This window comes from Carcharodon carcharias (genome assembly GCF_017639515.1).
Source record: "Carcharodon carcharias isolate sCarCar2 chromosome 33 unlocalized genomic scaffold, sCarCar2.pri SUPER_33_unloc_1, whole genome shotgun sequence".
Taxonomy (NCBI): domain Eukaryota; kingdom Metazoa; phylum Chordata; class Chondrichthyes; order Lamniformes; family Lamnidae; genus Carcharodon; species Carcharodon carcharias.
This window is the reverse complement of record NW_024470690.1, coordinates 3264334-3399658: the sequence shown is the minus strand read 5'-3', so window position 1 is coordinate 3399658 and position 135325 is coordinate 3264334. Positions and strand designations below refer to the sequence as shown.

Genomic DNA, 135325 nt, shown 5'->3' with positions numbered 1-135325 from the left:
AACCCCCCTCTCTCTCACACACACAAAACCCCCCACTCACACACACACACACACACACATACAAATCCCCATCTCTCACACACACACACACACACAGACACAAAACCCCCCACTCACACAGACACACATACACACATACAAATCCCCATCTCTCACACACACACACACACAGACACAAAACCCCCCACTCACACAGACACACACACACACATACAAATCCCCATCTCTCACACACACACACACAGACACAAAACCCCCCTCTCTCACACACACAGACACATAAAACCCCCTCTCACAAACACAGACGCACAAAAACCCCCTCACACACACACAGCCAACAAACACACAAAACTCCCTCTCACACACACAGTCACACAAAACCCCCCTCTCTCACACACACAGACTCACAAAACCCCCCTCTCACACACACAGACAAACAAAACACCCCTCTCTCACACACACAGACACAGAAAACCCCCTCTCTCACACACACATACACACAAAACCCCCTCTCACACACACAGACACACAAAACCACCCTCTCACACACACAGACACACAAACCCCCCCTCTCACACACACAAACACACAAAACCACCCCTTCTCTCACACTCACACACACAAAACCCCCCTCTCACACATAGAGACACACACAACCCCCCTCTCACACACACAGACACACAAAACACACACACACACACACAAAACAAACACACACACAAAACACACACACACACTCTCACACACACAACACACATACACACACAAAACACACATACACACACATACAAAACACACACAAAACACACACATAAAACATACACACACACAAAAAACACACACACCTAACACACACACACAAAAAACACACACACAAAAAACACACACACAAAAAACACACACACACAGACAACACACAAAACACACACAAAAAACACACACACGCACACAAAGCACACACACACACATAAAACACACACACAGAGACACGCGCACAAACACACACACACCATGTGCTTCGCAATAACTTGAGCATGGATGCCGGTTTGGATTCCACCAGGGCTACTCAGCTCCTGACCTCATTATAGCCTTGGTTAAAGCATGGACAAAAGAGCTGAACTTTTGAGGTGAAATTAGTGAGTGCTCTTGACATGAAGGCAGCATTTGACCGAGTGTGACATCAAGGAGCCCTAGCAAAACTGGAGTCAATGGGAATCAGGGGGTAACTCTCTGCTGGTTGGAGTCATACCTAGCACAAAGGAAGATGGTGGTGGTTGTTGGAGGTCGGTCATCTCAGCTCCAGGACATCACTGCAGGAGTTCCTCAGGGTAGTGTCCTCGGCCCAACCATCTTCAGCTGCTTCATCAATGACCTTCCTTCCATCATAAGGTCAGAAGTGGGTATGTTCACTGATGATTGCACAATGTTCAGCACCATTCGTGACTCCTCAGATACTGAAGCAGTCCATGTCCAAATGCAGCAAGAGTTGGACAATATCCAGGCTTCGGCTGACAAGTGGCAAGTAACATTCACACTACACAAGTGCCAGGCAATGACCATCTCCAACAAGAGAAAATCTAACCATCGCCCTTGATGTTCAATGTCATTCACATCACTGAATCCCCCACTATCAACATTCTGGGGTTACCATTGACCAGAAACTGAACGGGACTAGCCATATACGCACACACACAACCCCCCTCTCACACACACAGACACACAACCCCCCTCTCACACACACAGACACACAATATCCCCCTCTCACACACACAGACACACAATATCCCCCTCTCACACACAGACGCACAAACCCCCCTCGCGCACACATAGACACACAAAAACTCCTCACACACAGACACACAAAACCCCCCCTCACACACACACAGACACACAAACCCCCCTCACACACACATTGACACACAAAACCCCGTCACACACAGACACACAAACCCCCCCTCTTACACACACAGACACACAAACCACCCCTCTCACACACACAGACACACAACCCCCCCCCTCTCTCTCACACACACACACACACACACAAAACCCCCATCTCACGCACACAGACACACAAAACCCCCCTCACACTCTCACATGCGCACACACACACATAAAACACACACACACACAAAACACACAAACACACACACACACAAAACACACAAACACACACTCATACAAAACAAACATACACACACACACACATACAAAACACACACATACAAAACACACACACACACAAAACACAAACACATAAAACACACACACACACACACTACACACACACACAAAACACACTCACACAAAACACACACACACACAAAACACACACACACACCAAACACATACCAAACACACACACCAAACAAACACACCAAACACACATACAAAACACACACAAAAAACACACACAACGCACACAACACACACACACACACGCGCCCACACAAAACACTCGCACACACAAAACACACACACTACACACACACAAAACACACATACAAAAAAAACACACACCAAATACACAAAACACACACGCACACAAAACACACACACACACACAAAACACACACACATGCACACACAAAACACACACACATACGCACATAAAACACACACACGCACACACAAAACACACACACACAAAACACACACACTCTCACACACACAACACACACACACACAAAACACATACGCACACACAAAACACACATACATAAAACACACACACTACACACACACAAAACACACACACACACAAAACACACACACACACAAAACAAAAACACACAAAACACACACTCTCACACACAAAACACACATACACACACACACATGCAAAACACCCGCAAAACACACACATAAAACACACACACACACAAAACACACACACCAAACAAACACACCAAACAAACACACACACACACACACACACACAAAACACACACACACACACACACACACACACACACAAAACACACACAAAGACACGCACACAAACACACACACACCATGTGCTTAGCAATAACTTGAGCATGGACGCCGGTTTGGATTCCACCAGGGCTACTCAGCTCCTGAACTCATTATAGCCTTGGTTAAAGCAGGGACAAAAGAGCTGAACTTTTGAGGTGAAATTAGTGAGTGCTCTTGACATGAAGGCAGCATTTGACCGAGTGTGACATCAAGGAGCCCAAGCAAAACTGGAGTCAATGGGAATCAGGGGGAAAACTCTCCGCTGATTGGAGTCATACCTAGCACAAAGGAAGATGATTGTGGTTGTTGGAGGTCAGTCATCTCAGCTCCAGGACATCACTGCAGGAGTTCCTCAGGGTAGTGTCCTCGGCCCAACCATCTTCAGCTGCTTCATCAATGACCTTCCTTCCATCATAAGGTCAGAAGTGGGGATGTTCACGGATGATTGCACAATGTTCAGCACCATTCGTGACTCCTCAGATACTGAAGCAGTCCATGTCCAAATGCAGCAAGACTTGGACAATATCCAGCCTTCGGCTGACAAGTGGCAAATAACATTCACACTGCACAAGTGCCAGGCACTGACCATCTCCAACAAGAGAAAATCTAACCATCGCCCTTGATGTTCAATGGCATTCACATCACTGAATCGCCCACCATCAACATCCTGGGGTTACCATTGACCAGAAACTGAACGGGACTAGCCATATATGCACACACTCAATCCCCCTCTCACACACACAGACACACAATATCCCCCTCTCACACACACAGACACACAATATCCCCCTCTCACACACACAGACACACAAAACTCCCTCTCACATACACACAGGCACACAAAACCCCCCTCTTTCACACACACACACACAAAACCCCCTCACACACACACATAGACACACAAAAGCGCCCTCTCACACACACAGACACATAAATCACCCCTCTCACACACACAGACACACAAAATCCCCCTCTCACACACACAGACACACAAAAGCCCCCTCTCACACACACAAACACACAAAACACCCCACTCACACACACACACACACAACCCCCCTCTCACACACACAGAAACAATATCCCTCTCTCACACACATAGACACAGAAAACCCACCTCTCTCACACACACGCAGACACACAAAACCCCCATCTCACACACACAAACACACAAAACCCCCCCACTCACACACACACATAAAATCCCTCTCTCATACACACACAGACACAAAAGCCCCTCTCACACACACACACACACACACACACACATAGACACACGAAACCCATCTCACACACACACACACACACACACACACACAGACACACAAACCCCCCTCACACATACATAGACACACAAAAACCCCTCACACACAGACACACAAAACCCCCCTCTCACACACAGACACACAAAACTCCCCTCCCACATACACAGACACACAAAATCCCCCTCTCACACACAGACACACAAAACCCCCCCTCACACACAGACACACAAAACCCCCCTCTCACGCACACAAATACACAAAACCCGCCTCTAACAGACACACACACAGACACAAGCCCCCTCTCACGCACACAGACACACAGAACCCCTCTCACACACAGACACATAAAACCCCCCTCTCACACACACACACACACAAAACCCGCTCTCATACACACACACAAAACGCCCTTTTCACACACACAGACATATAAAACCCCCTCTCGCACACACACACACACACACACACAAAACCGCACTCTCACACACACATAGACACACAAAACCCCACCTCACACACACAGACACACAAAACCCCTCTCTCACACAACAAACACACTAAACCCCTCTCTCGCACAACAAACACACAAAACCCCTCTCACACACAACAAACACACAAAAACCCCAGTCTCACACAAAAAACACAAAAAAAACCCTCTCTCACACAACAAATACACAAAACCGCTCTCTCACACAACAAACACACAAAACCCCCCTCTCTCACACAACAAACACTCAAAACCCCTCTCACATACAACAAACACACAAAAACCCCTCTCTCACACAACAAACACACAAAACCCCTCTCTCACACAACAAACACAAAAAACCCTTCTCTCACACAACAAACACACAAAACTGCTCTCTCACACAACAAACACACATAAACCCCTCTCTCACACAACAAACACACAAAAACCCCTCTCTCACACAACTAACACACAAAACCCCCTCTCTCACACAACAAACACACAAAACCCCTCTGTCACACAACAATAACACAAAACTGCTCTCACACAACAAACACACAAAAACCCCTCTCTCACACAACAAACACACAAAAACCCCTCTCACAAAACAAACACACAAAAACCCCTCTCTCACACAAAAAACACACAAAAACTCTCCCTCATGCAACAAACACACAAAAACCCCTCTCTCACACAACAAACACACAAAAACCCCTCTCACAAAACAAACACACAAAACCCCCCTCTCACACAACAAACACACAAAACACCCTCTCTCACACAACAAACACACAAAAACCCCTCTCTCACACAACAAACACACAAACCCCCCTCTCTCACACAACAGGCACACAAAACCCCCTCTCTCACATAACAAACACACAAAAAGCCTTCTCTCACACAACACACACACAAAACCCCCTCTCTCACACAACAAACACACAAAAACCCCTCTCTCACACAACAAACACAAAAAACCCCTCTCACAACAAACACACAAAACCCCTCTCTCACACAACAAACACACAAAAACCCCTCTCTCACACAACAAACAGACAAAACCCCCTCTCTCACACAACAAACACACAAAACCCCCCCTCTCACAACAAACACACAAAAACCCCTCTCACACAACAAACACACAAAAACACCTCTCTCACACAACAAACACACAAAACACCCCTCTCTCATACAACAAACACACAAAACCCCTCTCTTACACAACAAACACACAAAACCCCCCTCTCACACAACAAACACACAAAACACCCTCTCTCACACAACAAACACACAAAAACCCCTCTCTCACACAACAAACACACAAACCCCCCTCTCTCACACAACAGGCACACAAAACCCCCTCTCTCACATAACAAACACACAAAAAGCCTTCTCTCACACAACACACACACAAAACCCCCTCTCTCACACAACAAACACACAAAAACCCCTCTCTCACACAACAAACACACAAAACCCCTCTCACAACAAACACACTAAACCCTTCTCTCACACAACAAACACACAAAAACCCCTCTCTCACACAACAAACAGACAAAACCCTCTCTCTCACACAACAACCACACAAAACCCCTCTCTCACACAACAAACACACAAAAACGCCTCTCTCACACAACAAACACACAAAACCCCCCTCTCACAACAAACACACAAAAACCCCTCTCACACAACAAACACACAAAAACACCTCTCTCACACAACAAACACACAAAAACCCCTCTCTCACACAACAAACACACAAAACCCCTCTCTCACACAACAGACACACAAAACGCCCCTCTCACAGAACAGGCACACAAAACCCCCTCTCTCACATAACAAACACACAAAAACCCCTCTCTCACACAACACACACACAAAACCCCCTCTCTCACACAACAAACACACAAAACCCCTCTCTCACACAACAAACACATAAAAACGCCTCTCACACAACACACACACAAAACCCCCTCTCTCACACAACACACAAAAACCCCTCTCACACAACAAACACACAAAACTGCTCTCACACAACAAACACACAAAACCCCTCCCTCACACAACAAACACACAAAAACTCTCTCTCTCAAAAAACAAACACACAAACCCCCTCTCTCACACAACAAACACACAAAACCCCCCTCTCTCACACAACAAACACACAAAACCCCCCTCTCTCACACAACAAACACACAAAAACCTCTCTCACACAACAAACACACAAAACCCCCCTCTCTCACACAACAAACACACAAAACCGCCCTCTCTCACACAACAAACACACAAAACCCCTCTCTCACACAGCAAACACACAAATCCCCTCTCACACAACAAACACACAAAAACCCCTCTCTCACACAACAAACACACAAAAACCCCTCTCTCACACAACAAACACACAAAAACCCCTCTCTCACAGAACAGACACACACAAAAACCCCTCTCTCACACAGCAAACACACAAAACTCCCTCTCTCACACAACAAACACAAAACTGCTCTCACACAACAAGCGCACAAAAACCCCTCTCTCACAGAACAGACACACAAACCCCCTCTCTCACAGAACAGACACACAAAACCCCCTCTGTCACACAACAAACACACAAAACCCTCTCTCTCACACAACAAACACACAAAAACCCCTCTCTCACACAACAAACACACAAAAACCCTTTCTCATGTATGCACAAACACACAAAAACCCCTCTCTCACACAAACACACAAAAACCCTTTCTCACGTATGCACAAACACACAAAACCCCTCTCTCACACATCAAACACACAAAACCCCCCTCTCACACAACATATACACACACACAGAGGCTCTCTCTTAGATATACACACACACTCATGTACACACACACATATAAAACCCCTGTCTCACGCACGTACATAAAATCCCTCTCTCTCAAACACACACACACACACACACACACATAAAACCCCTCTCTCACACATGCAAACACATAAAACCCCTCTCTCACACAACCACATAAAACCCCTCTCTTTCAGACACACACACAAATCCACACACATCAAACACCTCTCTCTCAGACACACACACATATAAAACCCTTCTCTCACTCACACACACATACAAAACCCTTCTCATTTAATTACATTAACACACACGAACAGACAGACATACACGCACACACACAATCCCTCTCTCTAACACACAAACACACAGATGCAGGGACACACATACACACACACACACACACATACACGATCCCTCTCTCACACACACCAAGCACACACAGACACAGGTGCACATGCACAGACACACACACAATCTCTCTCACACACATACACAAAGACAGATGCACACACACACACACACAATCCCCCCTCACGTACATACACAAACAGACACACAGACACACAAACAACCTCTCTCACACACACAATCCCTCTCTCTTTCTCCTTCCCTCTCTCTTTCTCCTTCATGCACACAGAGACAGACATGCTCACACAGACACACAATCTGTTTCTCACACATACACAAACACACAATCTCTCTCTCACACACATACACAAGCACACAGTGTGGGGGGAGAAGGGTGGGCGAGTGAAGCAGCCATGCATTAGGGACACCCTGTATAAAGTGACCGTTCCTCTGCAGCTGAGACAGTTCAGGTGTAGCCACTATGATAAAATTGAATTTGGGCTTTTAGCTTATCTGCCCAGTCAAGTAACATGGAGGCATCAAAGTGCCACCAAGTGCTCCAGAGCTTTTCGCCCTCCCCACACCCCAAAAACCCCCGGCACAAACAGCAAACTAATGAGCATCTTAGTGGACTGCTGAACTGTTCTATGACTGCACACGTTGTACAATCTCCTTGCTGAAGCTGGCCGTGGAGCAGTCACTGGTGGAGGCACTCACAGCTTTTTGCAATGTCAGCATCCTGGTTTGGACCAGTCTCCCCCATGAATCAAGCTAACAGTGCAGCCTTGCAGTGCGAGTTAGGAGAATACCTGTGCCTGAACTGAGAGCACACCATGCAGTCCAATGGGCAAAGCTGCCGCCGGTTGGTCAGGCGGAGGAGGACGGGATTCCGGGCAGCCATGCAGCACACTAAACTCTGGTCATCCAAGTGGTGGCCAGCACTCTCCGGGATGTGTTAAGGGGCCCTCACACTTAACCAAGACCCACGCTAATCCACGTATGTCTCTCTTTCATCCTGCAGGAGGAGTACATCAGGACCATGGAGCCTGGTGAACTGGCTGGTAGCGTACTGAGAGCGGAGACGATAGAGGAGAGAGGGACTGAGGCCCCCGGCTGTGCAAAGGGAGGAGCAGCACCCTCTGGAAGAAGGAGCGACTGGGGCCCCCACACATGTTGCCAAAGAGCCACAGTGAGCTGTCACGGGTCAGCGCCGAGCTAGACTCAGGGTCTATAGACACCGCCTTTCATTCCTGCAGGTGACCGAGAACAAGTGTTACTGAAGACTGTGCCTGTCTAGGGAACTGCTCGGTCACATCAGGCCAGCTGCTGCAGGGACATGGAGGGCATCCACTGCCAGTGGCTGTGAAAGTGACAGTGGCGCTCAACTTCTATGCCAGTGTCACCTTTCAGGGCTCCACAGGCATTTCACAAGCCTCCAGCCACAAATGCACCCATGAGGTCACAGATGCCATCTTCACGAGGGCACACGACTTTGTGCATTTCACTCAGGACCATGAGAGGCAGGATGAAGAGCGATTGGACCTGCCCAGATCTCGGGTTTCCCACAGGTGCAGAGTGTGATCGACTGCACTCATGCAGCACTCAGCTCTCCATCACAACAAACAGTCAGCAATGTCAACCACAAGGGATTCCACTCGCTGAATGTGCAGCTGGTGTGTGACCCCCACAAACACATCCTGCAGGTCTGCACACGGTTTCCAGGGAGTCTGTACAACTCCTACATTCTCAGTCAGTCACAGATCCCTGACGTCTCCCGGGGTTCACAGAGGCTGCAGGGTTAGCTCCTCAGGGACAAGGGTTACCCACAGAGACCGTGACTGCTGATACCCGTGTGGGGGCCTCAGACTGCAGCAGAGCGATGCTTTAGTGAGGCTCGTGCTGCAACTCGCACCTTGGTGAAGCAGACCATCGGGAGGCTGGAGATGAGGTTCCAGTGCCTGGACTGGTCTGGTGGAGCCTGCAATACACCCACAGAGGGTGTCACACATCATCGTCGTCATGAGCTGCGCCCTTTACAACCTGGCTCTCCAACAGGGAGAGGAGCTGGCTGAGGAGGAGATGGAGGAGCTGGAGGTCTCCTTGGATGAAGAGGATGTTGATCGTGATGAGGGTGAGGAGGTCCTTGGAGGTGACGATGATGGGCTGAGGTCCTCACACTGGCCAGTTGAGTCAGGCGCACTCGGGAGGCTGTCAACAGCTGCTAGGTTTCAGGAGGATGATGACAACATGTAGTGAGGAGACACCACAGATCCTCACATCGTATCTGTGAATGTTTGACTCCAGTCTGGCTGATGGCAGCACACATACCCTCTGAGAGAATGCTGCTGTCGTGGAGACGCAGTGGAGATCCTAATGGTCACTCGATTGCAGGAGGATGATGCCAACATGCAGTGAGGACACTCCACAGATCTTCACACAGCCTCTGAGAATGTCTGACTCCTGTCTGGCTGAGGGTAGCTCGCTTGCGCTCTGTGATCAGGGTCATATATCATAGAGACATAGTCATGAAACTATAAATGCACCTGAGCCTTTGTCAGCTTCAGCATCTGAGCCCTTCAGGAGCTGGTGCACAGTGTCACTGGTCACAGATGCTGGTGTGATGGGGGCCAGCCCCACATTAAAGCAGCTGAGAGCCACACAGAGAGAATGCTGTGACTCCTGCAATGACCAGCACCGTCGAGGTGCAGACATCAGAAATAGAGTCATCAAGTTATACATCACAGAAACAAGCCCTTTGGCCCATTGTGTTTGTGCTGACATCATCCTCCAGAAACCGAGCAGCTGTGAGGGCCTTCTGAGCATGCCTGCCTCCTCCGGCCAGTGCAAGGGCCTCATCGCCATCATGCTCGCCTTCGAGGACCTCCTCACCCTCATTATTATTCTAATCCCACTTCCCAGCACTTGCCCCGTAGCCCTGTATGCAATGGCGTTTCAAGTGCTCATCTAAATACGCCTTAAATGTTGTGAGGGGTCCTGCTGCTACCACCCCCTCAGGCAGTGTGTTCCAGATTCCAACCACCCTCTGGGTGAAAACATATTTTCTTTAAATCCCCTCTAAACCTCCTGCCCCTTACCTTAAATCTATGCCCCCTGGTTATTGACACCTTCGCTGTGGGGAAAAGTTTCTCCCTATCTACCCTGTCTATGCCCCTCATAATTTTGTATACTCCTATCAGGTCCCCCTTCAGCCTTCTCTGCTCTAAGGAAAGCAATCTTAGCCTATCCAGTCTCTCTTCATAGCTGAAACGCTCCAGCCCAGGCAACATCCTGGTGAATCTCCTCTGTACCCCCTCCAGTGCAGCCACATCCTTCCTATAATGTGGCGACCAGGACTGCACACAGTACTCCAGCTGTGGCCTAACTAGTGTTTTATCCAGCTCCAACATAACCTCTCTGCTCTTATATTCTATGGCTCGGCTAATAAAGGCAAGTATCCCATTTGCCTCCTTAACCATCTTATCTACCTGTGCTGCTGCCTTCAGGGATCTATGGACACAGACACCAAGGTCCCTCTGATCCCCTGTACCTCTGAGGGTCCTACCATTCGTTGTGTATTCCCTTGCCGTGTTTGTCTTCTGAAAATGCATCACCTCACACTTCTCAGGATTAAATTCCATTTGCCACTGCTCTGCCCATCTTCTTGGAAGAGGCCTGCTCGCTGACAGACCCAAGGTGAACTTATGACCTTTTTTAAAAAAAAATCCCAGGTGAACATCCAGATGTGCTGATCATGCCAAGCCCTTCCATATTGTAAAAGAAAAATCCAGTCTTGAGAGATATGATTCTAACGCTAGTCATCTTTGTCCATTTGTTTGAAACAGCGCTGGGTCCAAGCTGGTCGATGCAGCCACTGCCACACCTGTTGGCGACTCTGGATCATGGAGCACTGGAATTTCTGGCGCAGTTGGGAAATTTATGATCTTGTAAGGGGCATTTTGCTGGTCCATGCTTTAGCACCGGTGACCTTGTCTCAAAGCTGCCATAACAGTGTGTTGATTTCTGACAAGGTTGTTGGGAACTTGGCTACATGATTGACCATCCTAAGGAGCCATTGGAATCCTGTAATGTTGTTGGGCTGTGGGAACTCGCAGGCGTCCTTGGTTTTCTATGGCTCAGCTGTGATTCCCGAGCCTGGTGCAGTATACCCCAAGAATCTTATCATGGTCTTTGCAGATTCACATTTGTCATTGAATGTCAAACCTCCTGCTTGGAGGACTTCAAGGACTGTTCTCATATGATGGGCATGTTCTTCCCTTGAGCTGCAATAGAAGATGTTGTCCATATGGCATATTACTCCCGGGATCTGAGACATCTAACAAACTTGATTGAATTTGTCAAGGAGGTGACTAATTGTGTAGATGAGGGTAGTGCAGTTGATTTAGTCTACATGGACTTCAGTAAGGCTTTTGACAAGGTCCCACATGGGAGAATGGTCAAGAAGATAAGAGCCCATGGGATCCACGGGAATTTGGCAAATTGGATCCAAAATGGGCTTAGTGGCAGGAGGCAGAGGGTGATGGTGGAACGTTGTTTTTGTGATTGGAAGCCTGTGATGTGTGGTGTACCGCAGGGATCGGCGCTGGGACCCTTGATGTTTGTAGTGTACATTAATGATTTAGATGTGAATATAGGAGGTATGATCAGTAAGTTTGCAGATGACACGGAAATTGGTGGTGTTGTAAATAGTGAGGAGGAAAGTCTTGGATTACAGGACGATATAGATGGGCATGTGTCCAGGAAGTCTGAGACCAGATCGCCACTTTGGTCTGAAGGCTGCACAGAGCACAGGGAAGAGGCCCTGGACTGAGACACCTGCCTTTATCTTGTACAGAAAGGTTTCACGTCTGAGTGACATGAACACTGCTCATCAGAACAAGGAGCATAGACAGGGAGACATTCCTGGGAGTTAATTGACAATAATGAACAGTATGTACAAGTGATTAACACCCTTGCATAGGCTATGCAACTATATCTTCTTAATCTTCCTAACCCTGCTGCTGTGTCTTGGTGCTCCCCGGACAATACAGCGGAGGTGGAGACAGCCTGCTGACTGTGACTCCCTGTCTGTGATGACCTTGACAGGCGTCCTCTGGAGGGCTGAGACCTGGAGGGTCCTGGCCTGCTTTCGGGGTCCTGCTGTGTGGCAGTGACACCCTCCTCGAGCTGTGGAGCTGGAGCTGCTGGGGTCACAGGAAGAGGGGATTCGGATGGAACGGACACTCCCTGAGTCACCTGGACGGTTGGCCCTGGGGTGTGCATCTGCTGATCCTCCTCCCCATGGATTGGTTGCCCAAGGGCCCCAGGCTGACTCCTTGAGGAGAAGGGTTAGCTAGAGTGAGTTTGACATGCCCAGCAGCCCTCTCACATACACACTGTCAGAGGCCGACTATGGCATTAGCGATGGAGTTCAGCCCGTGCAGCAGTGCAGGAGCAACATCCTAGACCAAGGTATCCATGGCAGCCACCATCCTGCCAGTGTCGATCTCGGTGCGTTGCAATACCAGCGCTGTCACCTCAGCCTGAAGGTGGACAGACTCCTTCATCGCGCCTTGGAATCTGAGGAGTGCAGCAGACATCCCTTCCCGATGAGATGATCCCGAGCTTGCCTTTGCAGCTCCAGCAACTGTGACATGACCTAGTCCAGAGGCTCATCATCTGACTCGGACTCAGCAACGTTCTGGCCTCCAGCAGCCCTCCGAGTGCCGGACACCAGGGAGGTCTCTGCCGCCACCTGCTATAGATCAGGCGTGCTCACCAGATTGTGATCCCGAGGCAAACCTAAAGCCGGGTCCCTCTGAGGTGTGTATCCGCACTGGTGGAGGGTGTGGATGAGCGCTGTGATGGGACTTCAGGGAGAGTTCCTTCAGATTCCTCCTGAGAGGTTTCTTTGGAGCTTGTTTGGAGGCCCTGGGTTGTGGACTCCACTGGCTGTTTCTGAGATGTGCCTGTGGAAGGAAGGGGAGATAATTGGTGCATGGCAGTGGCCCGTGATACAAGACACATCACTCACAGCGTGGTTGTCTGATGGACGTTACATTGCTGGATTGTTAAGACCCAGCCGTTGGTAAAGACTGAGTTATTTAAAAATCCCAGGGGTAAACTTTAAACAACTGTCATAACCTATATTTTTATTTTGAGATGCAGCTCTTAATTCATGAATCAGTCTACCAGTTCTCGAGATGATTTATATTAAACTAAATGAAACATTTTATTAATTTACATAGGTTAGATATGTACACATGACTACAAACTCCCACTATCATAACTTTTAACAAATTCCCAAACTCATCTCCATTAAGGCAACAGCAACCCATAGACTTTAAGCAGACACCAGGCAAAGCATTTTTACCTTACAAATTCAAAACGAGGTTCCTTTCACTTTGGTTTCTGTGGGGACAGTTGTGGGCTTACAGCTGCTTTGATCTTACATTGCCTCTGTCCTGCACACACAAAACTGCTGTCTGTTAAACCCAGCACAGCTGTAAATTCTCATTGTACCACCAGCCGCTTTGAACGCCACCTCTTCTAACAATAAAATCTCTTTCATAGTTCCAATTCTTATTAGTAACATAAACATATTGTTTGGCCTCTGCTAGCTAGGTGCCAGATTTCACCCCCTTCAACAAAATGCAAATGTACCCCTACCTTTCTTACATCTCAAACCCTAGTACACATCAAAGCACCAAGACCAGCCAGCTTTAATCCAGTTAAGACATACCCACAGACTAAACCTCTATTTTAAAAAAATAATTTCCAATAATATATATATTAATAGCTTCATGACAGACTCCTCACTTGGTAGAGCACTGCCGACCTCACCGTCAGTGCAGGAATGGTCCAAACCCTTGTCAGCCAGCTGGATGGCTCTATTTTCAAAGTCCGTGACTTCAGGCATTCCTCTACCTGTCTGATACCTCATCCGGTTGGTGTGTGCCAGCTTGTGCTGCATGAATACAGATGGAGAGAGTGTATCAGGATGCCTGCCAGGCCAGATGATAAGTATGCCTGGCCCGTGTGGGTAGTGAGTGGTCCCATGGACGTGATGAGGACAATGACGGTGTGCATGAGAGAGTGAATGGTGATGCCCTTTGAACCAGAAGTGAGCGAGGGCCTTGTGGGTGTGAGATGGGTTTGTGAGTGCGTGAGTTGAGAGTGATGAGAAGAGTGACTTGCTCTGGTGAAATGAAGGAAATCATTCATCCTCTTGCAGCACTGGGTGGCTGTCCTCTTTTGCAGGGCGTTGGCGCTGATCACCGCTGTCCCTGCCTCCTAAGCCGGATAGTGAGGTTGTTGCCCATCCTGCAGCCAGAGCAGGGGCTAGAGGGCATCATGGCGAGTCTCCACTGCATCCAAAAGGACCTCGAGGGGTATGTCATTGAACCTTGGGGCTGCAGTCCTTTTTGCCTTTGCAGCAGTCATAGGCTGGAAGCACTGAGATGTGTTCACATGGTTGCATTTTAAATATGGCACCCGGTGTGAATGGAGCGGTGAGGGGGTGGTGTGGAGGGTGAATGAGAGCCCGCCCACAATGGAAACAGCACATTTCCTGGGAATGCATAATGAATGCAGCGGGTTTGGGATGAAACGTTGTGAGAAGCCGACAATGCAGCCGGGGGGTAAAATGTTTTACCCTCTCACTACCGCACCCAGTGCAAAACTGGGACGATTCTGCCCTTTACTCCTTTGCAGTCCCTTTGTGTCCTCCTCACAGCTTGCTTTCCCACTTACCTTCATATTGTCAGCAAATTTGGCTACAATGCAGTCGGTTCCTTCATCCAAGTCAATAATATAGATTGGAAACAGTTGAGGCCCCAGCATTGATACCTGCAGCACTCCACTAGTTACAGTTTGCCATCCTGAAAATGTTCCATTCATCCCGACTCTCTGTTTACTGTTAGTTAGTCAATTGTCCATCCACGCTAACATAGCACTCCAAGCACCATGAGCTCTTACCTTTTATGTGGCACCTTATCGAATCAGCACAGAAGGGGGTCACTGGGCTGATGTCAGCTCTCTGTAAGAGCTCACCAATTAGTCCCACTTCCCAGGAATCAGTCAATAAGAAACAGGAACCGGAATTCTATTGACTCCCCGAACCCCCTCCCCTGAAGCATGCCACTTGGGGGCGAATGCAAACACCCCTCTTGGTGAAGCCAGCTAGCTAAACCAAGTGATGCCAGAGATCGAACTTGGCCTCCAGCCCCGAGTGTCTCAGCTCCACACTGGCCCAAAGCTGTAGAGTGAAAGCTGCCTCCGAACCTGGGGGTATGTTAGTCATCGCCCTCCTGTCACTGGCTTAGTAACCCAGGTAGCATGAGTTCCCTATGCCCACACGCACCCCCCATGAACTGGTGCCCACCCACCTTCCACACTCCGATGTGGACTTTGGGTGAGGTGAAGGCGCAATCAGTCAAATAGCTGAATTGCTGAGAGTTGCAATGGCTCACACACAAAGGGACAGCTGATTGGGCTCGGGACAGTGAGCGGGAGTCGGCCAATGGGGAATGGGCAGCAATCAGCCCCAAAGGAAAAGCCCTGCCTCTTAAAGAGTAAGATCATTGATTTTTTTTTGGGCCAAAGCACTTATTATTCCAGAGATTGGTTTCCCTTTAATCGGAAAAAACCCAGAAAGAATGCACTGAGGAAGGATTGATGTAACTAAGTATTTAGTCCTGCTTTCCTGACAGCAGTGTGGGAAGTGGGGTGGGAGGTGTGTGTGGAATCTGGAGGGAGTTTCCCTGGGAATTATAACTACAGTGTCATAAAGAGGGAGCCAGGAACTATCTTTGTTTGTTCATTGACTGTTGACCTGAGGAGATCAGTGACTGTACAAACTGTGCTGCTTGTCATTCTACCAAAAATAACTCCAAAGAATGGGAAATGTTGTCAGGTTTATTCCGATTTTCCGTTAAGTGCCAAGGTTTTTCTCTTGGCTTCGAGAAAGTAGGAAAGACTTTGCATTTTTATAGCACCTTTCACGTCCTCAGAACATCTCAAAACGATTCACACAACCAACTTTAATTTGTATCGCGGCTTATCACTTTTAAGGCCGGTGTTATAAACTCAAGTGGAGCGGTGGGGGGGGGTGGGGGGGGCAGCTGGGGGGATCCTGGCCAGCCATATGCTCGCACAGCAAGATCCCACAAGACGCGAACAAGGTCATTGACCCACTTATCCATTTCCCCATGGTGCTCTTTTGTTGATGGAGGAATGTCAGCCCGGGTCACCGCAGAGAACTCCCTCACCTTAGTTTGACATCTCGTCTGAAAGATGGCACCTCTGACAGCGCAGCACTCCGACACCGGTGCATGAGGCAGCGGGAGACAGAAGAACTTTTCACCTCCTCGCGATGTCCCAAACCGCTTCACAGCCAATGACGTACCTCCTTCGAGGTGCAGTCACTGCCGTGATGCAGGAAATGCAGCAGCCAAATATGTGCACAGCAAGATCCCACAGTAGGCAGTATGATAAGATAAGTGACCAGGTCCTTTTTACCCCCTGCTCTTCCTATTGAAACCATGAAATCTTTTAGATCCCCCTCGCTTTAATAACTCCTCCAGAAAGACTCCTCCAACAGTGCAGCACTCCTTCAGTACTACACTGGGTGCTTCAACCAGGGCTCAAGCCTGTGGAGTGGGACTGAAAGCATTGATGTTTATTGACCTACTTGACAGCAGTCACGCTGCCTGCAAAAAGTGATTCATCGCCCTGGATCCAGGCAACTGAAGGCCTGGCAGCCAATGATGAAGCGATGGAAATTGGGGGATGCTCAAGAGGCCGGAATTCCAGGAGCGCAGAGATCTCAGCTTAAGCTGGAGCGGGAAAAGTACGATCGTGCCAGAATACTAAAAACGCAGGGGCCAGAATTTTACATCATCTGGGTGGGTGCGCAACCGAGCTGAGCGGATGTGAAAAAGCGGGAGATGACAGCGGGCAGGGGCCCTGATGTCACCGCTCACTCGTGCGATATTTCTCTCGGTGGGCACATGCAGCAGTCAGGAGCGGCGCCCGTCGACAATTAAGCGGGCAATTAACGATCCAATCAGCAGTGATCTCACATGGCCCTTCCACATTTACAGTTGGCGGACGGGTCATTCTCCCAGGCAGCCTTCCCATTTTTACCCAAACCTCAATCCAGGGCAGGATGAAATCTCCATAAGGAAATGAAAGAAAACATAGAAACTAGGAGCAGGAGGAGGCCATTCAGCCCTTCGAGCCTGCTCCACCATTCATTATGATCATGGCTGATCATCCAACTCAATAGCCTGCCCGCGCTTTCTCCCCATATCCTTTGATCCCTTTCGCCCCAAGAGCTATATCTAACTCCTTGAAAACATACAATTTTTATGCTTCATCTACTTTCTGTGGTAACGAATTCCACAGGCTCACCACTCTCTGGGTGAAGAAATTTCTCCTCATCTCAGTCCTAAATGGTCTACTCCGTATCCTCAGACTGTGACCCCTGGTTCTGGACTCCCCCACCATCGGGAATATCCTTCCTGCATCTACCCTGTCTAGTCCTGTTAGAATTTTATAGGTTTCTATGAGATCCCCCCTCATTCTTCTGAACTCCAGCGAATATAATCCTAATCAACTCAATCTCTCCTCATATGTCAGTCCCACCATCCCAGGAATCAGTCTGGTAAACCTTCGCTGCACTCCCTCTATAGCAAGTACATCCTTCCTCAGATAAGGAGACCAAAACTGCACACAATATTCCAGGTGTGGTCTCACCAAGGCCCTGTACAATTGCAGCAAGACATCCCTGTTCCTGTACTCGAATCCTCTCGCTATGAAGACCAACATACCATTTGCCTTCTTTACCGCCTGCTCCACCTGCATGCTTACCTTCAGCGACTGGTGTACAAGGACACCCAGGTCTCGTTGTACATTCCCCTCTCTCAATTTATAACCATTCAGATAATAATCTGCCTTCCTGTTTTTGCTACCAAAGTGAATAACCTCACATTTATCCACATTATACTGCATCTGCAATGCATTTGCCCACTCACTCAGCTTGTCCAAATCACACTGAAGCATCTCTGCATCCTCCTCACAGCTCACCCTCCCACCCAGCTTTGTGTCATCTGCAAATTTGGAGATGTTACATTTAATTCCCTCATCTAAATCATTAATATATATTGTGAATAAGTGGGGTCCCAGCACCGATCTCTGCGGTACCCCACTAGTCACTGCCTGCCATTCAGAAAAAGACCCGTCTATTCCTACTCTGTTTCCTGTCTGCCAACCAGTTTTCTATCCATCTCAGTACACTAGCCCCAATCCCATGCGCTTTAATTTTACACGCTAATCTCTTATGTGGGACTTTGTTGAAAGCCTTCTGAAAGTCCAAATGAACCACATCCACTGGCTCCCCCTCATCAACTATACTAGTTACATCCTCAAAAAATTCCAGTAGATTTGTGAAGCATGATTTCCCTTTCGTAAATCCAGGCTGACTCTGTCCGCTTCTGCCACTGTTTTCCACGTGCTGAGCTATTAAATCTTTTATAATGGACTCTAGAATTTTCCCAACTACCGATGTCAGGCTGACTGGTCTATAATTTCCTGTTTTCACTCTGCCTCCCTTTTTAAATAGTGTGGTTACATTAGCTACCCTCCAATCTGTAGGAATTGTTCCAGAGTCGATAGAATCTCGGAAGATGACCACCAATGATCCACTATTTCTAGGGCCACTTCCTTAAATACTCTGGGATGTAGATTATCAGGCCCTGGGTCTTCAATCCCATCAATTTCCCTAACGCCATTTCCCTACTAATACTGGTTTCTTTCAGTTCCTCCCTCTCACTAAACCCTGTGTTCCCCAACATTTCTGGTATGTTATTCATGTCCTCCTTTGTGAAGACAGAACCAAAGTATGTATTTAGTTGGTCAGCCATTTCTTTGTTCCCCATTATAAATTCCCCTGTTTCTGACTGTAAGGGACCTACATTTGTCTTCACCAATCTTTTTCTCTTCACATACCTATAGAAATTTTTACAGTCAGTTTTTATGTTCCCTGCAAGATGATGCGCCAGACAGGAATAAACAATTATTGCAGTTCACCCATGTGCTCTTTGAATGTTTACCATTGCCCATCCACCATCATCCCTTTAAGTAACCTTTCCCAATCCATCATAGCCAACTCGCACCTCATACCATCATAGTTTCCTTTATTAAGATTCAGGACCCAAGTCTCAGAATCAACTACATCACTCTCCATCTTGATGAAGAATTCTATCATATTATGGTCGCTCATCCCCAAGGGGCCTCGCACAACTAGATTGCCAATTATTCCTTTGTCATTACACAATACCCAGTCGAGGATGGCCTGTTCTCTCGTTGGTTCCTCAATGTATTGGTCCAGAAAAACATCCCGTATACACTCCAGGAATTCCTCCTCTATGGTATTGTTACTAATTTGATTTGCCCAATCTATATGCAGATTAAAGTCACCCATAATTACAGATGTTCCTTTATTACATGCGTCTCTAATTTCCTGTTTAATGCCATTCCCAACATCACCACTATAGTTTGGGGGTCTTGATTCAACCCCCACTAATGTTTTTTGCCCCTTAGTGTTTCTCAGCTCTACCCATACAGATTCCACATCATCGGAGCTAACATCTTTCCTCACTATTGCGTTAATTTCCTCTTTAACCTGTAGTGCAACTTCACCGCCTTTTCCTTTTTGTCTGTTCCTTCCTAAATACTGAATACCCCTGGATGTTCAGTTCCCATCCCTGGTCACCCTGCAACCATGTCTCCGTAATCCTGACTATATCATACCTGTTTACATCTAGTTGTGCAGTTAATTCATCCACTTTATTGCGAATGCTCCTCACGTTAAGGCACAAAGCCTTAAGGTTTGTCTTTTTAACATTACTTGTCCCTTTCCCACTATTTCTCACTGAGGCCCTGTTTGACGTTTGCCCTTGATTTCTCTATCACTTTTCTTATTCCGCTTTCTGTCTTTTGTTCTTGTCTTTGATTCCCCCTCCTCTGACTCCTTGCGTAGGTTCCCATTCCTCTGCCATTTTAGTTTAAACCCTCCCCAACCACTCTAGCAAATATTCCCCCTAGGACATCAGTCCCAGTCCTGCCCAGGTGTAACCTGTCCAGTTTGTATTGGTCCCACCTCCCCAGAGCCAGTCCCAATGCCCAAGGAATCTGAAACCCTCCCCTTCACACCATCTCTTCCGCCGCATATTCATCCGATATATCCTGCTATATCTGGGGACTGTTTTTTTATGAGGTGTGCTTACAGGTAGTTGCATGTGCGGCATGGACATATTTGGCAGCACTTTTGTCATTTCCTTTGGTTTGTGGAGGTCTGCAGCTCCCTGCCTTCGAAGTGCTAATCCTTGGTTAGTCCGGCGCCCGCCCTCTTCCCACCCCCACGGCCTTCCATGCTAGCTGACTGTTATTTGGCCAGCCCAGCGTGAAACCTCGGTCAGGGGGCTGACCGTGGCTGGAGGCCCATTTCCCATCTGCCTCTGGGCCTGCCGATCCCACGCATCCAATGACTGAAAAATTCAGGCCACAGTGAGACACCTGGACCAGGATGACCTGGCCTAACGTTGGGCAATCATGAGGGCTAAGGTGACCTGTTAATGGCATTAAATTCTGGGAGTAAATTGGATTGTGGATGACTCCCTCAGCAGCCCCCACAGCCCCACCATTCCACCCACACACCAGCCAAACAGGACATGGTGTGGCCCGAGGAACAGGCTTCCTGTTCATTATCGTCCATTTTACACTCAGGCCCAAGACCAATGGCACCTCTGCTTTTTCACACATGGAGCCCTGTGACCACTGTGCCTCTCTCTTACCCCATACCTGAACCCCAGTCCCTGGTACCCCCCACCTGGCACTCACACAGATTGGGGGTTGCCAACTCTAACTGGACACATTCCTGGAGGTTCCACGCTTCACCCCTAGCTCCGCTATTGGCTGGCCTTCATATCCATCACAGTGGCTCCCACCCTCCCATCGCCAATAAGAAAGTCAATGGACATTTTGTTATCCAATTCTTGGCTCTCAATCATAAAGACCTTTTTATCCCCTCCATCTTTGACTTTTTTTTATTCCCTGATTTGATGTGGGCTTCACTGACTGGGCCAGCACATGTTCCCATTCCTTGAGAAGGTGGTGGGGAGCTGCCTTCTTGAGCCGCTGCAGTCCATGTGGTGTAGGTACACCCACAGTGCTGTTAGGGAGGGAGTTCCAGGATTTTGACCCAGCGACAGTGAAGGAACGGCCGATATATTTCCAAGTCAGGATGGTGTGTGACTTGGAGGGGAACTTCCAGGTGGTGGTGTCCCATGTGTCTGCTGCCCTTGTCCTTCTAGATGGTAGTGGTCGTGGGTTTGGAAGGTGCTGTCTAAGGAGCCTTGGTGAGTTCCTGCAGTGCATCTTGTAGATGGTACACACACTGCTGCTACTGTGTGTCGGTGGTGGAGGGAGTGAATGTTTGTGGATGGGGTGCCCATCAAGCGGGTTGCTTTGTCCTGGATGGTGTCGAGCTTCTTGAGTGTTGTGGGAGCTGCACTCATCCAGGCAAGTGGGGAGTATTCCATCCCACTCCTGACTTGTGCCTTGTAGATGGTGGACAGGCTTTGGTGAGTCAGGAGGTGAGTTACTTGTTGCAGGATTCCTAGCTTCTCTCCTGCTCTTGTAGCCACAGTATTTATATGGCTAGTCCAGTTCAGCTTCTGGCCAATGTAAAGCCCAGGATGTTGACAGTGAAATGTCTATAAAATGTTCATCGAAAATTAAAAAAAAAACATAATTCTGTTTAATATCCTGAGTGTTGCACCCTGGAGACTAATCTTTGATTCCTGATGACTCCAGGGAAGTCCTGGATGGTTGACAACATCTGGCCAGAGTCTAATTTTAAACTGGGGAGAGGTGGCTGCTTTAATGCTCTGCATTATTTCATTAGTGATCCTGCGTGTATATATGTGTGTTTTGTGTGTTTTGTGTGTGTGTGTGTGTGTGTGTGTGTGTGTGTGGTCTGCGGAGAGGACAGTTTCTCAGGGTACTGAGCTGGTTAGTCTGAGATCATCACTCTGGCCTGTGAGAACAGTTATTCCTGGAAGACTGAGCAGATTTCCCAAAATCTCTGCACATCATATCCTGAAATCCAGCTAGTGCAGCAATTGGCTGTTTGGATGCCACATGTTCCTCACTGAAATGATGTTTGGCAGTTAGAAGCCAGCCAACCCCTGATTTACTCGTCAGCTGTGATAGGCCCATGCTCCTCCACCCCTTCCCCCCCCCCATCCCTTTACCAGACAACTGGCTTGTTGCAGTGCTCTGTGAAGTTTGTGTCTCACAAAGCTGCTCCGGAGGTCAACCTCATAGGAGGGACTTGAGTGTAGGGTTCCAACCCAACAGGATTGGCCCCGTCCACCGCCCCCCCCCCCCCCGAGTCACTAGGAACACAGGGGACGATGGCTATTTGACTGATACAGGAGCATGAGAAATACGAACAGGAGTAGGCCATTCAGCCCCTCAAGCCTCCTCCGCCAGTCAATAAGATCATGGCTGACCTGACTGTGGCCTTAACTCCACTTGCCTGTCTGCCCCCATAACCCTCAACTCCCTTGTCAATCCAAAATTTGTCTCACACAGCCTGGAATGTATTCAGTAACCCAGCTTCCATTGCTCACTGGGATACAGAATTGTTTTGTTTATTCATTCACAAGATGTGGGAGTCGCTGGCTGGGCCCAGCATTTATTGCCCATCCCTAGTTGCCCTTGAGAAGGTGGTGGTGAGCTGCCTTCTTGACCCGCTGCAGTGCATGTTAGGAAGGGAGTTTCAGGACTTTGACCTAGCAACAGTGAAGGAACGGCTGATATATTTCCAAGTCAGGATGGTGAGTGACTTGGAGGGGAACTTCCAGGTGGTGGTGTTCCCATGTGTCTGCTGCCCTTGCCCTTCTAGATGGTAGTGGTCGTGGGTTTGGAAGGTGCTGTCGAAGGAGCCTTGGTGAATTCCTGCAGTGAGGTTACAGATTGTGTTCGAGTACAATTCTGCTGCTGCTGATGGCCCACAGTGCCTCATGGATGCCCAGTCTTGAGTTGCTGGATCTGTTTGAAATCTATCCCATTTAACATGGTGGTGGTGCCATACAACATGGTGGAGGGTATCCTCAATGTGAAGGTGGGACTTTTATCTCCACAAGGACTGTGCAGTGGAGAGTAGAGTAGGGAGTGTAGCTGATGACTGGAGATCTAGTACCCCAGGAAGAGTCAGTGTCTTTGGCAGAGGAGGGTGGGAATTGGCCTTTGAGGGGGTGATCCTTATGGGGGTGGGCGGTGTACCCCTGGGAGCGGAGGCAATTGCCTTGGGAGAGGGGAGTATTTGAAGAGGAGATGTTCACACTTACTCTGAAAACTCTTTGGAACACCATCAGATGTTTTAACGATGGGACTGTGTTGATAACAAGTTAGAACGTGCATTTAGACTGTCGCCTGTCACTGACACGTCAAAGCTTCAATTCCCTTTGGCCTTCAGGAAAATCAAGTTTAAAAATAAATATCCATCTGAGTTTGGAGTGAGCAGCCTCACAGTGACACTGTAAACACCTGTGTGCCAGCAAAGGCACTCCCAAAACCTCCCATTGCTAACCGTAGGAAAGCTGCCAGCAGAACCTGAATGGATCTACCCCGTTTCCATGGTACCTGTAATCCAGCCTAGAGGAGTCCTACAGCTGTCTTTGGCCTCTGTCCCCTCACCAGGCTCCATTCCGGACGTCCAAGGGCCTGTGTCTGATTGAGCTTCTTTTATTCCTTCACAGGATGTGGGCTTCGTTGGCTGGGCCCAGCATTTATTGCCCATCCCTAATTGCCCCTTGAGAAGGTGGTGGTGAGCTGCCTTCTTGAACCGCTGCAGTCCATGTGGTGTAGGTACACCCACAGGGCAGTTATGAGGGGAGTTCCAGGATTTTGACCCAGCGACAGTGAAGGAACGGCCGATATATTTCCAAGTCAGGATGGTGAGTGACTTGGAGGGGAACTTCCAGGTGGTGGTGTTCCCATGTGTCTGCTGCCCTTGTCCTTCTAGATGGTAGAGGTCGAGGTTTTGGAAGGTGCTGTCTAAGGAGCCTTGGTGAGTTGCTGTGCATCGATGATGGAGGGAATGGATGTTGAAGGTGGTGGATGTGGTGCCAATCAAGCGGGGCTGCTTTGTCCAGGATGGTGTCAAGCTTCTTGAGTGTTGTGGGAACTGCACTCATCCAGGCAAGTGGGGAGTATTCCATCACACTCCTGACTTGTGCCTTGTAGATGGTGGACAGGCTTTGGGGAGTCAGGAGGTGAGTTACTTGTTGCAGGATTCCTAGTATTTATATGGCTGGTCCAGTTCAGTTTCTGGTCAATGGTAACCCCCAGGATGTTGATAGTGGGGGATTCAGTGATGGTAATGCCGTTGAATGTCAAGAGGCAATGGTTGGATTCTCTCTTGTTGGAGATGGTCATTGCCTGGCACAAATGTTAATCTGAGCTGGGATTCAGTGCAGTTCCCTCTCCTCCCTCATTCCCTGACAGGAGAAGAGAATGTTTTTAAGGAAGATAGATAAACAGAAGCTGCATTTCTATAGCACTTTTCAGGGCTTCGGGATGTTCCAAAGCACATTTTTTGTTGTGAAATCGTGATGCAGTAACCATGACAATTTGCGCACAGCAAGATCCCGAAAGCAGCCATGCGACATTGGCCAGATAATCTGTTCTAGCGATGTTGTTTGAGGGATAAATATTGGCCCAGGACACTGGGGAAAGCTCCCTCCGTGGCCCCATTGCTCCCCTTCCCCAACCCCCAAACTCTTCTCCTTCGAAATAGTGGGATAGTTTTACATTGGCCTGAGAAGGCAGGTGGGGGCCTCAGGTTTTTAGTTAATCTCCTGTGAGTAGCAAAAAAAAATGCTAAGGAATCGAGGCTGTGAGGAGGAAATCTGGAAAATTCCTCCCTTGATATGGTGCCTGCTCTCTGATCTGTGCCGAGTTGGCTGTTCTCAGCATTGGGGGAGGTGGGGGGGGTCTCTGTGAGACAGGAGGGTTGCCCATTCAGAAGAGAAAGAAAGCAGTAAGCCCCCTCTCCTGATCAGGATCCAATTACCTTGCCTGAAAACTGATTGCACATGGACACACGAACATAAGAAATACAGGCAGGAATAGGCCATTCAGCCCATCGAAACTGCTCCCACCGTCCAATAAAGTCATGGCTGATCATCTACTTCGACTTCACTTACCCCCCCGCTCCCCATATCCTTTAGTTCCCTGAGAGACCAAAAACCTGCCTGTCCTTAAATGGATTCAACGATGGAGCATCCACAACCCTCCGGGGTAGAGAATTCCAAAGATTCACAACCCTTTGAGTGAAGAAATTTCTCCTCGTCTCAGTCCCTAAATGATCGGCCCCTCATCCTGAGACTGTTCCCCGTGTTCTAAACTCCCCAGCCCGGGGGGGAGAAACAATTTCTCTGTCAAACCCCTTCAGAAGCTTGAATGTTTCAATGAGGTCACTCTCATTCTTCCAGACTTCAGGAATATAAACCCAGTTTACTCAGCCCCTCATCGTAGGACATCCCCCTCATCCCAGGGACCAATCCAGTGAACCTTCGCTGTACCACCTCCAATACAAGAATATCCTTCCTTAAATATGGAGGCCAAACTGCACACAGTGTTCTAGATGTGGTCTCACCAAAACCCCATACAACTGTAGCAAGCCCCCCTTATTCCTGTACTCCTGGGATTGATGTTTGGGGATAAGTGTGGGTGGCTGCAATGTCTCTCACAGTCCCATAGCGCCTCTAGGCTTTTATATAAATAAAGAGTAATAACCACCTGGGTAAGGTTACTGAGGGTGACCATTGTGAATGGAATCATAGCAAGAGACAGCACACAGGACGCCATTTGGCCCATTGTGCCCGTGCTAGCTCTTTGAAAGAGCTATCACTACTGCACTGCTTTTTCCTCATAGTGCCACAAATTTTTACACTTCAAGTGTTTATCCAATTCTCCTCTTGGAATAACTAGTCAATAATCCATTGGGAAATGGAGGGGGAGTGGGCGTGGGGGAAACAATAGTGAGAGAATAAAGCAGGCCCAAGTATTTCTTGATTCGATGTGACTCGGCCAAAGCCAGGGCCTGGAGCTGGAGCAGGGCAGGTAGAAGCAGGAAAGGGGACAATCTCAGCTCTTCCACCTCAAGTTCCTCTGACTGGCTCAAGGAGCCTGCTCGAAAGGCTATCCCCAAGTTGTAGGCTCCTGAAGATGGTTTCAGGTGAGCAACACATAGGCCCTGAGGCCCACAATTCCTCAACTTTTTTAGCTTCCTCCCCCCCAGTGCCAGCCCGTATCCAGGCCAGGGACTGAAGGCAGCCCTGGGAAGGCAGGTGACAGGGAGACTTCCTGCAGCTCTCACATGTATTGGACAGGTGGGGGGCGGGGGGTGGGGGGTGGGGGGAGGGGGCCGGAGTTTGTTGATTCTGATTAGACGGATTTCCAGAGGTTACATCACTAGACGTTTTGCCTCCAATAGGCCCAGCTGTTCAAACACACCTTTCATTTTCCATTTCCAATATTGATAGAACAAAAGTTGTGATCTTCCTCCTGGATATTTTCCTTTATTTTCTCATGTGTTATGAATTTTTTACCCATCCCCAATCGTTCTTAAGGCACAGGTGAGCAGCAGCCTATAGCAATGTTCAGGAGAACCGCCTGCAATTCCCAGATACACCTGGGAAATCCTGGAGGGTTAGCAACCCCTAACTAACACCCATCGGAAGGCACCAGTGGGTGTTGTAGTGGTGTTATTCAAAAAAGAACGAAAGGCTTGCATTTATATAGCACTGCAGGATGACCAGACTTCAGCCAATGAAGTACTTTCTGAAACGTAATCATTCTTGTAATGCATGGAACTTAGCAGCCAATTCCCAGAAGGGAAAAACCAGGTCAGACCAGTACTCTTATTCCCCAGGTTTTACTGGTGATTCATTTTAAGGTATGCAAGACCAGTTCAGACCAATATTCTTATTCCCCAGTTTTTACTGGTGTCCCATTTTAAGGTATACAAGACCAGTTCGGACCACATCTGGGTTGCACACAGCAAGATCCCACAAACAGCAACGTGATAACGATCACGTAATCTGTTTCTGTGGTGTTGGTTGAAGGATTGGCAGGACACTGGAGAGAACTCCCCTGCTCTCCTTCCAATAGTGGCCGTGAGATTTTTGCATTCACCTGAGAGGGCAGACGGGGTCTCAGTTTAAAGACCGACCTGAAAGACACTGGGGCACACCCTCAGCACTAACACTGGAGTGTCAACCAACCTAGATATTTGTGCTCAACCTTGAACCCACAACCTAGAGAGTACTATCTACTGAGCCATGGATTCAGGCCATTGCTCCATGTGTATGTACACACTTTCACTTCACAAACTCTTTTTCCAACTCCCAATCCTTTACCCATTAATCAAAATGGTAGAGGACACAAAAGCCTATCCAGAAAATAACGGGGAACCAGGGTTCTAGTGTGAATGAGGAACTGAAAGCAATCAGCCGAAGAAATTGTATTGGATAAAGTAATGGGATAAGATAGTGACCTGATGACATGCATCCTATAATTTAAAAGAGGCAGCTCAGAGATAGTGGGTAAATTGGTTTTAAAATCTTCAGGAATTCCTAATTCTGGAAGAGTTCCTATGTGTTGGAAAGGAGCAAACATTATGATTCCAGAAAGGAGAGAAGAGAGAAAATGGTGAACCTATAAAATCCAGTTAGCCTGACAGCTGTGACAGGCAGAATGTTCAAATCTTCATTTATTTTAGTGTGGGCTGGTATCGCTGGCAGGGCCAGTATTCGTTGCTCATCCCTAATTACCTTTGAGAAGGAAACTATTACCAGGGATGTGGTAACAGGGCACTTACAGAATCATAATCTGGACAAGGGTCAGAGTAGTTATAAGAAAGGGAATTCGTGTTTGACAAACCTGTTCAGAGTTTTTAGAGGTTGTAAATAGCAGGGTAGATAAGGGGGAACCAGTGGATGTAATATACTTGGATTTATAAAACTATTCCATAAGGTGTCACACCTTAAGTTATTACACAAAGACACAGGAATTAGGAGCAGGAGTCAACCATTCACCCACCAAGCCTGTGATCTGATTGTGGTCTCAGCTCCACTTTCCTGTCTTCCCCTATAACCCTTGACTCCCCTGTCGATCAAAAATCTGTCTGACTCTGCCTTGAATATATTCAGTGACCCAGCCTCCACTCTTCTCTGGGGAAGAGAATTCCAAAGGCTAAGGACCCTAATTTTGAAATCTTGCCCCATAGTTCTAGACTCTCCCACGAGGGGAAGCACTCTCTCAGCATCCACCCTGTCAAGTCCCCTCTGGATCTTGTGCATTTCAATAAGATCACCTCTTCTCATTCTTCTCAACTCCAATGGGTACAGGCCCAACCTGCTCAACCTTTCCTCATAAGACAATCCCACTTCATCCCAGGAATCAGCCCAGTGAACCTTCTCTGAACTGCTTCCAAAGCAAGTATACCTCTCCTTAAGTAAGGTGACCAAAACCACACAGTACTCCAGATGTGGTCAAACTAAGGCCCTGTTCTGCTGTAGCAACACTTTCCTAGTTTTATACTCGATTCCCCTGGCGATAAACACTAATATTCCATTTGCCTTCCTTATCACTTACTGTACCTGCAAACTATACTGTCGCTGGGTCAAAATCCAGGAACTCCCTCCCTAACAGCACTGTGGGTGTACCTACACCACATGGACTGCAGCGGTTCAAGAAGGCAGCTCACCCCCACCTTCTCAAGGGCAATTAGGGATGGGCAATAAATGCTGGCCTAACCATCGATGCCCACATCCCATGAATGAATATAAAAAAGAAACTAACTTTTTGTGATTCATAACTAGGGCTCATGGAGTTGGGGGTAAAAGCATTGGTTGGAGGATTGGTTAATGGACAGAAAACAGGGCAGGAATAACCGGGGCATTTATGGGTTGACAGCAAGTAGCTAATGGGTACCAGAAGGAGCAGTCTGGGCCCTCAGCTATTTACAATCGATAGCAGTGACTGAGATGTGGGAGCTGCGTGTAACATAATCAAGTTTGCTGATGGTACAAAGTTGGGTGGGAAAGTAAGCAGTGAGGAGGATACAAAGAGGCTGCAGAGGGATACAGACAAGTTGGTGAGTGGGCAAGAAGATGGCAGATAGAACAAAACATGCAGAATTATGAAATTACCCTCTTTGGCACAAAAAATAAAAAAGAATATTTTTTGGAATGGTGAGCGACCGGGAAAGGAGAGGGAGCTGGGTATCCTTGTACATGAGTCACACAGAGTTAACATGAAGATACAACACGCAGTTAGGAAGGCCAAAGGTATGTTGTTTTTCGTTACAAAGGGATTGGAGTATTAGCGTAAAGAAGCCTGTCTTAAGGAGCTTGAGAGGGTCGATGCTGAGAGAATGTCTCCCTCCCTGGGGGGAGAGTCTAGAACACAGGGTCAGAGCCTCAGGAGACGGGTTCAGCCATTCCAGATTGAGATGAGGAGGAATTTCTCTACTCAGAGGCTGGTGAATCTTTGGAATTCTCTCCCCCAGAGAGCTGTGGACGCTCAGTCACTGAGTAGATTCAAGACTGAGATCGATGGATATCTGGATGCTAATGACATCAAGGGATACGGGGTTCATACAGGAAGTGGAGTCGAGGTAGAAGATCAACCATGATGTTATTGATTGGAGGAGAAGGGTCGAAGGGCTGAATGGCCTCCTGCTGCTCCTATTTCTAATATTCTTATGCACCCCTTGCATTTTTTGAAATGACTCTGAGTACTGAGGTCATGAAGAAGTTTTTATTTGGGATAGATGACACAAAGGCAAACTTTCAATTCCACTTTAAACTGAGGTCAAAGAATTCATTTTTCCACCTGTCTTATTCCTCCTCAATCTGCTCCTTTTAACCAGAGCGAGATGGGACAGAGCAGTAAGCTCTTAACACTGGCTGAATGTGCAATGGACATGGGAAGGGGTACAGTGTTATAGTGAGAGATGTGAGGTATTTTAGAATAAAGCTCCCTTTATCCCTGTCCCCATCAAACACTCCCAGGACAAGTACAGCACGCGGTTAGATACAGAGTAAATCTCCCTCTCCACTGTCCCCATCAAACACTCCCAGGACAGGTACAGCACGGGGTTAGATACAGAGTAAAGCTCCCTCTACACTGTCCCCATCAAACACTCCCAGGACAAGTACATCATGGGGTTAGATACAGAGTAAATCTCCCTCTACACCGTCCCCATCAAACACTCCCAGGACAGGTACAGCACGGGGTTAGATACAGAGTAAATCTCCCTCTACACTGTCCTCATCAAACACTCCCAGGACAGGTACAGCACGGTGTTAGATACAGAGTAAAGCTCCGTCTACACTGTCCCCATCAAACACTCCCAGGACAGCTACAGCACAGGGTTAGATACAGAGTAAAGCCCCCTCTACACTGTCCCCATCAAACACTCCCAGGACAGGTACAGCACGGGGTTAGATACAGAGTAAATCTCCCTCTACACTGTCCCCATCAAACACTCCCAGGCCAGGTACAGCACGGGGTTAGATACAGAGTAAATCTCTCTCTACACTGTCCCCATCAAACACTCCCAGGACAGGGACAGCACGGGGTTAGATAAAGAGTAAAGCTCGCTCTACACTGTCCCCATCAAACACTCCCAGTATAGGCACAGCACGGGGTTAGATACAGAGTAAAGCTCCCTCTACACTGTCCCCATCAAATACTCCGAGGACAGGGACAGCACGGGGTTAGATACAGAGTAAAGCTCCCTCTACCCTGTCCCCATCAAACACTCCCAGGACAGGTACAGCACGGGGTTAGATACAGAGTAAAGCTCCCTCTACCCTGTCCCCATCAAACACTCCCAGGACAGGTACAGCACAGGGTTAGATACAGAGTAAAGCTCCCTCTACACTGTCCCCATCAAATACTCCGAGGACAGGGACAGCACGGGGTTAGATACAGAGTAAAGCTCCCTCAACACTGTCCCCATCAAACACTCCCAGGACAGGTACAGCACGGAGTTAGATACAGAGTAAATCTCCCTCTACACTGTCCCCATCAAACACTCCCAGGACAGGTACAGCACGGTGTTAGATACAGAGTAAATCTCCCTCTACACTGTCCCCATCAAACACTCCCAGGACAGGTACAGCATGGGGTTAGATACAGAGTAAAGCTCTCTCTACACTGTCCCCATCAAACACTCCCAGGACAGGGACAGCATGGGGTTAGATACAGAGTAAAGCTCCCTCTTCACTGTCACTTGTCTAGTGGATCCCGTTCTCACCAGCTTTCCTTGGGGATAATTTTAACATCCTAGTGTAAATGGTCACTCTGCAATTAGTTATTCAGCCCACTCAAAATCATGTCCGCTGACAGCAGGAGGGATTTGGTGGCTGGATAACAAACAGCTTTTATTGCTGATTTTATCCAGTTACCTAACGTTATAACTACCCACTTCCCTGTTCAATCGACTTTCTCCTATCATTTACTTTTGGAATCGGGGCAGAATTTTACACCCCGCAGCAGGCAAATGCTCACCCCAGCCCGATCGAGGGTGTAAAATAGCGCGCGATAACGCCAGGCAAGAGTCCGGACTTCACCGTGCACTTTCACAATATCTCAGTCAGTGGCTGCACGCGAGAGTCAGCCGACTATCGAGAGGCCTATTAAAGCCATTGAAGTATTAATTAAGAGAGATTTCTCACTGCCCGTCCAACCTTACGCTCGGCAGGTGGGTGAATCGGCGAGGCCACTTCTGCAGTTTTTAAGGGAAGCTCAAGCAGGGGCAGAATGAGGTTTCCAACATTAACTTAAAAAAAAAAGTTTTGACATCATTTTTATTGTGGGTATGTTCTATGTGGGAACATTTTTTTCAGATTCTCCAAATCTTCATTTTTGAGTTTAAAGTTCTTCAGCTCCCTGAGGCAGCTCTGCACAGACTCTGGTGTTTGCCCTCCTCCTGCCCCCCCCCACACCGGCAGCGCTGTGGTTATCTCGTGCCCGGGAGCCAATCACAGGCGGCGGACTGTTTCCCAGCTGCTCCCGGGCCCTCCAACCCGGAAATCCGGCCCCTGGGGAATTTGGATTAGCAAACTCACAACTCGATCGAAACACGATGACTCTCTCACTTCATGTAGAACTTTTGCGGCCAGCAGAGAGAGAGAGAGAGAGAGACAGGGAGAGGGAGGAGAAAGAGAGCATATGTGTGTGAGAGAGTGAGAGAGAGAGAGAGAGGAAAGAGTGAGAGCAGAAGAGGGAAAAAGAGATTGAGAGAGAGGGGAAAGGGAGATTGTGAGAGAGACCGAGGGAGATAGTGTGTGAGAGAGAGCAAGAGATATGAAAAGGAGATTGAGGAGAAAGGGAGAGAGTGTGTGTGAGAGAGGGACAAATCAGAGAGTGACAAGGAGAGAGAGAGAAGAAAGGGAGGGTGTGAGGGAGAGGAGTAAGAGAGCAAGTCAAGGAGAAAGTTGGTGATACTGGGGCAGGGGGATAGAAAATGTAAGAGCGTGAGAAGACTTAGCTGTATCATCCTGTGCTGGTTCCATCCCAAGTGAGATACTTGAGGGGCTGGTGGATTGGAGAATGTGTTGTGTTGTGTCCAAAAGGGCATGCTAATGGGGCGAGATGAAGAGGGGTGTGAGGAGACTCATGAGGACTCAGGCTGAGTGACCTGTGGCTCTTGCTGTAGGTTCTCTGTAATCTTCAGCCCCTGTCCCCCTACAAGGGGAGCATCCCCCCCCCCTCCCAGCAACACTGGATGGAGGGGTCCTGGACTCAGCTTCAACTGGAGCTAAAACAGTCGAGGCCCAAGCACGAAAGCGGCGATACAGGTTAGGACGAGGAGGGTGGCCAGTCGCCAGGAAGCCTTCCTCAGGCAGACCATCGCCTGGTTCTTCTGGTTCTGACGGAGGAGGGGGGTGTCCTGGAGGCTCCAGCCCCTCTCTTCCCGATGCCCGTCCCCCTGCTCCACACTCAGGCTGACTGTGGGAAGCACGATGACAGTGGTCTCGCCCGAGTCCAGGGTCAGGATGACCTGCTGGCTCAGAGCGGCCAATGGGATGCCACATGCGTCCGGCTTGACCGGCAGCTCCGCGAGGATCTGCTCCTGGCAGGGTAGGCCCAGAGCTCCCGAGGCCATCAGCTCGGTGGAGTACCTGCACAACGGACAACAGATGTAACTGCAGGAGTTGGCTGGTTGGCCCTCCATTTTAGTGAGGCATTCAGTGCAGAAAGTATGGAGGCACTCCAGCTCCCGAGGGCATTTGTCAGTCCAGTTGTAGTCATGGCAACAGATGGAACATTCCAGATCCACCTTGTCCAATTCATTGTCAAGTGGCCCTGAAGGCTCAGCCACTGTCATTGCTTCTTTCACTTGAAGCCTTTGTCCAATTGACTTGAGTAGGGCCCACTTTAAAGGCCTTTTGGCCAACTGAGAAAGTACAATCACACCTCAGAAACTTAAAGCCACTAGCTCGGTCTTCCCCCAAGAGACCTTGTCTCCTCTCTCCCCCTCACAACTCTACAGCCCAGGCTTCAACCTTTAGAGTCTTCAGCCTGCTTCCTCCAGACTTGGATGAGGATCACTCCCACTCCTTTTTGTATTCAAAGTTGTTCAAGCAAAAACAGCTTCGGATAAACCCTGCCAGGAAAAGGCAGAGTCTGACGTGGCCAACTGCTTCAACTTGAGATGGGGCCTAATTTTCCACCTCCAATTCCACCCCCACCAACTCTCCCATCAAATTGCTTTGTTGACCCCTAACAAGATGTTTGTTCCCCGTTATTTGGTGCCGATTTGAAAAGCAGACACTCGGTGCGAGTCACTGACTCACGATAAACAAATGGCCTCCGGAGAGGTGGCCTGACATGGACTGGTTTGCAGGCACTGTTGTTGACAGGTCCTGGAGCATGCCCTCCCCACTCACATGGGATTCAGTGCAGCTGTGGTCCCCAGTCACTTGAGATTCCTTCAACAGGAACAATTCTCAAAGGAGTGGATGAACTAGGACTAGGGTGGACAAGAAAATATCCCTGGCCAAATTCTGGGTGGTTACACTCTCCTAACAGTCAACACCAGCAGATGGCCTCCAACTGTTTAGACCCAAAACTCTGGAATCCCCTCCCCAGATTCCTGCACATTTCTCTCCTTTAAAGTATGTCTAAAACTCTCTGACCATATGTTTGGTCAACTGTCCCAATATCTCCTTTGACTCAGTATAAGTTTTGCCTGATTACACTCTTCGGGAGGCTTTACCACGTTAATGGTGCTTTTCTTTTGATGAAACCAATTAAACTAAATGTGGAAAAACGAGGGACCAAACAGGATGTTAAAGGGACACTGCAAGCAGAAAGTCACACGTTAACGGAAACTTACAAACATTAAACCAAAATGTGATCAAAGGGGACGTTAATGGTGCTGTTTGATGTGTGTTGATGATGTCTTTCCCAAGAAACCTTGCTGGCTGTCTTCGCTTCCTGATTGCTAATTGTTGTCTCAGTGCAGCCAGCAATGTCCAGTTTGGAGTTGGCTGCTAACCGTGCCTAAGCATGAGGGATGACAATGAAAAGAATCACAGCTCCCTCAGGTTCTGGTCCTATGGGTTTGTCAAAGTCAGGGTGCCCACGCTGCAGGATGCCCTGATGTTTGAGAGCTAGCTGTGTGTTGCCCACTATTCACCAGCCCTCCGTTCAGGAAGAATGTGCCATCTTTGTCATTTCGATTTGACATGCAGTGTTGTCCCCGCATCAAGGTCACCTTGCAAGTGGCTTGTGCCAGGCCTGTGGGCAAGTAGTCACCCAAGGGCTCTCGGACCGTCCGACTAACAAATGCCAATTACTTGCTGCCCAAGAGATTCCCGGAAGGTCCTTTGGTGATGTAACAAGTGGTTCACCCCGATTGCGAGGCTCAGGTGCTTCTGTTCCTCAGTGAATTGGCCAAACAGGAAACAGACAAGACAATTGGTCCACACAGCAGGAAAGAGGGGAGAGGTCAACCACTGTTCACACCAGAATGGACGACCCTCATTCACCGTAGCAACGACACAGATGGCCTGAATTCTTTATTTCCACTTTCTCCAGAGGCTGATCTGGCGAGGAGCTTAGTCCTCAGTGTGATCACTGAAGGGAGCAATGCTTACATGTAGCTCCATTTACCGGGCCTAAGATTCAATGTCTCTCTCTCTCCTGAAGAGCTGCCTTAGTTCAGCTCACCAACACAAGGCAACCAAGGAGTCTTTCTGATCAATCCTGTCCACTTTCTGTTTCACTCTGCTCCAAGTTTAGTGAGGTGAGTTTGTGAAAAGAGGTTGGCTGGTTGATGTCTTCTTGTTGACTCAACAATTGTCTCCTTCACTTTCTCCGAATCTTTGCAGGTCACTGATACTGAAGAAAATGGAAAGCGAAGTATCAGTTATTGAGAAAAAGAAACCCTGAAACTCCAGAAATAAACCATCAGCAGCATATGGAGAGAGTTCTGAGGGCTTAGAATCCCTATCAGCCAGGCTTCATCTCATTGTGTCAATCCCCAGTGCACTCTTCCCATTCATTCCTGTTCCGTACAGTCCAAGTCTCAGTACTTTCCCATGCATCCCCACTACAGAGACAACCCAAGGAATAATCCCCTTCCCATTCATTCCTGTTCTGTACAGTCCAAGTCTCAGTACTTTCCCATTCGTCCCCACTACAGAGACAACCCAAGGAATAATTCCCTTCCCATTCATTCCTGTTCTGTACAGTCCAAGTCTCAGTACTTTCCTTTTCATTCCCATGACATGGAGATTCTATGGATCAAATCCCTTTGCATTCATTCCCATTTTATGGAATCCCCCTGAACCACACCCCATGTCAATCATTCCCAATAGCAAGAATCCCAGAGGACCAGTTCCCTTCTGACTCATTCCCATGGCATCCAAGACTCCAACAACAACTAACACTTGGATAGTGCCTTTAACACAGCCGATTGTCCCAAGACATTTAACAAAAGCAATAACAATAAAAAATATTTTTGACACTGAGTCACAGAAGGACATAACAGAACAAATGTATAAAATTTTGGCGAAGGATGTTAGTCTTAAGGAGCACCTTAAAGGAGGAGAGAGAGACTGAGACGTTTAGGGAGGGAGTTCCAGAGCTTAGGGCCCCAGGCAACTGAAGGCATGGCTGCCAATGGTGGAACGATGGAAATCAGGGGATGCTCAAGAGGCCGGAATTGGAGGAGCGCAGGGGTCTTGGAGGGTTGTGGGGGCTGGAGGAGATTACAGAGATAGGGAGGGATGAGTGCCCATGGAGGAATATTAACACAACGCTGAGAATTTTAAAACCAAGATGTTGCTTGACCGGGAGCCAGTGTGGGGTCAGCGAGCACGGGGGGTGGTAGGGGAATGGGACTCGGTGTGAGCGTGGACACGGGCAGCAGAGTTTTGGATGACCTCAAGTTTACCGAGGGTAGAATGTGGGAGGCCAGCCAGGAGTGTGTTGGAATAGTCGCGTCTGGAGGTAACAAAGGCAGGAATGAGGGTTTCTGTAGTGGATGAGCTGAGACGGGTGGAGTCGGGCGATGTTATGGAGATAGAAATAATTGGTCTCAGAGATGGAAACTAACATCTCTGACACTGAGATGGAGAACTACCTGGAGGGGTCAGTGGAGGAGTGGAGAAAGGTAGTGCTGAGGTTGAACTGTACATGGACATCAGTGTACATGTGAAAACATGTGGTTTCAGATGATGCTGCTGTGGGCAGCTTCTAGATGAGAAATAGGAGAGGGCCAAGGGTAGATCCTTGGGGGAGACACCAGAGGTAACAGAGCAGGGACAGGAAGAGAAGCCATTACAAATGATTCTCTGGCTATGATTAGATCAATAAGAATGGAGCCAAGCGAGAGCTGTCCCACCCAGCTGGATGGCAGTGGAGGGGGTGGTTGGAAGAGGGTGGTGTGGTCAATGTGTCAAAGGCTGTGGACGGTTCGAGACTGCATGGAGCAATTCCCATTGTTAATACACAAAGGCGCCTTTGGATAATTCTGGCCTCTTGAGCATCACCTGATTCCCATCGCTCCACCATTGGTGGCTGTGCCTTCAGCTGCCTGGACCTCAAAATCTGGAATTCGCTCCCTAAACCTCTCTCTTCCTGTAAGATACTCCTTAAAATTTCCCATTCCCTCCCATTACATCTGGAATATTGTGTACATTTTTCTCTCCTTAATTAAGAAAGAATATAATTGCTTTAGCAGCAGTTCAGAGAAGGTTCACTCGACTCATTCCTGGATGAAGAGGTTATCTTATGAAGAAAGGTCGAAGAGTTAGCCTTTACCCATTGGAGTTTAAAAAAAAATGAGAGGGAATCTTATTGAAATCTTTAAGATCCTGAGGGACTTGACAGGGTAGATGTTGAGAGGATGTTTCCCCTCGTGGGAGAATCTAGAACTAAAGGGCACAGTTTAAAAATAAGTGGTCTCCCATTTAAGACGGAGATGAGGAGGAATTTTTTTCTCTCCGAAGGTTGTTAGTCTGTGGAATTCTCTTCCCCAGTGAGCAGTGGAGGATGGGTCATTGAATATAGTCAAGGCTGCGTTAGACAGATTGTTGATCAACAAGGGAGTCGAGCGTTATGGGGGTAGACAGGAAAGTGGGGTTGAAGCCACAATCAGATCAGTCATGACCTTACTGAATGGCGAGCAGGCTTGAGGGGATGAATGGCCTACTCCTGCTCCTAATTCTTGTGTACATAGAATCACCAAATGCTAAACCTCTTCCCACACATTCCTAATACATCAATCATTGGAGCAAAAGTTCCAATAGCTTCAGCCTGGGGATGGCACTTCGCAAAGAGCAGTAGATTGTTTCCCACTAGTATCAGAACAGACTCAAGTCGCCACATGTTCCTGTGCCCTTACCTTCTGCAACTGCTAGCTTCTGAGTTGGATGAGGATATTGGGATTGCTGATAAGTCAACCTCTGCTGGCAGGACAATCCGATCTTCTCTGTCCACTTTCAGTAACAATCCCCAGGGGTTGGAGGGAAGAGCTGAACGTCCAGCCCTTTCTGCTGGAAGGACCTCACACTCAGGAGCAGTCGTTTACAATCTGGATGGCAGCAGAGACTGCTGTGTCCTAGCGTCTCTGGCAGTAATACTCAGCTGTCTGCTCTCACCCAGGGTACCTGCCCAATAGAAGCCTGTGATTTTCCATGTCTCTTATCCCTCGAGTCTCCTTGTTTTGCACACCAGCAGGAACAATGCAAACAGCTCTTGTTTGCTGCACTGTGCCTCCTCACAGCTCCCGGCCTTGTTAAAGTTCCTGTACGATGTTAATTCGATCAACAGCAAAGATTCTATGGTGATATTACATGGAGAGGCTGGGATTGTTCTCCATAGAGCAGGGAAGGTTAAGGGGGAGATTTAATCGAGGCGTTCAAAATCATGAGGGGTTTGGACAGAGTGAATAAGGAGAAACTGTTTCCAGTGGCAGGAGGGTCGGTAACCAGAGGGACACAGATTGAGGAGAATCAGTAAATGAACCAGAGGGGGAGACAAGGAGAATTGTTTTTCCACAGCGAGTTGTTGTGATCTGAAAGGCGCTGCCTGAAAGGGCGGTGGAAGCAGATTCAATAGGAATTTTCAAAAGGGGGATCTGGAGAAATACTTGAAGGGGAAAGATTTGCAGGGCTGTGGGGGAAGTAGCAGGGGCAAGTGGGACTTATTGGAGAGCCCTTTCAAGGAGCCAGGAGAGATACAATGGGCCGAGTGGTCTCCTGTTCTGTACGCTTCCATGGCACTTGATTAACCATTCCTTTGGCCTTTTCAATTCTTAAAACGTTCTCCCTCAAAATGCTGATGAGGATGGAGGTCAATTGAAAATTCAAAAGCAGTGAGATAAATTTTTACTGGGTAGGGCTACTCAGGTAATGGATCCAAAGAGGGTAGATGGAGTTCGCATGCAGGTATTGAGGGACTGAATAGCTTCCTCTTGTACCTATACTGCTTAAAGGTGAAGAAAGAGGCAGAGAGGTTTATGGAATAAACTCCAAAGCTCGACTGAAGGAAATCTAGTGATAATGTTCAACATTATTTTCCTGAGTTAAGTTGGGAATTCTGACTATTCAGTCAGTAACTGAAGGGCCTCTATTTAAGTCATTACTATTTTTTGTTATTCATTTATGGGATGTGGGCTTCGCTGGCTGGGCCCAGCATTTATTGCCCATCCCTAATTGCCCCTTGAGAAGGTGGTGGTGAGCTGCCTTCTTGAGCCGCTGCAGTCCCTGTGGTGTAGATACACCCACAGTGCTGTTAGGGAGGGAGTTCCAGGATTTTAACCCAGCGATAGTGAAAGGAACAGTTAAAAATTTCCAAGTCAGGATGGTGAGTGACTTGGAGGGGAACTTCCAGGTGGTGTTCCCATGTGTCTGCTGCCCTTGTCCTTCTAGATGGTCGTGGTCGTGGGTTTGAAAGGTGCTGTCATGGGAAGTAGGACATATGGAGAGATTAGGAGCCTGTTTGCAACACATGAAACAGCGATAGATGTAGAATGCCATATAGTTGTCAAAGGAAAATGGATAAATGGTACAAAATGATAATTAGAGCAGGGGTTAGAGTCTGAGTGGACAGCCCTTACTGAGAGCTAGCACAAGGACAATGGACCGAATGACCTCCTTCTATTTTGTAATGTTCTATAATTTGTCTGACCCACCTTCTTTCTAGGCCCAGGGGCACCACAGACCATTTGGAACAACCCTACACTTGACTGAGTCATCAGTCCCCTCAAACTTCCCAGTTTGCCCAACAGTTCTGAAATGAGAGGTTCAACAGTTAATCATCAATGTGAAACTTTCCTTCCTGGCAAGCCATTAATATGGAGATCAGATCTTTCCGAGTGAGTGCCTGCCTGGGAGCAATCTAAAGCCTTCCTGAAATGCCACACTCAGCACTCACTTTCAGGAGGGATCACATAACGATGGTCCAGTGGACAGAGATGTGTCTTTAAGCAAATTTTCCCTTTGCAGGGGAGGGCAGGCTGTTCTGTGTGAAAGTTACGTTAATCTTCATGTAGGATCCAGGATCTATGCCAAGTAGAAGATTTTTGTGAAGGAAGTTGATGGGCTCAGGTCTCTCACACAGCACTCGAGTCAAGACTTTATAATCTGGTGGAGTTATCATACTTGTGGGTCCCATCAAATTGCACCCACACCTCCCTCCCCTCTCCCCCTCCCTCCACCCAAAAGTGACCGCTCCTGAGCCATGTACATGCCTGAATAAATTTGTCAAGGCCTTTAGGAGCTCACCTGTGATCTGATATTGTAGAAGGTCCACTCTGGGGCCATACAGTGAGCGTTTTCCTTGCATCGATCATACACACAATGACACAGCAGCTTTTAAAGGTTGGCTGCTTGCATTTCAAAAACCAGTCGCTGAAGGTAAGCATGCAGGTGCAGCAGGCGGTAAAGAAGGCAAATGGTATGTTGGCCTTCATAGCGAGAGGATTCGAGTACAGGAACAGGGATGTCCTGCTGCAATTGTACAGGGCCTTGGTGAGACCACACCTGGAATATTGTGTGCAGCTTTGGCCTTCTTATGTGAGGAAGGATGTTCTTGCTATAGAGGGAGTGCAGCGAAGGTTTACCCGACTGATTCCTGGGATGGTGGGACTGACATATGAGGAGAGATTGAGTCGGTTAGGATTATATTCGCTGGAGTTCAGAAGAATGAGGGGGGATCTCATAGAAACCTATAAAATTCTAACAGGACTAGACAGGGTAGATGCAGGAAGGATATTCCTGATGGTGGGGGAGTCCAGAACCAGGGGTCACAGTCTGAGGATATGGGGTAGACCATTTAGGACGGAGATGAGGAGAAATTTCTTCACCCAGAGAGTGGTGAGCCTGTGGAATTCGTTACCACAGAAAGTAGTTGAGGCCAAAACATTGTATGTTTTCAAGGAGTTAGATATAGCTCTTGGGGCGAAAGGGATCAAAGGGTATGGGGAGAAAGTGGGAGCAGGTTATTGAGTTGGATGATCAGCCATGATCATAATGAATGGCGGAGTAGGCTCGAAGGGCTGAATGGCCTCCTCCTGCTCCTAGTTTCTATGTTTCTATGAAAATGGGGGCGACATTCAAGGACACAAGTTTACAAGCAGACGGCTCACCGTCACATAGGTGGCAGAGAGATTTTTCCACCTCTCTATGTCACTCAGTCCAATGCCACTCCCTTGCTCACCTTCCTGTGCTTCCTCTGTATGGACGGTGTTTAACTGTATACAGGCAGTGGCCATTAACCAAGGATTCACTTGTGTCCCTATAACCAGGCACAGGGTACAATAACACCTATTCCCATAGTGCCCTTTACTGAAATAACATGTCCCAAAGCACTTCACAGGAGCATTTTCAAACGAAACACACGGCCAATTCACATGAGGAGATATTAGGGTCAGGTGTTTGGGCAAAGAGGCCGGTTTTAAGGACCATCTTAAAAGAGGAGAGAGATGAGCAGAGATGGAGTTAGGGAGAGGCGAGGACATAGAGGGGTCTGAAAACAAGGATAAGAATTTTAAAATCAAGACGTTGCTTGACCGGGAGCCAGTGTGGGGTCAGCGGGCACAGGGGGTGGTAGGGGAATGGGACTCGGTGTGAGCGTGGACACGGGCAGCAGAGTTTTGGATGATCTCAAGTTTACCGAGGGTAGAATGTGGGAGGCCAGCCAGGAGTGTGTTGGAATAGTCGCGTCTGGAGGCAACAAAGGCAGGAATGAGGGTTTCCACAGCGGATGAGCTGAGACAGGGGTGGAGTCGGGCTACGTTACAGAGGGGGAAATGGGCGGTCTTAGTGATGGCGCGGATATGAGGTCAGAACTTCAGCTCAGGGTCAAACGTGACATCGAGGTTGTGAACAGACTGGTTTACATCTCAGGTTGTTGCCAGGGAGAGGGACGGAGTCGGTTGCTAGGGAACGGAGTTTGGAGGGGGGACCGGTAAACAATGGCTTCAGTCTTCCCAATGTCTAACTGGAGGAGGTTCCTGCCCATCCAGTCCGGATGTTGGATAAGCAGTCTGATAATGGAGAGAGAGTGGAGGGGTCGAGAGAGAGGAGGTGGTGAGGTCAAGCCGGATGTGGTCAGTGTACATGTGAAAACTAACACCATGTTTTCAGATGATGTCACTGAGGAGCAGCATGTAGATGAGAAAGACGGATAGACCCCTGGGGGTTGACCAGAGGTAACAGTTCGAGGGCAGGAAGAGAAGCCATTACGAGCGATTCTCTGGCTATGATTAGATGTTCACCCAGCTGGACAACAGTTGGGGGATAATGGTCTGGTCAAACCGTGTCAAAGGCTGCAGACAGGCTGAGAAGGACTAGGAGGGAAAGTTTACCTTCGTCACAGTCACACAGGACCTCACTTGTGAATTTGAAATGAAGGATTGTGGCAGTTTGGAACCGTGATCTAATTGAATGGTTCGGTAGGCTGGAGGGGCTGAATGGTCTCACCCTATTCCTGTGCTTTTACATGTGCACCCTGTGGCCCCATAAACTTGGACTAGGTCAGCGCTGGAGTCCTACCATCCCATTCCCCAGTCACAAATATCTCAGACCATCTGTTCCTCTGACTAACTGTGAGCATAGCCAGAGGTGAACTAGCGTGTATAAAAAATTGGTTTTGTTTTTTAAGGGGGGCTGGGAGGATAATAGGCCCCCGGAAGAATTTTCAGAACTGGTGATATTCGACACAAAGAAACAAAAGGACTGTAAAGATACTTCACAATATTTTTTTATTTTTTAAATGACAATTAAATACATAATAATTAGTACTTCCATTTCCATACAAAATTTAAACATATACAGTAAGATTGCATTTACAGTGCTGGCTAAATTCACAAATGAAATTTATCATAATACCTAAGATAATACTGAAGAACCATGACTGGAAATCACAGGCTGTAACATTCCTGCGGGCTTTCCCCTCTTCTTTTTGCACAGCATAAGCTGAGAGGAAACACAATAAGGGGTGACCTAGGTAGCAAGTTATTCGATTTGACCATTTTTTGACCAGTGGGTTCCATATTAGACCAGGGCAGGAATGTGAAGCCCTCCTAGTCTGTACCATTCAGTACCACACAGGATGGTTAGTTACCACCCTTGGGATACAAGATGGGAGTACTGAAATACACGGCAAGTGGTGATGCAGCATACTTGGGAAGAACAGATGGATTTGGCCTCTTGTTCCCAAATCTCTCCAACCACTAGCTCATTTCTGAGTCTTTTGTTGACTAAACATGAGAAACCTAAGTGATCGGAGCAGGAATAGGCAATTCGGCCCCTTGATCCTGCTCTGCCATTCAATTCCATCATGGCTGATCTTCTACCCCAGCTCCACCGACCCTCACTTCTCCCATATCCCCTACTTTTAAGGAATTGCTTCTGGAGCAAACCCTGAGAGAAATCATTATTTTTGTTTTTAAATGTATTTCTCCCCCATTCTCTTCAGTTTGTTAATTATTCAAAAATTGGAGGTGGGAAAAGGGGCTATTTGACCGAGTGGGGCGGTTGTTGGGCGCAAAAAAGTCATGTGATAAAACCTCCAGGTGTACGTACAACAAGAGTTGGCCACTACCCTAATTACAGCACAAATCGATTTGAGAATGAGGTGTTTTTTTAATCCCCTTGCCCTGCCTGACAGGATGTTTAGGAATATCTCTGTATGGGCCCAGTCTGCTGCCCTGTAAGGCCTACTCCAGGTTTTGAGGCCTGGACAGATGGCTCCTGTTCTTGGAGCATTGGGTGACCTGGCCAACTAAATCCCCGATTAAACTTTAACAAGTCTCCTCCCGCGTGTTGTGAAAATTCTTTCCCCACGTTTATGACTAAGAGGTTTGGAAATGGGCCACAAATTGAGAAGCATGCCGTTGCCACAGCAACATGACAACACCATGGCACAAACAAGCCCGCCCACATTGCCAGGGAGATGCCGTCATCTTAATAGTCTCTTTTGGCAGTATCGCTGACGGCAACAGGGGTAGGGGTGTGGGGTGGGGGGTGGGGTTTGGCAGGGGAGCAGAGGTTACTTAAATCTATACGAATGGCTTAAACTCGCTGTAAAACCTGGCACAAACATCGCACCCTAGGGATAAGTCGCATCACCACCCACCCCACCACCCACCCACATCGCCAACCACAAAACAAACGAAAGCCACTTTTAAAGACAAACCGTAAACACAGATGAAAGCTTTAACACCAGGGCCCAATTTAGCAGAAGCGATATAGGCCTCGCCAACGCTGTTTGCTGAGGTGATGCTGCTGATAGCTTCATGGCTTTGGGCTTCGAGATAGTCTCTTTGGCCCCGGCTGGCTGGTGGTCTGCGGTACAGCAACTGACCACGTTGCGCAGCTGCCAGGAGTCCGGCCGCTTGAATTCATGTTGTTGGGCTCTGGCTGACCTTGGCTTGTTGCCCGGGAGAGGAACCATCAAGCGTGAAGCACCACCACCCCCCCATCTTCAAGGCTTTTCATTTTACATGGGGCTGTTGGGGGGAGGGTGGTGGTGGGGTGGGGGATGAAATGTCGTGTGTGTTGGGAAAGGCTCACCACCCCCCCCCCCCCCAAAATAATCCAGGTCGACGTTGTAGGGACGCCAAGGGGACGCATTTTCCACCCCCTGCTGGTCTCGGAACGCTGGTGCGCTGTCCCTTTAACTCGGATCAGTTAGCCAAGCCAATCGCGGCTGGACCTTCACCAGAGGCTTCGCTTTACATTAAGTGAGAACTTGCCATCAGGGCCATATCATGCATGTTCACACAGATGGCTGAAAGACATGAAAATTGAGGTCAGGTTGTGGTATTTCTCCCAAAACTTAGAGTCAGCAGAGTTAAGTTAGCCCTGGAGTACCACCAGGTTAATCATAAAGTTAAACATTCAGCCCACCATGCACGTGCTGGCCCTTTGAAAGAGATCTCCAATTAGTCCACACCCACCGCCCCCCCCAACCGCCACTCTTTCTCTCATAGCCCTGCTCAATTTTTCCCCTTCAAGTACTTATACAATTCCCCTTTCGAAAGTTCCTGTTGAATCTGCTTCCACCGCCCTTTCAGGCAGCGCCTCCCAGACAACTCACTGTGGAATAAAAATTCTCCTTATCTCCCCCCGTCTGGATCTTTTCCGTGAGTGGGGAGGGTAGGAGGTGTGGGCGGTGTTGAAGGCTGGTTTGGGGGAAATATCTGTCCCAAAGCCAGGGACGTTGGAGCCATCTTGCTCACCCTCCCTCTCCACAAGGAAGTGGCAAGTCACTGCGGCTATTCCTCTATGAAAGCAGCACTCTGATGTACAGGGAATCACCAAGGGAGAGTATGTGATAGGGAGGGGGGCTGGGGGAAGTGAGTCGCACCCTAAACTCAACTAAAAAAAAACTGGGGTCGTGGGTTTGGGGGTGGTGGATGGTTAAATAATGCCCACCCCTCATTGCTTTAGGTGATGCAACCAAGCCCAAAGGACAAAAGAAATGCCACACAGCCTTCAAGACAGATTGAAGGGAAAAGTGGAACAGGATGAAGGGCTGAATGGCCTCCTCCCACATATACATCCCTCAGTCTCACAGCTGATGCCATCCTAACCCCAACCACCACTCCCCCCACCCCAATCTGTCGTCAATCTGAATTGCAATGCTCATACCCCCAACTTCTTTCCTCCCTCTCTAAATGGTTTTCACTTCATGAATATAAGAGATAGGAGCAGGAGGAGGCCGTTCAGCCCTTCACTGCCAATTTTCTACCTGAACTCCACTTCCCTGCCCACCACGCCCCCCACCCCCCTCATATCGATTGATTCAATGCCCAAAAACTTTGCTTGTTTTTCATCTATACGTCAAGCTGCCCCCCAGTCCTCGCTGATAATGACTCTTACCGTCAACGTTTGACTGACTAGGTCTCTGAAGACCCAATCTCCTCTTCAGACTCTTCACCCACCTCTTGGCCCCTCGCTTGAGAGCTGACGGCGTGCCAGTCCCCACCGCCTCGACGCCCTCCTCCTGGGGTCCTTCCGCCGGCAGGAGCTCCCCGAGAGCAGGGTCCACGGGGAAGGGGAGGTCGTCCGCCTCCCACCAGGTCTGGGCGAGCTGCCGGCAGAGGGGGCAGGGGAGCTGGCAGAGGCCCGAGGCCTCGGGCTCCACCAGGGAGACCAGGACCTGGAGGCATTCGCTGCAGAAGGTGTGCTGGCAAGGCAAGACCCTGGGGGTCCGAGAGCCCCGGGTGTAGGGGCAGTAGCAGATGGCGCACTCTCTTTCTCCAGGCATCTCGCTGGAGCAGGTGGCAACGTTGTGAGGGATGGTTCAGGCAGCTCCGCCTTTTATACTCGCTCTGGAGGCTTCCCTCGCCAGTGATCTCATTCATGTCAGCAAGCCCAGTTTCAAGGGAAATTCCTTTCAGTGTTTTTATTCACAGGAAGCCTAAGGAAACGCTGGCCAAGTTTCACAAGGGCTGATTAACTGTTTTCCCTTCTCGTGAGTATTTTCAGAGTCAATGATTTACAGAACGGGAACTCAGGCTCGGAGCTGACTGCTTCCAGCATGAGGGATTGCCACTTTCTGTGTGGGAGGGAAAATCCCCTCGCTTTCCCACACCACCCCCCACCCCTCAAGCCCCCCTCTAGCTGGCCACCACTTCCTTTAACAAACAGCTGTCCAAACCCGGGTTGAAGAAAGATCTTGCATTTCTGTAGCGCCGGGGGAGTCTCAAAGTGCCTCGCAGCCAACGGAGCCCCTTTGTTGGAATGTAGTCACCGTTGTCATGTAGGGTGAATGCGGCAGCCAGTTTGCGCACAGCAAGATCCCACCAACACTGAGTAAGACAAATGAGCAACTGATTTGTCTTTTCTTTAAGTGGTGTTGGTCCCACGGGAGAACTCTCCCCCCCCAGTATGTCCTCCACCCACCCCTCTTCTTCCAATAGCGGCCTTGAGACCTTTCACATACCACCCGAGGGGGCAGACGGGTGTTCCTTGGTTCGACAACTCACCCAGAAAGACGGTGCCTCTGAGAGTGAAGCACTCCCCTCAGCGCTGGCCCTGGGAGTGTCGGCTTGGATTATGTGCTCCAGACTCTGGAGTGAGACTTGAACCCATGACCTCCTCTTTCAGGCATGAAAGTGTGCATAATGACCCTCCCATCTCCAACCCTTCCCTCCATCACAACACAACTTCTCTAATTTATTGGTAGCCCCCTCATGATCTTCCTGTCTTCCCAAACACTGCATGGATCTAAGGAGAAGGGAGAATGGATCAGGAAATTTACCTGAAGCAAGAGGACTTTCATACAGAGAGTGAAGGAGGTTTGTATCTCCTCACATCTTCCCTCTTGAAACCTCTCCCCTCCTTTTGGACCCTCCTTAAAACCTCCCCCTATTGCTTGCATTCTCACCTCTGCATCAGAAGGTTCCAGGTTCAAGTCCCACTCCAGGACTTCAGCACAAAAATCAAATGCTGACACTCCAGCGCAGTACTGAGGGAGTCCTGCACTGGCTGAGGTGCAGTCTTTCTGATGAGATATTAAACCGACCCTCACACCTGCACCCCCTCAGGTGGGTGTAAGAGATCCCACAGCCACTACTTTGGAAGAAGAGCAGGGGGGAGTTCTCCCCTGTGTCCTGGGGTCAATATTTATCCCTCAACCAACATCACTAAAACCAGATTACCTGGTTATTATCACGTTGCTGTTTGTGGGAGCTTGCTATGTGCAAATTGGCTGCCTCATTTACAACAGTGACTCCACTTCAAAATGTGTTTCATTAGCTGTAAAAAGTGCTTTGAGATGGCTGGTAGTTGTGAAAGGCGCTATATAAATGCAAGTCTTTCCTTCTGTCTGAGCTTTGCTCATCTGTCCTTCGGTGGTTCAGTGTCGATTCCTTTCTGAAAACACTCTTGAGGAGGCATGTTGGGATGTGAGACTTTGTGAGAGGTGCTATATAAATGCAAGTTATTACCCTGTCTAATATGTGATTTAAAATGACTTTGGGGGAACATTAGGCTGTGGGACTGTTTGGGTTTTCTCCAGCTTCCTGCAATCCATATCCCACCTATTTCTTCCCCCTCCTTCCTTGGCCTCACTGGCACCATGGCCAACAGCGCCCCCTTGTGTCTCAATGTGGGCTGAACTCGAGCTTTCTGCTTCAAGCTGCAGCTTTTATTGTGACTTTGAACTGGAAAGAAACTGTGAACTGTTCCTTTTTCACCCATGTTACCAGCAAGGACCTCATAGGTCAATTGTGCCCTTTTTAGCCACTGTGTACAGTGTCCTACTTGCCACAAAGTCTGCAGACCCCATATCGACCTCATCAACCACCTTCGGACTCATGGAAGATGAGTGTCCTTGCTAGCGAGGGAGAGCCAATATCCTGTATATATATATATATAGACATATGTGCAATCATCAGTGAACATCCCCAATTCTGACCTTATGATGGAAGGAAGGTCATTGATGAAGCAGCTGAAGATGGTTGGGCCGAGGACACTACCCTGAGGAACTCCTGCAGTGATGTCCTGGAGCTGAGATGACTGACCTCCAACACCCACAACCATCTTCCTTTGTGCTAGGTATGACTCCAACCAGCAGCGCGTTTTCGCCCTGTTTCCCATTGACTCCAGTTTTGCTAGGGCTCCTTGATGCCACACTCGGTCAAATGCTGCCTTGGTGTCAAGGGCAGTCACTCTCACCTCACCTCTGGTGTTCAGCTCTCTTGTCCTTGTTTGAACCAAGGCTGTAATGTCGTCAGGAGCTGAGTGACCCTGGTGGAACCCAAAGTGAGGGTCAGTGAGCAGGTTATTGCTAAGTAAGTACCGTTTGTTATCACTGTTGATGACCCCTTCCATCACTTTACTGATGATGGAGAGTGGACTGATGGGGAGTTTATTGGCCGGGTTGGATTTGTCCTGCTTTTTGTGTACAGGACATACCTGGGCAATTTTCCACTCAGCCGGGTAGATGTCGGTGTTGTAGCTGTACTGGAACAGCTTGGCTAGGGGCACGGCAAGTTCTGGAGCACAAGTCTTCAGTACTTTTGCTGGAATATTGTTAGGGCCCGTAGCCTTTGCAGTATCCAGTGCCTTCAGCCATTTCTTGATATCATGTGGAGTGAATTGAATTGGCTGAAGACTGACATCTGTGATGCTGGGGACCTCCGGAGGAAACCAAGATGGACAATCTACTTGGCACTTCTGACTGAAGATTGTTGCAAATGCTTCAGCCTTATATATTGCACTGATGTTCTGGGCTCCTCCATCATTGAGGATGGGGATATTTGTGGAGCCTCCTCTTCCAGTGAGTTGTTTAATTGTCCAGCACCATTCACAACTGGATGTGGCAGGACTGCAGAGCTTAGATCTGATCTGTTAGTTGTGGGATCGCTTAGCTCTGTCTATCACTTGCTGCTTATGCTGTTTGGCACACAAGTAGTCCTGTGTTATAGTTTCACCAAGTTGACACCTCATTTTTAGGTATGCCTGGTGCAGCTCCTGACACGCCCTCCTGCACTATTCATTGAACCAGGGTTGATCCCCTGGCTTGATGGTAATGGTAGAGAGGGGGATATGCTGGGCCATGAGGTTACAGATTGTGTTCAAGTACAATTCTGCTGCTGCTGATGACCCACAGCACCTCATGGATGCCCAGTCTTGAGTTGCTAGATCTGTTTGAAATCAGGATGGTGGTGCTGCCACACAACACGATGGAGGGTATCCTCAATGTGAAGATGGGACTGTGTGGTGGTCACTCCTACTGATACTGTCATGGACAGATGCATCTGCAGAAGGCAGGTTGGTAAGGTTGAGGTCAAGTATGTTTTTCCCTCTTGTTGGTTCCCTCACCAACTGCTGCAGACCCAGTCTAGCAGCTATGTCATTTAGGACTCAGCCAGCTTGGTCAGTAGTGGTGCTACTGAGCCACTCTTGATGATGGACATTGAAGTCCCCACCCAGAGTACATTCTGCACCCTTGTCACCCTCAGTGCTTCCTCCAAGTGATGTTCAACATGCAGGAGGCACTGATGCATCAGCTGAGGGAGGGCGGTATGAGGTAATCAGCAGGAGGTTTCCTTGCCCATGTTTGACCTGATGCCATGAGACTTCATGGGGTCCAGAGTCGATGTTGAGGATCCCAGGGCAGCTCCCTCCCAACTGTATATCACTGTGTCCCCACCTCTGCTGGGTCTGTCCTGCTGGTGAGACAGGACATACCCAGGGATGGTGATGGTGGAGTCTGGGACATTATCTGTAAGGTATGATTCCGTGGGGATGAATATGTCAGACTGTTGCTTGACTAGTCAATGAAACAGCTCTCCCAATTTTGGCACAAGGCAACAGATGTTAGTAAGGGGGTTTTGCAGGGTCAACAGGGCTGAGTTTGCCGTTGTTGTTTCTGGTGCCTAGATCCATGCCGGGTGCTCCGTCTGGTTTCATTCCTTATTGGCTTTCTAGCAATTGTGATACAACTGAGTGGCTGGCTCGGCCATTTCAGAGGGGAATTCAGAGTCAACCACATTGCTATGGGTCTGGATTCACATGTAGGCCAGACCGGGTAAGGACAGCAGATTTCCTTCCCCAAAGGACATCAGTGAACCAGACGGGTTTCTGAAACAATTGACAATAGTTTCGTGGTCATCATTAGACTTTCAATTCCAGATTTTTCAAATTCCACCATCTACCGGAGTGGGATTTGTACCCGAGTCCCCAGATCATTATCCCGGGTCCCTGGACTATTAGTGCAGTGATAATACCACTTCATCTGAGGAGTACAGCTCATCCAGAATAGTCCCAAAAAGGAACTCGGATTAGAATGCAGTTAATGCTGCTCTCTCAGACATATGGTGACTTTCAGATGAGCCATTAAACCGAGAGTCCCGTCTGCCCTCTCAGGTGGGTGTAAAATATCCCACAGCCACTATGGCAAAGAGAGCAGTGGGAGTTCTCCCCAGCATCCTGGCTCAATAGTTATCCACAAGCAACATCACAAAAGCAGGTGACCTGGTCATGATCACATTGCTGCTTGTGGGAACTTGCTGTGTGTAAATTGGATGCTGTGTGTCCCTCTGCTCTTTAAAAGTACTCCAATGGTTGAAGTGCTCCATGATACCCTGTAGTTGTGAAAGGAGCTATATAAATGCAGTTCTGTTTATTTTAGTAATATTGCAATTTGCTTTTGTTGCAGTTTATTTGACAATTAAGTTCCTTTTATTAGTTGCGGCCCTTAAAAAAAGGCTGGAGGTTGTGGGCTGAGTGTGAATGAGTTTCTGTTTGGTCGTACTTGTTTGAATCCATTGGGCGAAGGTAAGATGTTTTATTGTATTAATTGTACTGGCTTCTGTCAGGTGACATACCCTCAGAACCACCCCTCCCCCAATCCCCGATTGGTCCAAATGAAGTTGACCCATTAATGAGGCCTAAACTGAAGGCCTGTGAATTACCTGCTACCCAACACCAAATAAGGAAAGCTCATCATTGGTCAATTGGAGCCCAATGGTTTAAATACCAGTCAAGCATGTGAGTTGATATTGTGCCTTTTGTGGCTGATTTTTTTCCCCTGTTGTGAAGTGAGTAGCATTGTGTGGTGAACTGGTTGGTTTGGATTGGGCCAACACCATGAACTCTCAAATTTTAGGGTGAGTGTATTGTTTTCCCCCAGTTGGCCCTGATCTGCTTTGGCCTGTGACTATAAAATAGTAAATTATTTTTCTCTTTCCCCTAACTAGATTATTGTTGCTCCTGGCAGCATTGAGCACAGAAGTGAAAACCGACCCACCTCCTGGTAAGCTGCTTCCCTTTCTTTCCAGTTTCAATATAGCTTGTCCTTGGCTGGATATTTTGCTTGTTTTCTAGGTAATGAGCTATCCCTGAATTGAGGCATCTTCAAGGGTTCTTCTGACTTTTGGATCTACTTTGTTGTTCCCAAGATGCTTGCCTTAGTTCTGACCTGAATTACCATCTAGTTGTATCCCAGGGAGGAGCATTTAATGTTCCTTCATCCTGTAACAATCTGCCCTATTTTGACTGAATTCAGGTGATAGAAGAAAACACTCATTTGAGCCTAAACTTCTGGAGTTCAACAAATTCTCCACATTGAACCTGAACTTGCCTGGTTTTTAACCTTTTTGTGGAATGCTGCATGTATAAATCTGAAGGTCTTATCTAATCGTGGTCTTGGATGTGGATCACTTTGGAATGTTGAGTTGTTTTTAATTCCCAATAGGTCAGCAAACATCCTTCAGACTAAGGTGTTCTAAAACACATTCCCTTATCCCCATCTACACATCAAATCTTTGATCTGACTCTAGATTAGTGAAGGTCCATGACCTGCCTTGACAAAATGCTAATTATTTTTACATGATCCCTTTCTGAAGGAACTATCCAAAGAGAATGCCGAGATCGTTACTTCTACATCTGGATTGATAAGAGCTTTTTGTTTTCCCAAAACTGGAACATTGATGCAAGTGGTAAGTTCATCCTAAAACTATCCAGCCTGTTAGTGTGATGGTCTTCCTGGCTGAATGGCCACCTTGGCATTAATTGTTAACTTGTTCTAAATGGAGGGGGAGGGAATGGAAAGTGACAAGAACTGTATGCGCAAATATCACATCAAGTGAATGAATAGGTACAAAAGATGTCAAGGGCCATTAGAATGTTGGCTGCCTTCTAGAAGAAGCTGGAATATGAGGGTAGGAATGGATTTGTGTGAAGTATAGTAGCTTCACCACCACACCTTGAAGGATATATTGGAGGGGGAGCAGTGTAGATGCCCCAAAATGATATCGGGGCTGAAAAGGTTACATTTACAAGAACAGGTGACACAGGCTAGGCTTGTATTCCCTTGAGTTAGAGATTAGGGGCTGAGCTAATCACGGTGATTTAAAATTAATAATAAATGTGCTCGATATTCCTCCTCTGATGTAGGAACTGCAGAACCAGGTGGACAAGATTTAAAACTAGGCTGTTCAGGGGTGATGTCAGGAAGTACTTGTTCACACAGGAACCTTCAGCTGAGGATGAAGGAATAAATTTTTCTGCACAAGTAATACGGGTGGGCAAATGAGGTTTGTTGAAAACTCAACTGATTATTGAACTATGGAACAGGCTGAATTTGTGATCCTCACTTTAAGTGACATGACCTAAAATCACTAGAATTTTGGTCATGAGCAATTTTAAATATTTAAACTGTAGCAACTGACATAGTTTGGGCACTTGACTGGAAGCAACTCTTTGCCCTTGTCCTGTTTATTCCATCTCTTCCTTTTTCTCTAGATGATTCTAGAAACAAGTTTCCGCTGACTCCTCAGTTTACAGCCATGTGTGGCTTCACTGTCACCTCCGATAAATGGGGGAATCCAGAGATCAGAGCTTCTTTCCTGGCCTGTTTGGTTCAGAATGACGTGAGTAATGTCTCTTCAGGAGAATAGTGGGGTGGTACAGCTTGAAGTCTTTTCACCTTTTGACATGACTACAGGATGGTTGGGCAGTAATAAGAATGTATCTCCTCCATGTAACCCCCTCCATCCACTGGGGAGATGGAAGGGCAGAACCCTTTGGTGAAATCCATCCAATGTCCCTCCCTTGAAGGAGCAGCACACCCTCTAAAGGAAGTGAGAATATTTTGGCAAGTCTAACTGGCTCTAGTTGGGGATAAAGATTCCTCTATTTGGATAGTTGTTGGGAGATTCCAGGTTTATTTGAGGGCTATCTAAGCTAGAAGTCCCCTTCAGGGATTGAAATGATCCTTGCTAGGAAAAGGACTTGCTTGGCTTTAATTGAGCTGCACCATAATGCACAGGAAAAGGGTCCTGGAGGTCATTCTAGAATTTCCCTATCTAGATACTGTAGATGGCCTGCACCCACCCACACCCCCTGCTTGAACTGCAAGCTGTAAACTGAGACTATGTTAACGGAACTCTCCGTCTAAGATTGTGGTGACATCAAGCTGTTATCACATCAATGTGGTTAACTCTGGCTGCCTTCTGAAGTGGTTAGCCACTGGTTACCCTCTCCATCAATGGGATGGGCAATAAATATCATAATGGCCACTTCTTGAATCAAAGACTAAGACCATTTGGTCTTCTAATGGACTGTCCTGAGTTTGTTTAACAAAACCATTTCATGCTGAAGTTTAATTTTCATTCCTCCATGTTTCATCCTTAGAACGATGATACCTTCTCACTCAACATCCATTTAAATATTGAGAACCAGTTCATTCCTGGTCTCTTTTCCACTTACACTTTCTCCATGACCTGTGGACTTGGATATCAATGGAGTTCCAGGGAAATAGTTTGTGAAGAGAACTATATGGAGGTAATCTTCCAGTATACTATCTTTTTGAATGTCACCTTGCATTACAGTCTGGCCTTGTATTAATTAACTTGGTCAAATTTGTGTCTGACAGATCAGTTAATATCACATGCTAACCTTTGAGTAACATGAACTAGGTGACCATTAATACATGGGCTACTAGGCCCAACACCAGCATTTTATGCTTCCCTCCATCTCTTTCCCCATGGTGTAATCTTCAATTCCTTAATGTTTACCTAACTTCCACTCTCCCTGTGCTAGAGTTCCACATCTCACCACTCCCTGGGTAAAGTTTTTTTTCCTGAATCATTATTGAATGTTTACACTAAACAACTTGCCTTCCATTTTGAAGGACCTCTGGTCAGTCTTTCACCTGCCCCAACATAATTGATCTCTCCTGATGGCTGCTAACTCTCCCTCAGGAATGGGCACACCTAGGTTTCCGGCAGTGTAGGATTTTCAATCCTTATCAAATTTCTAAACCATAAGACATAGGAGCAGAAATTAGGCCAATTGGCCTATAAATTCTGTTCTGCCATCCAATCCTGGCTGATAAGTTTCTCAACCCCATTCCCCTGCCTTCTCCTCCTTCCCTCACCCTCACATCTAGTGAGTGTTTATCTTTGACAGAACCGATACTTTGGGCATCCTTAAAGTTGCATCCTTAAAGTTACAACCATTCAGTTGTTACTGAAAAGAGGTATAGAAACAATGCCTGGCTTTTTGATCACTAGATTTCTCTTTCCTGTAGGTTTCTGTTAGAAGATTGTTCCCTGGTATTGCTGAAGAACAAATGGAGATTGAGGACTGGGAAGCAGTTATACCAGCAGTAAGTATCCTTCTCACTATGAGCATGAGACATGTACAATAACCCACTCGTCAATATCCTTGCTGTCTTCCCTCAATTCCTTACAAAGATTTCAAATTTGAATTCTCTACCATAACTATACATTTGGTTTTGATATTAATCAAGCCACATTCTTCAAATGGAGGAGCTTTTAAAATAGATGAGGAACATTTAAAATTGGTAAGAGCCAGGGGGAGTAGACAGTTTTTAGCTTAAACTGTGATCTGAAATGCATTGTGGAAGGGTTGTTGGTTAATGAAAATCAAAATACTTCAGAATTTGGGAAGTGACCTGCATCCGACAAGCACCAAACGTGTAATGTTTATAACCAACTAAGTTGTTTGGAAATCTCTTTGCATCATGTAGGAAGCATGAGCTGCCACATAAAATGCACATGGAAGATTCAGTTAATCATGTTAACAGGAATCTCCCTGTGTATTGTCCTGAAAAGGGGCTTTTCATATTGGTTTTCTATAATATCAGTGAGCTGGTGGTTAGTGCTTTGTCTTTAAAGCATGACCTGAGTTTGAAAGTGTGCTGGATCTGAAGTCTAAATCCAGACCAAATCTCTTTGTCCTAGGCTCAAGAGGCCATTACCTCAGTCTGGCAGATTGTATTCCAAGTGGCTGAAGGGGAGATCACACAGCTCAAGACTATGACAACCACAGAAGCTCATGCTCTTGGATATGGTGTTAACACAACTGCTTCACGAGTTGTGTTCAGAGCCCCTTACAAATCCAATGAATCCAGCATTATAATGGTAAGTGGCATCAGCATAAAGCCCAAACTAGGCCAATGATTATGAACCAGGTTTTGCTGTCTATTGAGCTGCTCAACTTCTGAGAGGTGTGGGAATAAACCAGCTTGCATCCAGTTCTGGAATACCACTGATTTCATGATCTAACTAACTGCTCCATAAATCCCCTACCACCACTATATGCCATAACTCCCAATAACATTTAGATAACTTTAATAACTGAGGAGATATTGGCCCATCCTCAAGGGCAGACCTTGGTTTAACATGTCATCCAAATTGTAGCACTGCTTCTTCTGGAGTGGAACTCCCACTTACAACTTGCTGCTTCTGAGGTGCATGTTGTCCACTGAGCAATGGCGCCTGATCCATTTACTGGAAGTACAAATGGCAGAAATATTGCCTGTAATGAGTGGAGACCATTAAACCTCTCCCTGCTGTATCCATTCTGAACTCTCCAATGCATCTTGCACTTGCTCGTTTTAAAGCCTATGAAGTTTCATTAGTCTCCTGTCTCCTCTTATCTAAGATTGACAACATGCCAGTTGAAAGCATTAAGGCAACAGTCTTCTACAAGCAAAGATGGCTGATCCTGCTCGTTGACAGCTCAATTGCTTGCCCAATTGGTAAGTTGAGAAGCTTCACATCTAACTTGATTTTGATCTATTTGGCTCCTATGATGAATTAAGACATGCATTAGCCAATCCCGGAGTATCACAGTGACAATCCTTTAGTTGTACCAATTTCCTCCCAGCCAGAAGCCTCGGATGTATTTGGAACTGACCAAACCATTTCTCGATTCTTTCAGGTCCAGCAATCTTGAAAAACGACCAGCTGGTCTGGCCCACCCCACGGATTTTGAATCCTCTGGTATTTCCTGCCAATATAACGGCAGACATGGTGACTATGGGAATTGATGGGCAGTTTCTGGATGATGACACTCTGGAGAAGAGGGGTTATGAGCTGTACATCAACATTTCTGTAATAGCCATTTCTATCCCAGTTGGAGCAGAAGGAGGCTTGACCAAGGTAGGATGTGTCTACCTTCTAACCACTACTCCGTCAATAGAGAATGTTTCCTGAATTACTGTGGCACAAACCTCACTGCTATAAACTTGTTAACCCTTCTTAATCTATTATCTCTTTTTTTTTAAACTCCATCTGCATGGTTTTTAAACTTGATGGCCAGCCTTTCAGTTGCCTAGGCCTGAAGCTATTATTGCTCATTTAGCCCTTAATGTTCCCAAGGCAATGAACTAGCCCCTTCATGGAATATCAGTAAGCATCACTTGGATCAATTAATGATTACATTAACATGCATTCCCTTGACAGTAACCATATTAACCTTCTTTCTATCCTCCCAGAGTCATGTAATCAACAACACCTATGGAATCATCTACAACATCCACTTGCTTCTGGAGCATCAGTGGCTAGACCATCTACAGGAACTGACTCAGCATAGAATATATCGCCTGGCATCTACTCCCTTCATTCCTAGAGTTCCTAATGTCATTGGTGAGTGTTCCTCCATTGAGGATATGCCTTCCCAGACTCATTGGCTACAGGAGTACTTGAGACACCATGAAGCACATAAAACCTCCCTCAAACGGACAATGTGATGTCTTTAAGATCACGATTGGGCCAGGACAGTAAGCTCCCAGGATCTTCAAGGTAATGTAGTGGGCATTCTTGCATCTAGACAAGGGGTGGGGTGGTGCTAGGGAGCAGTTGTGGTGACAAATGAAGCTTTTTGGCCAAAAGATGATATCAGTGCAGCATTTGGTCAATATTGACATGGCTCCAGTCCATGGAATGAGTTTGGGCTCCCAAACTCAGAATAGTACAGTCTACTGGCAACTTCAGAATTGCTCAGTTTCCTGATGGGGACAGGTTGGGTTTAAATTTCCCATACAATCTGCTTCAAAACAAAGTTGGAACAACATGGCTGCCATGTAATATCCTAAAGCTAAAATCCTTTTTTTAGATACTGACACCACTCATCCCAAGAAACACTTCAATATCACAGTGGGACCCTTCCTTCCTGATGTGGAGCTGGTATCCATTACAGTGGCTGACAGAAATCTCTCTGTAGATGAATTGAAGAGACACGGCTACAGTATTGACCCTATTGTCTATCCTAATGATACTATTGGCTTCACCATAGTGGTTGATCTTGGAGCACCTTTCATAAAACAGCAGGTATTTCCTCATGTGGAGGCACAAGTTTCTTATCCTCAACACGAGTTGTTAGTATCAACTATTGTTCCCTTTACCTGTTGTACAAGCTCTTGACTAAAAGCCACTTGCAGCATGGTTGGTATTGACCTGGTGACCTCTGTACACATTCCATTACCATAGCCATGGTGCTTAGGATCTCATTTTGATTGAAGACCTTGGCAATTACCAGTGTAGCTTAAATTTGATCCTTGACTTTGTTATTGCAGATCCAACTGTAACTTTGTATACAAACTAAAACACTTTGTTAAATTTCCTAGTATCTCTATGATGACATCAGAAGATACACGATGAACATGACTTTAATCTTCAATGTGATACCAGATGAGGTCTTCACTTTCCCAGTGATAAAAATGGTTGATGTGCATGATGTTGGTGAGTATGTGTTAGCTTAAGCCATGAAAACCACACCTCAACAGGAGAATTTGAAGCTACAATTAATGACCTTGAGGCTTTTTTTGGTGCCTCTAGCACTAGATTGATGTGTAAGGGGGTGGGGAATAGAAAAAGCTGGATACATGCTGTTGGGGAGGAGAGAATAGGATATGCTGATTGGCAGTAGGCTCATATGGAACCGAGATCAGGCTGCTGGCCTTCTGTAATGTCTTGGTTCTTTTTCAGTGCTTCCTGTTATGATGGGCTACTGTGGAGATGCTGCACTCTACCTGCAACTGAAGCATGGCAATCTGGATCACTACTGGCTTCCTTATGTTGCTGATGAGCTGCTTAGTTTTGAACTAGCTCAGATGTATGGTTACATCACCATGGAGAATGGAACACACTTTTCCCTGGCAGTCCCCCTCTCCTCACCAAGAGTTATTCATGAGGTAACTCTTTAACTCTGCAGTGCATAGCACATGTCTAAGACTTGGTGACATTACATTTAGCTGCATAACAACTCTTAATTTCTTCAGGCACTTTCTCTCAATACACTGCAAGCTAGGATTGACTTCAAATTGAAGGACAACCAGACATTGGAGGTGTACAGTAGCTTCACAGTAAAATGTACCTTCTCCATCCCTCATGAGGAAGTGTTGGGTAAGTGGGTAAGAGCCAGTCTCTCCATTCTGCATTCAAATGATGTGTAAATTGTCCAGAAGTCCCTTCTCTGAAGGCTTCTACTTAGTGTTAAATCTAAAGCCTCCTAGTATGATTTGTAGGTGAAGCTCCATCTTTCTATCAGGAGTAGGATCTCTTTCTGTGAACTATACTTATTGCACAATCTGAGTTACACAAGTCATTGTAACCTAATTTGTGGTTTTTCCAGTGTGCTTTCAAAATGGTACTGTTGCTGTCACTGTCCAGTCCACAGTCACACTTCCAAACATTGATGTTGAGAAACTAGTGCTGAGAGACCCAACATGTGGACCCAAAGAACAAGATGGAATGAAGGCACTTTTTGTGTTTGATATCAACTCATGTGGAACCATTGGATGGGTAAATTTACCTCTTTGGCAAGTTACTCTTGAAGGGATCCTCAACATGGTTATTGCCATGTGTACTGGCAAGACCTCTTCCCTTAATGGGAAAGAAGCAAGACTATAATTGCCTCACCTGAGGGGGGCAGTCTCTGGGTCCATTCTCAAGTGAGGTCTTTACTTAGGATGAGTGAGCCAGTTGGATTTTCACCATTGTCACTTCTTCCTGCTTGCCATATTTAATGTCCACTTGACATAGGCTAGCCTGACAACCAAGAGGTTAATTCTAATACCATAACTGTCAAACATTTGGCTTGTCAAATCAGAACAATTAACGTCCTGCCCCAATAGCTTAGCTCCAGTTTACTGCTATACTCCAGTATTGGGATGTGGGCATCACAGGCTCAGCCAGCATTTATTGCCTTTTGAGGAGGTGGTGGTGCTGGTGAGCTGCCTTGAACTGCTGTGGTCCATGTACATCAGTGCTGGAGGGAGTGGATGGGGTGCCAATCGACCAGGCTGCTTTGCCTTGAATGGTATTGAGCTGCTTGAGTGTTGTTGCATTTGTCCGGGCAAGTGGAGAGTATTCCATCACACTCTTGATTTTTGTGCCTAGTAGATGGTGGACAGGCTTTGGGTCGGGGGTGGGGGGTGGGGGGAGGTGGGGGGTGGGGAGTAGTAGTAGTGAGGTGAGTTACTCTCTGCATCATTCCCAGCCTCTGACCTCTTGTAACCACAGTATTTTAAATGGCTAGTCCAGTTTCTGGTCAGTTAGTGGGGGATTTGGCCATTGGATAATGAGTGACTAGTTTGATTCTCCTTGGAAATGGTCATTTCCTGGCACAAAAATCACTTCTTCATCCTAGCCTGGATGTTGTCCAGGTTCTTCATTTTAGACTTGGACCACTTCAGTATCTGAGGAGTCACAAACACAATACTAATGTATAAATATATAATTGTCTAACAGGCTGTTCTGTCCCACTATATACCAGCATTTGTTCCCTGCACAATCTACCTCCCCAGCTTCATTTATCCAATCAGCATGCTCTTCTCTCTAACTACAAGGTAAAATGGCTTTTAACTGAGCTCTTTGCCTCAACTCCTCACTAGTAGCAAAGACCATTTTCTTTGGTTTAAAAGAAATCTTTTTGCTTGTCTCCCTTGGGTTTGCTTCAGGTAGCTGGAAGAAAGGCTTCCATTCCAAGATACTGGGTCATCCCTTGGCCTTTATTCTGGAGTATATTTCTTAAAGAATTAGCTGCAGTTTTCCTCCTCTCTATTTTAAATGTAGAATTTTTCCTTTCCAGTTCACAAAGGATTTCATCATTTATGAAAATGAGATCTCCTACCCAAAAGAGAGAATACCACTTCATCTCCCTGTAATAACCAGAGATCCTGACTACAGGTAGGCTGGTGTTTTGTGACTAAATGGGTATCTTTCATGGGATCTGGCCATCACTGGCTAGGCCAACAATTAGTTCCTTTTGAGAAGGTGGTGGTGAGCTGCCTTGAACCACTGCAGTGCCTGTGCTGTAGGTATAGCCACAGTGCTGTTAGGGAGTGTGTTCTAGGATTTTGACTCAGTGACAGTGAGGGAAGAGTGATATATTTCCAAGTCGGGATGGTGAGTGACCTTGGAGAGGAACGTGTGCTGCCACTTGTAAGTGGTAGAGATCATGGTTTGGAAGGAGGCTCAGTGGGTTGCTACACCATCTTGTGGATGGTACAGTCAGTGGTGGAGGGAGTGAATGTTTGTGGATGGGGTGCCAAGCAAGCAGGTGTTTCATCCTAGATGGTGTCAAGCTTAATGTTGTGGGAACTGCACTCATCTACGCACATGGGGAGTATTCTATCACACTCCTGCCTTGTAGATGCTGGACAGGCTCTGGGGAGTCTGGGTTACCTGCCTGGTAGTCATTATATTTATATGGCTAGTTTAGTTCACTAATCCAGCAATTGTATGGGGCAAGGTTCCAGGAGATGAATGGTACAATGGAGCCTAGATGTTTTGCATGCTAATGCACTTTAATTGCTTGAGGAGATTGGGCTGAGAAACCTTGTACTGGGTGACTTTATTCAGCACTTGCATGGATTTGTCTCCATTAGACTGACCGTCCTGTGTCGTTACCCAATCAATGAGACTCTGAGCATCCGGGCCCGCTTTGGTCACCTGCCTGCAGGATTTGGCCTTCCTGATGACCTGTCTCTAGTCAGGCAAATGCTGGAAAGTAAGTGAAAAGCATAATCCAAACCCCCAAAACCTCCAACCTGCCATTTAGATCCTGCTGCATAATACCTTTTACTTCTCTCTAGGTGAAGTTCTGAATCTACACGCAAGGCTGGCACGAGGTATTGATTCCCAGTAAAATGGGACTGCGACATACTTCAATATAGTAATAGTGCCTTTTCTGAGAACAACCTGCACTTAGATAACATTTTGAACAATAAACGTCTTAAGGGGTTAGGGCTGGTCAAGTCAATACAATTGTCTGTTAATTGAGGAGGACTCAACACTGCTACCTGGTTAACTACCAGTAACATGTTCCACTTGATTTTTAATTCCTATCTCCTTTCTGCATGGGCTCAATTTTAGGGCTTTTATTTATTGAAGTAGATTGAGTATAGTTGGAGGTCAATACCAATTGCAGTTATCTCAGTCTCTTCCCTTTTTTGCCAGATCTAACCTACACCAGTTTCTACAAAGATGAAGACTACCCAGTACTTGTCCACATGATGCAGCCTCTCTATTTTGAGATTGAACTCCACAATGAGAGCTCTAATGCTGAATTGTTCCTGGAAAACTGTTGGGCAACAGGCTCAGTGGAGATGGTGGGACAGCCACAGTGGGACATCATTGTGGATGGGTAAGTGATGTTTCAGATGGCAGTTACATGGAACAATGCAGTGGGATCACAATATTAAAACTGGATTTTATTTACCGTATTTAAAAGCCTAACTACCACTGCCAGAATCAACCACTAAATTAAAATGGAGGAGGTCCTACTAGATTTGGGGAATCTAAATGGAGTTCTGGACACAATGGAAAGCTGGTTAACTTGTCCAGACCACATTATCAGCTGTAGTCATGGACCTAAAATCTCTTCCAGACTCCTGACCTAAACATACACGGGTGTAAACCATTTGGCCTTTTTCAAGCTTGCTATACCATCCAGTAAGATCATGGCTGATCCAATCACCTGCCTACCCTGTAACCTTTGACCCCTTGATCAGTCTCTGCCATCACCTTTCCCTGCTCTTGGGTCATGCATTCCAAAGATTTGTCACTAAAATTCCTCCTTTTTTAAATGAGATGTATTTTGATCCTTTGCTCCTCTAGATTCCCCACATTGAGGAAACATCCTCATCACCTTGATAAAAACAAAAACTGCAGATGCTGGAAATCCAAAACAAAAACAGAATTACCTGGAGAAACTCAGCAGGTCTGGCAGCATCGGCGGAGAAGAAACGAGTTGATGTTTCGAGTCCTCATGACCCTTCAACAGAACAGTGTTCTGTGGAAGGGTCATGAGGACTCGAAACGTCAACTCTTTTCTTCTCTGCCGATGCTGCCAGACCTGCTGAGTTTTTCCAGGTAATTCTGTTTTTGTTTTTTTTATCCTCCATCACCTACCCTGTCAATCCCCTTAATCTTGCAGCATTAACCCTCATTCTTCTCTCCAATGGGAATGGGCTCCAGTTTCTGAAACAGGTTAACTTCTGGGAGTTGAACCTGCTGAACAGTGAGTTGAACTATATGTAGCTCATTAAATGGGATGTAACTTCCTCTAAGCTTATTCTTATTGGACTGATGGTATAATTTAAGCCTTCTCTCAGTCTGCCTTTAGTATAAAGATTTTACTTTTCTCCAGATGTGAGAACCACATGGAAACCCACATGACCACCTTCCATCCAGTGCTCACCAGGGATGTGAAGAATCCTTCTTCATTGAAGAGGTTTGAAGTCAAAACCCTTGCGTCCAATAATTCTGATGGATTGCAGGGCCTGGTAAGCTTTGAGGAGTCAACTGCTGAAGTGTCATGGTTATCCTTGTTGGCTGGTGATGGTATTTTATGGCCTTTCCTAGGTTTATTTCCATTGTAACGTTGCAGTTTGTGACTTGAGCAATCCAGGTTCTCCTTGTGGAAGGAGATGTGCCCCTGGCAAGCGAGGAGGTAAGGCATTCACCATAAACTGTACTCCTGAACATCGACTGACTACATATTTAGCACTTCATATTCTGCTACTTGCAGTCTATCTTCACTTCCTACCTCCACCACACCCCTCCCCCAAATTGGAATGGATGTGAATCGAAATGGTTAATGCAGCATCCATGATATGTGGTATCCATTAGCCATTCATTCCTCTTGAGTGTCTGGCCTGTTGATTTTTAATTACAATCTGGTTAAACAGCCTCCTGTATGACTTGTAAATGGTTTTCTCCCCAGGCCGCACCATTAACCACTCCGTCCAAGAGCTTCACAGTGCTGTATCATCCGGACCTATAAGAATCGTCACTCCTGAAATGATCCAGTCTCCAGATCACAAGGAAACCAATGATGGTAAGTGACCATGTCTTGATTTTGTCTGGGCTTGCAAGTTGGTGGTAATCCAGTGTGGTGCATATGGTTGAGGTGAAACAATTTTTGAAGGGAAAGGTTGACTTGAGCTGTAGTAAAAGCTCCAGCCACTGGTGGTTCGCTGGCAGCAAACCATTGGGTGTTTAATATCACTCTACAAACAATGGCCATTCTGAGGAATGGTTTTTGCCTGTACTTGGATTTTACTGGACTCTCTTGTCCTTCAGAGTTACAGACACTGTCCTGTCAGGACTTGGATTAGTGTGTGGCATTTCATGACTTTCCTCTAAGGTCATTATCCTCACCACTGGGTCTAGTTTCCCCATAAGACCATGTAATTTTAAACTTCCACAGACGTAGATTAGTCTAGTTCTCTACAATGATTGAATTCAACTTTTCCTGTTGCCTTTAATTTCTGACTGAATTATATATCTCTCATCTTGTTCCAGGAACACACAGGAAGTTTCCTTGGATAGTGTTGCTGGCTATTGGTGTAGCTGTGGGGAGCAGTGTCATACTTCTGGCTGTGGTATATGCTGTTAAATCCAGATGTGCCTGAATGTGTTGCTAAGTAAATAAACGTCTAATTAAATCTACAATCTTGGTTGGCTGTCTCCCTGTACTTGATCCTCAGACCAATAGTTAACGTTGGTGATGACAACATGGCCTGAAATATTGCAAGGCAGTTTGGCTGATGTAATAGCTCCAACTCATGACAATTAAATGGAGTTGTTTGTGTATTAAAACCTTTTGGTTTCTCTATTGCTAGATAGTGGGGGACTGGTGTTGGGTTTCTAAGCAGAGGTGAGGCCTGCCTGAAATGGGTGATAAACTTAGAACAGGAGAATTATATGGGACTACAGGGAGAGGACAGGCCACATAACTTCTGTCAGTGTCTAGGTCTAGTGATAATGTTCAGTCAATTTTTGTGCATTATGGTGCTTTTTTGATAAACATGAACACCAGTTGTCAGAGTTCATGTCGAGCAGGTTCTGTTTCTGGGTAATGTGGATTGCAGACACTGGCAGAGGCTGTCTGCTGATGAATCTACCTGATCCGGGGGCTCTTGGTTAGACAATACCACTGAATGCATGAACATGTCCCTTGCAAGTGTTATCAATTCAGCATAATCAACTCCGTTTCCTGCTTTAACTGTGTATATAATATTGGCCTCTGTTATAGCATCCCACCCGGAGAATAATCTTGGAGTTTGCAAGATGGGAAGAAGAGCTGGGGTTGCACCTTCCACAATGTGAAGTGAGCAACTCGCTTGTCGAAGCCTAGTCCAACCAGTGGTTAAGGTCTCCTCTTGATCATCTCCTTGATACATTAGAAACCATTATGCCCAGCCCATCTGGAGTTTTTTGTTCCACCTGAGCTCTTCAGTAACAAGAGGGTAATTAAATTTCAATGGACTTGAATTCTAAACAGCTTGCTTAATTTTTTCCCCACCCACATCAATGGAGAGTTTCTGTTAAAACTTAACAGTTATCCCCATCAGTCATTTCAGCATACAGATCCTGATTTTATTCCAGCAAGTTTCATCTACCAAGCTGCCTCCTAGTCCAGGAACAAGATTTCCACCTCATGAAAATCCCTCATCCCTTGATACCATCCTAGTAAAACTGCCAACCCTCACCAGGGCCTCCTTCTCCAATGAGGGCATATAAACCAGTGATTTGTTTTTTCTTTACACTAATGCTGTAACCACCTTAACTTGTCCTGTCACTTTGTGTCTACACCCCATTAAATTGTATTTATGTTAACTAAAATGTTAAATTCCATCTGTCATGCCCACCTATTTTTCTAGTCTAAGGCATCCTAACCATCCTTCTCACCCTTTTCCTACATTGGAGTTATCACTTACGGGCTTTGAGAGATGCTGTGTATAAATTACTATTAGACATTGTTTGTTTCACAGCACCTGCACTTGTACAGCTCCCACTGAAATCTAGAAGGAAAACCATCTTTATTCACTACTCCCAGGCCTACAGTTCTATTTCATTTTATTAACTTGTTGCTGTTAATCTCTCTGGACATTTGCTCTAATCCACTAGTAGATGATCTTCAACTTGGTATTACTTATCAATTTGCACTTGGTAAATGTAAAGTTATTTAGTAGCGTCTGCTCCTTGTTTAGCATCTTGTACTCTTCATAACCCTTGTTCAACTCTAGCCACATGCATCCTCATTAATTTTCCACATGTAACTTCCTCCTCCTCAACCATCATTATCCCATTGTTGTTGCAGTGTCTGCTAGAATGGAAGGGTTCAGTAAACTGGGCATCTTAAACCCTTTCCACAGGAATGGAGTGACCAAGGGGTATGGGGGAGGATTGAAATTAGCTCTAACAGTTAAAAGCTGGAAATGCTCTGGTCAGACAGCATCTGTGGAGATGGACATGTTAATAAAATAACCTTTTTTTAAGCCAGTACAAGGTGAGGGGATGGTCTGATTGGATGGATAACAAAGTGGGTGACCTCAAGATAAGAATGGGATAACGTATCTGTTTCACTTGATGCTTCCTGGTGATGAGGACAAATGTTTTATATCTTGATTATTCCCTTTTACAGCCAGCACACTCCCTGTAACCAGTACTCTGACAAGGGACTTTTGACTTGAATCACATTTGAAGGGGCAACTCACACTGGGACAATTAACATTGTCCCACAAACAAGCAGAAGTATCCCTGGGCCAGGAGATACAGATGTTCTTCATGAAGCCTGATCCTCTTTGGATTAGTGTACTTCACAACGGGTACGGTAGTGCCAGGATTGTGACTACACTAATGACTTAGGGATCAAGTTCAAATCTCACCATGGAAGTTTGAGAAATTGAAGCTGGTATCTCAGTATAAAACCAGCTAAGCAGGAGACCCCGATTTGATTAACAATCTTTTTCTCCATATTTTTGAAGAGACTTTCCTTACCCAGCCTGTCCCCACGTGATTCCAGTCTGTTTGTTAACAGTTGTATCAAACCACACCTATTCTTCAAGAGGAATACCCACTAGCACCTTGGTAGCACAGGATAATGCCCAGCCTCACCAAGAATGCTCAGATCCCAAGAATAATTAACTGTTTTAGTCCCTTTTTTGAGATTCCCATGTAGGATGAATGATTTACTTCAATCACCCCAAAGTGCCTTTCTGGATGTGCTGGAGCTTCCAGTCCAGTGTGGCCAGCCTTGATGCGGAGTGATTAGAATGGACTTGTCCTTCTGTAAGAGCAAGAGCTATTTTTATTCCTCCTTATGGTTATGTTACTCAGTCTCTCCTTCCCATCCACTCCATCTCATATTTTCAGTTAACTTCCAATAGGCCAATAGCTATCCACCACCAGTTATCTGCATTTACAGCACAGACTTGTTTTATCCTCTGAGCTTCCTCCCACTTCTTCATCTCGCCCTGTCCTTGTTCCTTTCTACCTCACGTGTTTATCTAGACTCTCCTTTTGCATATTACCCTTGAATGCTCCCTCCTTGAATATATTCAAGGCTGAGACTTTTGGTGTCTAGGGATGTGGGGAGCAGATGTGAAAATGGAGTTGACCTCAGTTGGCCATGATCATGTTGAATGGTGAGGGTGTGTTGCCTATACAAGTTCCTTTTCCTGTTCTTATTGGGCTTGCGTGGGGAGAAAGTAGATTCCTGCTCATGTCCATCCCAAGTCCCATTCCCCATCAACCCCTTGCGCTGACTGTGCAGCGATGAATCACTTTGAAAATCATCTCAGATTCAAATCCTTTCGTGGCTCCTCACACTGTCTCTAACTTCCTAAACCCTCCGCCTTCTCTGATCTTCCAATTTTGCCTCTTGCGTATCCCTGATTCCTAAACTCTAGAATTCCATCTCTGAACCTCTCAGCCCCTCTCCCTTTTGTTGGTCACATGTTTTAATGCCTCCTTTTGAGGCTCAATGTCAAAATGCATTTGACAATGGCTCCTGTGAAGCATCTTGGGATATTTTACTCAATTAAAGGCGATATATAAATGAAAGTGCTTATTGAGCTAGTACAAATATGGATGACCAATGGGGAAATGAACTCAGCCTGTTGGTCAATCTACTTCCTAATAACACCTGTCTGTATTTGAAGCTCATTAATGTCACCATATTAAATTCTATACACCTGAATCCCAGTGTCAACCTGCACCTTTCTTTTTGAGGAAAGACTCTTCATGCAGGGAGATGTGACTGAACTTTTGACCAGTATTAAGTTACCAGCTAACTTTCCTGCAAAGCCTGTCTTCCAGACTATTGCTAGAACCTGGTTTAATCTTCTCGACTCATGTTAATGTTGTCCAAGCTGGTTGGTGACGCTGAAACCAAGACACAGCTTTCCTTTTAATTGAGAGAGATTATCGATTTTGTCCAGTCTCGCAGCTCTCCTTCCACACTGTCCTAGCTATCCCCTACTTATACATGCTCAAGGAGAATTAATCATTTCCCCCATTGGTCATCCATACTTATACTAGCTCAACAAGCACTTTAATTTATAGATCGCCTTTTAATGTCGTAAAATATCCCAAGATGCTTCACAGGAGCCATTATCAAACACACGATGCCAAGCCTCAAAAGGAGCCATTAAGACAGGTGACATCACCTGTTTCTCTTAACCATTATTTATGTCAAATACGTTTAGTTGACATGACAGACATCCAGGAGCTGGATCCACTTGGAATATCCCAGGAAAGTGTGAATATTCATAGGTTAGCAGAAATGTTAACATTCTACATGATTATAGTGAGGATTTGGTCTTTTGGGGCCCCAGCTATTTACAATCTATATTAATGACTTGGATTCAGGGATAGAAGGTACTATAGCTAAATTTGCAGATTACACCAAAATAGGTGGGAAAATAAGTTGCAATGAAGAAATAAGAAATTTACAAATGGATATGGACAGGTTAGGTGAATGGGCCAAAATTTGGCAGATGGAGTTTAACATGAATAACTGAGGTTGTCCATTTTGGTTGGAAGAACAGAGGTGACTTATTTAAATGGAGAGAAGCTTCAGTGCAGAGGGATCAGGGTGTCCTTGTGCATGAATCGCTGAAAGCCAGTATGCAGGTACAGCGGGTAATAAGGAAGGCAAATGGAATTTTGGCATTTATTGCTAAAGGAATAGAGTATAAAATTTAGAAGTGCTGTTCCAACTGTACAAGGCATTGGTGAGACCACACCTGGAGTACTGTGCACAGTTTTGGTCCCCTTACTTGAGGAAGGATGTAGTTGCATTGAAGGCAGTTCAGAGGAGGTTAACTAGATTGATTCCAGAGATGCAGGGCTTGTCTTATGAGGAGAGATTGAGCAGTTTAGGCCTGTACTCGCAAGAGTTTAGAAGGATGAGGAGATCTAATTGAGGTATATAATATGCTAAAGGGGACAGACAAAGTAGACGTGGAGCGGATGTTTGCCCTTGTGGGGCATTCTAGAATGAGAGGCCTTAGTTATAGGCTAAGGGGTGGTAGATTTTAAATCCGAGATCAGGAGGAATTACTTTTCTCAAAGAGGTAGTGAATTCCAGATTTACGACCCAGAGTGCAGTGGATGCCGGGAAGCTGAATAAATTTGAGGAGATAGACAGATTTTTAATTAGTAACGGGTTGAAAGTTTATGGGAAGAGGGTGGGAAATTAGAGTTGAAGCCAAAATGAGATCAGCCATGATTGTAATGAATGATGGGGCAGGCTTGAGAGGCTGAAATGCTTAGTCCTGCTCCTAGTTATGTTCAATCTGAATATAGCTTCATAATATGCAAACAAAATGGGGTAGAAAGCTTCTCTAAACATAATTACAAGATGCAGATATTGAAGTTGCACCAACTAGGGTCCTAAACACCTACCTGGTGGAAGTGAGTTTATTTGTATGTATTTTCCTTTAGCATACTCTTGTGTTCACAATGTGGTCTCTACTGTAGGGAGACCAAACAGACTGGTTGGACACTGATGTTCAATTTGCAATAGTGATCTCCTGAGCTTCCAGTCACCCATGCCCACTTTTCTCCCTCCCTTTCTATGGGAGATGATGGACAACTGAAAAATCCAATCTGTTAAGGCTGGGCTAGCTTCATATGGTGCACTGTCACTGATAGCTTGAGAGGCAGGTGAAGTGGTTGTGGGTTGTTGTTTTCAGTGTTGGTGCCTGTTGCCAAGCCACTGTAGCTATCGATGATCATGGTGACACACATCCACACATAGGTGGTGATGCTATTTCCCCTGTCTGCTGTGCCAATTGTGTAGAGCTTTCAGGTCACCCGGAAAAGTCTTAAGTATGCAATGGTCTTCGATCTCATAAACCTACCCGGGCTAGTAGCCTCTGAGGGGGCTGTCACATTCATCATCTTGTCCTTACACCCAATGCTCAGAAGGCAGAACAAACATCAAAGGTGAAAATTATGGAGTTTCCTGTCTTGATTGCTGTAAGGCCTCTATTTCACAGCTGAGAATACAGGCCTCATGGGCCAGCATCTTGGTTTCAGGGGTGACTTTGATGTTTCACACGTGTTTATAATCAGATGAAGTGGTCAATGGATAGAGTTAACAAACGCCACAGCTGACCATAGATTACCGACGTCAGTAATACATTGTTAAACTCATGAGAGCAGCTGGAATCAGGCCTAGGAACAAGATGTATACAGTGTAATCTGTTTTGTTGTAGTATGAACAAACAAGTGTTAAGCAGATACCAGCATCTACCTACAGTCTAAGAGCCAAGTCCCATACCTTAGTGTACAAGGTAGAAGGACCCATTGCAGAATAGTCACTGCCTTCTCAATGTGGATTGAGTTCTGCATCAGGAGGTGTCTGTCCCTCTGACACTGTAAATGGGGCCTCTTCAAGTTGTCAGATTGTAACTAGTGGAATGCCACAAAGATCATTGCTGAAGCCTCAGCTATTTACAACCTATAGTAATGACTTAAATGAAGAGACCTGAGAATAATTTACTTAAAGTTTCTTTCACAGGACGTGGGCATCGCTGGCTGGGCCAACATTTATTGCCAGTCCCTAATTGCCCTTGAGAAAGTGGTGGTGAGCTGCCTTCTTGAATCCCTGCAGTCCATGTGGCATAGGTACATCCACTCAACTGCACAAAAATAGACCATTTGGCCCATCTGCTCCGTGCTGGTGTTTCTGCTCCACACGAGCCTCCTCCCACCCCCTCTTCATCTCCCCCTATCAGCCTATCCTTCTATTTCTTTCTCCCTCCTGTGTTTATCCAGCTTCCCCCCCCACCCCCCCCTTAAATGTATCAATGATGCGGTGAGTGTTGAGTCCTAACCAGTAGCCCAGCAGGGAGAATATCACAGACAACTGAAAAAAACCACAAAGCTCGAATTTCTGATTAAACTGATCATTTTGGAAGCCAGTCAATGGTTTAGAATTATACACAAAGTGGTTTTCAATATTGAAAAGCAGGTTATTCACAGGCTGTACAGAGTTATTTTCAATTTATTTGGTACTGAGAGAGATTTACTCTGCCTCTCATCATAGGGCAACCCCCTCAGCCCAGGGTCCAGTCAAGTGAACCTTTGCTGTACCACCTCCAATGCAAGTAGATCCTTTCTTTAAATGTGGAGACCAAAACTGCACGTGGTGAGACCACACCTGAAGCACTAAAACCCTGTACAATTGTAACATTATTTATTCCTGTGCTCCAATCCCCTTGCAGCAAACATGACTGTTTTTCCCCAGTTGCTTACTATACCTGCATGTTGACCTTCTGTGTTTCTTTTACCAGCACACCCAAGTCTTTTTGGGCATCAACGCTTCCACAATTCACACCTTGTTTAAAAAGAAATATTCCGATTTTCTATTCCTATGACCAAAGTGAGGAGCCTCACACCTCCCTACATTGTGTACCTTCTGCCATCTCCCTGTTCACTCACCTTAACCGGTCTATACCTCTGTATCCACCTCACAGCTTACCTTTCCACTTAGCTTTGCACCAGCATCAAACTTCAACAGCCCCTTCCAAACTCAAGACCCCTGCCACCCCAAAGGGCAAGGGCAGCAGACACATGGGAACACCGCCACCTGGAAGTTCCCCTCCAAGCCACTTACCATCTTGACTTGGAAATATATCACCGTTCCTTCACTGTCAAAATCCTGGAACTCCCTCCCCAACTTTTAGAATTATACACAATCATTGACTGGCTTCCAAAGTGATCATTTTAATCAGAAATTCGAGCTGTCTTTGTGGCTTTTTTTCAGTTGTCTGTGATATTCTCCCTACTGGGTCACTGGTTAGGATTCAACACTCTCACTGCATCATTGATACATTTAAGGGGGAAGCTGGATAAACACAGGAGGGAGACAGGAATAGAAGGATAGGCTGATAGGGGGAGATGAAGAGGGAGTGGGAGGCTGCTCGTATGGAGCAGAAACACCATGGAGCAGATGGGCCGAATGGCCTGTTTGTGCTGTACATCCTGTACAATAATCTTTCCACCATTTAAAAAAAAAAACAGCAGCTGGATCTTCTGATCCTCATTGAAGATCTACAACAGCTCAATTTGTGGAACCTGATGATGATTAATCAGGGTGTGGTCAGCTTTGGGTGGGTCTGATTTCCAGCGCTGGGAGCTGTATTGGTGTGGGAGGTAACCTTGCATGTGACCATCCATCCTTGACCTTTTGCATTGTTTTAGCCAATTCCCAGGCAGCAAGTCAACCCTACAGTCAGCAACTGGAATCCCTCACATGGCCCTCACCCCAATCCCACCCCCACAGTCAGTAAGTGGGATCGTCAATACAGGGAAGCAGAGTCAGTGCCGTTCCCACAATCCTCGCTCTTATACAAGACTCTGAACCTCTTTGTTGGACCTACCAAACTACACACTACGCCTTGCAACATGGTGACAGCTATCGGAACAGCCCAGAACACCTCAGAAGCTGGAGAAGAAATTCAAAACCTGGAAGCTTGAAAAAGCAGCATTCTGAGCTGATGGAAAGTACCAGGAGCTAAGGTGCAGAAGGAGATTGCCAGAGAGACGCTCTGAAGCAGGATTGGCAGCAGGAGGCAAAAATAAAAATCCATGCTGCTGCTGAAGACTCTACTGAATCCCATGGAAGTCCAGCCTCCATATTCAGAGAGTGTGGAGTCAGGAGACCCAGCAGGGCTAAGCTAAATAACTTGTGTTCTTGGCCAGAACGAATTTTGAAAAATTTTTGAATCAGCAGCAGTCAGAATAACCATTTTAAAACACACCATGAACAGCCCAAGTCGGCACCCAAATAATCAAAATATATCATTCAAAAAATAATCAGTTTATATATTTCAACAAAAAGCCAGCACATCCCTGGAATGGAATGTCTGACAACCCAAAAATATTTAGATACAGCGGGGAGACTTAGAGCAGTCAATCCAAGGAGCCGCTACCGAAAAATTCAAAACACAAAAATTGCAATACCCAGAACTGTCGACCACGGGAAATTTCATTGCGAAGAAGAATACAGCAGCACCATCTTGAATTTCCATTTTAAAACTAGACACTTTCAATTTTAAATAACCATGGGTCAGAAATCGACCTTACCAGACCAGCTTGGACTCATCCAGACACACAATTGGGTTTCAGAGAAAGGTCCCTTTAGATACGTGATTTGCTTCAGGTCTAGACAAGAAGATAGAGGCTGAACAGGTTAACGTGCTGCTTTATTTGGTAGGTCTAATGGCTGACAATTGACAAGAAATCAATGAATCCTCAGCGAAGTTTTAAAATATTTTAATCTGAGCAGTAACAAGATCCTTGAAGGAGCAAAGTTTAACAAATGGTGTCCAGCAGCCAGGAGAGCCTGTTGACTCCTTCGTAAATGGCTGACGGCGGTGACTACGGTGACCTGAAATCAGAGCTCATTAGGGACAGAATTGTCTGAGTGGTGGGCGATGCACACTCAGACATGCTTCAAATGAAAGAAGATTTGACCCTTGAAAAGGCCATTCAGATTGTCAGACAATCCGAAATCCATTTACAGCACAGATCCATCTTAAGGGGCGAAAGCAAGCCATGGTACAGTGCAACCCCTAGTGCCCAACTGGTGAAACAGCAGAGGATCTGGGACACTCCAGCCCAAGGGAAGCAATACACTAACTGACCACTAGAGGGTGGGTGACCATGCCAGCACTGAGGAGACGAGCGGCTCCACAGGTGAGATCAATGTCCGGCAAACTGGGCACGGCATGTTAATTACAACTGCATCGGACACTTCAGAAAGCTATGCAAAGATAACCCAGACCAATGCACGGATAATCCCAGGACAATTCGCAAGGTCAACGTGCCACACCAAGAGGACACATAGCCATGCTTCTTAGGTGAGGTCAAAGATCAGGGATTTTCATTCTGTAACGTGGACATCTCGGTTAGTGGCTATTTCACAAATTTTAAATTGGACAGCGGGAGCCAGTGTTACAGTTTCTCTCAGCCAAGGGACTGTGGCTGAGACACCTCTGGCTCTGAACAACAGACACGCCACTCTATGGAATCTGATGTGTGGCTATAGGCCTAGCCCTGGAACCATCAAGGTATGGTGGAAAGCAAGTCTTTGAAGACCCGTACGTCACCCGTAATCAGTAGAGATGACCCTGTGTTGTCCTGAACCACCTTAAAATGACAGAAGATGTCAAAACAGCCTCGGTCATCGACTACACAGAACTGCAAGTTCCCGCGAGCTCCCACAGAAAAGATACTGTCGACTGTGACTTCAGCTCCAAATTGTCTTCACTCTTTACAGAGCTGGATTGTCCACTCTCTTTGCAGGTGCTAGCAGATCCTCGTTGGTCAGACCAGCCAACCACTCGAATGGTGACCATAATGCCTCGAGAGGAAGACGACCAAGAGATGAACCAGCAGCGAGAAGAGGTTCAACCTCCGGCTCAGATGTCTGTGGGTAAGATACAGCCAGAAACCATGACACAGGCGCTGCAACCTCCGGCCGGGACACTGTCAGCCAGACGATGTTGAAACGGAGAAGTAGCCATCATCTGACTGCAGCGAGGCCAGGAGGCTAACCAGTGAGAACATTGTTGCACAGGAAGCTAAACTGCAAGGTGAGCATGTTGATAAGTCGCAGCCACACAATAGGAAGAGACATCCTCCATTCCAACATACAGACACCTGAATTAGGAGCAGGAGTAGATCATTCGGTCCCTCGAGCCTGCTCTGCCATTCAATAAGATCATGGCTGATCTGAATGTAACCTCAACTCACATTCCTGCCTATCCCTTTCACCCTCTTGTTCATCAAGAATCTATCTACCTCTGCCTTAAAAAAAAGCCTCTGCTTCCACCGCCTTTTGAGGAAGAGAGTTCCAAAGACTCTCAACACTCAGAATGTTGTCTCATCTGTGTTTTAAATGAGTGACCCCCTATTTTTAAAGTGACCCCTAGTTCCAGATTCTCCCACAAGAGGAAACATCCTCTCCACATCGACCCTGTCAAGATCCCTCAGGATCTTATATGTTTCAATCAAGTTGCCTCTTACTCTTTGAAACTCCAATAGATACAAGCGTAGCCTTGTAGGGGTCCCTCCTTTTCTTCCTCAGAGACCCTCTGCACACTCAAGTTCGTGACACCAGATTCACAAGTGTACGGCTTGAACAGAAAGACCAGCGAGACAAGTCTCTTCTGATAATTCACAATCGCTTTATTGAATTACCCACGGCTCTCAGAGAAGGGCTGCATTCAGCAATAATGAAGACAGTTAGTTACCCAGCCCCTCGGTCCTTTCAGAGGTTAAACCCCCCACCTTCTTCCTAACGTAATACTTAAATCTTTATACCCTAACAATACTCACAATGTCCCTTGGTTGGTTTTCCAATGGTGTTGTATGTCTCTCGGTGAAGTTGACTAGACTCGATCGATTTACCTGACTGCCTGCAGAAAAGAATGGTGTCCTATGAACTTCAGCCCCCAGTTATACCATTTCTGTTGCTCGCCTGGCCATCCCATTTCGATGTCCAGTAGTTAGCTCTCTTAGTTTATTCCACGCATAGTCCAGATGAATCTGATCAGCTCACGCTGGTTGAAACGATAGTCTTTCCATGGAAAATATATCCCAGATGAATATGATCAGCCCTCCCATTGTTTAAACAATTCTCCTGCTTCTTTGAGAGATAGCACCTGGCTCCAAGGTCAATGAAGGTATGAATGACCCTATTCCTCTCCCTGAGAGAAACCAATTTTAATTGTAAGGCCAGATTCCAGTACCATTGTTAGTGAGGCAGGCCTTAGCTACATTACAATTTCTTGATTGTATTATATCGGTGGCATGTTCCTTGTGCCATTCTACTGGGTAATCTATCTCTTAATCGCATCAGCTAATGGCATTTCCCTGGCACCATTGTTCCATGATAGCAATCAGCCAATGGCAGGTCCCAGCATTTCCTTGGTACCATTGACTGATTGCTATCATGGAACAATGTCCAAACCTTTATGATGAGCTACTGTCTTTGTACTAAATGTCTGAATTAACCCCTTGCTGCCCAGCCCTGTGCTGTTGGCTGCAGCATGGTTTCTATATTGTGGGATACAAAACATGAGGTCATAACATGTCCCTGGGTTTGGGTTTTATACTCCATAAATTTCCCAGTTGGAGGGGATTCCGATCCACCAGCCTGTCCAACCTTCTTCATAAGACAACAACACCCCCCCCAAATTCCTGGTATCAGTCTAGTAAATTATCTCTGAACTGCTTCCAACTTATTTATACCCTTCCATAAATAAGGTGACTAATACTGTACACAGTACTTCAGATGTGGTCTCACCAATGTCCTGTATAACTGAAGCATAACCTCCTACGTTTATATACAATTCCCCTCACAAATGATAACATTCTATTATCTTTTCTAATTACTTGCTGTACCTGCATACTAACCTTTTGTGATTCATGCACTAGGACACCCAGATCCCTCTGCACCTCAGATCTCTGCAATATCTCACCATTTAGATAATAAACTTTTTTATTCTTCCTGCCAAAATGGACAATTTCACATTTGCCCACATTATACTGCATTTGCCAGATCTTTGCCCACTCATTTAACCTATCCACGTCCTCTTGTGGTCTCCTTATGTCCTCTTCAATTTACTTTCCTTCCTATCTTCGTGTCATCAGCAAATTTAGTTACCATACCTTCGGTCCCTTCATCCAAGTTATTTATATAAATTGTAAAACTTTGAGGTCCCAGCACAGATCCCTGTGGCACACCACTCATTACATCCTGCCAACCAGAAAATGACCCATTTATGCCTACTCTCTGTTTCCTGTTAGCCAGTCAATCTTATAATCCATGTCAATATGTTACCCCCTACACCATGAGCTTTTATTTTCCGTAATAACCTTTAATCTGGCACCTTCTCAAATGCCTTCTGGAAATCTAAGTACAGCACATACACCAGTTCCCCTTTATCCACAGCACATGTGACTCCTTCAAAGAACTCCAATAAATTGGTTAAACATGATTTCCCTTTCACAAAACCATGTTGACTCTGCCTGATTGCCTTGAATTTTTCTAAGTGCCCTGCTATAACATCTTTAATAATAGCTTCTAACATTTTCCTTATGACAGATGTTAGGATAACTGGCCAATTACTTTCCTGCTTTCTGTCCCCCTCCCTCTTTGAATAAAGGAGTTAACTTTTGCTATTTTCCAATCTAATAGAACCTTCCCCGAATCCAGGGAATTTTGGAAAAGTAAAACCAGTGCATGAACTATCTCACTAGTCACTTCTTTTAAGACCCTAGGATGAAATCCATCAGGAGCTGGAGATTTGTCATCCCTCAGCCCCAACAAGTTACTCAGGATCACTTCCCCGGTGATTGTAATTTTCCTGAGTTCCTCCCTCCCTTCTATTTCCTGATTTACAGCTATTTCTGGGATGTTACTTATATCCTATATAGTGAAGACTGAAACAAAATACTTTCCATTATTAAGTTCCCAGGTGCACTTTCTATAGGACCAATGTTCACTTTGTTAACCCTTTTCTTATTTAAGGATCTAACTCTTACTATCTGTCTTTATATTTCTAGCTAACTTCCTCTTGTACTCTAATTTTTCCCACCTTATTAATATTTTTGTAATTCTTTGCTGTCCTTTATATTCTTTCCAATCTTCTGACCTGCCACCCGTCTTTGCGTAATTATGTGCTTTCTCTTTAAATTTGATGCTGTCGTAACTTTTTTAGTTAACCACGGATGGTGGGCCTTCCCTTTGAATTTTTCTTTCTCATTACAATGTATCTATTCTGTATATTCTGAAATATCCCTTTAAATGTCTGCCACTACATCCCTATTAACCTATCTCTGAACCTCATTTGCCGGTTTACTTTAGCTAGCTCTGCTTTCCTGCCCTCATAATTGCCCTTATTAAGTTTAAAATATTAGTCTTGGACCCACTCTCCTCTTCCTCAAAATGAATGTAAAATTCAATCATGGAGTCAGTGTTATACAGCACAGAAACAGGCCTTTCAGCCCATCGTGTCCATGCACCTATCTATTCTAATCCCATTTTCCAGCACTTGACCTGTAGCCCTGTATGCTACGGCGTTTTCAAGTGCTCATCTAAATACGTCTTAAATGTTGAGGGTTCCTGCCTCTACCACCCCCTCAGGCAGTGTGTTCCAGGTTCTAACCACCCTCTGGGTGAAAAGTTCTTTCCTCAAATCCCCCCTAAACCTCCTGCCCCTTACCTTAAATCTATGCCCCCTGGTTATTGATACCTCTGCTAAGGGGAAAAGTTTCTTCTTACCTATGCCCCTCATAATTTTGTATACCTCTATCAGGTCCCCCCTCAGCTTTCTCTGCTCTAAGGAAAATAACCCTAGTCTGCCCTGTCTCTCTTCATAGCTGAAACTCTCCAGCCCAGGCAACATCCTGGTGAATCTCCTCTGCACCCCCTCCAGTGCAAACATACCCTTCCTATGGTGTGATGACCAGAACTGCACACAGTACTCCAGCTGTGGCCTAACTAGTGTTTTATACAGTTCCAGCATAACCTCCCTGCTCTTATATTCTATGCCTCGGCTAATAAAGGCAAGTATTCCAGATGCCTCCTTAACCACCCTACCTACCTGTGCTGCTGCCTTCAGGGATCTATGGACACAGACACCAAGGTTCCTCTGTATTTCCTGGGGTCCTACCATTCATTGTGTATTCCCTTGCTGTGTTAGTCCTTCCAAAATGCATCACCTCACACTTCTCAGGATTAAATTCCATTTGCCACTGCTCTGCCCATCTTACCAGCCCATCTATATCGTCCTGTAATTTAAGGCTTTCCTCCTCACTATTTACAACACCACCAATTTTCATGTCATCTGCAAACTTGCTGATCATACCTCCTATATTCACCTCTAAATCATTCTTGTACACTACTAACATCAAGGGTCCCAGCACCGTTCCCTGCGGTATGCCACTCGTCACAGGCTTCCAATCACAAAAACAACCTTCGACCATCACCCTCTGCCTCCTGCCACTAAGCCAATTTTGGATCCAATTTGCCAAATTCCCATGGATCCCATGGGCTTTTACCTTCTTGACCATTCTCCCATGCGGAACCTTGTCAAAAGCCTTATTGAAGTCCAAGTAGACTACATCAACTGCACTACCCACATCTACACAACCAATCACCTCCAAAAATTCAATCAAATTTGTTAGACACGATCTCCCCCTGACAAAGCCATGCTGACAATCCCTGATTAATCCCTGCCTCTCCAAATGGATGCTGTCTCTCAGATTTTTTCAAATAGTTTCCCTACCACTGATGATAGAATCATATTATGATCGCTGCTACCTTGAGGTGTCTTTACTATCAGGTTATCAATGAATCCTATCTCATTGCACAATACCAGGCCCAGTATAGCCTGGCTCCAGTTCTAAGAAACTATCCTGAAAGCCTTCTATGAATTCATCATCTACACTACTTTTTCCCATCTGATTTTTTTCAGTTTATGTATGGATCAAAATCCCCCATGATTATGGCTGTACCTTTCTGACAAGCTCCCGTTATCTCTTCTTTTATATACTGTCCCCTTTGGTAGTAACAACCAGGGAGCTTGTTCACCACTCCTACAAGTGCATTCTTGCCTTTTTCGTTTCTCTGCTCAACTCAACCCACTTCTACATCCTGGTTTCCTGAACTTAAGTCATCCCTCTCTAATGTGCTAATACCATCATTAATTAACAGCCACCTCTCCACCTTTTCCTAACTACTGTCCTTTCAAAAACTCACGTGCCCTTCAATATTCAGGTCTCAATCTGTCATTCTGTAGCCATGTCTCTGTAGTGGCTATCAGATCGTATTTATTTATTTCTATTTGTCCTGTCATTTCATCTGTTTTGTTTCAAAGCCTTTAGTTTTGTCCTTTTTATTATTTTTGTAGTCTCTAGCTTTGACTGCTGTTTTACTCTTAGATTTTTACTCTCTATCCCTACCTACCACATTCTGTTTATTAATTTCCCAAATTAATACCTTTCTCCCTTGCCTTATCTCTACCCTTTGGTTGACCACATCTTCCCAAATTAGATCCCTTGCCACCAATTATTTTAAAACCTTCTCTGGAATCTGGAAGAATTATAAAGCCTCCAGGACACCTCAACTTGTAAACACTTTGGGGGAGTGGGGGGAAGGGGTAATAGAAGTAATGTAAATACGTTGAATAAACAAGAATGCATTGCAAATATATTTGATAAAGACCTTGGGGGGAAGTGTAGTATAAGATTTTGGCATAGAAAGGGTGGGAACAGGGCTAGTACCTCTCACATTATGATATAAAGGAACACATGACCCACATCCAGAGGGCTGTCTTGTACTGGATGGAGACGTGTGTAGAAGCAAGCATGGGGACAGCTCCTAGCTTAGACCTTAAACTGTGTGTGTGCATGTAGTTACTAGTAGTTTATAAACACTGTTAAACTATACAAGATTCAGAACTTCTCCATGAGACATCCTAAAATACCTCCATGAGTCTCTCCACCTTTTTATCCTATGTTTTTATTTGGCTGTAACATGAAGAGGTGTAAAAGACCCTTTAAACTTTAGCCACGGCCTAATTTCTGAACCATAGCTGGGGCCTTTTGTCTCTTAAACCCAAAGCCTCGCTGCATCCTGTTGGTTGAAGAATCTCTCTTTATTCCTCACTATAAATGTCTGGGTAGGCCTGGACAATTCGGTGGCTCTGGCTCCTCTCTATCCAGCAGTTGTTAATGATTCTTAAGTAACAAACATACCTTTCTGATCAAGCTTTTGGTCATCCATTCTAAAATTTCATTCTGTGACCTGGTTCTCTACTTTCTTTTGATTACACACTTCATAGCGTCTTGGGATATTTTATGAGCTCAAAGGTGCTGTTATAAATCCCAAGTTGTAAGGAGAAGAGAGAGAGAGATGGAGAAATTTAGGGAGGGAATCCTAGAGCTTAGGGCCCCAGGCAGCTGAAGGCACAGCCGCCAATGGTGGAGCGATGGGAATCAGGGGAATCTCGAGGCCAGAATTGGAGGAGCACAGAGATCTCGGAGGGTTGTAGGGATGGAACCCTCTTTTCCTTTTTCATCGGCCCTCCTGAAGGTGCCGACTGACATTCAGCAGGAATGTGAGGTGGATTAGAGCGGATTTGTAATGTTCCACCTTGGCAGGCATCCAACCTGAACAGCCATGTGACTGAGACAAACTCACCAGCTGTCTTTGAGGTCTTACGTGACAGAGCTTGAGTAATTATAACCAATTTCAGCTGAATGGTGGCCTAATCTCTATATTGCTAATCACCGTGGCCAAGAAATGGGTAGAATCATTAACAGCTGCCGGATAGAGAGGAGCCAGGGCCACCATCTGTCCTGAATTGTTCAGGCCTACCCAGCCATTTATAGTGAGGTATAGAGAGAGATTCTTCAATCAACAGGATGCAGCGAGGCAATGTGTTTAAGAGACAAAAGGCCTTGGCTATGGTTGAGAAATTGGATAATGAGTACAGTTTGTTTTAAGCTCAAAGGGTGGTCAAGAAACAAGAGAGGGAGAGACATGTGAAGCACCATCAGGTATTATTAGCTTGGGTTTCTGAGGGCTGTGACCATTCCATTTTATATTGACCATGCTCCCCTCAATTGAGCTTCTCTTCCTGCTCCTGCACTGCTTGTTCTCAAGCCCCCCAACAATAGATCCTTTACCCTCCTATTTCTCAATTTAAAACGTTTTCATGCAATGTGGGCTTTGCTGGCTGGGCCAGTACTTGTTTCCCATCCCTAATTGTCCTTGAGAAGGTGGTGGTGAGCTGCCTTCTTGAACTGCTGCAGTCCATGTGGTGTAGGTACACCCACAGTGCTGTTAGGGAGGGAGTTCCAGGACTTTGACCCAGTGACAGTGAAGGAACGGTGATATATTTCCAAGTCAGGATGGTGAGTGATTTAGAGGGAAACTTCCAGGTGGTGGTGTTCCCATGTGTCTGCTGCCCTTGTCCTTCTAGATGGTAGTGGTCGTGGGTTTGGAAGGTGCTGTCTAAGGAGCCTTGGTGAATTCCTTCAGTGTATCTTGTAGATGGTATACACTGCTGCTGCTGTGTGTCGGTGGTGGAGGGAGTGGATTGTTCTGGATGGAGTTGAGCTTCTTGAGTGTTGTTGGAGCTGTACTCATCCAGACAAGTGGAGAGTATTCCATCACATTCCTGCCTTGTAGATAGTGGACAGGTTTAGGGGAGTCAGGAGTTGAGTTACTCATCGCAGGATTCCTAGCCTCTGACCTGCTCTTGTAGCCACAGTATTTATATGGCTGGTCCAGTTCAGTTTCTGGTGACAGATTTGTAGGTTTCTCATCTACATACTGTCCCTGGCTGACATATTTGAAAAGTACAGTGTCAGTTTTCACATGTACACTGATGACACCCAGCACGTTCTCAGCACCACCTCTCTCGAATCTTCCACTGCCTCGAATCACCAGACTGCTTCTCCGACATCCAGATCTGGAAGAGTAAATTTCCCCCCATTATTGGGAAGAACAAAGCCATTGTCTTCAGTTCCTGTCACAAACTTCACTCCCTCGCCACCGCCTCCTTCCCTCTCCCTGGCAATTGCCTGAGGCTGAACCAGACTCTTCGCAATCCTGGTGTCATATTTAACCAGAGGAAGATTTTGCAACCACTAATACTGCGAGGTCAGTTACATTGTTCCTTCACTGTCACTGGGTCAAAATCCTGGAACTCCCTCCCTAACAGCACTGTGGGTGTACCTACACCACATGGACTGCAGCGGCTCAAGAAAGCAGCTCACCACCACCTTCTCAAGGGGCAATTAGGGATGGGCAACAAATGCTGGCCCAGCCAGCGAAGCCCACATCCCGTGAATGAATAAAAAAATGACTCCGCCCCTGCCTCAGCTCATATGCTGAAACCCTCATCCACACATTTGTTACCTCCAGTCAGGGCAATTCCAGTGTTCCCCAGCCAGACTCTGACATTCTAAACTTTTCTAGATTAAACTCATACAAAAGTTACTCACACCAAGGGTAGAGGGAGTTTTACCTTGTATCTAACCCTGTGCTGTACCTGTCCTGGGAGTGTTTGATGGGGACAGTGTAGAGGGAGCTTTACCCTGTATCTAACCCTGTGTTAGATTTGGTACATGTTTGATGCAGAATTAAACCTTCCATTCTTCAGAACGGAACAACATCTGCAATCAGATTAGTCAGTTAGAGGGAGGGAGGGATGTTTAGGTGAAGTGAAGCTCCAGGCAGCTTGTGACCCTGTTGCTCCCACTTGCTGTCGTGAATAAATTTCCCTTTCTGATCAGTGTCGGAAGCTCAAATGTCGGTGCTGTTCCTGAGTAGGGGAAAGTTAATTGGGAGGGTTAATTAAACCTGGCGTGGAAACGCTGACACCCTGAACCTGACACCTCATGAAGTCACTGAGCAGCAGGCTGACAATTAGTATTCCAGCTAATAGATGTGGTCAGGGTTTCCTCCTCAATGATATAGGACCCTCAAGAGAGGGAGCAACACCCTCTCATGATGTTGGCCATGGTATAGTGGGTGTTACACTCATCTCTGGGGTCGAAGATTATCCATTGGACTTCCACTGTTAGCACAAAATCAGGGGGGACCCTCCCAGTGCCAGTACTGAGGGAGTGCAGCACTGTCAATGGTGCTTTGTTTCAGATGAAACATTAAACCAAGGTCCTGTATGCCCTCTCAGGTGAATGTAAAAGATCCCACTATTGGTAACAAACTAGGGAAGTTTTTCCTTGTATCCTAACCAATATTTATCACTGCAACAGATTACCTGACATCGGAGTGCAGTTGATGGGAGCTTGCTGTGTGCAAATTGGCTGCTGCGTTTCCAACATAGCACGGTGACCACATTTCAAAAAGTACATCAATGGCTGCAGATGTCTTTGGGACATTCTGAGGTTGTGGAAGGTGCTATCTAAATGCAAGTTTTTCTTTTCTCTCATCTATCCCCTTATGACACATTTTCTCCTCATCTAGTAAATTTTATGCAAGCATTGGCCTGGCTCAGTTCTTTACAGACACAATAACAGGACCCAGTTAGAAGGGGGATTCAGAAACGTGTTTATCTGCTATTCAGGAAGTTTTAACAATGCACTTAGAAATTTATAGTATGAGTAGAACAATTGGCATAGTTTTACTTAAAGGGAATCCTGTTTGACCAACTTATTAGAGTTTTTTGAGGATGTAACTGGTAGGGTAGATAAAGGGAAACCAGTAGATGTTGTATACCTGGATTTCCAAAAGACATTTGACAAGGTGCCACACAGAGGGTGGATATGGGCACATGGAGTTGGGGTAATATATTAGCATGGATAGACGATTATTAATGGATAAAAACAGAGAGTGGGCATAAAGGGGGCTTTTTCAAGTAGGCAGGCGGCGAATATTGGAATGCCGTAAGGATCAGCGCTGGGGCCTCAGCTGCTTACAATCTATATTAATGAGTTAGATGAAGAGACAGAGGGCAATGTATCTAAGTTTGCTGATGATACCAAACTGGGTGGGAAGGTAAGCTGTGGGGAGGACACAGAGGCTGCAAAGTGATATAGACAGGTTAGGTGAATGAGCAACAAGATGACAGATGGATTATAATATAGGGAAACGTGAAGTTATTCACCTTGGTTGTAAGAATAGAAAAGCAGAATATTTTCTAAAAAGTGAGAAACTTGTAAGTGTTGAGGTTTATAGAAACTTGGATGTGTTTGTACAAAGGATGCAGAAGATTAGCCTGCAGGTACAGCAAACAATTAGGAAGGTAAATGGTATGTTGGCCTTTATTACAAACAGATTGGAGTACAGGAGTAAAGAAGCCTTGCTCCAGTTGTACAGGGTTTTGGTGAGGCCGTTTCTGATGTTGTGTGTGCTGTTTTGGTCTCCATATTTAAGAAAGGATTTACTTGTATTGGAGGTGGTACAGCGAAGGTTCACTGGATTGGTCCCTGGGCTGAAGGGGTTGCCCTGTGATGACAGCCTGAGTAAACTGGGTTTATATTCTCTGGATTTGAGAAGAATGAGAGGTGATCTCATTGAAACATGTGATATTCTGAAGCAGTTTGACAGGGTGGACGTGGAGAGATTGTTCCCCCCCCACTCACCCCCACACACACTCCCCGGGCTGGGGAATTTAGAACACGGGGAACAGTCTCAGGATAAGGGGCCGATCATTTAGGGACTGAGATGGGGAGAAATTCCTTCACTCAAAGGGTTGTGAATCTTTGGAATTCTCTACCCCAGAGGGTTGAGGATGCTGCATCAGTGGATATATTTAAGGCTGGGATAGACAGATTCAGGAATTTGGGGAGAGGGGAGAAAGTGGAGTTGAAGCCTAAGATCAACCATAATCGTATTGAATGGTGGAGTAGTCTCGATGGGCCGAATGGTCTAATCCTGCTCCTGTTGCTGTTGTTATTGTGATGAGAGGTCATTGGCCTGAAACATGAGCTTTCCAATTCTCTCTCTCTCTCTCTGCCGGTGCTGCCAAGTGCTGCTGACAGTTTCCAGGACTCTTCTGTAGCATTTTCTCTCTTTTTATTTCAGCTTTCCAGCACTTGCAGCCTTTTGCTTTTATTTATTGAGCTCAATGGATGGGCAGGACCTGGTCTGGTGCTGAGAGTCCCACTTGATTGTCAGGTAACACCAGTGTGAGAGAGAGGCTGTACCTGGCCATTATCCAGATCAGGTGCACTGTGATCGTGAGAATGGTGATGAGCTTGGGATAGAGTTTTTGACTGAAACAAACACTCGGATGTTATTCAGCTTGTCAGCAGATAAGTTTAATTGTGTATCCTATTTAGAAAGCGTTTTCTTTCATCCATCCCCAGGCACTAGCCTGAACAATGACCTATTGTTCATCAACAGGATAATGTATGTGCTTAACACTACTGTTTGCTCGTACAATCATAAAGCACAAATTCAGAGCAGGTTCTGCCAATTGCAACTGTACACTGAACATTCCCATACCCCTCGCTCAATTCTGTGTTTACAACTGAACGTTATAATTCACAAGGAATGAAAAACAGTCCTCATTACAGATATCCAATGTGACATTCAAGCGCGGGTTAGATACAGAGTAAAACTCCCTCTACACTGTCTCCACCACTCCCAGGACAGGTACAGCACGGGGTTAGATACAGAGTAAAGCTCCCTCTACACTGTCCCCATCAAACACTCCCAGGGCAGGTACAGCATGGGGTTAGATACAGAGTAAAGCTCCCTCTACACTGTCCCCATCAAACACTCCCAGGGCAGGCACAGCTCAGGGATAAAAACAAAAAACTGCGGATGCTGGAAATCCAAAACAAAAACAGAATTACCTGGAAAAACTCAGCAACTCTGTGGAAGGGTCATGAGGACTCGAAACGTCAACTCTTTTCTTCTCCGCCGATGCTGCCAGACCTGCTGAGTTTTTCCAGGTAATTCTGTTTTTGTTCAGGCACAGCACGGGGTTAGATACAGAGTAAAGCTCCCTAGTAGGTGAGACAGGGAGCTTTCCCTCCACTGTTCCATACATTCTGAGCAGTTTAAAAAGGCAACAGGTTTCTATTTGAAATCGTCTGCTACTGGACATGAATCAAGTTAATATAATTTGTTTGCAAATTAGGATGAGTCATGTACATCGAGGGGTGCTGCAGCTCTGTGCTTTCTGCTCTATTATCTCATTGTCACCTGTTAATTTGGGTTTTTGCTGATCCTGCCTGGGGAGCTCCTCAAATTTCACTGCTACTATAAGCAGGGCGTGTGTGCTGGAGGTGTCAGTGTTGCTGGCGGAGGTGAGAAAGAGCTCTTCCTCCCGAATGTGCGGCCAGCACTGGAGATACAGGTAGTGTCATCTCAGCTCAGCACGTGCCAGCGCATGAGTGTGTGCAGAGGTGAGTGACGAGGTAGCATGGTGGGCTCGAGGTCAGGCGGGGGCGGGGGTGGTGGGGGAGCTGCCGGACGGGCTAAGTTTTCGGTGGAGGAGTTTTATGGCCTCAACAACAACAAGAAGCCCAAGTGCATGGGGCCACCCATCAAGTCGGCCATGGGGAGGAACCTTGGGCAGCAGGAAGACCTCACTGAGGAGGCCAGGAAGGCCCTGGAGCAACAGAGGCTAGAGATGTTTCTCCAGGAGTGCCAGCTGTCACTGGGTGACACCGTCGCTGAGCAGACTGGCATGGTGTACAGGTAAGGATGGTGATGGCGAGTCAACCAGCAGTGACTCACCTTTCCTGCCCTCTTATTTACCTCCTGTCTTCAGTCGCCATTGGTAGCTGTGCCTTCAGCTGGAGCCCTGACCTCTGGAATTCCCTCCCTAAACCTCTCCGTCTCCCTTTCCTCCTTTTAAGATCCTCAAAAGCCCATCTCTTAGGCCAAGCTTTCATCTGCCACCATCAACCAGTCCTCCAAATTTCCTCTCTCTAGATGCCCATTTCCTCTATGTTAAAGGCACTATATAAATGCAAATGATTGTTTTTTACTATTATATAGAACTGCATTTGATTTCCAGCCCAGAAACAGGCCATTCGGTCCATCTGCTCCATGCTGGTGTTTCTGCTCCACACGAGTCTCCTCCCACCCCCTCTTCATCTCCCCCTATCAGCATATCCTTCTATTCCTTTCTCCCTCGTGTGTTTATCCAGCTTCCCCCTTAAATGTATCAATACTATTCACCTCGACCACTCCCTGTGGGAGCGAGTTCCACATTCTCCCCACTCTCTGGTAAAGGAGTTTCTCCTGAATTCCCCATTGGGTTTATCAGTGATTCTCTTATACTGATGGTCCTGAGATCTGCTCTTCCTCACAATTGGAAACATCTTCTCTACGTCTACCCTATCAAAACCCCTTCAGAACTTTAAAGACCTCGATCAGGTCACCCCTCAGCCTTCTCACATCGAGAGAAAAGAGATCCCTGCAGCCTGTTCAAACCTTCCTGATAGTTATAACCTCTCGGTTCTGGGATTTTCCTGTAAACCTTTTTTTGCACCAGCTTCAATACTTTCATATCCTTTTAGTAACATGGAAATTGGGACTGCAGTTTGTTCATCAATTAGTGCAAAAATTAAAATACAAAAGGTATGAAAATGATTGAGAGGAGAGGCCCCATCAAAGCCTTTCACTGCAATTAAAAACTGTAATTCTCTGTCCCTCAGCCCCGGACCCAGAGCTCCCCATCCACCTCCAGCAGCCAATTTTGTGGCTCCAATGTGCTCCCCTTCCATTCTCCAGTTTTACCCTGCTCTCCTGTCCAACCACCTATCTCCCAGCCTCTGCTCATCCAGAACTCTGCTGCCCGTGTCCAAATCCTGCTCCCCTATCAGCCCCTGTGCTCCCTGACCTGCACCGGCTCCTGATCAAGCAACACCTGGATCTTAATATTCTCATCCTTGTTTTCAAATCCGCCTGTGGCTTTGCACCATACCCTTACTCCCCAGCTCTGTAACCCCCTCCATCCCTCCGAGATCTCTGTGCTCCCCCCCGATTCCCATCGCTCCACCATTGGCGCCTGGGCCTTCAGCTGCCTGGGAGCCCTAGCCTCTGGAATTCCCTCCCTAAACCTCTCCACATCTCCCCCTTTGAGACCCTCCTTAAAACTGACCTCTTTGACCTACCTCTTAGGTCACCTGCCCCTACCATCTCCTTATGTGTCTCAGCGTCAAAGTCCATTTGATAACACTCCTGTGAAGTGCCCTGGGATGTTTTACTATGTTAAAGGCACTATTTAAATGCAAGCTTTTTCTTGTTATGATAGCCAAAAACAGGTTTTAAACATGGAATCTGTGCGAGAGAGGAATTCTGTGACATTCACCTCTCACCTCTGAAGGTGACAAATATGATACAGGGTTAGATGACCACAGTGACCCCTCACAGGTCAGGAAAAGTGAATATAAGGCAGTCAAATTTAAGCAGAAAACTATTCAGTCATTCCCCTCACAAAACAATAAGATAATAATGAATCTTTAGGCAGGAGTAATGTTACTTGGCATCAAAAACTGAACCCCCAGGGCACCTCAATGCCTCATTGGGTACCAGTGTGGTGCTGAATTATAATTATGTTATCGCCATCCCCTCTCTGGGCTGAATTTGTTCATCTCAGTTGGTAGTTGGGAAGGAGCAATTGGACTCGGCACCCTCTTGGGTTGGAGGTTTGGTGCAGGGGGTTATGGGGATGGGTGAGCATGTTGGAAAACACAGAAAGGATTCCTCAGCTTAACTGGTGTCTGTAGAACCACCTTGAGGAAGGTGAGACTCTTGCGGTGGTGGGTGCGATGCCCCCTTTTGTTGAATAGTCATGACTATTGGTCAGTGTTGCATCAGTGGCTGGAGCTTGTGGAAGGGTAGAGTTAATGACTACTGAGGGGAGCAGAGAAGTGGGTAACAAATGCTCATTCTCCATCTGAGGACAAAGGTTAATTGTCACATTTGCAAAATATTCCCTCTGAACAAACAGAAGATAGGGGAAGGGGGTGATCACACTGGACAGTGAGCTGATTGGACCACATTTTTTAACAACCACCACCCTCACCCCCTCCCCCCACCCCCTCAGTATTCTCAGATCTGGTCATTTGACTATTCAACTGCAGGAGGAAGCACAGAATAGTCATGGCCAGTGGGTGTGAGTTGCAAGGAGAGAGTGGAGAGGGCTGGCATTTTCATCCAGAGAGTTGGGTCTTGTGCGCAGGAGTTTGGGAATGGGTAAAAGATAAATTAACCTGTGTGAGTGGGAGAGGTGGGCAAGGTTATTGGGGGTGAACGGAAGGTTTAGGGGAATGTCAGGTTCGGAGATTGCAGGTTTTGGGGTGTGTTGGGCTTTGGTCGTGTAGTGATTTTGAGGGTGTGTGGTTTAGGGGTCTGTTGTGTTTTGGGGTGTGTCAGGTTTTGCAGTGTCGGGTTTTGAGGTTGTTGTGATACTATGTGCAGATACTTTTGAGGAAGCGTACCTTAAACTATTGTCAATAAATACCGCATCAACAGGCAGTGATGTTTTAGTCCCATGTTGTGTAAGCAATCTGCAAGCAGCAGGGTACAGATTAGATGTACTATACTTAGCCTCCCAGTGAACATTATCTGTAAACAGTCTGATTTTCAAATGAAGAACCCACATTATTACTTCAACAATCCTTGTGTACAGTTGGTATGTTTGTGCCAAAGTACATAAAAATGTAATATGGTGACAGGGTCGCAGCACTTTTTTTTGAAGATTTGACTGAGCAGAAAACATGCCTCAACTCATTCACATCCAGCAGAAAAAGCGACTGCTGAGAAGGTGAAAAAACCATCAAGCCTCACCATGTGTAAGTGATTCTGAAATTCTGTAGGAATTCTCCATTCTGGGATTGCACCTTACTCCAGGCAGCAGGCATCAGGTGCCAGTAAGATTGTTCAAATCTGGGAGAGCTTAATTAGTAAAAGTCTAACTGCTGCAAAGTTTAAGCAGGAACAGAAACTAAACAGCAAACAGCAGATGATCTCATACAAGCATATGAACAAGGAACAGGAGTAGGCCACTCGGCCCTTCCAGCATGCTCTGCCATTCAATAAGATCATGGCTGATCTGAATGTAAGCTCAACCCCACGTTCCAGCCTACCTCCGATAACATATCACCCCCTTGTTTATTAAGAATCTATCTAGCTCTGCCTTAAATATATTCAAAGACTCTGCTCCTACTGCCTTTTGAGGAAGAGAGTTCCAAAGACTCTCAACCCTTTGAGAGAAAAATTCTTATCTGTCTTAATTGAACGACCCCTTATTTTTAAACAGTGACCCCCTAGTTCTAGATTCTCCCACAAGAGGAAACATCCTCTCCACATCCACCCTGTCAAGATTCCTTATATGTTTCAATCAAGTCACCTCTCACTCTTCTAAAATCCAAGCCTAACCTGTCCAGCCTTTCCTCAGAAGACAATTTGCCCAGTCCTAGTATTAGTCTAGTAAACCTTCTCTGAACTGCTTCTAACACATTTAGATCCTTCCTTAAATACTGTACACAGCACTCCAGATGTGGTCTCACCAATGTCCTGTACAACTGAAGTGTAACCTCTCTACTTTTGTAATCAATTTATTTTCCTATCTATCTTTGTATCATCAGCAAATTTAGCAACCATACCTTCGATCCCTTCATCCAAGTCATTTATATAAATTGTAAAAAGTTGAGGTCCCTGTGGCACACCACTCATTACATCCTGTCAACCAGAAAGATCTTCTGTTCCCAGTTAGCTAGCCAATCTTGTATCTATCATGAGCTTTTATTTTCCACAATAACCTTTGATGTGGCACCTTATCAAATTCCTTCTGGAAATCTAAGTACAGTACATCCACCAGTTTCCCCTTATCCACAGCGCATGTGACTCCTTCAAAGAATTCCAATAAATTAATTAAAAAGGATTTCCCTTTCACAAAACCATGTAGACTCTGCCTGATTACCCTGAATTTTTCCAGGTGCCCTGTTATAATGTCTTTAATAATAACTTCTAACATCTCCCCTATGACAGATGTTAGGCTAACTGGCCTGTAGTTTCCTGCTGTCTGTCTCCTTCCCTTTTTGAATAGAGGAGTTATATTTGCTATTTTCCGATCTAATGGAACCTTCCCCGAATCTAGGGTATTTTGGACAATTAAAACAAATGCATGAACTATCTCACTAGTCACTTCTTTTAACTTCATCCCTAGGATGAAGTCTATCAAGATCTGGGGATTTGTCAGTCCGCAGCTCCAACAATATGCTAAGTACCACTTCCCTGGTGATTGTAATTTTCCTTAGATCCTTCCTCTCTACCGTTCCCGGTTTACAGCTAATTCTTGGGTGGCACTTGTATCCTCTTTAGTGAAGATTGATGCAAAATACCCATTCAATTCATTTTCCATCTCCTTATTTTGTATCATTAATTCCCCAGGCTCACTTTCTCTAAGATCAACGCTCACTTTGTCAACTCTTCTCTTATTCAAGTATCTATCGAAACTCTTACTGTCCATCTTTATATTACTTGCTGGCTTTCTCTCATATTCTAATATTTCCTTCCTTCATAATCTTTTTGTCATTCCTTTGCTGTTCTTTATATTCTTTCCAATCTTCTGACCTGCCACCCATCTTTGCGTAATTATATGCTTTTTCTTTAAGCTTGATACTTTCTTTATCCGTGGTTAACCAAAAAAGTTAGTGGGTCCTCCTCTGGTATTTTTCTTTCTCATTGGAACGTATCTATTCTGTGTGTTCTGAAATATCCCCTTTAAATGCCCAACTTCAAATAGGCAGGAGAATTAATTACAGCCGAAGCCAAATAATGCAAACTGAACATGGAAGCAGAATTTATCTAGCAGCAGCTCTTAACAACTAGGAGAAGCCTGTAAAAAAGCGTTTCTCACTGATTGTTTTCACTTTGGAAGCCCTGCAGCCAATATCCTGTCGAAAATCAGTTTTATGGGCGGAGCTTATTTAAACCAGGAAAAATTAGGAAGAGCTCAACAGCACCACCATTTTAGCCAAGCAGTACCCTATGACCAGCCATGGCAGTGGCCACCAAAGGTACTGCATCTCAGAGCTAAATAAACCCGAGCAGAGCTGGAAGAAACTTGAATAGCTGTCAAGAGCTCCAGATAGCATTAAGAATCCTGCTAAAAGCTACAAAATGAGCACAAAATTTCCAACACCTCTCAATTGGAAAGTAACAGATCGTCTATCTGAATTCAAATAATCATTTGATAGTACAGAACATGAGTATTGCTGAAAAAAGAAACATGCTGAAGCTTTTCATCTTGCACTCATCAGGTCACTTCGCAAGAATATCAATATATGGGAAAAACAACAATTTATACTCCATATGAAAAGAGTGCAAGACGAAAAGCTTTTTTCTGCAGTATCTGAAGTTACTTTATCCCAACAATGTGTTGCGCTGTGACTTCAGGATCTCTGTATTTCTGAGCCAGATAAATAAGTCATTGAAATTAAAATTGCTATAGGCAATGAAGGCCTCCACAGGCTGAATAAATCAGGTCTGTCCGTTGACTATCTTAAAAAGTCCAGATAAAATATGGTCAACCCTCGGAAATCAATTACGAGTGAAGCTTAGCTTTTGAATACACTGGAATTCATGTCCCATTGGGAGCAAAGGATGGAGACCATTGGCCAATCTATAAGTAGATGTAGAGACAAGGAGCGGTGACTGTGACTTCATGCCAGCAGGGCTAGCCAATAGGATAAGTGAGCTTGTGATGGTATCCACCCCAATGGAAGTCCAAAAAGACATCTTGGGCCAACCCAGTGGTTAAACCGTGGAAGCACTACTGCAAAGCGGATGCAAGTACAAATCCATGCTAATGGGCGGATGGAGTCTACAGGCTATGATAGCCAATGCAGGCAAGGCTAGTAAGCAAGGCAGGCAGTGTGGCCTCATACAGGCATCCAGAAATTGCCCAGGTTTTAATGCATTCTAAACAACCAAGAGCACGTACCAAACAGCATCGAGACAAGATCCACAATATGTCTGGTCCAATGATGAGGATGATCGGACCATTGACACTGAAAGCGAGCCACCGTTCATACGGTAAACATCAAAGAATGTGTTGGCACAGTGACACCAACAGAACGGTGGGGTTCTTGGGGGAGTGTCGCATCCAGATTATAGTCCCATAGATGATGGGTCAGCATAATGAATCTATATACAAAACTGGATACTGGTGCATGTGCAAGCATCCTTCCACTTGGCACAGTGAAATGGTATATGGACCCCCAGAAGGGGCACACGATGACTCCTCCGGCCACTGCCAAACTCGCCACGTACAATGGCCCCGAGATTCCATCCCGTTACACTCAGGTGTCACGACTAAAAACTCATCCTGGCCAGCCCAGATATTTCACCTTGTGCATGTCACAGGTCCAGTGATCACAGGCCTACCCAGTGTGCACCATTGGTCACCATCCATAGTATCACCAAGACAATGGTGAGGACCACAGACACAAGGAGCATCATCAGAAAACCTCTGTGATCATCCTAACCCTGCAACATGGAATATCAGCCAACAGGCCGCACTGCGCTCTTTGGGATAGGATATGTACACCCATTCTAAATGTGCACACTTCAATGCGCTGCGGAGCCACTGCAGAATTGCTATTAAGCAGAGGGGTCTGGACAAACGTCCATGATCATCACTTGGCAATACCCCCAGGAGTATGCATGCCTTGATTGAAAAGCGGGGGAAGATGAAAGATGCCCCCAACTGGATATGGGTAACGAGTTACCCAACCTGAGCATCGGACAGAAGATTCCAGTACAACACCTGACTGATGGTGCCTGGAATCCAGCAGCCAATTCGAGCATGTGCCCAGGGCCAAGATCATACGAGGTATGAACAGCAAATGGCGTAACAGTGGAATGTAACAGATGCCAAATCAGAACAATACCATAACCGGAAACTCTGCGTAAACCTATGGTGACCAGAACATGGTCTAAGATGCAACACAAATACAGCAACCTCCAGCACAGGTCACCATCACTAAGTCAGGACAGATCAGCAATTCACCAATACTTTTCGGAGGCTTGCGAATCTATTGCTCTGTGTTAAAGTCCATTCAGACACAATGTTACTTTGCTGCCATGTAAACAGATGTTTTACAGGGTAAAAACTTCAGTTAGAAAAAGGGGGATGTTGTGATACGATGTGCATGTACCTTTATGGGTACAAATCTTAAATTATTGTCAATCAGTCCCACAATTACTAGATGTGATGTATTGGGCCCATGTCTAGTAGGGAGTCTGGAAGCAGCAGGCTAGGGATTAGGTGTACTATACTTAGTGAACATTAAATGTCAATAGTCTTATCTTCAAATAAAGAACACATATTGTTTCAGCAACCCTTGAGTATGATTGGTACATTTACATTGAAGGGGAAAAAGTACCCGGGGTGTGTAGGATTTTGGGATCTGTTGGGTTTGGGATCGGGTTTTGGGGGAGTGTCGGGTTTGGGGGAGTCTCCAATTTGCTGAGTGGTTGCATTTGGGGAGTGTCGTGTTTGGGCAGTGTGGGGTTTTGGGGAGAGAGGGGTTTTGGGGCAGTGTGGGGCTTTGGGGAGAGAGGGGTTTTGGGGAATGCCGTGTTTTTTGAGGGGTGTCAGGTTTGGGTGGTTGGAGGGTTTGGGGAGTCTGTAGGGTTTTGGGGTGAGCAGGCTTTGTTGGGTGTTATTGTAAACGAGTGTCACATTCTCCCATACATTTACATCCTTTCCAATACCTGCTCCTCTATTCCTCCCCATGCAGTAAGTGTTAATTCAGGGTTAAATTATTTTGGGACACTGACCTTATGAAAAGTTCAACAGAACTTTCAACCTTTCTCTGCCAAACTGGATTTACCCCTTTTACATTTAACCAATTACAGAAGTTTGGCATATTAAAGAGATGTGAAGTGCTACGTTTCTAAAGATGCATAAAGAATAGAGTCACAAATCAAATGAAATTTAAAGGAATTTTGGCGCATTAAATTAAAAAGCAGTCCCAATTATTGATGATTCTAACACTCTTTCCTCAGATTCAGACAGTAGATTCTGGTTACCAACCTGAATAGAGTCAGTCAGTGAAAGATTCTGAATATTAACTGCATATTTTGATCATGATGTCTTTAGACTTTTCATTCCCCAGGGGAAACTCAGAATACAATATTATATCCAAGATCCTCACAGCTTCCACTTACCCCAGTCGCACCAGATTCCGCTTGGGCTCCTCCCAGTTCAGGCTCAGCTCTTTATTCTGTCTCTTACCACCTCGAGTGGACACGATATAAAAAAAAAATTAAAAATTAAAAATAAAAATTTTTTTAAAAAACCCACCTTGAGTGTGATGATAATCAGTTCAACCCTGATGTCCAATCTCAGCTCTGCAAAACCCTCACTCACTCATGCATGCATGCACTCACTCACTTATTCCTCACTCACTCACTCATTCACTCCATACTCACTCGTTTCACACTCACTCACTCACACAAACATACAAATTAGGAGCTGGAGTAGGCCACTCGGGCCCCTTCAGCCTGCTCTGCCACTCAGTAAGATCATGACTGATCTGACAGTAACTTCAACCCCACATTCCTGCCTACCCCCGATAACCTTTCACTCTCTTGTTAATCAAGAATCTATCTACCTCTGCCTTAAAAATATTCAAAGGCTCTGCTTCCACTGCCTTTTGAGGGAGAGAGTCACAAAGTCTCACAACCCTCAGAGAAAAATATTCTCCTCATCTCTGTCTTAAATGAGCGACCCCTAATTTTTAATCAGTGGACCCTAGTTCTAGATTCTCCCACAAGAGGGAAAATCCCCTTCACATCCACCCTATCAAGACCCCACAGGACCTTAAAGGCTTCAATTAAGTCGCCTGTCACTCTTCTAAACTCCAGTGGATACAAGCCTAACCTGTCCAGCCTTTTCTAATAAGACAACCCACCCATTCTGCCTATTAGTCTAGTAAACCTTTTCTGAACTGCTTCCAACACATGTACATCCTTCCATAAATAAGGAGACCAATACTGTACACAGTACTCCAGATGTGGTCTCACCAATGTCCTGTACTACTGAAGCATAACCTCCCTACTTTTATACATAGTTCCCCTCACAATAAAAGGTAATATTCTATTATCTTTCCTAATTACCTGCTGTACCTGCATACTAACCTTTTGTGATTCATGCACTAGGACACCCAGATCCCTCTGCATTTCAGAGCTCTGCAATCTCTCACCATTTAGATAAGAAGCTTCTTTTTTATCCTTCCTGCCAAAAGGGACAATTTCACATTTTCCACTCTCTCACCTCACTCACATGGCTGAAGATCACTGTGTAACAGCGCTGCCAGATTAGGGGGAAGAGATTGCATTCCAGAGAGTAGAGAAACCATGTCCATCCTCACCGTCCCTCCATCTTCACCATCCCTCCATCTTCACATTCCCTCCCTCCTCACCGTCCCTCTCTCCACATCCTCCCTCTCTCCTCACCCTCTCTCACTCCACATCCTCCCTCCCTCCTCATCGTCCCTCCCTCCTCACCATCCCTCCGTCTTCACCTTCCCTCCCTCCTCACTGTCCCTCTCTCCTCACCCTCTCTCACTCCTCACCCTCTCTCACTCCATATCCTCCCTCTCTCCTCACCCCCTCTCACTCCACATCCTCCCTCCCTCATCATCCCTCCCGTCCCTCCGTCTTCACGTTCCCTCTCACCTCACCATCCCTCCATCTTCACCTTCCCTCCCTCCTCACCGTCCCTCTCTCCTCACCCTCTCACTCCACATCCTCCCTCCCTCCTCAGCGTCCCTCTCTCATCCTCCTCTCTCCTCACCCTCTCTCACTCCACATCCTCCCTCCCTCCTCATCGTCCCTCCCTCCTCACCGTCCCTCCATCTTCATGTTCCCTCCCGCCTCACTGTCCCTCCATCACCTTCCCTCCCTCCTCACCATCCCTCCCTCCTCAGCATCCCTCTCTCCACATCCTCCCTCCCTCCTCATCATCCCTCCCTCATCGTCCCTCTCTCCTCATCCTCCATCCCTCTCTCATCACCCTTCCTCCTCTCCACATCCTCCCCCCTCCACATCAACCCTCCCTCCTCACCGTCCGTCACTCCTCACTCTCCCTCCCTCCTCATTGTCCCTCCCTCCTCACTGTCCCTCCCTCCCTCATCACCATCCCTCTCTCCACATCCTCCCCCCTGCCGCGCCACCCCCTCGCCTTTCTTCTCACCTGAGCCTCCTCACCATGTCTCTCCCCCTACTTCTTTTTCTCCTTCTCTTTCTCTTCTCCTGCTATCTCCCGTTTTTTTCTCTCTGCACACTTCTCCTCTCTCAATCTCTCCTCTGTCACTCACTCTCTCTCCTCTGCCCCCTCTCTCCCCTTTTCAGCCTCTCTCTCCCCCTCCCTCGCCCCACCAGTCTGCCATGTGTAACTATAAACCTCACACTAATGCTCTGTTCACCAGTCTTTGGCATCGAGTGCCCGGGTTGATGGGGTGGGCACCTAGTGCATGGTGGGTAGGGGCTCAGCAAGAGAGCAATGATTGCCACCCCCCCCCCCCCCCCCCCCCCCCACCAGTGCCCAAGCTGGTTGGGCAGAGCAGCAGGTCTCCCAGTGAGGGATCGGATAAGTTCACCATAATGCTCGGACTGGCAACAGGAGTGAAATAGAGACACGGATAAATATTTGCCCCCTCCTCACCTTGAAGGCTGTCCTGGGAATTACACCTGAACTCTGGCTTGCAGGGGTAAAATGTGCTTTCTTGATGCCCATCCTCCTCACCTTCAACACCCCTACTGCTTGTGTCATTTTTCAAAGGGATAAGACCCCTCGTCAAGAGGGAATCTCGGTCAGGGACCCCTGTTAAAGAGGGATTCTCTCCTTCTGGGACCCCTGATAAAGGTGGAGTCTCTCTGTCAGGGGCTCCTGTTAAAGGGGGAGTCTTTCCATCTGGGACCCTGTTTAAAGAGGGAGTCTCTCCGTCAAGGACCCTGTTTGAAGATGGAGTCTCTCCGTCAAGGACCCTGTTTGAAGATGGAGTCTCTTTGTCAGGGACCCCTGTTAAAGAGGGAGTCTCTCCATCAGGGACCCCTGTTAAAGAGGGAGTCTCTCCGTAAAGGACCCTGTTTGAAGATGGAGTCTCTTTGTCAGGGACCCCTGTTAAAGAGGGAGTGTCTCCATTTGAGACCTCTTTTAACATGGGGACAAGGTGACCAGCACAAACAGTTTGTTGCTGAGACTCTGATGTGTAACGTTCATTCACAGAAAGGCCCTCATAGGGAATGTGGTCACCCACTATAATCACAAAGTCACCCATCCAAGTCCGCCTATGACAGATGTCAGATAGAAAATGCATTTGAAAACCAGGAGTTTAAACGGTTCAAAGGGGAGGTGAATGTAGTATAAAGGTCTGGCACATACAGGGTTAATGTGGGACTGAGTACAGTACCGCCCACACAGTGATGCAAGAAGGCACATGACCCAGAGCTAGGATCAGTGCGGTGTTGCCCAGAGACGTGTTAAGACCTAGACATGGAGATAGCTACTTGCCTGTACCCTTTATTGTATATTTATATATAGTTATCACTGGTTAATAAAGTCTTTCCGTTAACATACTGAAGACTACAAAAACTCCACTAATAGACATACTCTGCAATCAACACCTTCCTAACAGTGAAGAAGCAAACAAGAGAAGGAAAGAGAGAGTATGAAAAGAGACTGGCAGCTAACATGAAAGGGAATCACAAAGTATCTTACAGTAATATAAATAGTAAAAAGATGGTAGAGGAGGGACCAAAAAGGGAATTTACACATGGAGACAGGAGGCATGGATGATGTGTTAAGTGAATACTTTGCATCTGCCTTTACCAAGGAAGAAGATGTTACCCTGGCCACAGTGAAAGGGGAGGTAATTCACACCCTAGAAAGGTTTAAAATGGAAAAGGAGTTGGTACTGGATTGAGTGTCTGTACTTAAAGTTGATAAGGCACTGGGGATCAGATAAGATGCATCCAAGGATTCTGAGGGATGTGAGTGGAAATTGTGGAGGCACTGGCCATAAATTTCCAGCCTTCCTTAGACTCAGGGGTGATGCCAGAGGACTGGAGAATTGCAAATGTTACACTCTTGTTCAAAAAAGGGTGTAAGGATAAGCCCAGCAACTACAGACCAGTCAGCTTAACCTCAGTGGTGGGGAAGCTTTGAGAGACAAGAATTTGGGACATAATTAATAGTCACATGGACAAACATGGGTTAAGTAAGGAAAGCCAGCATTGATTTGTTAAGGGAAAATCATGCTTAACTAACTTTCTGCAGTATTTTGAAAAGGTAACAGAGGGTTGATGAGGGCAATGCTGTTGATATTGACTTCCAAAAGGTGTTTGATACAGTGCCACACAACAGACTTGTGAGAAATAGAATAAAAGGGGCAGTAGCAACATGGATACAGAATTGGCTAAGTGACAGAAAGTGGAGAGTAGTGGTTAATAGTTGCTTTTCAGACTGGAGGAAGGTTTGTAGTGGAGTTCCCCAGGGATCAGTGTTAGGACCCTTACTCTTTCTGACCTCGACCTTGGTGTACAGGGCACAATTTCAAAGTTTGTGGATGATACAAAACTCTGAAGCATTGTGAACTGTGAGGAGGATAGTGGAGAACTTCAGAAGGACATGGGCAAGTTGGTGGAATGGGTGGGTAGGTGGCAGACGAAGAGAAATGTGAAGTGATTCGTTTTGTTGGGAAGAACATGGAGAGACAATATAAAATAAAGGGTACAATTCTAAAGGGAATGCAGGAGCAGAGGGACCTGCGTGAGCATAGATAATTGAAGGTGGCAGGACAGGTGGAGAGAGCAGTTAATAAAGCATAGTCTCCTGGGCTTTTATATGGGCATAGAGTACAAGAGCAAGGAGGTTATGTTGAACTTGTATATGACACTAATTTGGTCTCAGCTGGAGTATTGCATCCAGTTCTGGGTGCCACGCTTTAGGAAGGATGTGAAAGCGTTGGAGACAGTGCGGAAAAGATCCATGAGAATCGTTCCAGGGATGGAGACCTTCAGTTCCGTGGATAGATTGGAGAAGCTGGGACTGTTTTCCTTGGCGAAGAGAAGGTTGAGAGGAGATTTAATAGAGGTGGTCAAAATCATGAGGGGTCTGGACAGAGTAGATAAGGAGAAAGAGTTCCCATTGGTTGAAGAATCAAGATCTGGAGACCACAGATTTAAAGTAATTAGTAAAAGAGGCAAAAGTGATATGAGGAGAGACTTTTCACACAGTGAGTGGTTAGGGTCTGAAATGCACTGCCTGAGAGTGTGGTGGAGACAGGGTCCATGGAGTGGTTAGGATCTGGAATACACTGAGAGTGTGGTGGGGACAGGGTCAATCGACTGGTTAGGATCTGGAATGCACTGTCTGATAGTGTGTGGAGACAGGGTCAATCAAGTGGTTAGGGTCTGGAATGCACTGTCTGATAGTGTGGTGGAGACAGGGTCAATCGAGTGGTTAGGGTCTGGAATGTACTGACTGAGAGTGTGGTGGAGACAGGGTCAATCAAGTGGTTAGGGTCTGGAATTCTCTGTCTGAGAGTATGGTGGAGACAGGGTCAATTGAGTGGTTAGGATCTGGAAAGCACAGTCTGAGAGTGTGATGGAGACAGGGTCAATCGAGTGGTTAGGATCTGGAAAGCACAGTCTGAGAGTGTGATGGAGACAGGGTCAATCGGGTGGTTAGGGTCTGGAATTCCCTGTCTGAGAGTGTGGTGGAGACAGGGTCAATCGAGTGGTTAGGATCAGGAATGCACTGTCTGAGAGTGTGGTGGAGACAGGGTCAATCAAGTGTTTAGGATCAGGAATGCACTGCCTGAGAGTGTGATGGGGACAGGGTTAATTGAGTGGTTAGGATCTGGAATGCACTGCCTGAGAATGTGATGGCGACAGGATCAATCGAGTGGTTAGGGTCTGGAATGTACTGTCTGAGAGTATGGGTGAGACAGGGTCAGTCATGGCTTTCCAAAGGGGATTAGACTGTTTTGAAATATGGAAGAATGTGCAGGGTTACGAGATGAAGGTGGGGAAATGGCACTGGGTGAGCAGTTGATTCGGAGAGCTGGTGCAGACACGACGGGCCCAAGACCTCCATCTGCTCTGTAATAAGCCTGTGATTCTAGATTCAGTGAAGGTCAGGTCGACAAGTCCAGAACAGCAAAACAGAGACAGGGAGACTGGGTGTCTTACTGGGTCCAAAGGCAGAAAGAAGCTGCAGTGAACAGATGGTCCCAAACATCATGGCTCAAACCGTCACTGAAATCCGAGCGCTAACCCCTCACTGAAATCCGACTGCTGACCCCTCACTGAAATCCGACCACTGCCCGTCACTGAAATCCAACCACTGACCCCCTCATTGAAATCTGACCACTGACCCCTCACTGAAATCCGACCACTGACCGGTCACTGAAATCCGACCACTGACCAGTCACTGAAATCCGACCACTGACCCCTCATTGAAATCCGACCACTGACCCCTCACTGAAATCCGACCACTGACCGATGACTGAAATCCGACCACTGACCAGTCACTGAAATCTGACCACTGACTGGTCACTGAACCCTCACTGAAATCTGACCACTGACCCCTCACTGAAATCCGACCACTGACCGGTCACTGAAATCTGACCACTGACCTTTCACGATTATCTGACCACTGACCCGTCACGATTGTTTGAGGAATGAAGATTCCCCAAGGTTCTTTGCCTTAACCAGGGTCACAATCTCCTACCAGTGTCCATTTTCCAAGTCCTGTGGTGATGGAGGATCAGTGACAGGGACAGAGCTGTGAACCCGGGCGTCCCCGGTCAAGACTCTGCACTGACTGAGCAGTTTGCTTCTGCTCGCCCCGAATGGGGAAGGGGCTAGCAGCTCTCTAAATTGGCTGCCCTACTTTCCCCTCAATGAGGACCCACACCCTGCGGGGTCTCTATCCTCCTGGTCAAAGAAAGACAACTCGAAATTTTGCAATTTAGAATGTTAGAACATTCATGGATAATCTCGAGAGCAGCTGTCCGGAAAGAGGAACGCCGATCACATCACATGACCTACCAAGACTCCAAATTGGCGTCACTGCCCTCAGTGGGAGCCACCTTCCGGGAGAGGGACAGTTAAATGACAAGGAGGGGGATACACCTCCTACAGGAGGGCAAAGTGACAGCAACCCACATGCCCATGGATTTAGCCTTACCATCAGGAATAGGATCCCAGCTGCACTGCCAGAACTCCCCACTCGTATAAATGAAAGACTGATGATGCTTCACCTACAGCTCAGCCATAACCAATACGTCACTGCCATCAGTACTCATGCCCCGACCCTTGACCCCAATGAAGACGTGAAGGAAAAATTCTATTCTGACTTGATGAGGCCCTCACCACCATTCCATAAAAAGGGAAGGTCACCCTTCTGGAGTCTTTAATGCCAGGTAACTCTGGTGTCTAGAATAGAAGCACTGGGAGGAACGGAATGGGAAAAGCCAATATAAATGGTGCCTCTGCCTAACACACTGTGCTCAGCGTGGCCTCAAACACTCTCCTCCATCAGAAGGACAAATACACAACCACATGGACACATCCTAGATCAAAGCATATACACCTCTTGGATTATGTCACTGTTCAGGTCAAAGATCTAAGTGATCGCTGTATCACCCGATCCACATGGGGCACTGGCACTAGCCGGACAAACCATTGACCTGTTCGATGGTTCTGGAACATCCTCCGAGCACCGAGACATCACTAAGCCTAAACGTCCTAGAGGAAGATCAATGTCTCAGGTGTACAGCAGCCTGACTGAAGAGAGGGATTCCCAACCGCAGCTCACAACCCATTCGGAAACAATTCCCACATCCAACTCAATTCCAGGACAGTGGGATCAAATAAAGCCAGCTGCACTAGACTCCTGTGTCCAGGCCATTGGGCTGGAACCTCAGCATTATCGGGACTGGCTGGGAGGAAGCAGTGCGGCTGAAGGAGGAGAACAGGCTGTTTGACTGCCAGCTGACAGTCAGCCAATCAGGTGATGAAGAGCCTCTACATTCTCCAATTGGCTGCGGGCAGGCAGAGCTCCCTGAGGAAGGGCTTGGCAGATGACCAATGGTGGGATTGAGGGGCAGGGCAGCTAAAGGCAGGAGGCCATTCAGCCCCTCGAGCCTGCTCCACTATTCAGTCAGGTCATGGCCAATCCTACCTTCACCCACCTGCCTTGAATCTGGATCACTACACACTCCAGTCTTGAAAAACAAACCTATTCTCACCGAGAAAGTGATTCATTGAACCCCCAGCACCTACTGCTTTTTGTGGAACTCAGTTCCAAACCTCAATCACAACCGCCCCCCCACCCCACCCCCTCTTTAAGTGAAGAAGCCCCAGGAGGAATAAACAGTTCGGACCAGTGCTCTTATTTCCCAGTTTTACTGGTGTTCCGTTTTAAGCTGCACAAGACCAGTTCGGACCAGTATTCTTCTTCCCCGGTTTTTACTGTTTTTCCTTCTGGGGCGTTTCCAAACTCCTCTCCACATAGTCCTGGCACGAATTTGAAGATTCTGTCCCCTTATCCCGGTCTCTCCAAACTTCGGGATAATGTTTCTCCCCAGCAAAATTCCTTCAAAATCAAAAAAACTTCAATCAAATCACCCCTTAATCTTCCATAACCCAGGGAATGCAACCCCAGCTTGTGTAATCTTGCTATAATTTAACCCTTTCAGCCCTGGTATCATTCCAGTGAACCTGCTCTGCACCCTCTCCAAAACCAATATGTCATGTGATAAAATGTTCAGAAATATATCCAATCAGAGATGCTGTGGAGCCACCATAGAGGTCAGGAGTTGTCCACAGGAGGTCACGAGTCAACCAACAGAATACAGACAAGCCAACTGGAGCAGAGAATGTTCCAGCTTTTTTTATTCTTTCACTGGGTGGGAGTCACTGGCTGGGCCAGCATTTATTGCCCATCCCTAATTGCTCCTTGAGAAAGTGGTGGTGAGCTGCCTTCTTGAACCGCTGCAGTCCATGTGGTGTAGGTACACCCACAGTGCTGTTAGGGAGGGAGTTCCAGGATTTTGACCCAGCGACAGTGAAGGAACGGCCGATATATTTTCAAGTCAGGATGGTGAGTGGCTTGGAGGGGAACTTCCAGGTGGTGGTGTTCCCATGTGTCTGCTGCCCTTGTCCTTCTAGATGGTAGTGGTCATGGGTTTGGAAGGTGCTGTCTAAGGAGCCTTGGTGAGTTCCTGCAGTGCATCTTATAGATGGTACACCCTGCTGCTACTGTGCGTCGGTGGTGGAGGGAGTGGCTGTTTGTGGATGGGGTGCCAATCAAGTGGGGCTGTATGGCCTGGATGGTGTCGAGCTTCTTGTGTTGTGGGAGCTGCACTCATCCAGGCAAGTGGGGAGTATTCCATCACACTCCTGACTTGTGCTGACACAACATATCAGTTCAACAGCCTGACAAAGGCTGAGTGGAGTCTCCCAGCTTAGAGACAGGGAGAGGCTAACTGTTTGCCAACTCTGCAGGAGGGACCAGGAGTCATTGTCCCCAGTCTCGGGGAATTTCCTGTTGTGACCAATACTGGAGAGAAACCATAGCGCTTGAAACAAGACATTTTATTTTTGTTATTTTTGAACACTTTACTTTGTTAGTTTTCATAAATATTGGTGATGGGGGTAAAACAAATGCTTCACGGACAGTCAGAGGTACAAAATGTCTGCCTGCATTCTGATTGGTTGTGGCCAAGCCAAGATGGCTGTGTTAGGCAGCAAATGGCTGAAGGGCAATGAGCTGGGCGTGGTTGGAGGGCAGAGGTCATGTGCAGAAACCATCAGGAATACATGTGTCCCTCATTGGTGCCACTGATCACGAGACCAGAGTGAAGCGAGTGCTCAGCGATTCCCCACTCATCCTTCCCACCCTCCTGTTTGTCATTCATTGCCCCCGTGTCTCACTGTGTCCAACGACAGCGAGAGACAATACTGCTCTCCCTTTTCCCCTCTCCCAAATTCATTCTCTCTCATTCTCACTTGTTCTCTCACCCTTCTATCACTCTCCTACATTCATTCACTCTTAGCCTCTCTCTATCTCTTTATCTCTCTGTCACTCTCTCTAACTCTGTCACTTTTGTTCTCTCTCTCTGTCACTGTCTTTCCCTCTCTATTCCTGTCTCTCTCTGCTCTTACAGTCACTCACTCTCTCTTTCTCTGCCTCCCTCTCTCTTCATTATTCCTATCCACTCTTGTCTCCCTTTCTCTTTCTCTCTCTCTCACCGTCTTAGTGCCTTTATTGATCCCCCTCTTTTCACTCCATCTCTTCCTTTAACTACTCCACTATTCGTCTATCTCTCCCCCTTTCACTTTCTTATCCCTCTCTCCCTTCCCACAACTTTCTCTCCCTCACCCTCTCTCAATCACACAGTTCAGCATCCACACATAACTTGACGGCTGTTCACTACAGAACAACATAGCAGGACATTGTCTCTCAAGGACCTTCATTCTGGGGTTTCGATCAGTCTGAACTGTCAAACATTCTCAGGGCAGGTACAGCATGGTGTTAGATACAGAGTAAAGCTCCCTCTACACTGCCCCCATCAAACACTCCCAGGACAGGTACAGCACGGGGTTAGATACAGAGTAAAGCTCCCTCCACACTGCCCCATCAAGCACTCCCAGGACTGGTACAGTATGGGATTAGACACAGAGTAAAGCTCCCTCTACACTGTCCCCATCAAACACTCCCAGGACAGGTACAGCAAAGAGTTAGATACAGAGTAAAGCTCCCTCTACACTGTCCCCATCAAACACTCCCAGGACAGGTATGGCACAGAGTTAGATACAGAGTAAAGCTCCCTCTACACTGTCCCCATCAAACACTCACAGGGCAGATACAGCATGGGTTAGATACAGAGTAAAGCTCCCTCTATACTGTCCCAGTAATGGTTCTTGAACCCTTCAGCTGCTGTTGATCTTCCTGTTGTGGGATTTCTCTGGATCATTCACATTGATTGTTCTATTTTTTTGCAGGAATCTGGGGAAAACTGGTCTGCGAGTATCTTGTGTGGGAATAGGTGAGTAACCATGGGCAGTGTGAGGTGGGTGGGATTGAGTGTGGGCGATGGGGTATCAGGCTATGAGAACCAGCGATTGGACTGGGTCGAGGAGAGAATTCATTTTCACTCAACCTTTGTGCGATTGTTGGCAAACCACCTTCGGCCAAAGTGTGTAAGGAGCTGTGATTCCTTCTCCTCAGTGTTCCTCATTGCTCAGTGGGCCATCCTCCTGCCTGTGTCAGTCCTTCATGCCACTGCCTTCCAATGCCAAGCCCTGAGCCCAGAATCCAGGTCGGCACTCGGCTGAGGGAGTGCTGCACTGCCAAAGCTGGGTCACCACCTGCCCTCAGGTGGAAGTAAAAAAATCCCACGACTGACCTTATGAGGAACAGGGCAGGTGGATGGGGGGAAAGGTAGGGGAGGTGGTGGGAGGGAAGTAGGTGTAATATGGAGGGAGCGGAGGTGGAGGGGCATGGAGATGGAATGGGGAGTAGAAGTGAGGGAGGGTAGGAGAGGGGAAAGGAGGGGGAATGGGGGAGTAGAGGTAGAGGGGGGGGAGGGGAGGGGAGGGGCATGGACGGAGAATGGGGAGCACATGTAGGGGAGGGCAGGGGAGTGCATGGAGGGGGAATGGGGGAGTTGAGGTGGTGGAGGAGGACAGGAGTGGAGGGGCATTGGGAGGGAATGGGGAGTAGAGGTTGGGGAGGGGAGGGGCATGAAGGGGGAATGAGGAGTTGAGGTGAGGGAGGGGAGAGTGTAGGTCATGGGGAGTGGAGGTGGGGGAGGAGAGGGGAATGTGGAGTAGAGATGGGGAAGGGCATGGACGGGGGAATGGGGAGTAGGGGTGAGGGAGGGTAGGAGAGGGGAATGAAGGGGGAATGGGTGAGGAGGTGGGGGGAGGGGGAATGGGGAGTAGAGGTGGGAGAGGGGAGGGGAATGAGGAGTAGAGATTGGAGAAGGGAGAGTCGTAGAGGGGGAATGGGGAGTAAATGTGGGGGAGGGGAGGGGAATGGGGAGTGGAGGTGGGAGAGGGGAGCGGCATGGAGAAGGAATGTGGAGAGGAGATGGGGGAAGTCATGGAGAGCAATGGGGGAGTAGAGGTGATGGAGGGGAGGGGAGGGGAGGGACATGGAGGGGGAACGGGGAGTAGAGGTGACAGAGGGGAGGGGAGGGACATAGAGAGGGAATGGGGAATGGAGGTGATGGAGGGGAGGGGAGGAACATGGAGGGGGAATGGGGACTAGAGGTGGGGGAGGGTAGGGGGGAACTGCAGGACTTGGGGGAGGAGATGTGGTATGTGGGGACGGGTTTTGGGGCTAGGTGGAGGCTCTGAGGGAGAGGAGGTTTCTCTCAGTGTGAGAGGTAGATCACTTCCTCAGTTTCTATTGTAAGTCGGATCATTTTAACCTATTCATTTCCTTACAGGAAGTTGGGTAACAATTGGCTCCCAGATCTCGGAGGAGGTAAGTGCTTCACATGATTCGCTGTTGGGCTAAACCAGCTCCATCCCTCTCCCAGGGGATGATAGATTACAGGCTGCTCCATTCTGCCAATCAGGACATGAGGCCAATCAGTCCATCCTCTCCCCAGGGCCAAATCAGTTAGTCCAACTCTTCCACCCTTTCCCTGTATCCCTGAAATCCTTCCTCCTTCAGATAGTGATCCAAATCCCTCTTGAAAACCCTCTAGATTGACCCTGTCTCCACCACACTCTCAGACAGTGCATTCCAGATGCTAACCACTCGATTGACCCTGTCTCCACCACACTCTCAGACAGTGCATTCCATATCCTAACCACTCGATTGACCCTGTCTCCACCAAACTCTCAGGCAGTGCATTCCATATCCTAACCACTCGATTGACCCTGTCTCCACCACACTATCAGCCAGTGCATTCCAGCTCCTAACCACTCGATTGACCCTGTCTCCACCACACTCTCAGACAGTGCATTCCAGATGCTAACCACTCAATTGACCCTGTCTCCATCACACTCTCAGGCAGTGCATTCCAGACCCTAACCACTCACTGTGTGAAAAAGTTTCTCCTCATATCTCTATTGCTTCTTTTGTCAATCACCTTAAATCTGTGTCCCTCTGGTTCTCGCTCCTTCCACCAAAGGGAACAGTTTCTCCCTATCTACTCTGTCCAGCCACCTCATGATTTTGAACACCTCTATCAAATCTCCCCTCAATCTTCTCTTCTCCAAGGAGATCAGTCCCAGCTCCTCCAATCTATCCACAGAACTGATGTCCCTGGAACCATTCTCGTGAATCTTTTCCGCACTCTCTCCAATGCTTTCACATCCTTCCTAAAGCGTGGAGGTCAGAACTGGACACAATGTTCCAGCTGAAGCTGAACCAGAGTGTTATACAGAGTTAACATGATTTTCTTGCTTTTGTGCTCTATGCCCCTACTTCTAAACGTTCGACACTGCCTGCTTTTTGAACCATTTTCTCAATGTGCCCTGCTGTTGGGGTTGCCAACTGTGAATAAATGTATTCCTGGAGGTTCCATGACATGAATTGCCCCCACACTCCAGCCATTCGTCGACCAACACATCCATCCCGGTGACACACGGACTTCCTACACCAATTGGAAAGTAAAAAGACTCATTGCCCAACTGGATGACGCTTAGCTGTCAGCTACCAAGCCTTTATTTCCCATTTTCAATGTGTTTTTACCTGGTAAACGGAAATGTTCTACAAAATGACAAAAAAATACAATTGTTTTTAACGTCCCGATGTTTTTTCTCCAGGGTTGGGCACAGCAGTGTCCTGGAGATTGATCCTCAATTCCTGGAGACTCCAGGCCCATCCTGGAGGGTTGGCAACCCAACCTCCCACCACCAGTGATTTGTAGACATCCCCCCCCTATTCAGCCCATGGCTCTGGTGCCCTCTAGCTAGTCTCATTGCCCCTGCTCTCTCTCTCTGGACTCTCATCGACAAATATTTCCCCAATTTTTTTCTGAGCGTTAAGCGGGATCCTGCCCACTCCCACAAACCCCTCACCCTCCTCCTCTCTCTCCCCGCTCCTTGCCCCCCCCCCCCCCCCCCCCCCCCCCCCCCGCTATTGTCTTTTGTACAATGCAGGGTTAACTGTGTTAAATGAATATTTTTCCACTCTGTCGGTCACCTTCTGCTGATGACTTTAACTCAACCAGTGAGAATAGTTAGTCCCGATTTACACTCTCAGATCTTCTCAACTGTGTTCACACCTCCTGTAATGGGCGGGTTTGAGTCTTGACTCCAGTGGGCCTTTAATCTAGGCTCAGCTCAGTGCTGAGGGCCAGGCCCACGCTTCAGCGCGGCCATTTCTCCAATGAGGCCTTAAACCAAAGCCGGGCCTGCACTCTCAGGTAGTTGTGGAGTTGGGGGGGTTGGGAAGGGGAGAGTGAGTGAGGGGTGGAGTTCTCCCCCATCTCCCTCAGCAACCATTACAGAACAGATGACCTAGGTATTATCACGTGGCTTTCGGTGGGAGCTTATTGTGAACACAATTGGCCGCTGGATGCATTGGAATGTTGATCACATTCCAAAGCACCTCATTGGCTTCATTGGGAGGGCCCCGGGATGGTCTTCGATCTTGATCTTCCTGCTGTGTGCGCCCGGCTGTTTTTCTTTGACGCTTCACACTGGCTCCGGCCTCCTCCGCAGGCTGCTGAGGACATCTTGACTGTCGCCTACGAGAATGGGGTCAACCTGTTCGACACGGCCGAGATCTACGCATCGGGCAAGTATGTCACGCAGAATTCTCACCGATTTTCTGTCAGGGATTTGAGCCTGAACAGGGATCATTCCTCTCCTATTATTGAGAGGTGGTGCGGGGGGGTCATAAGCTGCACAGTGCAAGATGCTAAGGCCAAAAGATTGGCCCTTGTGCCTCCTCACTCCAACCCCACCCACCGCCCCTCCCAAATCCAACCACAACCCCCTCCACCCCCGCCCTTTTTAGGTGTTGCATGGCCTCCTGAGGCCTCAAATGGGGGGTGAGTCACTCGTCTTTCCATATTGAAGTGCGTGACCAACATACAGGAGGACACATGAGGGACATGCTTTAAGAAGCTGTTAGGCTCTTTGCCTATTCAAATGTGGGGCCATAACGCTTCCTAGAGGCCCTCTGCCTTCAGTAAGGCGGGTTTGTCCTGAGGGGGCAGGCCCCATCGCAGGCAACACGGTCGGAAGCCAACCCAAGGTATTTCCCAGAACCGAGATGCCAAGTTACCGCAGCAAATGTGCAGGTAGGAGAGAGAGGGGGCCCAAGTCCTTATCGGGGGCACCTGCACCCGAACCCTGACCCCAATTTTCCCACTGCTCCCACACCCAGGAGCCCCAATCCCAACTCTCAGGCCTAGCCAGTGAACTTGAATGATAAGTTCTTGGGATGTGGGTGCCACGGGCAAAGGGTTGATTTGTTTGTTTTCGTACCCACTCTCTCTCTCTCTGTAGGGCTGAGGTGACGCTGGGAAACATCATTAAGAAGAAAGGCTGGAGGTAAGGATGATTTAATGGAGGGGCTCCCGCCATCCTGTTTGGAGTTTAATTACCAGCGGCCCCCATCACTCCAACACTTTGACTCTGGGGCCATTTTTTCTCCGGCCGAACTTTGCAGGGAAGTTGTGCACAATCCAGTGGACGATCCGGGGATTCAGAGGGGAGGGCGGGTTCTTAGGAAGGTGGGGGGGGTTGATGGTTTGGGTGGGGTGGAGTTGGGGGAGCACGGAGAATACAGAGCATGCTCTCCCTTCGGGAAGTTCCCCCGCTTTAAGGAACCCCGTTCGGCCCAATATTTTCCTCAGGAGAGTTGGAGGCAGCGTCAAGTCAGGGCCTCAGTCCTGGAAGCAGATCGTAAGCGGGAAGGTACCGAGGCTGATTTGAAGGCTTGGTTCACTGGGGCCTTGTCCCTGTTATTTCAGAAGCTGTTAGACCCTCTTGTCCTCACCCCTCACATGCCCCCCACCCAGTCCCCATGTCCCTCACCCACTCCCCATGCCCCTCACAGACTCCTCCACCCACTTCCCATGCCCCTCACCCACTCCCCATGCGCCCCCACCCGCTCCCCATGCCCCTCACCCGCTCTCCATGCCCCTCACCCACTCACCATGCTTCTCACCCACTCACCATGCCCCTCACAGGCCCCTCACCCACTCCCCATGCCACTTCCATGCTAAAAAACACCCTACGCCCATTACCATGCCTCTCGTACCCCCATGCCATCTCCATTAGTATTCACCCAGCATCCACCTTGGGTAGATGTTAAGAGCCATGTGGAGGTTGTAGTGTAATGTGTTAATAGGGTAGCTATGCTAATGAGTGATGTAGACAATGATGTATCAGTGACATCAGCAGTCATGTGCTAGTCTCCTGGAAGAGAGCTCTGTACTCAGGAAAGACATACCTAATCTGTAACCTAGCTAACATATAGTGTTAATAAACCAGTTAAAAGCAAGTATCAGAGTAAGATTACAGTCTCTCTACGTAAGATAGGTCATGCATACCAGAAGTCAACAACCACGCCAAAAGCACATGAAACAGATGATAAAAATAAACACTCTAATACAGCTCTCACTCATACACACTTGCTAGCGAAAAAAACTCCCATTCATGAAACCCATTCAAGGCTTTTGAATCAGTTATAAAAACAAATACACTTCTATTCCATAGCCACATCAAATTCAGCTAATCCTTCTTAAAACTGCCAATCATACTGTAAACTCAGAACCCCCGCTGAGATATTTGCAGCTTTTGAAAGGGGGAGGGGGTGGGGAAGGGGGATGGGGTGGAGAAAGGAGGAGGGGTCGGGAAAGAGGGGGTGGGGAAAGGGGAGGGGGTGGAGAAAGGAGGAGGGGTCGGGAAAGAGGGGGTGGGGAAAGCGGAGGGAGTGGAGAAAGGAGGAGGGGTCGGGAAAGAGGGGGTGGGGAAAGGTGGAGGGGGTGGGGAACATTGTTGGAGAGGTATGGAAAGGGCGATGGGGTGTGGAAAGGGGGTGGGGATAGGACAGGAAAGGGGGAAGGTGGGGGAAGGGGCTGGAGAACAGGGTTGGAGTGGTGAGGAAAGGCGGGAGGAGGGTGGGAAGAACAGGAGGGAAGTGAGTGGAAGGCAATCGAGAGGAAATGACCACAGGGATACAAGGTGAAAGTGGATAAATGGACACAATTCTGGATTAACCCTTTGTTTCTCTTCTCCACAGACGATCCAGTTTTGTCATCAGCACCAAACTGTACTGGGGAGGACAGTGAGTATGTGAGGGGCCACACACATATCCCCAGCCCTGTGCGTTCTCGTATTCCTCCCCAACCTCCCCTTTCTGTACTGTAATGGGTGATAGACTGAATATACCAGTGAGTGATGTAGAGTCGGTCATGTGTGAGACACGAGAGAGAGAGAGGGTGGGACAGTCTGAGCTCAGAAAAGACATGCCTACTCTGTCACCTCTTTATATATACTGTTAATAAACTAGTCTAAAGCAAGTACCAGAGTAAGAGTACAGTTTCTCTCGGTAAGATAGGTCACATATACCCATAACCAAGAACTGCAGATCATGGTGACATTACAAAGCATTATCTTCTGCTCAAGTGCCTGCTGTAATGCCCAGCCCCAGTCTGCGTGTGTCTGCAGGCCACCCACACACACACAGCTTCAAAAGCAGGGTGCAGGCTGAACCTGTGTATGAATGATGTCCAGACAGCGAACACTGGGGTAGGCACTGGGCTGGGTGTTCCTGTGTGTGTGTGTGTGTGAGCATGAGAGTGTGTGTATGTAAGGGTATTTGTGCATGTGTGTGAGCATGAGAGTGTATATGTATTTGAGTGTGTGTGTGTGTGTGTGTGTGTGTGTGAGTGTGAGGGTGGGGGTGTTTATGAGAGTGAGTGAGGGTGTGTGTGAGGGTGTTGGTGTATGTGTGTCTCTCTTGTTGGATGAGCACCAGGTCAAGCCTTTTGTGATGCCCTCTGCAGTTGAATAGCCCTTGCTAAGGGGATGGCATATGGCAGGACAGCTCACTTTCTGTGCTAACTGGGGCTAATGGCTGCTCCAATGAGGGATGGGAGTGGGTGCTGGGTTGGGGCAGTGGGGTGGAGCCAAGAGGAGACCAGGCGTGGGAGAGCAGGAGAGCAAAGTGGAGGGACAAAAACCATTACATTGTGGTCCCCTGGGTCATCGCGGGAATCCTCCCCTCCACTGCATCACTGAGTGGAAAACAAATCTCTCTCCTTTCCACAGGGCAGAGACGGAGAGGGGACTTTCCCGCAAACACATCATTGAAGGTAAACTCCATCCTGTGAAAAACCTGTATTTACAGAGCGCCTCCCAATGCTTCAAGCGTTTTGCAGCCAATAACGCACTCTATAAAATACAATCACTGCTGCAGGGGCAAAAGGCCAACTGACACACAGCATGGGTTGGGGGAGTGAACTGTTCCTTTTACCCACTGTGTAACCTCCATGTACAGGAGCTGACACTGAGACACACACATGGCTGTGCAGGAGCTGATACTGAGACACACACACACGGACTGTACAGGAGCTGATACTGAGACACACACACGGACAGTACAGTAGCTGATACTGAGACACACACACGGACCGTACAGGAGTTGATACTGAGACACACACACGGACCGTACAGGAGCTGATACTGAGACATACACACACGGACTGTACAGTAGCTGATACTGAGACACACACACGGACCGTACAGGAGCTGATACTGAGACACACACACGGACCGTACAGGAGCTGATACTGAGACACACACACATGGACAGTACAGGAGCTGATACTGAGACACACACGGACTGTACAGGAGCTGAAACTGAGACACACACGCAGACCATACAGGAGCTGATACTGAGACACACATATGGACTGTACAGGAGCTGATACTGAGACACACACACGGACTGTACAGGAGCTGACACTGAGACACACACACAGACTGTACAGGAGCTGACACTGAGGCACACACACACATGGACTGTACAGGAGCTGACACTGAGACACACACCGACAGTACGAGCTGATACTGAGACACACACATGGACTGTACAGGAGCTGACACTGAGACACACAGACAGTACAGGAGCTGACAATGAGACACACACACACGGACCATACAGGAGCTGACACTGAGACACACACATAACGGACTGTACAGGAGCTGACACCGAGGTACTTACAGACTGCACAGTATCAGTCAGGAGTGAATCATTCCATGATGTTAATATACTGAACATTGAGTAAAGTGATGTGTGTGATCCATGCTGTCTGCTCTTACACTCATGAACCTATGTTTCTGCTCAGGACTGAGGGGCTCCCTGGAACGGTTGCAGCTTGAATATGTTGACATTGTCTTCGCAAACAGACCAGATGTTACTGTCTCGTCCGAGGGTATGTTGAGTTTTTTTAATTAGCCGCACATTGATCCTGAGAATGAGAGGCTCCATCCCTCCATTGTCTAAATACCCATTCTAGGGGTAGGGATGGACGGTAATCTGTCCTTGGCTTTTGTGTCCCTGGGGAAAGGGATTAATCGGAGTTCCTGCTCCTGGCCAGCAGTATCGGGTAACATCTGCTGAAGGAGTGTGTGGTGTGTGTGTGTACACCCATGTGTGTTTGCAGGTGTGAGCAGGTGTGTCCGTGGATGTGTGAAGGCAATTGTGTGTGCACATGTATGTACAAGTATGTGAGGGTGTTATCTTGTGTATGTGTATGTAGGTTTGTGCGTGTGGATGGTTCCGTGCCTGTATGTTTCTGCGCAGGCGGGTGGTGATGAACACATGAATGTGTACATGAGTATATAGGTATGTGTGTCTGAGTTGTACATGTGTGTCCATGTGAGATCATTGATAAATTAGTCAAGCCTAGAGAGGAACAACCTTGATTTTTAGGCTTGAGCCCTAGAGCAGGTCCTGTACCTGGAGCCTTGAGACTCGGAGATGAGAGATCTGCTACCAACAGAGCAACAGCTGAGAATTGTTGTGATATTGTACACATGCCAATGCAGACAATGTACTGTTAAGAAGCTACATCGTGACATCACTATAACATCTCCATGTGTCAGGCTGCAGGATCAAAGGTACAGCCTCCATGTTAGATGTTCACTACTGCAAGTATTCACTACAGTCTGTGGCCCTGTATCAGTAAGACTTACTCTATACGTTATGAGTCAGGCACCTAGTTAAGTCATCAGCCTATGTAACTGTGAGGATCCAGGCTGGATAAAGGCCTGTGCAGAGCTGTATATCGTTGTTGCCAGTAATAAACTTCGAGTAATTGTGTTCACCCAGAACCCTCATCAGTCTCAATATCTTGTGTGGCATAGATAGCACAGGGACAGATTGAGACCTTCAACATATGTCAAGGTAGCAGACAGTAAGAGACTATGATATGGTGGCAGCGGTGCCTGCTAATATAGACCTTACAGCAGCGAAGGTAATTTCTGAAGGTACCAGAACACAAGGCAGAAGATTACTTCAACGGTAGGGATTCCACTTCCCCAGCTCCAATGCAGGCTCCCCGAGGGAAGGAGAGTCTGTAAGCACACCTTGTCAAGGGAAGTCTCTCACAGGGAACCTCAGTCCAGGTGCTTCAACCACAAGAGCTTGTTATCTGACACTCGGCACAGAGGCTAGTTCCCACAGAAGTGTTCAGAAGCGTGTGAAGACCTCACTCTGAGCTCAGCGATTTGGGCAGCAGGCTCTGTTTTATCTGGACGTCAGCAAGCCGCTCATCCAAACAGTGAAGGCTAGAACCTCGAGTTTGTTTGTTTAAAAAAAAGACAAACATACCCCAGGCTGAGAGGGCGGGGGGAGGTCGGAGCTCAGCATGACTTTCGGTCAGTTCTGAAATTTTGGTTTTTTTTTAGTTTTCACACCGAAACCAGCTTCCCCCTCACCGACAACTGAGGCACGGTAGCAACCCAGCAGAATAAAACGGCATTGTTTCAACACTGTGATAGAAACAACAAGGCAGGCACAATCTCTGCAATCTAAAGATCTGCAAGTTAAAGATTCTTCCTCTTCATTTCAAGGCAGTCAAGAAGAAGCCAAGCATCTAAAGTGCTATTTTTAAAAAATGCAGCATAAAGAGAAGCGAGCATTTACTCTTAGCAGCGCCCTTTTACGAGCCCATAGCGATACCGTGTGCTAGCATCTGTTCTCCGACAGCGCAGGGACAATGGACAGGCAGCAAGTGCAAATTTTCATCCAGAGACACAGCACTCAGCAACTACATTAGTGTAGCACCCAGTGCAGCCCATAGCCAAGGACATCACAATGCCGAATAGCATCTTGACTGTGAACTGGCACACAGGAGATCCTCATATAGAATTTCAACTCTTCAGACAGAAGACGCGTTTACACTTTGTGGAGCAGTGGGTGCCGGAGCAAGAGAAACAGGCCATCAAATTACCAATTGCCCTTGGCAAGGAGATGTGTAAACTCATCAGGGCTTTCTGATGAAGACCAAAAGGACCCAATAAAATCTTCAAACTCACCGAAGGTCAGCTAAACGTCCCCGAGTTCGCTTTCGAATTCACAGGCTGGAGTTCATGTTGTACAGACAACAGCCAAGAGAGAGCATCGATCGATTTATAAACAGGGGCCAGCGCCAAGGACTCGAGTGTGACCTCAATGCCGATGCCCTTGCGGAGAGACTGATGGAGATCGTCATTGCTTCAACGCCCATCAAGTCTTTCAGGAAAGCGCCACCAGAAAAAGCCAAAGGTTACTCAGTAGATTCACCACTGGACCAAGGTAGAAAGCCTGAGGAATTAGTGGCTGGTGGACAGCACCTTCTAGCCCTCGATCATCAATCTACTTTGCCGTGGTAACCAAAACATCAAAAGCACCCAAAAGCAGCACGCGGTGTGGCCTCACACACTCAACCAGACAGTGCCCAGCATTTTTTAACATATACAAACTCTGCTTCACCAGAGGGCATTGGGCAAAAATCTAGAACTAGGGGTAACTCTTTAAAAATAAGGGGTCGCTCATTTAAGACAGAGATGAGGAGAAAGGTGGTGGAAGCAGAGTCTTTGAATATTTTTAAGGCAGAGTGAGATAGATTCTTGATTAACAAGGGGGTGAAAGGTGATGGGGGTCGGCGGGAATGAGGTTACAATCAGGTCAGCCATGATTGTATTGAATGGAGGAGCAGGCACGAAGGGCTGAGTGGTCTACTCCTGCTCCTAATTCGTATGTTCATATGTTCATGACTCTTAGATCTCAAGGTCTGTACGATTTTATTCCCCCCTCCATTCCTCCCACCAGAACATGTTGCCTCAGACTTACCTATTTCCAAGTTAATTGCCTGTCCACAGCTCATATATTGTCACAGTTGTCCATATTATTGACTGCAGACCCTCGCATGAGGGGTAAGCGTCGGTCTGATCCCAGAACCATCGCTGATGAATTGCCTTATACATTTTTTTGTGTTGTAGGTAACTACGCCCCACGATCAAGGATCTTCTTTGTGGAAGGTTAGTGACCATCATGAGTGAGCCGTTCTATTCCACTAAGCCTTCATGGGACATTGGTGGGGGGGGGGGGGGGCGGGAAGAGCAGATGATGGGGTATGGGGGAGGCAGAGAGAATTTGAGCTGCTCGTGTTCTTTTGCCCACCGATCATCACGAGGTGCAAAACAGTCAAATATTGGCCACAGGCGATTGGACTGGCGCTCCCGGAGGAGTCATGGTGACAGGTTGAGGAGGGTGGAAGTTCAGCCCTTATGTGTTGGTTTGCCATCAGATCTCCTTTACAGCCAACCGAAGACAGCTGGGACAGAGTTGACGTTTTCCTGTATCACTACAAACTCCACCCATCACATGTTTTCTTCAATTTATTCTTTTCACAGGTTATGGGCATCGCTGGCTCGACCAGCATGTGTTGCCCGTCCCTGACTGCCCTTGAGAAGGTGGTGCGGAGCTCCCGCGCCACGGTCAGTCTCATGTGGTCCCCACTGTCGATGCACCCACTGATCCCCTCAGCCCTTGCCCTACCACCCCACCAGACTAGAAAGAGACCAAGGATAAGGAGAAGGTGACCATGATGACCTCCCCACCCCCACCCCAAGGCACGATACCCTTACTTGGCGAATGGCTACATGTCCTTCAGGAGAAGGGAGGGCAGAAGATTGGCAGGCAAAGAAGGGGAGATGGGGAGCAGAGCCTCTTGCCTGGGGAACGGTGCGCCAGGCAAGGAGAAGACCTGAAGGAGGGAGGCGCATAAAGAAATATCTGGAGGAGGAACAAGAGGGGCCCGATGGGGCAAGTTTTCCAATCTGATTCTCCTGATGGGCACAAATTCCTGGTGCCAATGGGACTGGAAATCAGGCTTAAACTGTGTTGCTCAGGCCTTCACCATGGCAACGGATCTTCCTGAGTGAAGTAGTTCCAAAGAAGTTTCTGAGGAACCAGGAGAGGCCTAAGGACTCAGGTCCCTGATTCCAGAAACATTCAGTATGGCTGCCCACAGGGATGACTTTCCAGCCTTACAACTCAATCTAATTTTTCCTGTATTTTTGTCTTAGTTTGCTGCTTTGTTCCTTTAACTGGGATATTTCATAATCAAGCAGAATGGTTGAGGAAATGGTGACAACTATAGGAACCGGAGGAGACCATTTAGCCCCTCAAGCCTGCAGGCTACTATTCCATCATGGCTGATCGGTATTTTAAGTCCATAACCCTTAATCCCCTTAACCAACAAAAATTTAACAATCTCAGCTTTGAATTTTTCAACTGACCCACAGACACAACACTCTTCCTGAGGGGGGAGAGAGTTTAGGATTTCTCCTCTCCTTTGTGTCAGGAAGTGCTTCCTGACATCGCACCTGTACAGTCAGGCTTGGATTTTAATGTTCCCCCGCCATGTTCCGGAACTCCCCATCCACACGTCTCCCACCCCCAACAAACTGAGGAAATAGTTCTCTTGATCGATTCCTTTAATCATCTAAAACACCTTGGTTACATCGCTCTTAAATCTTCTAAACTCGAGGGAATACAAGCCCGGCCTGTGTAACCTGTCCTCAGAATATAACCCTTGAGCCCCGGTATCATTCTGGCGAATCTACACTAACGCGGCGCATGTCTCTGCGCTAACCCAGCGCGTGTCTCCGTGCTAACATGGCGCGTGTCCCTGCTCTAAACTGGCGCATGTCCCCATGCTAACACAGCGCATGTCTCCGCGCTAACACGGCGTGTGTCCCTGCTCTAACCTGGCGCGTGTCCCTGCGCTAACCCGGCACGTGTCTGTCCGCTAACCCAGCGCGTGTCTGTCCGCTAACCCAGCGCGTGTCTGTCCACTAACCCAGCGCATGTCTCTGTGCTAACCCAACACCCAAGGCCAATGTTTCCTTCCTGAGGCGCAACACCAAGAACTGAACCCAGATAGCCCAGGTGGGGTCTGAGAAGCGCTTGGGGCAGGGATTTAACGTACACCCTGTTGGGGTCAAAGCTCATGAAACCTGAACAGAATCTCCTAAAACCCATGGCCCCCTCCCTCACCCCAGTGTGACACCCTCACACCGATCCTTCCTCCACCCCCACCCCAGTGTGACACCCCCACACACCGACCCCTCCTCCACCCCACCCCACCCAGACAGCGTGACAGCCCCACAGCGACCCCAACCCCTCCCCCTCCCCAGACACTCTGACAGCCCTCACACTGCCCCCTCCTCCCAGACAGGTACCAGCCCCCTTACTCTGGGTGCTTTCTTGGGTCCTCTGCCTCCTCAGCCTAACCTGCGATCAGGTTTTTCAGTCTATCCGCAGATCCAAACTGCAGACTCCTTCCTGAGCCAATGGCCAAATGCCTCCAATCCAAGGCCCCTAATAAAAACAACCGTTTGCTTTCCCCTGTCATTAGTGCTTTATGGTGATTTTCCTTGGGGAAAAATGGAAATACTGAGGTTTAATTGATTGATGATTCAACTAATAATTGCTTTGAGCCCTGTTACCACTAGGCCTCATCCCTATTGTTGCCACTAAGGCTCCCTCTAGGCTGTTTATGGCTGATGATGCCTCCCAGGCCTGTTGCTACTGGTCCTCACTGTTACCCTCCATTGTTGCCTCTGAGGCCTGTTTCCACTGGGCCTCATCCATATTATCACTCTCGCCACTGAGGCCTGTGACCTCCTGTTGTAATTTAACCCTATGGTCAGTTACTGCTGAGGCATGGGGCTTTCCGGGCCTGTTATTGCTACAGGCCTCATTATCATGCTTGGCTGTGAGACCAGGCCAATAGGAGCATTAGCTCCCTGTTCCGACAACTGAAGTGAATTGTTGACTTTGCTTAATTGACATCTTTAAATGGTTAGAATAAGTTGTTACTTCTGTGATATATTTTGTCAATGTCTCAATGTTTATTTGAACAAGATTAAGGGATGTGAAGTGTTTGAAGCCTCTGTTATTGATACTTCAATGTCTCTCTGATTAACACATTTACAGGGTTGTAGGAACAGCTGTCTTTTGTCAAAGTAGGATTTGTGAATAGGTATTTGTTTAATCTCAATAGTTCCACATCGAATCAGAATCACAGAATTTTAATGGCACAGAGGGAGGACATTTGGCCCATCATGTCTGCAACGGCTCTCCAAATGAGCATTATGCCGAGTGCCAGTACCCTAACTTTTCCCCTGTACCCTTGCACATTGTTTCCATTCAAATTATCATCTAATACCCTCTTGAATATCTTGACTGAAGCTGCCACGCTCCCAGGCAGCGCATTCCAGACCCAAACCACTCGTTATGTGAAAAAGTTTTTTCTCACATCACATTTGCTTCTTTTGCAAATCACTTTAAATCTGTGCCCTCTCGTTCACGACCCGTTTAGGAGCAGGAACAGTTTCTCCCTCTCTACTCTGTCCAGACTCTTCATGATTTTGAAGATCTCTTGCTATTGTTATTAGGTGTACATTGTGCATACTGGGTGAATGGGTAAGGAAGGGGTATGAGATGGCATGGAAGGTATAAAAGGGCATAGGGGTATGAGGGCTCGAGGGCCTGAGATCTTCTAACACAACTGGGGCAAAGTCCCAGAGAAGCAGGTCAGGTCGTCTAACCAGCTCACCTCAGCACACGTCCACCCCCATTGACCATTGATACTCTGCTTCCAGGATTGGCAAGCCCAATTAGGTAGGCGGTGGTGTAGTGGTATTGTCATTGGACACAGGGGTAAAGCCCTGGGGACCTGGGTTCCAATCCCACTGCGGCAGATGGTGGAATTTGAATTCAATAAAAATCTAGAATTGAAGGTCTAAAGATGACCATGAAACCATTACCTGGAAAAACTCAGCAGGTCTGGCAGAAGGATCATGAGAACTCGAAACATCAACTCTTTTCTTCTCCGCCGATGCTGCCAGACCTGCTGAGTTTTTCCAGGTAATTCTGTTTTTGTTTTGGATTTCCAGCATCCGCAGTTTTTTGTTTTTATGAAACCATTATCGATTGTTGTAAAAAAAAACATCCATCTGGTTCGCTGATGTCCTTTAGGGATGGAAATTTTCTGTCCTTACCTGGTCTGGCCTACAAGTGACTCCAGACCCACAGCAATGTGGTTGACTCTTAAGTGCCCCCTGAACAAGGAAAACTAGGGATAGACAATAAATGCTGGCCTAGCTAGCGACGCCCACATCCCATGAACAAATAAAAAAATGCTCCACCTGCACCCAGCCCCGCAAGTGGGTGCAGATGTGCGTACCAGGACACTTCTTTACCAAGGTGGGCCTGGCTCGTCAGGAAATTTCCTGCCTCGGTGGCCAAAATCCTGCCCAAAGAGCCTGCAAAGGGATATGGACAGGTTAGGTGGCTGGGGAAAATTCGGCAGATGGAGTGTAATGTGGGAACATGTGGACTTGTCCACTTTGGCAGGAAGGATAGAAAAGCAGAATATTATTTAAATGGAGAGAGAGATTGCAGAATTCAGTGCTGCAGAGGGATCTGGGTGTCCTAGTACATGAATCAGGAAAGGTCAGCATGCAGGTACAGCAAGTGATTAGGAAGACATATGGGATGTTGGTGTTTATTACAAGGGAGATGGAGTATAAAAGTAGGGAAATCGTGCTACAACTATACCGGGCATTGGTGAGACTGCACCTGGAGTACTTAAGGAGGGATATACCTGCACTGGAAACAGTTCGGAGAAGGTTCACTCGGCTGATCCCTGGGGTGAAGGCGTTTGTCTTATGGGTAGCAGGTTGGGCCTCTACCCGTTGAAGTTTAGAAGAATGAGAGGTGATCTTATTGAAACATATGAGATTCTGAGGGGGGGGGACTTGACAGGCTGGATGCTGAGAGGATGTTTCATCTTATGGGGGAATCTAGAACTGTGGGGCACAGTTTCAGAATGAGGGGTCTCCCATTTAAGATGGAGACGAGGAGGAATGTCTTCTCTCAGATGGTCATTAGTCTGTGGAATTCTGTTCCCCAGAAAGCAGTAGAGGGCGGGTCACTTAATAGTTTCAAGGCTAAATTAGACAGATTTTTGATTGACAAAGGAGTCAAAGGTAATGGGGGTGGGGGGAGGGGGTGGATAGGCAGGGAAGTGGACTTGAGACCACAATCAGATCAGCCCGTGATCTTATTGAATGACAGAACAGGCTCAAGGGGCAGAATGGCCTCCTCCTGCTCCTATTTCTTATGATCTTATAGCACTGAAAACCCGCACACACTTTTTAAGAAAGTCATTTACTTGCTATTTACTGTGGCCCCTGCCCCAGTCCACTCCCAATCCCTCTTGAAGACAATACAGAAAGTTGGTACCCGCACAGTCATTGAGAACCCATCATTCTGTCCCCTCTGGGGAGTGTAAAGAATCTGCAAAATAACACTCCAGTTTAACCTCATGTCCCGTATTCCCCCGAATCCATTAATCCAGATAATTGCCCAGAGCCTTCATTATTCTGTGGGTCGCTATCAGGTGACCTCACAGCCTGCTCTGTTCTGAAGAGATTAGATTAGTTGTCAAACTATCAGAGTAACTGCGAGTTGTTAAACTGATGAAGGCCGGCTGTATTAATACACCAGAACCTTCTGCAAGGGGAACCCCAAAAGGAGTTTCATAGAATTACGTAAAAATATACAGAAACAGGCCATTCAGCCCATCTCAATCTGTGCTGGGGCTTACACTTCTCACTCCACCTGCCTCCTCGCAGCATCACTTTCTATCCCTTTAGATCTCATGCACTTGACTAGTTTCCTTTTGAAAGAATCAACGCCATTTCCCTCGTCCACTTCCTCTGATAGTGAGTTCCAAAGCCCCAGCCGCTCTCTGAGAGAAGAAATTCCTCCCTGTTTCACCGGCAACTTGTATTTATGGCCCCTGGTTTTGGATTCTCTCACAAGGGAAGGGAACATTCTCTGCGTATCTATCACAGTCAGCGGGGAAGGTCGATGACGCTTTCAGGCTTGGTTGCAGCTCACTCTGTAATTCCTTCCACCTTCTTACAGAGATTGTCCGAGCCATGACATTCCTCATCAACCAGGGTGAAACAATGTACTGGGGAACATCACGATGGAGCACTGTGGAGATCATGGTGAGTGACTTTCGAAATGAACCCAGTGTTGTTCCTTCCCAAATCCTTAAAGAGTCAAAGAAGGGGATAGAGTGGACGCTAGCTTCTATTAGCTGCTGGATTAGATACACCAACAGCAACTTGCATTTTTATAGCCACCTTTGATGTTGGTTAAACATCCTGAGGGGTTTCTCCGGGGCGGGGGGTGGGGGGATATTGAGACAAAATTTCATTCTGAGCCACTTGAGGAGATATTATTACCAGAGAGAGAGAGAGAGAGAGATATTTGGGGCCCAGGCAGCTGAATGCACGGCCACCAATGGTAGAGTGATGGGAATCAGAGGTGATTGAGGTAAGAAATAACAAGGGGAAGAAGACACTGGTGGGAGTAGTCTATAGGCCCCCTAACAGTGGCTATACTGTCGGCCAGAGAATGAATCAGGAAGTAGTAAAGGCATGTAAAAAAGACAGTACATTAATCATGAGTGACTTTAATCTCCAAGTAGATTGGGAAAATCAAATTGGCAGAGGCAGCCATGAGCAAGAATTTATAGAGCATATTCAGGACAGTTTCCTAGAACATGTGGATGCAACCAGGGATCAGGCTATTTTGGATCTGGTAATGTGTAATGAGGCAGGTTTAATAAATGATCTCAAAGTGAAAGATCCACTAGGAAACAGTGACCATAACATGGTAGAATTTAGTATTCAGTTTGAGAGTGAGAAACTTGGGTCGGATCAACAGTGCTAAACTTAAATAAGGGTAATTACAAAGGAATGAGGGCAGAGTTGGATGGAGAGGACTGGGAAAGGAGTTTAACAGAAAAGACGACTGATGAATCACAAAAAGCTAACATACAAGTTCAGCAGGTAATGGGGGAGGCAAATAGAATGTTGGCCCTTATTTCAAAAGGAATGGAATATAAAAATAAGGAAGCCTTGCTAAAACTACACAAAACCACACCTAGAATGCTGTGAACAATTTTGGTCCCCTTATCTAAGGAAAGATATACTGGCATTGGATACACTCCAGAGAAGGTTCACTAGGTTGATCCTGGGGATGGAAGGGTTTTGTTATAAGGAGAGGTTGAGTAGGTTGGGCCTGTACTCATTGGTGTTTAGAAGAATGAGAGGTGACCTTATTGAGACATATAAGATTCTGAGGGGACTTGACAGGGTAGATGCTGAGAGGTGTTTCCCCTTGTGGGGAAGAGTCTAGAACCAGAGGGCATAATCTCAGAGTAAGGTGTGCCAATTTAAAACAGAGATGAGGAATTTCTTCTCTTAGAGGGTAGCGAATCTGTTGAATTCTTTACTGCAGAGGGCTGTAGAGGCTGGATCGTTAAGTATATTCAAGGCTGAGATAGACAGATTTTTAATCAGTAAGGGAACCGAGGGTTATGGGGAAAAGGCAGGAAAGTGGAGTTGAGAATTATCAGATCAGCCATGATCTCATTGAATGACGGAGCAGACTCAATGGGCTGAATGGCCTATTTCCATTCCTACATCTTATGGTCTTATAATCGGGGATGGGAGAGGGAATCATAATTAGAGGAGTGCAGAGTCTTCGGAAGGTTGTGGGGGGGCTGGAAGAGCTCACAGAGATGGGAGGGGGGGTGGGGGGGGGGGGTGGTGGGAGAGACCATGGAGGGATTTGAAAAGAAGGGGGAAGAATGTTTAAAGGAGGTTATTGCCAGAGCGGGCAGCAATTTGTTGAGTGAGTGATGGCTGAATGAGACTCGGTGTGAGGTTAGTGACCCAAAACGTTAACTTTACAGAGGGTTTGAAGTTGCAGAGGGAGAAGGAGGGGGGGAGGGGATTAGACAGACGATGGCTTGGCTACCAATGAGAACGTGAAGGGAGGGAATAATGGACAAGAGCTAGTACTGGTGTGATGGGCTAAGTGGCCTTCTGTACTGGAGTTACTATTAAATGAGATGTGTCCAGAGCTTCCCTCGCCACCTCAGTCATGCACTCTGCGGACTCTTAGAACCTAGGCAATAGGAACAGAGTAGACCGTTCAGCCCATCGAGACTGTTCCGCCGGTCAACGGCTGATCCTCTGCCTCAACTCCACTTTCCCACCCGGTCACCAGATCCCTTGAGATCGAAAAATCTCCCCACTCTCAATCTTGAACATACTGGGTGGCTGGAGCATCCACGGCCCTCTTGAGGAGGTGGGGTGGGGGGGGGGGGGGGGGGGGGTTTACACGTCTCGGATGGATCCGCCCCCCCCCCCCCCCCCACCCCTCTTCTCTCATTCTTCGATTAACCTCCCGAGGGCACGGACCCCCTTTCCCAGCCGATCTCTCTCTTCGCGGGAGAATCCCGCCCGCTCGCCCCAGGGATCAGCCGAGCGAACCTTCCCTTAGGGCCCCCACCCGCTCGGGTGAAGGGACCAACTTTACAACTCATTTAAATAAAAAACAACTTTTATTTTTTGACCGCCATCTCCCTCGTGGTTTATTAAACGTGCTGACAATCCACATTTCTGGGCCGTCAGTCTCTCGGCTTCTCCAGGAAGGAACAAGGCAGGCAGGCGGGCGGGGGGGTGAGAAACATTGTCAGTGATAGACCGACCCCCCCCCCAGAGAGAGACCAATAACTTTACAAAATAACATGAAATTCCCAGAGACCCGCTCAACCCAACCAGATTTCACGTTTTAAGACTTTGACTGTAACAGACACACTATAATCAATATTGACTAAACATTTCTTGGTAGGCTGCACACAAACTACAGAAAAGATATTAACTTCCCCGACACCCGCCCCCCCCCCCCCCCAAAAAAAAAATACAGCCACATTTATACCTCACACCTCAGCCTCAGCCAGCAATGGAGGGCGGAATATTCCCGTCCCGCCTGCAGCGGGAAGCGAGGTGAGCTGGGAAGGGAAGGGGAGGGGGCGGGGCCTTCATTTGGCGGGAGGTGAAAAACGAGCTTCCTGACGGCATTTAGTAATTCAGTTCTCGGGACGTGGAAGGCGACTTAAATGTGCGTCGGGTTTCGTGACAAAAAAAAAAATGAGGCCCGTTTGCACCGGCCCCTCGAGCATCATCCTCTCGCGCACCGGCCCCTCGAGCATCATCCTCTCGCGCACCGGCCCCTCGAGCACCAGCCCCTCGAGCATCATCCTCTCGCGCACCGGCCCCACGAGCACCAGCCCCTCGAGCATCATCCTCTCGCGCACCGGCCCCTCGAGCACCAGCCCCTCGAGCATCATCCTCTCGAGCATCAGCCCCTCGCGAACCAGCCCCTCGCGCACCAGCCCCTCGAGCACCAGCCCCTCGCGAACCAGCCCCTCGAGCACCAGCCCCTCGAGCATCAGCCCCTCGCGCATCAGCCGTTCGCGAACCAGCCCCTCGAGCATCAGCCCCTCGCGCATCAGCCGTTCGCGAACCAGCCCCTCGAGCACCAGCCCCTCGCGAACCAGCCCCTCGAGCACCAGCCCCTCGCGCACCAGCCCCTCGAGCACCAGCCCCTCGAGCATCATCCTCTCGCGCATCAGCCGTTCGCGAACCAGCCCCTCGAGCACCAGCCCCTCGCGAACCAGCCCCTCGAGCACCAGCCCCTCGCGCACCAGCCCCTCGAGCACCAGCCCCTCGAGCATCATCCTCTCGCGCATCAGCCGTTCGCGAACCAGCCCCTCGAGCATCAGCCCCTCGCGCATCAGCCGTTCGCGAACCAGCCCCTCGAGCACCAGCCCCTCGAGCACCAGCCCCTCGCGCACCAGCCCCTCGAGCATCATCCTCTCGCGCATCAGCCGTTCGCGAACCAGCCCCTCGAGCATCAGCCCCTCGCGCATCAGCCGTTCGCGAACCAGCCCCTCGCGAACCAGCCCCTCGCGCACCAGCCCGTCGCCTATATTAGAAGGGCCTCCTTGCAGGAATTCAGTTCTCCGCCAGCAAGAAACTCGAACATTCACTTTTGCGGCTGTGGCGTGAACCTGCCGAACTTTTCCTCTTCGATGGGCCTCGAGGGGAGTAGGTTCCACTCTGACCCGATTGGGGAGCACTCAGAACCTCACACGTATTGGGTGCCGGGGCAATGCCTGCTCCAGGGCAGGGCCCGGGGTGGGCGGGGGGCTCAGAGAGAGAAGTGGGGGACGGGGGCTCGGGGTGAGGAGGAGGAGGGGGGTGTCTGTGTCAGTCTGAGGGGGGGGGGGAGGAGGGTCTGTGTGAGCCTGAGGTGGGGGGGGGGGAGGAGGGTCTGTGTCAGTCTGGGGGGGGGGGGGAGGGTCTGTGTGAGCCTGAGGTGGGGGGGGGGAGGGTCTGTGTGAGCCTGGTGGGGGGGGGGGGGAGGGTCTGTGTGAGCCTGGGGGGGGGGGGAGGGTCTGTTTGAGCCTGAGGTGGGGGGGAGGAGGGTCTGTGTGAGCCTGGTGGGGGGGGGGGGGAGGGTCTGTGTGAGCCTGAGGTGGGGGGGAGGAGGGTCTGTGTGAGCCTGGGGGGGGGGGAGGGTCTGTTTGAGCCTGAGGTGGGGGGGGGGGGGGGGGGGGAGGGTCTGTGTGAGCCTGAGGGGGGGGGGGGGGGGAGGGTCTGTGTGAGCCTGAGGTGGGGGGGGGGGGGGGAGGGTCTGTTTGAGCCTGAGGTGGGGTGGGGGGGGGGAGGGTCTGTGTGAGCCTGAGGTGGGGGGGGGGAAGGAGGGTCTGTGTCAGTCTGAGGGGGGGGGGGGGGGGAGGGTCTGTGTGAGCCTGAGGTGGGGGGGGGGAAGGAGGGTCTGTGTCAGTCTGAGGGGGGGGGAGGAGGGTCTGTGTGAGCCTGAGGTGGGGGGGGGGAGGGTCTGTGTGAGCCTGGTGGGGGGGGGGGGAGGGTCTGTGTGAGCCTGGTGGGGGGGGGGGGGAGGGTCTGTGTGAGCCTGGGGGGGGGGAGGGTCTGTTTGAGCCTGAGGTGGGGTGGGGGGGGGGGAGGGTCTGTGTGAGCCTGAGGTGGGGGGGGGGAAGGAGGGTCTGTGTCAGTCTGAGGGGGGGGGGGGGAGGGTCTGTGTGAGCCTGAGGTGGGGGGGGGGAGGAGGGTCTGTGTCAGTCTGAGGGGGGGGGGGGGAGGGTCTGTGTGAGCCTGAGGTGGGGGGGGGGAGGGTCTGTGTGAGCCTGGTGGGGGGGGAGGGTCTGTTTGAGCCTGAGGTGGGGGGGGGGAAGGAGGGTCTGTGTCAGTCTGAGGGGGGGGGGGGGAGGGTCTGTGTGAGCCTGAGGTGGGGGGGGGGAGGGTCTGTGTGAGCCTGGGGGGGGGGGAGGGTCTGTTTGAGCCTGAGGTGGGGTGGGGGGGGGGAGGGTCTGTGTGAGCCTGGGGGGGGGGGGAGGGTCTGTTTGAGCCTGAGGTGGGGTGGGGGGGGGGGAGGGTCTGTGTGAGCCTGAGGTGGGGGGGGGGGGCGGGGAAGGGTCTGTGTGAGCCTGAGGTGGGGGGGGGGGAGGGTCTGTGTGAGCCTGAGGCAGGGGGAGGGAGGGTCTGTATGAGCCTGAGGTGGGGGGGGGAGGGTCTGCGTGAGCCTGAGGGGGGGGAGGGTCTGCGTGAGCCTGAGGGGGGGGGGGTGAGGGTCTGCGTGAGCCTGAGGAGGGGGGGTGAGGGTCTGCGTGAGCCTGAGGAGGGGGGGAAGGGTCTGCGTGAGCTTGAGGAGGGGGGGAGGGTCTGCGTGAGCCTGAGGAGGGGGTGGAGGGTCTGCGTGAGCCTGAGGAGGGGGGGGAGGGTCTGCGTGAGTCTGAGGTGGGGGAGGGTCTGCGTGAGCCTGAGGAGGGGGGGGAGGGTCTGCGTGAGCCGAGGGGCGAGGGTCTGCGTGAGCCTGAGGAGGGGGAGGGTCTGCGTGAGCCGAGGGGCGAGGGTCTGCGTGAGCCTGAGGAGGGGGGGGAGGGTCTGCGTGAGTCTGAGGTGGGGGAGGGTCTGCGTGAGCCTGAGGAGGGGGGGGAGGGTCTGCGTGAGCCGAGGGGCGAGGGTCTGCGTGAGCCTGAGGAGGGGGAGGGTCTGCGTGAGCCTGAGGAGGGGGGGGAGGGTCTGCGTGAGCCGAGGGGCGAGGGTCTGCGTGAGCCTGAGGAGGGGGAGGGTCTGCGTGAGCCTGAGGAGGGGGAGGGTCTGCGTGAGCCTGAGGAGGGGGGGGAGGGTCGGTGTGAGCCTGGGGGGCGAGGGGGAGGGTCTGTGTGAGCTTGAGGAGGGGGGGGAGGGTCGGTATGAGCCTGGGGGGGGGAGGGTCTGTGTGAGCCTGAGGAGGGGGGGGGGAGGGTCTGTGTGAACCTGAGGAGGGGGTGGGGGGGGGATCTGTGATGATGTGCACTGAGCGAATGCCAGGGTGCCCGAATGTGGGGTGGAGGGGAGGGTATTTTGTGTTGGGGTCTGGGGGGGCCCTGTGGCTGGGTATCGGTGGGGGTGGGGGAATGGGGTTTACGGAGGATGGGGTTGGTGCCATTGATGGTGGGTCCCAGGGGATTGAGCTGAGGGTACGGGTGCAGCAATGGGAGTCAGAGTGGGGTGGGGGATAGGGTAGGGGGGGCAGGTCCAGTTTGCTAGTGGACTGAGCCCAGAAACTAAGAGGCACCATGTTTTCCAGTAACAGCGATGAAGTGTATGGATGTGAAAAATGCGACCCCCTTGGAGTGGGGGGAGGGTCCTTTCGGGTGGGGGCAGCTCAAACTCAGCGCAAGTGGCTGAATAAAGGGCCTGCATCTTTGCTCCCGCCTCATGGGTCTCACAACACCGAGACCCCAGCACGGTCTGGAGCTGCTGCCCAGTCAGGGCCCCTGCCATCAGCTGCAGTCAGAGGGAGGGAAGAAGATGGGTGTCTCCAAGGGGCACAGCTGGTACAAGGCAGCCAGCCCACAACTCCAAACCTCCATCCTCCCGGATGAGTGTGGTCATGCCTGACAAGGGATCATGTGATTAGTCTCTCTATGCTGCCATGGCAATGGTCTCTCTATAGAGTCTCATGGGGACAAGTGGAGTTATGTGAGAGAGAGAGGCTTCTTGCACATGGCTCTCACCACCCTGGTCACAGAGCAATATCTCCATGCGCAGTCACGTATGAACGGGAGGAACACCCATCTCTGGTCCTGCAGGATGTGCTTCACCTGGAAGGGATGGGGTGGGGATGTCATGTCTAGACAGAGGCCAGGTGAAGGGCTTACTGCTGGCCCGCTGGCTTTAAGATGGAGGGAACCCTGTAAAGAATATGCTGACTAGATTTAACCCTTCAATTTGTTCACAGACCCACTGAGGCCCAGACGATGCAGGCTGAGGCCTTCCTGCTCACTCTCACCCAGATGAGGAGAAGGAGGGCCCACTGCCGGTTGGCAAAGGGCCGGGAGGAGCAAGGGCCTCGGCAGCAAGAGGCAGTGGAGCATCTGGAAGGTGCTGGCGAACAGGGTCTAACTGCAACAGTGAGCAACGGCCCAGCCACGGTTATATCGCAGACGGGGCACCGACCTCAGATGAACGAAAGGCAATGCCGGAGGCTCCTTCCGATGTCCCAGAAAATGGCTGCTCACACCTGCCAGCTTCTCCACGGTGATGTGCAGCCAAAAGGGCTTGGAGGCGATCCCATGCCAGAGGCACTGAGGGTCACCCTTTGCCCCAGTGGCTCTCGGGGGGGGGGGTCCACTGGCATTCAGTGTGGCATCTCCTAGTCAGCACCACACAAGGCCCCCCCACTCTGGGAGGTGACAGTTAATCTGTTTGGGACAGTGCACCATTCACGGTGACTGTTGGTGGAGGGTGCAGTTGACACTGTGACTTCCTACTCAGAGGGGGAGTTAGACGTGGAGCTGTGGCTGGTCTCCCTTGTTGTACCCAAACCCTTTTCTTGCCTGTACCTGGAATAGAGGAAAGACAGATTTAGTGGAAACAGCACCTGCCACCTGTCTTGGAGTCCTGGAGGAGTAGCTCAGCCTGGCTGCACTGAAACAGAGGCCACGTGTCACTTTCCCTCCTGGGGCACCCTGGATTTCGACAGAATCTGGAGCTCCTGCCCTGCGGCGAGTAAATGGGTGTCCAGGGACCCTTTAAATATGGCACCTGGGCCTCCAACTCCACGAGGTGATTGCAGGGACGGTGACTTCCAGTCTGCCCCCACCACGGGGTTCACCTTGCCCTGCCTGGACGGGTGGGTAATGAGCTGAACAGTGAGAGACTGTGCCTGGTCATCCATCCCGCCCCAGAGTGGAAATAACTCTCACTTCCACATCTGCTGCGAAACGTAGACTCCAGAACTGAAGATTCCGCCCATAGTCTTGTTTTTAATGTTCCAGGATCCTCCCTGCCCCACCAATGTCCTTGTAAACAAAGCCCCCTTCACTCAACCCTTTCAACACAATTGAATGGACTTATCATTGCAAGGCATCCTCTGGTGATTCTGTGGTCTCTAACTCTTCACAAGCCTTGTTCCTTTGAACCAGATGTCCACCCCCATCAGCCCACTGCTTGGTGGATGTCGTATTTCTACGTTTGCGGAGTACAAACTTACTAATCTCACACAGGATTGGTAAACTAAAGGTAGGTTCAGTTTACTTGAAGATTAGTACAGGATGGCACAACAGACAGATTCACAATAAAGATTCAACAGCTATTGTTAACTGGAAAATACAGCTGCGTTTCCTTCATACCACATGCTGCTAGCTAAACAGAAAGCTCCTCTGAACAATGTCTGCTGGTCACATGGTTTACATCCTGACTACTTATTCCTTAGCATGTTTCTGTCAAAGAGATATCACAACAGTAGTCAACTCCCAAGACTGCTTGGCATAACAGTACCTGTTGTGGGCCATCTTCCCCCAGGTCTCTTGGTCTTCCTCACTCTGACAGCCCGTAAGCCTGTACAAAGCAAGGCCAGCTGCCTCCTCCTTTCTGCCCAGGTGTTAAAACTTGCACCTAGCTTTCAATACATTTTGGTTTTAAGTTCCTACCTCCATAGCAGACAGATCACATGGGCTTGTCTCCGGGAAGATTAGTAGGAGGTCACACCTTGCCCCTACTGCTCCAAACTATCTTGATTTAAAGGAGATAGTTTTGTTTTAAACTATCTTATAAAGCCAAGCATCACACACTAGGGCTGTATAATTATTTGTTTATTCTTTCATGGGATGCGGACATTTGTTGCCCATCTCTAATTACCTTTGAGTTGAGTGGCTTGCTAAGCCATTTCAGAATCATCCACATGGCTGTGGTCTGGAGTTATATGTAGACCAGGCCAGGTAAGGACAGCAGATTTCCTTCCCTAATGGACTTCATTGAACCCGATGGGATTTTACGACAACTGATAATAATTTCATGGTTACGATTACTGAGACGAGATTTATATTCGAGATTTATTAACTGAATTCAAATTCCACAGTTGCCCTAGTGGGATTTGAACCCATGTCCTCAGAGCACTAGTCTGGGCCTCTGAATTACTAGTCCAGTGACAATACCACTAGACCCCTCACATCGTTGTAGTTAGTTAGGGGTGTACAGGGCCGGAAAGACTGGACCTTCCTCAAAGAAGATGGCATGAAGCGCTACAGACCCCAGGATGGACTTTCCTCCCACTCCCATCTCTGGTGAGATGGATAACGTCACCGGCAGCAGCTGAGAGTCCACGATTGGCCTCAAGACTCCTTCCCTCTGTTTCTGTCCCTCCCTTCCTCTGTCAGTCTGTTCTTGCCTCAAACTGTGAATCTCTAGCTCCCTCTTGGCTGCCCTCTGTTGTTTGCCAGTAGGTGGAGGCCTATGAGGAAAA

At 47.7% G+C, this 135325-nt stretch overlaps 3 protein-coding genes across 3 annotated transcripts in view; 2 read left to right on the top strand and 1 right to left on the bottom strand.

The window, feature by feature from the left end:
- Nucleotides 1-15163: 15163 nt before the first annotated feature.
- On the top strand, nucleotides 15164-65720 carry LOC121274153. Its single transcript, XM_041181332.1, has 23 exons — nucleotides 15164-15273; nucleotides 52707-52762; nucleotides 53355-53447; nucleotides 54253-54380; nucleotides 55144-55293; nucleotides 56042-56119; nucleotides 56718-56897; nucleotides 57421-57517; nucleotides 57700-57920; nucleotides 58256-58406; nucleotides 58876-59090; nucleotides 59387-59501; nucleotides 59748-59953; nucleotides 60041-60164; nucleotides 60394-60563; nucleotides 61852-61949; nucleotides 62651-62772; nucleotides 62858-62893; nucleotides 63222-63408; nucleotides 64414-64549; nucleotides 64629-64716; nucleotides 64990-65103; nucleotides 65571-65720. The coding sequence occupies exons 1-23, from the start codon at nucleotides 15236-15238 to the stop codon at nucleotides 65678-65680; spliced, it is 2913 nt and encodes a 970-aa protein (XP_041037266.1). The 5' UTR covers nucleotides 15164-15235; the 3' UTR covers nucleotides 65681-65720.
- On the bottom strand, nucleotides 43759-47286 carry LOC121274144 (E3 ubiquitin-protein ligase RNF183-like). Its single transcript, XM_041181321.1, has 2 exons — nucleotides 46876-47286; nucleotides 43759-45781 (listed from the first exon to the last, which is right to left on the bottom strand). Exons 1-2 carry the CDS (start codon nucleotides 47261-47263, stop codon nucleotides 45726-45728), a joined length of 444 nt encoding a protein of 147 aa, XP_041037255.1. The 5' UTR covers nucleotides 47264-47286; the 3' UTR covers nucleotides 43759-45725.
- Nucleotides 65721-88483: 22763 nt separating the features above from the next.
- LOC121274152 (voltage-gated potassium channel subunit beta-2-like) overlaps nucleotides 88484-135325 on the top strand; it is a 199173-nt gene continuing 152331 nt past the window's right edge. Inside the window, exons 1-9 of the mRNA XM_041181331.1 lie at nucleotides 88484-88761; nucleotides 108106-108149; nucleotides 109557-109594; nucleotides 111787-111866; nucleotides 112579-112623; nucleotides 114320-114364; nucleotides 115351-115394; nucleotides 116430-116516; nucleotides 125573-125658. Of these exons, the coding sequence (XP_041037265.1) occupies nucleotides 88484-88761; nucleotides 108106-108149; nucleotides 109557-109594; nucleotides 111787-111866; nucleotides 112579-112623; nucleotides 114320-114364; nucleotides 115351-115394; nucleotides 116430-116516; nucleotides 125573-125658 (747 nt within the window). The remainder of the gene's footprint in view (nucleotides 88762-108105; nucleotides 108150-109556; nucleotides 109595-111786; nucleotides 111867-112578; nucleotides 112624-114319; nucleotides 114365-115350; nucleotides 115395-116429; nucleotides 116517-125572; nucleotides 125659-135325) is intronic.

Bases quoted from the DNA above. Each gene is read 5' to 3' on its own strand.
- LOC121274144 (XM_041181321.1), bottom strand. From the start codon at position 47,263: ATGCCTGGAGAAAGAGAGTGCGCCATCTGCTACTGCCCCTACACCCGG. The intron at 45,782-46,875 runs GTAAGAGTCATT...CATGTCTTTCAG, and splicing joins TAGTCAGTCAAACGTTGACG to CCATCTGTGTGAACATGCAT.
- LOC121274153 (XM_041181332.1), top strand. From the start codon at position 15,236: ATGGCGAGTCTCCACTGCATCCAAAAGGACCTCGAGGG. The intron at 54,381-55,143 runs GTGAGTAATGTC...TTTCATCCTTAG, and splicing joins CCTGTTTGGTTCAGAATGAC to AACGATGATACCTTCTCACT. The intron at 64,550-64,628 runs GTAAGCTTTGAG...GGCCTTTCCTAG, and splicing joins CTGATGGATTGCAGGGCCTG to GTTTATTTCCATTGTAACGT.